This window comes from Oryzias latipes, chromosome 8 (assembly GCF_002234675.1).
Source record: "Oryzias latipes chromosome 8, ASM223467v1".
NCBI classification, from domain to species: Eukaryota; Metazoa; Chordata; class Actinopteri; order Beloniformes; family Adrianichthyidae; genus Oryzias; species Oryzias latipes.
In genome coordinates this window covers 8,503,769-8,647,947 of record NC_019866.2, presented here as the reverse complement: position 1 = coordinate 8,647,947, position 144,179 = coordinate 8,503,769, and the positions used below count along the sequence as shown (strand labels likewise).

General features: G+C 38.4%; 2 protein-coding genes across 5 annotated transcripts; both read left to right on the top strand.

The window, feature by feature from the left end:
* Positions 1–6,331: 6,331 nt before the first annotated feature.
* LOC101162214 (collagen alpha-1(XI) chain) lies at positions 6,332–49,239 on the top strand. Of its 3 annotated transcripts, none has more exons than XM_011478058.3 (67): positions 6,332–6,866; positions 14,234–14,398; positions 14,711–14,924; positions 15,114–15,276; positions 21,690–21,809; positions 22,888–23,286; positions 23,945–24,061; positions 24,173–24,289; positions 24,383–24,436; positions 24,534–24,575; positions 24,971–25,033; positions 26,191–26,265; positions 26,443–26,529; positions 26,664–26,720; positions 26,942–26,995; positions 27,113–27,166; positions 27,272–27,325; positions 27,794–27,847; positions 28,094–28,147; positions 29,095–29,139; positions 30,172–30,225; positions 30,396–30,440; positions 30,591–30,644; positions 30,935–30,979; positions 31,467–31,520; positions 31,855–31,899; positions 32,182–32,235; positions 32,736–32,780; positions 32,909–32,962; positions 33,056–33,163; positions 33,373–33,426; positions 33,747–33,800; positions 33,901–33,945; positions 34,094–34,147; positions 34,584–34,628; positions 34,748–34,801; positions 34,896–34,949; positions 35,127–35,180; positions 35,445–35,552; positions 35,834–35,923; positions 36,061–36,114; positions 36,269–36,376; positions 36,630–36,737; positions 36,832–36,885; positions 37,038–37,091; positions 37,186–37,293; positions 37,492–37,545; positions 41,115–41,168; positions 42,479–42,532; positions 42,651–42,704; positions 43,103–43,210; positions 43,304–43,357; positions 43,436–43,489; positions 43,649–43,702; positions 43,802–43,855; positions 43,953–44,060; positions 44,159–44,212; positions 44,338–44,391; positions 44,463–44,570; positions 44,657–44,710; positions 44,987–45,022; positions 45,459–45,512; positions 45,605–45,896; positions 46,008–46,120; positions 46,202–46,270; positions 46,935–47,168; positions 47,287–49,239. In XM_011478058.3, exons 1-67 carry the CDS (start codon positions 6,785–6,787, stop codon positions 47,431–47,433), a joined length of 5,589 nt encoding a protein of 1,862 aa, XP_011476360.1. In that variant the 5' UTR covers positions 6,332–6,784; the 3' UTR covers positions 47,434–49,239. The 3 variants fall into 3 exon arrangements, with proteins under 3 accessions (XP_011476360.1, XP_020560878.1, XP_011476361.1); XM_020705219.2 differs by having other exon boundaries at positions 6,333–6,866; positions 24,170–24,289; XM_011478059.3 differs by lacking the exon at positions 22,888–23,286 and having other exon boundaries at positions 6,333–6,866; positions 24,170–24,289.
* A 19,568-nt stretch (positions 49,240–68,807) lies between these two features.
* LOC101156820 (noelin-2) lies at positions 68,808–112,475 on the top strand. Of its 2 annotated transcripts, none has more exons than XM_011478056.3 (6): positions 68,808–69,276; positions 100,396–100,545; positions 105,427–105,582; positions 108,557–108,776; positions 109,408–109,514; positions 111,501–112,475. In XM_011478056.3, exons 1-6 carry the CDS (start codon positions 69,220–69,222, stop codon positions 112,173–112,175), a joined length of 1,365 nt encoding a protein of 454 aa, XP_011476358.1. In that variant the 5' UTR covers positions 68,808–69,219; the 3' UTR covers positions 112,176–112,475. The 2 variants fall into 2 exon arrangements, with proteins under 2 accessions (XP_011476358.1, XP_004071403.1); XM_004071355.3 differs by lacking the exon at positions 68,808–69,276 and adding an exon at positions 90,320–90,760.
* Positions 112,476–144,179: the final 31,704 nt, after the last annotated feature.

Sequence of the window (144,179 nt, the reverse complement as noted above, 5' to 3'; positions counted from 1 at the left end):
AAAAGGAGAAAGAAATTTAAAATAACTTTATAATTTTAAAGCGAAAAATTGTTTTAATAAAGGAAAATGCGTTCCGTCAAACTGTGTGGTGTAAGTTACTTAAAAACCATCAGAATTTACAAATAAGTTGTTGATGCATTTTAAAAATAATCCATGAATTTACAATATTATTGTCACTGCATTAAAATGCATCACGTCCATGCCTTTTGTTTTACATATACTTGTAGGTCACTTTTTGTGTAATACCTGCTCAGGGGAACATTAACTCTGAAGTAACAAATGTGATTTAAAATTCGTTAGCAGTGCCATACACTGATTTGTTTCTGTAAAATGTAATCTGTTTGTTTAATACATAAATGTTGTAATAAGCTACTCCCAACACTGATGTCAAGTGACACACTTGGAAGCATTTTTAATTAAAAATAAAACAGCTTTGAAAAGTAGCAACCAAAAAAGAAGGCATCAAAGCCAAACCACATGCAGCAGAAATGTTATGCATGCAGCCATAATCCACAACAAAACCATTTTAAATCCCTCTCCAAAACAGCCATGGGTTTCTTTAATTACCAAATAGTTTTTTTCAACCCTCTGTCTGCATTTTGTAAATCTGTAGAAATCAGCAATTTGAATGAAAGAAACAGGAAAATGAAGTGGAACATAAGTTGAAACAAAAGGGGTATACCGGAATTAATGCACATCCACAGCAGTTCCACTTAACTGCTCGCCATGTCTGAGGTGGTTCCTCCTGAAGAAAAACAGAAAAGGATAATGCAAGGGAGGAAGCCACAGCAAAAAGAAACAAGGTTCTGCTCAAAAGCCAGCAGATTCTGCTGAAAAATGTGAAGAAATGACTCTTATTTCATGTGCAATCAACAATGCATTAGCATTCACTGTTGTGGTTTTTTTTTCCAGAGGTTTATCGTTTGACTTACCAGAAGCATTTTTTTGTTTTTGTTTACAGAATTCTTATAGTTTGAATGCTTTCTTTTTTTGGCTCACTGATGCATGTTTCATTTTACGTTCTTGCTGACTGCACTTCTATTAGTAGGTCTTTTAGCAAATACTGCAAAACAGAAACAAAGAGACCCCGATGTAGTCCCCCGAATCCCAGGCTTTTCATGAGTCTTTATCAGAAAGCAGATCCAATCTTTACCAAAAGAAATATTCCTAATTATTAAAATAAATGTTTACATTTGAAGAAATGTTGTTTTAGGAAATATTTTTTGAATGTTTAAGTTAAGCAAATGAAACTTCAATTTAAGTTGTCAAAGAAAAAACTCTTAAAACACAATCATAGCTTAATAAATACTTGTTTTAAGAAAAGATGAATTTTTTTATATAAACGATGGGACTATTTGTGTCATAATAGTCTAAGGAGAAATCAAGTAAATCAATTAAGTAAAAGATGGAAATAAATATCCAAATGCTTTAGAGTTTTAATTAATGATAAGACTCCAAACACAATAAAATCATCATTTTAAAATACATCCACCAAATGCTAAAATTGATGGAGGTTGTGTTTACTGGATAATTTGAACGCCTCTAAATAGACGGAACAGGCTTGGATGGTAAAGCAGAAGGAAGCTGGAAAACTATTGACGTCTGCCGGACTCCAAGCTTTTGTTGTGAAATTTGAAAAGCTGCAACACAGAAACAATTCAAAGAGTGACAAAAAGGAGGTGGTAATAATGTAAGTCTTTACACGCTTTTCCGTGCTTTGTGCTCAGTCTATTTTAAAAGTCTTGTTGTGAACCCTCCGACCCCCCCCCCCCCCCCCCTTTTTTTCCCTCTAATGAAAAGTCAAATGCATCCATACCGACAAATGCTCACTGCAGCAGTAAGTACTTTTTTATTTTTCTGCAGAGCTTTTCACCTTTCTCAGAAGTCATCTGAAAGCATTCCAATTGTGCTGTGAACCCCAATCATCTCTTATTTCCTCTCTAAAGTCCAAGTCATCAGCAATGATCCTTGCATCCCAAATAAACCTCATTTTTTACAGTTGACTAACCAATTTCCTGTGTACTGGCTTTAAGGATATATGAACAGATGCTTCAAGGACTTTGACTGTTTTTCCAGCTGACTGAATAATGTCTGCTTTCATTCACCGCAATTAAAGATGAAATGCTGGGAATATTTGATGACAAAATTCGGAAAATTAGTAAGAAAAACATGTTATTTCTTAGCAGTAAAATACTAATGTTGCCTGTGACTTGTCTGGGTCTTAATTATGTCCCTGTGGTACTGGACAAAACAGAGCGATGCAGCAGAAATGACAAGGGTTCCTATCTGTACAGAAAAACCAACAAGACTGGAATGTTTGCCACGGATGAAGCGACACTTTTTGCTCTTTTGTGTGCAGTCTCCAGAGGAGGTGTGGAATGCAAAACCTTACCAGAACACAAGCAAAGAAAGAGATGAAGGCAAAGAGTAGATGGAGGTCAGTGGAAGGGAGGGAGCCTTGAAAGGAGAAGAATCGGCGTACAGAAAGGAGGGAAAGTGTTTTCTGGCATTTTTTCTGGCAGAAAGAGAACACCTTTAATTGAGAGAAAGAGATGAAAGAGGAGACCAGGAGCAGCACCAGCAGTAAAGAGTTGACATTTTTTTCCCTTGTAGTAGCAGATCACACAAAATGAACTCGGCACAGAAAGAGCCTGGAGAACATTATTCTCCAGTGCTCATTTTTGGGCTTCATAGAATCCGAAAAACATTTGTATGTATAGATATTTGAATGGGGGGAAATGGTAGGAATGTGAGTAGGATTTATTTGTGTGATGGAAAAAAAAGGCATGAAATAAATAATCTTTGGTTGTTAGGCTCTGGGCTGATCTTGCTTGGGATGAACTTGGAACATTGATATACAAGCTGATCATTGTTAGAGGCCAGACCATTCCAAAGAGGTGGAGAACAGGATGGAGGAGAGCAGGCTGTCTTCACTTAGATTTCTGCAATAAAACATGCAGAAAGGAACACTGCTGTATAAGAAAGTTTGCAGGCGTTAAGGAAAACAGAAGGAACATGTTGCATTTGAGTGTCACGGATAAGGAAAACCTCCCTGTAAGACTTTTTTACATATATTCTTTGGTACCAAGTTACTTTTAAAAGTCTTAAACCTCATTTTCTAGTGTTTCTCCATTACATTATTCACCCTTCTACATGGCCTTGCAGGTTATTATAACACAATCGCTGTAAAGTAACGAGAGAGAACATATCAGTTTAAGCAAGAGTGTGGCAGCTGATTAGGTTTATTTGATCTGTTGTTGGAGCAGCTCATTTAACACACATGGTGCTTAAATGTTAATTGGCTTAGTCTCCCTTCTCTTTAATGATCATAATTATCCCTAGACTGCCAGTTTGCTTTACTTACTGGCCCAGTGCAAAGCAGGAAATTTCCAAACATGCTTCCTGTTGTGTCAAATGCACCACAACTTCCTTTAGTTTCAAAGATTTACTGACACTTTCCCTTGTATTTTACAGTAAATGTACTTTAAAAAAAATCTACTTTTATTATTTACAATATTTGTTTTGTTTTGATTACATTTTAGGTGTAAAAAATGTATTGTTTTGTAAGGATGTAACAATTAATCGACTCAATCAATGAATTGATTTTCCAAAATCTAGATCAGGTCTATTGTTCTGATTAGACAATAATACATTTTTGGGTTTATTATAAAAGAAAGTGGCTTAATTTTAATTCCATATATGCAGAAAAGCATTCATGCAGTTTAGCTACAAAATGTTGTTGTCAATCTAATTCTGCCAAATAAACGTCCTCTGTCCTCTATCACATTTCAATAAAGTTGTCTCTCTGCTGCTCTGCGCTTTTGTTTGGGGAAAAGTACAGCTTCCTCAAAGTTCTTATGTAAGAGCACTCTCTGTCTGATGTATGGACATAATATCACAAACAGTTATTGGCTGGCACAGTCGTACTTTTTGATCTGCAGAGGTGCTTTCACATATCATAATTTTTCGAACTCCCGAAAGATAGAATAAGATTTCTTTTCTGCAGCAAAAATGTTTTATGTGTGCATATTTGATTGTTAATTCACCCTAATTTCTCCACTTAGATTACCATCATAAAAATGATGGAAAATGTAAAAAAAAAAAAAAAGCATCTCAAAATATAGGCAGACATCTCATACTGAATCTATACTTTCTTTCTTTTCTTTTTGGCCAGATATAAAAGTCTAGTGCTTCTTCCTTTAGAACTTTTTATTGTTCTCTAAACAGTGCGCACACTCGAAGGAAAATCTGTCTTATCTCACTCTAATTCTTGCTTCTCTGCAGTAGGTTTCACAGTAGAGTCTGAAATGCAAAGAGATAACTGATTACTTCACTTCCACCCTCATGCAATGATTAAATAACACAGTATGTCCACAGTCATTTATCAACACAGATTTACCTGCAGAGAGAGACTTCCAATTTGAAAGCCATCACTCATGTGAAATAAATGTCAGCCTTCAACACAGCGAGCATCATTTAGCCACTTGCAGGATTAATTAAGGAATACATAAACACACATGAAATGCTGCTGAGAAAACAACACCCTTTAGGCTTTTTTTTTACCTCCAATTCCAGTGATTGATTTTCTTTTCTATTTTTTTTCCATCCACTAGACTATAAATAAATGTCACATTGCATAATGGGCATAGTTTATTATTGTGTTATTTCCATGTGATTGTGAATGAGTGCAAACTCAAGCGGGTCTGCAGGTTTATGCTAAATGGCAATCAGGATAAAGAGACTGCCAGCATGGTTTGAGCTCTTGCAGGTTCTCTTTTCATCATTTAAATGGGTTTTCACCAACTTGACAAATAGAGTCCATTTACTATGGAGAGTGAATGCAAAATGACAAAGCACTGATATGAAGCGACCATCTACTTAATCTTTGCCAGTTTTTGAAATGTCCTTTATAATAATTTCATGTAAACAGTTCATTTTTAGAATGTAACTAACTTTGGTTGCTAATGTGTGCATATTTAGGTTGTACAAGTTTGATAATGGACACAAGTACATAGCACATACTTTGAAACTATTTCTCACAAAGAGCTCAGACTGCACCGTGAAGTCTTAGCAACTATCTGCTAAGAGCTGGCAGGAATGTAGCCCTGACTCTGGCTGGCTAACCTGTGAATGGACACAGTAAGAGTTGAGATCTATCTAAACTTTGTTGCTCCTTGGGTGTTTTGTCAAGTTTTCTATAGATTTCTCTGGCCTCCCTTATGCATTCAGCATTTGTGCTTTATGTAGAAAATATTAGATTTTGAATAACTGTTGACATTTAATTAAAATCGTATTTTACTATGTTCAAAAATGTTTTGAAATCCATCAGTTTTATATATCATATTGAAGGTCAAAAGGTGAAAGTTATGATTGCATAAGACGTGTCCCTCCTGTCAGTGAAATTCCACATCAAATCATTTCTGAGTGACGCTTTGCTTTGGTTTGGCATATTAACGCCAGGCTCTTTCTTCTTCTTTCTCGTCACTCTGCTCCCCTGAGATGGCTTCGCTCCAGATCTCTGTTCACTGTGATTTATCTTCCCCACTACTGTGCAAAAGCTGGTTTCTTGGACTCTGGAAACATTAGATTTAGTAATTTTCCAATTAGCAGAAGTCTTTACATGTCTTATCACAGAGCAAGTCTCAACTCAATAGGTTTTTTCCAGGAATTCATTATATTTCAGGTAGATGGGATTCATTTTCCACAGGGGCTCAACAGGCAAACTACATGTTTAAATGGGGATCTGTTAGGGCTGTCCTCTTTTAGATGATCTTTGACTTTGTTGAGACATATAGATTCAGATGCTAAGCGGAAAATGTTTTCAGCTGATCATAATATATATGCCGCATCATAGGCCATTTCTGTTGGTTTGATGAATTCTTTGCATAAGTAGTCAATCTGTGTTGCACAGCAATAATAATTTTCTAAAATACTCAGAAGTCAATTGATTGCATTGTAATGGTAGTTGCCTATGCTTTGTATAATGGGAGCTTGAATGTCATCTTCAGCCAGAGTTTCTGTTTCAAAGCTTCTTGGGGAAAAAACATAATTGCAAATACATATGTATAATTGTTTGATTGTTTTTAAAATAAAAAAAAACAAAAAAAAGTTTCTGCATGGTAAAACTGAATCTTGTTTCTTTATTTCTGAAACATGCAAGATCTGACTAGAGATCTGTTCAGCTTAAGAGTGGACAATGACAAATCTTCCTGATTTTTGGCTTCAGGTGTGCCTGCAGCTAAACAAATCAAGCTGACCAATCATGCATTGCCCTGCTCACAGTCAATAACCTCCAACCTGAAGGGATTCAGCCTGTGGCCTCACTTTTCAGGCTCCAGCCTGAACACACCTTGCATGGTGGTATCTGGAAAAATCAAGACTATTGTGTTCAGGAGGAAGACTGCCGAGCAGTACATCACCTCTGAGGTTAAAGACTGCTCTTAAGAGCAGAGACCTAACAAATTATCTCGCGTAATAAAGGTGATTTACGGCAGAGTTCTCCGCCAGCGCACCGCTCACTCATGTGTCTTAGCGCACGGTCACGTGGGGAAACGAAGAAGGAGGAGGTAGAAAACGGAGGGAGGGAGTGATGGTAAGATTGAATGAGAGAGATAGAGCAAAACTTGGACGAGTCATCACAGCCTAACTTTTCCCAACAATCAAGGAAGTGGACTACACGGCGTCTGTGTCTTTCTCCGCGCGTTTCTAGCAGGTTTGCACAAGCAGAACGGGCTACAGTGAGAAGCAGTGGCTGCAGAAGGAGACGGGGGTCCCTGCTTAAAGGATGGACCACCAAACAAGGACCACGTCTTGCTGGACAATACTTTTTCTGTTCATCCTACGTCCCTTAGCGACGAGTCAAACTGGTAAAGTATCGTCAAAAAAACAACAACTGAAAACAACATACCCTTTGTTTTATGGCATTAATGGGTTTATTAAAATAATGCTGTCACCTTATTGTACGAATTGTTGCATGCATTTTAATTCATATCTTTAGTTTAAGTAAATATTAATATTTTCCTCATTTTTTTAAAATAATTTAAATGTCTTGATTTATTAGTTTTTACCCCCCACCCCCCACCCTCCCCTGGTACTTGACTCTGTTTAATGATGCTGCTGCATCTTGTCCAGGGGAGTTGCTCAAGGCTATAGTGTTAAAAAAGTGTCTGGAATTGCTTAAGGAAGTTGCAGGAAAGTCTTGGAAGTGTGCAGAAGCAACAGCAATTATTCTGGATATCTATTGCGCATGTGCATACAAAACCCGAATCAACTGTTGCGTTCCGATCGACCACTTCTGAGGTTTGGATCCTCGCGCGTCAGGCGGCAGGTGTGGTCAGGAGGGTGAAGCACCCCGTGATGTCATGTTGGAGTTTGCCTGTGATCGACGTCAGTTTACCGTGAAAACGTTTAACGTCTGCTCGAGAGGGAGGAATGGCTGAACCCTGGCTGAAAGGATCACAGTGGATTAAAATTCCTGTCATGGATCTGTTTAATATTCCCCCATAAGTCTTTGTGAATGCGCTTTGCAAAAACACTCTTGCTCCCATGTTCACAATAATTCAGGCCAATATTTGCCACGTCTCCTTGCAGGTTATCACATCAGCTCCTATTTCTTGGTTGGGACTCTATAAATTTAGAGCTCCACAACTCTTTTCATTTCTTATGTGTTGACTTTGGTCACTGTCAAACAGATGTGGCTGCCTGACTGTCCTGAAATCCACTCTGTCTTCACTTCTAAAGATGTTCACCACATTGTAGTTTTTGTCCTGTTTCATTACTTCCTCTGCTGACTGTCACCCACACAACCCTATTCTTTTACTCTCCACATATACTGCAATTCAGAAAATCCCTGTGCGAGCAGTATGCCTCAACAGGAAAGGACAGTAGATGTTGCATTTGCTTGACATGCACACATGTTGAATCTGGCAACATTTGCTGGACGGTCTGGACCTCGCAGACTGAAATGAAACAATGAAAGAGAGACGTGATTGTGAAGACCCAGATCATATTTGGGGGGCACAGTGGTGGCTGTGTTTGCCGTTAATGACAGGCTGTGCAGCAAGAAGCTGAGACGAATTGAAAGTGAATCAAACATATGGTGGTGCAGATAACCAATTTTTTAGATATAGGCTTGTGGTTGATGATGCCTTTGTGTCTTTAGATGTTGTGCACAAACATGTGTGTATTACAATCAACAAATGTTTTCCTGTGTCTTCTCTATGTGTTTGAGAAAGATGAGAGAGCACATTGTATTCGTATTTACAGACAGGAAGTGAGACATTCTTGTGGAGATGCACAGCTATTTTTTTCAGTCGGAATCTTCTGTTGTGTAGCCCCAACCCATTTGCGTTGTTTTCTTTTCTCTTTTTTGTTTTGTTTTGTTCTCTATTTCAAAGTCTTATTTTGAAGAATCTCCATCTTTTCTTAAACCATCATCTCTGACTCATCCTTGATGCATTCTATGACAATGGGATTTGTTGCTTTCAGGCTCCTTGCTGTGCCATGGTCAATCCTGGCAATCCTTGCCTCCTACAGGTTCCTATGGGATGACCAGAAGTTTTTGAAATTATGGACAAAGAGGAGAATTAAAGAAACCTGCTAAATTTGGCAAATTAAGATTAAAAAAGCTAGATTCTGTAAAATGATGCCGCTATGATCTCTAAAATTATCTCGTCTAACTTCTTCCCTGACTTTTTGATGAGCCAAACCATTTGGAATTCCTCCAAGTCTTTAATATGCTGAATAGATGCTTAAACACTTTGTGGCGCCTGACAGCATCTATAGTATTAAACACATCTGGTTTCCAGAAATTCCCTTCCCCTTAGGCTTCATGGCTCCATCTTTCTGATCACTGGAAGCTCCAAGCAGCTTTATCTGGGACTACTTGGAGATGCATCCTGTGGAATTGCAATGAGCAGACATCAGAGGAGCGTACTCCCTTAAAGTATCCTCTTCCTCATGGCCCTCACCCATCAAATGCACTTGAAGAAGGCTTGATGGGTCTGTAAACTTAATATTGTGATCCAGCTGGATGTGGACTGGATGTGACGCTTATGTCTGGGAGGATGCCATGTATGGTGTTCAGCTTTGATTTTGGCAACTCTTGCATTGAAGTTTGGCTCTATAATAACTGTCTTGTCAGACTCTAAATGACAGCTTAGGGATGGGACTTGAATAGGCTTGTATTCCTGAGGTGTGCATGTGAAATGGTGTCTAAGAACTTGTTTAAATGACTCTGGTTTGGTTATGTTGCATCGTTTTTGGGGTCTGCAGTAATTTCTACAACCTAATAGAAGTCGTAAAGGACAAATCTGTGTTTTGTTTCTTTGTGAAACTCTTGTTCGGCACAGGGCCGTGAGGGGCAGGTGTTTTCTCTGTGGGCCAAGCAGCTTTTGGCCTGTCAGCTCATCATGCCGTGAGCAAACATGAGCAGTCCAAGCTGTTGAGAGGGAAGAATGTGGTGCTGATGCAAACTGGAATTAAATGACCAGACAACACTTGAATCCTCTGGCTAGAGCACAAAAATGTCACTGACAGCAATTTAACTGACATCAATAAAAACAATAATTTTTCTAAACTTTCCAGATAGTTAATATGTTTTCTGTTTTTTTAACTATAGTTTTCACCTATTTTATTAGCATTTGGCATTTCTAAGTAAGAAGAAGATTTTAGCAGAAAAACAGGTTCACTGCATAAACATTTTTTTTTGCTTAATCATGATGTAATCATTTGTCAAATTTATAATTGGAAATGTTGACATTTCTGAATAGTACTGCAAAGTTCAAATGTCAAGTCCTTTCCTCGGCTTATAGCAGGGTGTGGCTCACAAGACTATGGGAATATCCTACTGCCTACTTTTCCTGTTTGCTTCATTTCTTGTTAAAATCCCCCCAAGTCCCAGATGCAATGGCTTTTGACAGTATAATACTGTGCGTCTGAGTGGATTTTTTTTTTCCAGGCAAGGCTTGGAGTGTAGGTGGTGTGAGTCATAAAGCATGTCCTAAGAGACATTTGCTTAAGAACACAGAGAACACATTATGTCCATGTATGACTGAAATCATGCTGAGCAGTGTGACCTCAGGGCATGAGGAGAAAGGCTCAAGAGCCACAGACGACATAAAGAGGAAGACAGTTTGGTGGCATTTCTGGGTTATAGAGCAGAGTCTGTGTGATGGGTTTCTCAGCTATTTCTGCCAGGAAAACTGTGTTTGTCTCTGTAGCATGATAGTTGTTGCTACGTAACAATGCACAAACATTTATTTCATGGCTGGCAACTGTAAGTGCGTTTTGTACATTCACGGGAATGCCATGATGATCAGAGTCAAATTTAACCATCACATGCTGGAATAGAATTAATGGATATTTTAGTTCCTTACAAAATATTTTCACCTCTGATGGGACGGGAAAACTCCCTAAATCACTGGTCCTGGGAGGTTCTCAGATTATTTTTAAGACTAGCTGATCCCTGGCCTTGGAGGATGGGAACATCTTTGTTTTTGTTGGCCATGTCCACGTATGCGTTAAAGTTTAACTTGTCGCTTTTTTTTTAGATTCCTGTTGAAGAAACATAATCTGACAGGTGAGGTGAGGACATGAATGCTACAGGTAATGAGATGCAAGCTAAACATGTTTAAACAGTCAGTGCTGGAGGAAGAGGCTGCTGCATTTGGCAAAACTCAAGCTGACTAATGGATCTAAAGCAGAGAAAAGATTGTCTTCTTTTTTTTAGGGACCATTAAACAAATGCAAACTTTATTTAATAAATTCATTTTTTGATCATATTTTTTTCTTCATCAAGTGTCAAGAGAGTGGCCATTGTAAAAAAAGAAAGGAATACCATATGTGTTTTTTTGTTTTCAGCAGTGATGGATGTGTTTCTTATCCTAATTTGGTCAAACTATTCCTTGTCAACTGAATGAGTTGACCAATTCTGCCGAATGCCTATCATTCTTTGCACATTTAATTGCAGATAATTGTAAAAAGTGGTTTCTGCTGCTTGACTCAGCATTTTGCCTCTGGCATGGCTGTCTGCTCAAGTTGTTCTTGTGGTTTTATGTTTTGTTGGTCAGAGGTCAAGGATCTCCTGTCTACCCAGAGCTGAAACCTTTTTAGAACACAGCAATGCTTTACTTAAAAAAAAAAGTACTTCATCTTACAAGAGTATTTTCATACATAATCAATAGATGAAAGGAATCTGTTTGTCTCTTCAAGTTCATTTTTTTCAGGTGATTCTTTTATTCGTAAGACATGATAAAAATCCAGCAAATCCAGCAAAGTTATTTGACTTTTATACATTCATATCAATCTAAACGTTTGTACATTTGTGTTCACAGATCTGTTTAATGTCAAGTTTGTAAACAAGCTTTTTCATTTCACTTAAAGAAATTTCCCGGTCAGACACAAAAGAAGCATTTAGTTCTATGAAAGTTGAGTTCTATGAACTCATTTTAATCATAAATGATTTGTCTTGTGATGTTTTGGAGATATTTTTAAGTTTTAAAATATTGTTATTATTTTCTAAGATGAGGCAAATATTTTCACAGCTGTAAAAAATCTCAATTTTTTTTCCCACACACACACAAAATTAGATGGAAATTTTGTAACAACAGTGTAACCACAGTCTGCTGCATCATATCAGACACAAGCTACTGAAAAAAATGATGACCACATAAAAGCATTCCTCCATTTATTATTTTCACTTCTACAAGTGTTTGTATCCAGTTGACAGCAATGGTTGGTTTACTACTTTGTTTACATCAGTGTTCTGACTAACTTTGAAGATAAGCATACTTCAAATATGGGACTGATGCATCAGTCATAGAGAGGATCATACTGTGATCAAATGTGACAATATGTGCATTCCAGAGGTCATAAAGAAAACACAATGATTCAATTGTTCAAATATGCCACAATGGGATGAGCAAAAATTAATTCAACAAATTACATTTAAATCTGGGAAATGTCTGACAGGAATAAATTAGATGATCAAAGAAAAGAAACCAAGTCACGGCTTATTCAGCATATTATTCGTGGTTCCATTTGAGCAAGAAAGATTTAAGACGAAGAAGAAAAATCCTAACAAATAACTAAGACTTCACACACAAAAAGGTTTATTACAGAGATAAAGTGAGGCAACTTTGTCATAGAGCTCACAGTAATGGTGTTTTGTGCGCTTGAGATCCTCAGGATCACAAAAGCTTTTTCAGTTTCATCAGTTTAACAATATATAATAAGATGATCGGAATATAGTAAATTAGCAGATTTTGATTTGTTATAGCCCACATTGGTTTAGAGCAGGTGTACCATTGCTGAAATGCTGACGGATCAGAGAGGAAGCTCTTAACAGTTGGAAACTGTGTCAGCAATGACTGACATGTTAAATATTTAAGTCATGCCAGGGACTACAGCGGATAAAACCCTCAAATAAACAGAAGGAAACACTATTGGCTTCCTAGTTTATTGTTTTTCAAATTTTATATCTGTTAATAATAATCTACATTATTCTGTTGTTTATCAACTGCATAAATCCAAGCTTTTCTTTTTTACTTTTAATAATTCAGAAAGTTGTGTTACAATAAGCACGTTAACATTTCTTGTCTTTTACATTTTTACAGTGTGTTGGAAAACAAAAGATGCATAGAAGAGGTCATGCTCTTAACTATTTTCTTGAATTAAGGTACTGTCAACTAAATTTAATAAAAAGAAATGTTAAAAAGCGACCTTATCATTCATTGTGTTGTATTAATTTTAATTTTGTTTTATACCCAATCAGTATTTTTTGTTGTAGCAGTACTTTATTTAAAATGAGATTATTCAATAGTGATTAAAGGCATATCAAATATTTGGGCTATGAGTAGCTAGATGTCTACAGATGGTCCCTATTACAGTGTGACATTTGCATTTTATGCATTTTCTACGTTTAAACAAAGATGCTTCTTATTTTCTAATTTTCACATAGTAACAGTGGTTTTCCAAACAACTAGAATCAAACTTGTTTTCAGTCTTTTCACACGAGAGGGGAGTACGTTTGGCAAATACTGCCTGCTTAGCAAATAATAAATAATGTAATAAAAAGTAATTCCCAGTTTTTCTGCAAGCATCGTCAGTCCACTTTCTCTGTTTAATTAACAAGGAGAAGAAAAGGTGAGCTGTGGGCAGCAGGAGCTGCAGGAGGCAATTCAGGTTTAGGATCCTCATTTGAGATGCCTGGAATGCTGTAAGTGCTGAGTGGCTCTTTGCAGCAGCTGGTCAGAGACCAGCTCTGCACAAAGCTCTCATCCTTAATAATGCTCACGACAGCACTTTATCAGCAAAAAAACTGAAATAATTACATTTTCCAAAAAACAAACAGTATTTACTGCACAAAATAAAACCACCAAAATAGTACTTTTTATTGATTTTGTATCCGTAAGAGACAGAACTCAACAATAGATGTTTTAGAACTTTTTATTACTCTAATGTCAAAAAACATTGGTTGTGATCTGTTTGATTCTCCTAGTTTATATGCAGAATGTCTGGTTTATGTGTAGATTTGTCGAAATGAAAGATATCAGCTGATCATCAGAAGTGTTTCATTTTTTTAAAACAACTTTTTTTGATGGTTGGAAGCACAAGTTGCTGACTTGCTTGGGGATATAGCCATGAGAATGCAGGATTCTTCAAAAATAGTTTGATTTATTCATCTCTCTTTTGGGCCAGAAGAGGATTCAGTTGGTGACAAATAGGACATGGAGGGGTTTGTTGGGGCAGGTGTCAGCTGTCAGGTGTGTGCTACTGAAGGATTATTGGTTAGACTGTGTACCACCCCTACCCTATAATAAACCCTGCAGAAGCCTGGCCACCTGCCGCCACATCTCAGTGGAGCTTGTCTCTTCCGACTTCTAGGAAGCAGGAAGGCACCACACTTTAAAAACCAGCTTCCAGCCACACTAAACCCTGCTTTTCAGCTGAGCCAGACAAAGGAGGGCTGTCACATTTGTAAGATTTGGATGTTAAAGTGGCAGGAGCAAAAGAATACTGCTGCCATCTGCTATGAGCCCTACTCCATCACAAGTGTTTCAAAGAATTTTCTGCTCACCGCTAGAAATGAAAATAAACAGAAGGCAAGAAATAGACCTGTTTCAAAGCCTGTCGAGCAGCGCTTGTGGCATGAAGTAACTTCCATATTTTTTCCGGGATCTGCTCTGTAAAAATCGACAGATGGTTAATTTATTTTTCTCCTTTCCGTTCCCAGCTGATCCCATTGATGTTCTGCGAGCGCTGGAGCTTTCAGAGAACATGGAGGGGGTGTCCTTGGAGGCCGGTCTCTGCACCAGCAGGAGGGGCACCGATGAGACGGACATGGCTTACAAGATCAAAAAGATCCAGCTCAGCGCACCCACTAAACAGCTATTCCCTGGTATTGGCTTGATATTTTTCCTGAAAATCCACATACAGAATATCTATTTTATTCCACTTGAGCAATAAAATGATTAAAGATCCACCAAAAAAGGCAGAAAGCACTAAAATATATGGTGTTCATGATGGATTTTGCTCTCAGTAAAGTCTTCAGAAATGACTGAACTCCACTTTCTTCTCCTTATCTTTATCCATGTTTCACTAGCAGCAGGCTGTCTGTGTGTGTTATAAAAATGTCTGCTCCCTGTTGAGCTCTTCTATTTATGACTTAACAACTTCCTCTCCTTTCCTCTCCTCTCCTTGGTGCTCATAGATTCCAGATTTCCTGAGAATTTCTCTCTGATGACGACTGTTCGAGCTAAAAAAGACTCCCAAGTCTTTGTGCTTTCGGTGTACAACGACGAAGGGGTGCAGCAGCTGGGGCTGGAAGTGGGACGATCGCCTGTGTTCTTGTATGAAGACCAGCATGGGCAGCCAAGTCCAGATTTATACCCCATCTTCAAGAGGATCAGCCTGGCTGATGGAAAGTGGGTAGTAAGAGGTCGTATGAACTCCACTGACCCAGACATCTGTTCATCAGAGCTGCTGACACATGACTAAATGCACTCATCCTGATATTCTGTAATCTTTTAGAAACGTCTGAGTGGACGCTGACATTTCTGGTGCCAGTCTGGGTTAAATCTTAACCTGAACTTTTTTGTCCATTACTCTTCTAGATGGCACAGGATAGCCTACAGTGTGTTGGACAAGACTGTGACCCTTCACCTTGATTGTGAAAGGGTAGAGTCGGTGGAGCTGCTGCGAGGGGATGGCGCTGTCGTCAGCACAGATGGAGTGACTGTGTTTGGAACGCGGCTGCTGGATGAAGAGGTTTTTGAGGTATGCCGTTATGAAAATGATTAAGTCTGTGAAAGCAGTTGCTCATTTGGAAGCACATTCTTATCAAGTCCTGGTCTGTTTGAGTGTTAGTGTGGGCAGTGCTATTGCAGGTCTGGTTGGACAGATAGCGAGATTAGGTGCTTTTGATGTGCTATCTGCTGTGTCCAAACAATCCAGCCAATGGAGGGATAATGTACCTGGCGTTTTAGCCAAATAATCTGACAAAGCTCAGAAATCCTTTCAGAATTTTCAATTATTTTTAATTAATACCATAATATTCATATGGGATTGAATATTTATGTGTTCCCATAACTGGAGTGATAGTTGGGTTGTTTGTTGATCCAGTCAGAGAAGTTTTTTATGATGCAGTTGTTAGTCATTTCTAAAGTTTAGTTTCCCTTTAATTTCTTCTCACATTGAAGATCCACTCTAATAAAAATACAAATGTTTTTGTTGTTTTTAACATGTTCTTGCTGGGTTTTTTTATGATGGAAGATACGTATAAAGAAAATTAACCTTTAAATTACATTTCTGAGTATTTATTAATTAAAATCCTTTTGAATCAGATGAAAAAATGCCATTGGAAAATTCTTGTAGAAGTGACATAGCATGGCATTTTTTCATCTGATTCAAAAGGATTTTAATTAATAAATACTCAGAAATGTAATTTAAAGGTTAATTTTCTTTATACGTATCTACAATCGGCAGGCCTGCTCTGCTACATTCTGATGCATCCACTTCCAGACAAATAAATTCATGATGTCTACGTTTTCCTCAACTGAGCTGGCCTCTGGTTCAAAACTGTATGGCTGGATAGCTCTAATATTGCTCGCCGTTTTTGGTTTACCGGTAAGTTTATACAGTTTATGTTTGGGATCGTAATGTGTAATAAGATAGTGGGAGAGATTGGAAACAAAGGGATGATGGGTAATGGGGCAAGTTTACACTGTGCCAACAGTTCCGCCCACAATTCAGAGGTGAATTTCTAATGAACTACTGCCACTAAGCAGAAACTATGTCCAACATCCAGTGTGTCAACGACAATATCAAACATTTAAAATCATCCAGGTTGGAGCAGTTTTTGGAGCAATTCTATCTTTGACTTTAGGACAGACAGCATTTATTAGCAAAACCCACTCAGGATGGGGGGGTGGCAGGGCTCCCTCTTTTTAGCAGGTGCTAAAAGAACAAAAAGCAGAGGAGATAATGATATACATCACAGAGAGCAATGCAACGGAAGTCTTCTGTTCAGACTTGCCTAAACTCATTTCCCTTTGATAGTTAGCCCATACATGACACATTATCCTTGGATTTGTCTTTAAAGACCAGGTGACAGGTGATGTATCGCTTCATCCTGGCCAGGACTCTTTCTTTGTGGAGTTTCAATCTGTTCTATTCCCAAAACACTCATGCCAGGTAGATGCTAAATTAGTTTTAGGAGTAATTTAGGAGTAAAGTACGGAGGGGGCTGTGGCTTTCTGATTGAGTTCAGGGTGTAGCTTGCTTCTTGGCCAGTAATGGCTGAGATAGACTCCTGTAACATTCAACAGAAAAATGAATACAGACATACTGGACTGATGAGGTTCTTTTTGGCTGTAAATACTCCAAGTTAATGAGATTGTGCATAACCATTTGAGCATTAAAGCATCAATAATAATCATAACCTGAATGTATGCAGTCTGGACATGTATTAGCTGGGAAAAGGTATTGCGTGTCTAAAATGTGAATAATTGTCTTTATAGCAAACTAAAGATGCCTCAAATTAAGGCAAGGAGGGAATCCAGTTTCTCTTCTCTACAGGTTTAACCTTCACCGTCAGTCATCTTTTGTATTTGCCATAACTATAGGCAATCCCTTACCCAGTGTCACTCCCAATGAGGCTCCACTAAATCTCTCACCACCAGCATGAAATTAAGATCAGCTAAAGCTTGGGATGTCCTCAGGGTTCTGTGTCTGCTCAGCAATGAAGCAGGGAAAAAAGTGCAAAAGAGTTTTGCAGTGAGTGGTAAGAGGTGTACAGGCAAGTTTGAAGAACTTCGTCCCAGTCTCCTGTCATCCAATTTTCGCTGGGAGCTATTGTATTTTACCCTCAGAAAATAAAAAGGATACTATTGTGAATCTTTGCTAATATGCTAATTACTAGGATCTTTTGGGGCTCTTGTTGAGATCAAGGCACTAATGTGCTACAAGAGAGCTAACATTTATACATTTTCTGTATAAATGAACGTGGATTTAGAGGAAAAATATGTTTACCAAGTAAGGTATAATACTTTTCCTTAAAAAACAACACATTTTACCAAAAACATTTATCAAAGGTTCGGTTGCCTTTTTACCCTGCCACATGTTTGTCCTGTGCAAACCCTCCTAAAACTGGTGCAGTTGCTGATTCTCTGCTTTCTTTTTCTGCCCCTCAAATTTCACATTTCAGAGCATTAGCATTAGGATTCATCTGGGGACCTCAATTTCTGTCCCTAAAAGACCAGATTCAAACATCCGTGCAGATCTTGCATGCTTTACAACAAGATTAATTGTTTCCGGTAAAGAGGGCTCCTAAAACAAACCAGAGGTTGAGATCCCCTTCTTTGAGCAGCATCGTCTTACAAATTCACAGCCTCTTCAGGAAACTGTTAAATAAAACATGCTTAAGTCGACCGTGCTTTGTTTCAGTATAGTTTTGCATTCTTGATTGCACATTTGTTTTCTTTGTCTAAATGTTTAGGCTTGTTGTTGTTTGTTTGAAATATGCTTTAACAAAAAAGAACCACAAATGTCTTTGAAACAGCAATTCAGCATAATATTGATTATACAATTTTTGTTTACATTTGATTACAAATCAAACAATCTCCAAATATAACAGAGTTCATTGTAATTGGATATTTTACCAAGTAATTTTAAATTGTGATTCTTTTAAATATAGGTATTTCAGAAATGAATTTGAAAAAAGGAAAAACAATTCAGAAGTAATATATTTTTATCACACCATATTTTGTATCATTATTTTTGTGAAAGAGTTTTGTATACATGTATCTCCTCCATCTTCTTGATTGTTTACATGTTGATGTTCACATAAGCCGCCTGAAGTTTCTTCCCTCAGTAGCTTCATGTTACCAATCAGCTGCTTTAACACATGCTGTTCCGGTTTTATCTGTCCTGCCTGTCACACAGTCACTGGCTTACTATTTTATTTGAACATTTTATGTCCAATTTGAACTGAAAAATGTGTTTCCATGTAGGCTGCAGAAAACTGCCATTCTGGAAATGACTCAGGGCCTTTTCAAAAACCATCAGATGCCCTCATTTATCATTCTATGTGCAAGATCATGATGATGATGATAGAAGATTGATGGCTAAGAATATCCAGAATATTAATGAGATCTATCATAAGTTTTTTGGTTGCTTGTATGGAAATGCTTACATATTGTTAACGTTTCTTTCTCTGAATTTTCCTGCAGGAAAAAAAAATAAAAATAAAGTTTTTATGTCTTTTTTGAGTATATTTAATCATCGCTGTGGCACATCGGGGGGGGGGGGGGGGGGGGGGGGTGTTAGCAGGACGATTTTTTAGAATCCGTTCCCAGGCTCTGGTTCTGGGGGTGAAGCCATGTTCTTTCTGGCCTTGTTCTCCCACTGTGGGAGCTTAGTGTGGGAGCTTTGGGACTGTGGTCAGCCTCTTATGTGCCCGTTGCTTCCAGACTACGGATTTTTACTGTTTAAACTCAATTTGTGCTTGCATTTGCAGTAAAAACTAATAATAAGTGCTTCTTTTTGGCTGTTGTGTGGCCTGTGTGCCTCCAATGAACAATGGCTGCGTAAAAAGGATCCAGGCCCCTATTTATTTGTCTGGAAAGTCTTATCCAATTTATATCAATTAGCACAGGATTTAAAAAAAATTGGTTTTGGCACAGCGTTTTAGTCATGTGGAAACAATGGCTTACTATTTTAGAAAAAGAACTAGCACAGACAGACTCCAGGACATTTATTCTGTCAGCGTTTGTTTGATCATGTTTGGCCTCAGTAAGGACATCCAGAGTTTGAGGTCAACCTTCTCAGTAGTGGCATTAGTTGTATTACATAAAATCAATTGAGCTATTTTTTATCCTTTTGGGGAGACACAGGCTCACTTATATTACCTTTTCACAAGCATCAAGAAACAGCAGAGCTGTTTCACTAACCAGGCTTAGCTAACAAAGTCGTGGATGGTTTGTGTAATTTGTGAAATCTTTTGAGGTTCTATCTTTTCCAGACAGAGTTGCTTTACCCAATTTTACACTCTTGTCATATCTTTGATGGTTCACAGAGCCACTAACATGAATTAAACTAAAATGCATGTTTCTAAATAACAGAATCTTCCAAGCAGAAACAAGAAAATAAGAAAGACAAAGCATTACCTTTGATGTGAAGCTGTAATTGGATTAGCTCCTTTTAGCTGTTCTGCTCGCCTCTTTGTCTGTAATCTTTTAGTGCAACAATTTGGCTTTTGGCAACAACAAAAAAAGTAAAACAGGAAAGGTGGTTACAAATGTCTTTCATGTTTGCTGTATTAGGAACCAAACCTACATTGAAAAACCATTCCTAAGTTTACAGTTCTATGCAGTCTTTGCATTGACATGCATTGCTGCTAGAGCATGATGCTAAAAAACACAAAAAAATCAGTTTAGTAACAGAGTAGCAATGTTCTGATATTTTCTTACCTCTGGCCACTAAAAACAATTATAGAGATTGCAGTGGGACTTCAATTACCACTGCCATCATGCAGTTAATCCAAGATTAGTTCTCAAAAAAGGCTGCTTAGCACTCCTTGGGTACATTTGTACAGGGCCACATATTTACAATGATTTTTCAGTAAAATAGATTTCTAATGTTGTTTTTCATTAGTTTAATTTTTAGAACAGTAAACTAATGGCAAATGCCTGGTGTTAAAATCCCTATCTGTGTTAATAACTCCTGCTTAACTGACTTTTTCATGATCTTTGAGGTCATCTCATATAAATTTGCACCAGCATCACTTTTGCTTGAACATCAAATTATCATTTAAAATCAATTCTGTTTGGTCTTCCTTTTTTTCCTTTGTCTAAACAAGAGCTGAATCATGCAATCCTATGCCCAGGGTTTTTCCATTAATTAAACTTGACTAATGCTCATCACTTTGTCCTGGCTGGTCTTTAATTGGCTCGCTGCACAGATGCCTTACTGTGGCCAGCTTGACCTTTCATAGTCTGGGTACTGAGGACTTCAGGCATGCTGAGTGTCATGAAACGGACGTGCTAAATTCCTAACAAGGTCATTTTTGGAAGTTATGGAGAGGCTGTGCTGCAAAGTCATGATAAGAAATACAGCAAACTCATACTTTTGATTTTCCTCCGAATTTACTATTACATTCAAATGTAATATATCTGATTGAATATTATTTTTAGTAATAAATAAAGATTATTACAATGCCATTTTTAGCACTAATTCAGGAATTGTGCAATACACAGGTGAAAAGTGTAAAGACAGTAGAACCAGCAGACTCCTGACTTCATGCTATATTGCTGTGTCATGTATGTTTTCTGTAGGCCTTCTTTAAGCCATGTCCATACCAGGCATGTGTGGCGTGTTCAAGAAAGCGCTGAACATGGGTTTCTGAACACAGTTTTAGCATAGGTAATCACACAGGTCTATTGCTGCCCAATCCTACCTACGGTTAGAAGAGGCTTGGTGCGAAATGTTGAAGCGGTGCATGCATGTCTTGCGAATCTTGCTCCAGGGCCTTTTTCTTTCACAGCTCTGTTCTGATAAATGAAAGACTTGGTTTCATAATTCCGGCCAGGCACAAATTGCAATTATACATTTTTCCTTTATGATCGAATTTCAAACGGTTGGCACTTCTGTGTTTTGAAAAGGACGCGACCCATATGTCAGTACCAAATCTGAGTCCCTGATTGATCAAAGTTCAACTGGTTTAACTTTGAGTGTGCGTTCAATTCCCATGCATTTGTATGTATATATTAAGAACCTTTGTACGATCTTAAAAAACTTGCGTAGAGACCAGTGAACACAAGGGTTTTAAACAGGGAAGCCTGAAACGCGCATGTACATGCATTTACATTGACCTTTCATTGGAAGCGGTTGGTTGGATGCGGGTTTCCAAGCCTGGTGTAAACGTAAAATTAGAGTCTGAGACGACTGTGAGTAGAATCAGTCCCACTATCTATACAATCCCAATGTCATTACAATTTGGTTTGCATCTGTCCGAACTATTCATGTATGGCATATATATACCTAGATGGTCAATCTTCCTGTGTCTATAACTTCCTTTTACGATGGACTGTGATAAAGTTCAGTCCAATATGTCTATAAAATATGTCTGTACTGTGCAGAAGTTGCCGTTCTTGTTTGTCAATGCTTGCCTAAGTTGACTTACTTTGTTTCAGGGAGACATTCAGCAACTTCTCATTGTGGAGGACCCCCATGCTGCTGCCAACTACTGTGCAAACTATATGCCAGACTGTGACTCTGCTCTGCCAACCATCAGCCAAGTTTCAAAACAGGAGGTCAGTACTGCCACAAAAAGGGAGAGTGTGTGTATGTGTATGTGAGGGGCAGGTGGCTTTTTCTTTTGGTGCACATTTTAATTATCACCAAAAAATACAGTTTTTGTGTAGCTTAGATATTTACATTTGCTTGTCTCTTTCATTGAAATGTCTCTCTTTCTCAGAGGTCCTGCATTTAATAAAAAGACAAACGTTTACATCTTGCACCCATATCCATTTCCCTCCAGCTATTGAACTTGGCCTGCTGAAGCCCTTGCTTCCTGCAGCCAATAAGTGAAAGGAGGACAAGCTTACATATAATAGGATCTGTGAGTGCCAAAAGTGTTTTCAGAAAGACACTTTAAAGATGATGACAAAATAGGCCAGATGCTAGAGTTGAAGTGTCCTTTAAAGATACGGCCAACATCAAAGTATTTCTAATATCTGGATTTTTTTTTTTTTTTTGGCATCACACTTATTTCACACACCTATAGAAACTGTGCCAAAACCATATAACACAAGCTTGATATATTATCTCCTCCTTTCCTTTAGGCGTGTATAAATCCTGTGATGGATGGAGGAGATAAGAAGAAAGGAAAAGTGTGTGTGGGGATGAATTTCATGGGGTTATTGTTATATTCGGCCTTCGTGGCTTCTGCACGCGACTCATTACATTAATGCTGGTGGTATCACCAAATGATGACAGAGTGGGATCGAGCACTAGAGTGTGAAACCATTTCAACAGCCACCCAGCTTACACTTATCCTACTGCAGGTGCACAATGAGCTTTCAGTGTGTGGCAAATCAACATTTTTCGCCTGCCTCACTTATTTCATTTGTCTCATTTGAAGCCATTCCTATTACAGAAAAGCACCATTCTATTTCAAGGCCACTTTTCTTTGCGAACAAATGTCACTTTATGTTTTGTCTTGGTTCTTTACAGCTCAGTAGCAATCACAATGGGATGTCTGACCCTGCAAAGGTGTCACCAGGCCTGAAGCAGGCTGTTTCCATTACTTGTGTTTTTATTCACAGCATTGTTTGTTTTCTCTCCCTCCTCCACCTGTGCCCTCGTCTTGCACCCTGCCTCTCATGAAAGAATGTCCAGCTTGAGCCTGATGCCTTGATGCAAAGTGACCAGCCAGCTGAACTCAAGGAGGTGTCTGAAAGGGACAGGAAGGGCAAAAAGCACAAAAAGAAAAGGGGCAAGGGCTCCAAAGGCAAACGCAAAGGCAAGGGCAAAGGCAAGAAGGGGTCCAGAAAGAGAAAACACAAAGAGGAGGAATCTGAAGGAAGCCTCCTCAGATTGTCGGAGTTTCAGTCTCAACAAGCTTTTCAGCCCACACAGCTGCCAGAAACTAAGACCACTGAGATCAACTTTCCCACTGAAGCATTTGACCAGACCATCACTGGGGTGTCCACAAACAAGCCTGATTTCACAACTCAGGCCCCCACTGTGGTGTTCAGCACTGTGCCTGTCACAAAGGTTACTGAGGAGGTAGACACACTTATCTGTAGAAGAATTCCTTCTACCACTTGTAGATCTAACCAGTCACCACCTGCTAACCATAGAGAGCACCCCTTCTTCTGCTCACCTTAGTTGTTTTGTTTTTTTGCACCACTAACCAGCACCATTCTAATCATTACCCCCTCTTCATAACTATCAGAGAAAACCGAGACTGTATCCTGAATAAAATGCTAAAATTACTAAACACTATGATATTATAAAGTAAATAATATACATTTTGCTTTTGATGATGATGATTCAAGGTAATTGCTGTAAAATAAATAATACCTAAATTAAATCATTTGTACCATAAACCAATCATTTTTAACATTTACCTTTTATAAAAATCAACAAGGACTGCTTGATTTTTATTTATTAATTTCTTGAATGTGTTTGTACCAATTCTGTTGCAGCTGCAGTTGCTTTCAGACCATCTAATATACAAGAGCTAATTAAAGTTCACTGCTCACCTGTCCTTCCATTTTATGGTTAACCAACAATTTTCCATTAAATCCACCTCTCTTGTTGACTCTAATGTTTTTTGTACATTGCAAAATTTGCCTTCTTGGTGAAGTAGGGTCTGCCTCAAAGTGCTCTGTGCTCCCTGGTTGACTGTTTCCATGACTCACATCTCAGTTTTGGCATGCAGGAAAACAGACTGCTAAAGGAGCCGGTGGTAGAGTATGGGGATGACCTTTACAAAGACCTGTATGACGATCTCTCAGTTTCCACAGTAACCGTGCGCCCAAATGGGACTGAGTATGAGGTAGGTTAAAAGCCATTACATGACATACGTTCAACTTAGAACAGAAACACAAAAAAAGTTATTTCTGTACTCAGCATTAAACTCAATGGCTTCTCTCTGGATCTTCAGCAGATGCTTGAATATGAAGATTTCAGAAATGACACAGAGTTAGAGTATGAAGAGTATGAAATTATCGAGGATGACTTTAACTTTGCAGAACGTGAAAGAGCCGAGACTCTGAATGTAGAGGTAAACCTTATGTTTTCTTTAATAGTCATATTCTGATTGCTGCAGTCAAGTGTCTTCTGATCATTTACATCTGTTTTCTGATATTCATTACAGAGAGCTCTCAGAGCAGAGAAAGGGCAAAAAGGAGAACCAGCTGTTATTGAACCGGTGAGCTGCTAGAGGCGTTTAATAAATTGTACAGTTGCTCTAGTCATGATCCTGAAAATTACTAGATACTAGATACTGAGTTTATGCTTATTTCCAGGGAACCCTGATGGTGGGACCCCCGGGCCTTCTGGGTCCAGATGTAAGCCTGATGTCTTGATGAGGCTGAAAACTGATAACAAGCTATGTAAAAAAAGAAAAACAAGCTTTTCAAGTGTTCTTGAAAAGTCCAGGACTACTTAAAAAATAGAAAACTTATAATATATCCTTGCTGTGCAGTGATGACAATGAAAATACATCAAAAAGTGCATCATTCAGTTACTGAAGACAGGAAATTATAATGAAGTTGTCGCTGGATTAAAGAGCATCAGTTATTAAAAAAATAAAAGGATACACAAAACATTTCAAAAACATATTAGCAAAATTTAAAAGAAATTCCAGAAATTGACGGATAATTGAATTGTGATCTTACTTTTATTGAAAGTAGGATAAAACAGTTTTATGTTTGTCTTCATACTCTTTATGTTTTTTTCATAGGGTCTGCCTGGCCCAGCTGGACCAGTAGGCCCTCCAGGACCCAGAGGAGATCCAGGTGATATGGTGAGTAGGTCACAGGCTGAATTTTAAGTGGTTCTGTTTGACTGGAGTTTGGCCAGTCGACTTCAGGGTCTTACACAACTCAGTCAGTCGTGACCTTCAACGGAAACATGTCAGCTGGATCCCAATGTCCTGCTGATGACACAGATTTTCACAGATGAAAATTGATTGTGTTCTGTGTGACTTGGTTTTGTAATCGTGTGTCAATTTACTGGATGTTTGTGTTTTTGTGGAGTACATTACAAAGCATTAACCGATGCCTAGAAAATTATTGATTTGTATTGTTTAATTTTGTTGTTTACCATTAGTTTGTGACCCTTAATAATAAGGTTATATCGAATTTTCATTGCTATCCATTTATTAAATTTAGCGTAGAAGTGTCAAAATATATAGGAACAGAACTTAGGACTTTAATTGGTCTCCTAAGGGCGAAATTGATTTGTTACTATGGCAAAAAAAAAGATAGTAATATTAAGAAAAAAACATATTGACATGTAATAACAATTACAATAACACAGAGTTGACCAGTGTTTATATGTTTGATTGCAATCAAAAATAAATATTTGCTGGTCTTTTATAGTATTTGGTGGCAAGATATGATAATGCAGCCTCAGTCTTTAAATGACTAAAAAAATACTTTTAGCAGATTTTTAATCTTGTTGTATATTTGCATTTACATTAAAAATATTATCAGTTATATACAAAAAAGCACAAATCTATATGTAGTCATTCTTCTTCTACTTTCCTGATCACATGATTTTACTTGATTCAAAATAAACTGTTTTTCAGGAGAAACGTTTAGTCCCATTTGCTTGTTTCCTCAAGAAACTAACAATTGCTGCACTCTTTCTTCTGTTGTAAGATCATTAATATACAATATTTTAAATGAACAGTCCAAGTAATTTTTTTTAAGTCAGAGCTGTTTTGGCTGATGGAACAAACAATCTGCCAAAGAGATTTTCTCTTTAACAAGTCTTGACTTAAATTCATTTGTTGGCCATGAACCAGAGATAAATGCAGAACTTGCCTCTTTCCGATTCACTGTATTTTGCATAATGTCTGATTGTTCCTGTCATTGTTTTGTCTGCCCTCGTGACCTTAATTTAGAAACAAAACCCCAAGCTGTGATCCTTCACCTTTTATTTGCCATGTCTTTTTAGGGTCCTCCAGGACGCCCTGGCCTTGCGGGAGTTGATGGGATCCCAGGTCCTCCAGGGACCTTGTTAATGATACCTGTAAGAACTTAGAGCACAATGCAACAAGCTCCAGGATTTGTACACTCTTTCTGAATAGTGTGGTGTTGGGGCATGCCCACAAGGGGGGGCTGTGTGGTTGAACTTTATTTACATTTTGGGAATCCTGCTTTGGGACCTAATTTTTTAGTTAATTTTTTTCATTGCATTTCCCCCTAGTTTAAGTATTCAGCAGGGGATTCACAGAACGGACCAGTGATGTCTCCCCAAGAAGCACAAGCACAAGCTATTCTGCAGCAGAGCAGGGTATGCTTCATAAAGACCTGCAGTACGCTGCAGCACATTTTACAGCACTGCTGAAGTAAAATTTCAAAAGAAAAACTCAAACCTAAATAATTCATAATAATTATTGTTTTTTTTTTCCTTTTGTTTTTTCTAAGCTGTCACTTAAGGGACCTCCAGGTCCACTGGGTCTTACAGGGCGACCTGGCCCATTGGTAAGATGCTCTCGACAGACCATCTTTACATCACAGCTTATGGATTTTTCTGACCTTTGTCTTAACTTGTTCTACATGTCTTAGACTCAAATTCCCAACTCTTCTTTGTTTCATCCCCTGCTCTGACTTGTACAATTACCACTATAAATCAGTTATAGTTGTTATTTTTTCTTCCTGTTATATGATTTGTCAGGTGAAAAATGTTCACATTTGCTTTGTAGGGTGTTCCAGGAACATCAGGGCTCAAAGGTGATAGAGGAAACGACGGTCCCCCTGTAAGACTATCAATTGTCAATGCAGTTTTTCTTGTCCCAATATGAATTTCTCTTTGCCCCGGCTTCCGTTTTCTCACCTTTTTGCCAATTGTTTTGCCAATTTTATGCTCCATTTAGGGACCTCGTGGGTTGCCAGGCACCCCTGGAATTCATGGAAAGCCAGGGAAGAGGGTGAGAAACCAAGCTGATAAATATTCTCCATATTGTAATAAAGCACGCTGGGTTTAATTCACTTTGAAGCAGAGCCATGTCCTAACTGGATTGGATATTCCATAGGGCCATGCAGGTGTGGATGGGGGCCGCGGAGCTCCCGGGGAAGCTGGCTCTAAAGTAAGCTGTTTGCGATATCATTAAACTGTACTGTGCATTAATGATCACATTTTAATTAGCTGTTTCAGAAATCTATTGACTTTGTTAGCAAGGAAGTATTTTTAGATTCTTAGATCATTTACTCCACTTGAATAATTTAATCTCCATGTGCAAATGTGAACCTTCTAAATTATTTTTGAAGTTGTTAGTAAAGAAGCATCTCAGTACATAACAGCTGCATGATAAGCTGATAAATAAATCACTCTCCTGACACTGGGTCTGACAGAACACAGTCTTTATCAGTCCAAGCAGCATTTTAGAAGACCTACAGCTAATCTGAAAGCTCCTTCTGCCTAACAGCGTCAGAGCAGGTGGGAGTCTGTGCCAGGGGAGACTTTCAGAACAATTCAGCTAATGCTTACAAATTACCATATGTGCATGTGTGTGAATCTCAGGTATTGATGCACTTGTTGGATTTTTACTCCCCAGGGTGACAGGGGATTTGATGGTCTGCCCGGTCTCCCAGGAGACAAGGGACACAGAGTGAGTTTGATTTAGTAATTTGACATTGTTGCTCTTTTCTATAGTCATAGACATAGTAACACGATAGGCATGAATTCTTTACATGTCACCTGGTAGATGCTTATTTGCATACTGTGATTCTGGTGATTAGTGGGATTTCTATTATAACATTAAACACTAAGAAGTATCTGTTCAATATGCCTCTACTAAGGAGAAGCTGTCCAAAAAAAAATCACTAAGCTTGTGACTAATGCTTTTATCTTGTAGGGGGGCAGCGGAAAGCCTGGTCCTGCAGGGCCTGCTGGAGAGCCAGGAGAGAAAGTGAGAGCTATTCTATTCTTGCTTTGCCACAAATAATCCCCTAAAACCACTTTTTTTTAATGGTCTATTATTCTATCCTGCTGCTTTAGAAAAGCGAAACCTTGTTATCTTCAATCAACAAGTTATATATGCAGTAAATGCAAACGTAAGGAATCACAGATGTGAGCAGATTTTAAAGTCCAACTGATCATCTGTTAATCTATTGCAAAAGCGTTCCCAGTGGTCTTTAAATTAGGATTACTCCAAATAAAAAAAACTGTTTTGGACATAGTTTCTTTAGAGCGGCAGTAGTTAATTAAAAACTCACTTCAACGGTCCGGCCCAAAATCATCCATCAGTTCACACCCCAACCTAACATTAGCGTGCAACAAAAATGGTGAGCAACATTGGAGCTACTCAGCTGGACAGTTTTGAGCCAGCACGGATGAGAAAAACAAAGACATTCATGGATCTATTTGTCTGCAAGTGAATGCCTTGGAATATAGCAGAGCAGGGAGCATGTGGTTGTAGCACCTACGTCACATCTGTAATCCTTTTCCAATGGGATTTTGGTCTACTGCTAGATTTATAATGATTTGAATAAAGAAATACTCAGAAATGCAACTTTGAGCTTAATTTTATTTAAATATGTTCTCCATCAGGAGAAAAGTACCATAAGAACATGCCATAAAAAAAACAAAAACACAATTTTCATTGGGGTGGGTTTTTATTGAAATACATCCATAAACTCATTATTTTTTCAATTTTGAAATGTTTGCTTGAGTTCCTTCCCTGAAAGGTTTAGCAAATCCATAAAAACTAACTATAGAACTGGAAATATTGAAGCAACTAGACCAGTAAACATGTTTTTAATGATACATTTTTTCAAATTGTGTAATTTAAAATGCATCAAATAAATGCTGTATGAAGAATCTGTGTTAAATCTGCTTATTTGTCATAAATTTTAGGGACCTCAAGGACCTCTGGGCCCAAGAGGGCAACCAGGGGAACCTGTGAGTATCCACCTTTATATCTTTACCATATATGATAATGTTTCTTATATAAATGAAGAAAAAACATCTGGTGTTACTTGGTGTAAAAAGAAACAGTATGTGATTTCCTCCACAAACCCAGTGGATTGTGGGTGATCGCTGCCCTGAAGTTAAATTTTTACCCTGGTCGTAAAGCAAAAAACAACACAAATGCATAATCTGCTCTCCTTACTGCTTGAGCAAACCTCTTAAAGAGATGCTTCCTCAGTGTTTTCTCTACTGTTAACAGAGAAAAGGTCACTAGGAAAAAATTCTGAACACTGAGCCTAGACTCAAATTGTGTCACTCAGATTCTGCTTATGGTTTCCAAAAGTTAGCCACACCGCCAAAGAGGCTGTCATTGTTTTTGTGTATCTGCTGTGAATGCTGGCTAATTGGTTATGACTCATTCTCTATCTTTCTCCCAGTGGGCGAGGTTAGGGCTCAACAGGGTTCTGTCCTCTGAATGGACCACTCAGTGCTTGAGGAAATGGAGTTGCCATAAACTATGTTGGGAAAAGTCTGTTAAGCCACACAGCTGCTGCAAAGGAGAGGTCTTATCTGTTTTGCTGAGACAGGGGAAGGGATAGGAAAAGTGAGACAGCGGGAGACAAACACAAGACAGAAATTTGGTTGGTAGTGAAGGAGATGAAATAGATGGAAGTGAGGAAAGAGAATGGTGGCGAGGTAAGAGATAAAATCCTGGCCTGAATGATTATATTTCCATATCAATCACTCCCCGGGAGATCACAGATGTGGCTTTGGAACAGGTGGCTTGGCCAGCCTACAAAGAGGGAAGCTGACAAAAACAGATCACACAAACAGGCTGGAGCGGTCGTCGTGGCAAGCACAGACAAAACAGACACATGAGTGAAAATGAAAATTGACTGTCTCTGTTCACAGTTGATTTTTTTTCCTTTCTTATATTTTTTCTCCATGTCTTAGTATTTCAAACCTATTCATTTTCCTACAGTACAGATAAACTGCTGACTATCCGCTTTCTTTTGTCTAAAGGGCCCTAGAGGTCTTGTTGGGCCAAAGGGTCCCCTCGGCCCACCTGGGCAACCGGTAAGTCAACGTTACTTTGATTGGAATATCAAAGCAGTTCAGCCTCTTTATCATCATAAAAGGATCTGCAGTGCATAGAATAATCAATACACCTTTGAGGATAAACTAGAAAGCCAATTAAATATGTCAATATCCCATCTATTGTTTAATCTGTTTCTAATATCGGTCAGGGAATACGAGGAATCGATGGAGTGCAAGGGTCAAAGGGCAACCTGGTAAGTGTTCTACTTTATTAATAAATGGTTATATATTATTAACTTCAAATTACAGAAATATGCTCAAAGGGATATTTTTTAATATTTTCTTTTGAGATATTTGTGAAGTGAAAGCATTTGATTTAAAGGACATACTGTTTTACATGTCAGGGTCCACCTGGAGAAATTGGGCCTCCGGGTCAACAAGGCAGTCCTGGAGTGCAGGTAAGGATCTTACAGAAGATCTTTTATTCATATGAAGCAGCTCATTACATAATCTGTGCATTTAATAAGATATGATATCCATTTTCCATTATACTGTTTTTCAACTTCATACAAAAAGAAAGAGAATGTATAGGAAGTATTTGGAATCTTTACACACTTGATTAATTATTTAGTTTAAATCTAGCAAATTTCTTACCCATAAACATACAGACATAAAAGCCAAGCAAGATCTAGGAAACTAGCTATCTTCCATCCTTTTGACATGAAATCTGATGCATTTTTTTGCCCAGGGCTTTCCTGGTGCTCAGGGTCCAATCGGATTGCCAGGAGAAAAGGTTGAGTATATGTGTTTTGTTTAATTTTATGTATGTGACCCTCTTCATCATCAGATTCTAGAAAGAATGGGAACATGTGGGAACATGCTGGGAACATGTTGAATATGTGTATACGCGTCTATTGCACTTTGCGGATATATTATTTAAATTAACTGTTTTAAAAAAATTTTTTATAGCAGCTATGGCTAAGTAAAATGTCTCAGCATGAATAAAATAGAGTCTGAGGCGTTAAAGCTAAAGATTTGGGCTTTTGACCCCCGTCATTAAAAACTCTGGCTTAGTAAGACAATGTGACCAAATCCTCATTGACCCATATTTGGGAAAGACAAAGCTGAACAGGAAATCAATGCTAGGCTAATACACTAAGATTCAGATACCAGAGGGTCCTAGTCTGGTGCTATCCTGTATAGACTTCATGTTTTATTCCATGGGGATAGTGGTATATTTTCTTTACACTGAGGATATTTCCTCTTTGTGTGTCATTTAGGGTCCACAGGGGAAACCAGGTATACTGGGACTGCCAGGCATTGATGGCCCTCCTGTAAGTAAGCGGTCAAACATGCATGTGCACTAAAAATATCATAATGTGGTGCTCATTAATAATGTAAGAATATGAAAGCCCTGATGCAAAAAACAAGTTTCAATGGTTTAATACTATACTAGCAATAAATCTTAGGGGTCAGATTTGTTATGCATTGCTGGTTCAAACCATTACAAAGACTGAATTTATGAAAAACAAAATTTAGTTTCACTTGTGAGACTTAATAAAGCCTAATTTGTGTCACTGCAGCCGTGTTTGCTCTCTATCCTTAAACATTAAACATTGAATTAGAACAGGTGTAGATGTGCAGTCTGATACTGGTTTGGTTTTTCAGGGCCACCCAGGAAGAGAGGGCCCCCCAGGAGAAAAAGGTTTACAAGTGAGTGTCTTTTCATCTGCAGTGTCACAATGTCATAGGCAAAATATAACTGCAGTCAAATATATGATCTTAAACTTTGAACAGTTCCATCACAGTTTGGCTTGACATTTGTACCATTTTGTTTCTAAAATGTCATCGTTTCCATAAAGTGTTTTCATGCAGAACCTCCTTAGAGACAATTTGGTTTTGTCCTACCATAAATGATTGGACTCTGTGAATGATTGCACTGGTCTTTGAAACCTAAAAAAGGCTTTTTTTTTTCTGTGTGCTGCATTCGTGTAGGGTTTACCAGGCTCACAGGGCCCTATCGGGTACCCAGGCACTCGTGGAGTCAAGGTGAGACATAAACGCATCACAATCTCGGACGTAATGTCCACTGAAACATTTATGTTCTCATTCTTTTTATTCTGCCAGTATGGCTACCTGTGATGGACAAGCTGTTTGAGTTGATAACTGACATGTGACAGGTGGGGGAAGAACAACCCGGTCCTCAAAGGGACTGCTACCAACAGAGTGGAGAGTATTTGACATGTAGGACAAATGGAGTCGAGCAGAGCTTTGTGTGTGTGGGGGAGTGCACAAGTCTGTTTTGATTGAGTAGGCTTTGACCAAGTGCTTACTCTTTGTTTTTTATGTTTGTGGTTCATGACCTAACATACTTGATCTCTTTTTTTGTCATTAGAATGAAATGAGTGTTATGGTCGAAAAAAAGCTTTACTATTGGTGGAAAGGAAGTCTTATACTTTGAAACCCTTTAAGAAATGCTGGTGTGTAACTGACAGTGTTCTTTTTTTGATCGACTCTTGTTATCAGACTTTTCTTCTGTATTTTCACAGGGAGCAGACGGAGTCAGGGGTATGAAAGGTAGTAAAGGAGAAAAGGTGAGAGAAGCAGATAGTCTCAGATAACTTGTCAAATTGAGATAATTGACTAGAATGATCCCTTTCAAATGATCCATTACAGTTTAAAAATAGCTGTCTAAAATGTGATTTTTTTCATTGCTTTACAGGGAGAAGATGGTTTCCCAGGGATAAAGGGTGACATGGGCATCAAAGGAGACAGGGTGATAATTCTGTCTGATCCTGAGCCTTTGTGTTATTATTTTACAGAAGATATCAAATTTTTGGTGAACCTTTAAACTGATTATTTACTGTAGGGCGACAATGGAGCTCCAGGTCCACGTGGAGAAGATGGACCTGAGGGTCCAAAGGGTCAAACAGGATCTTTGGGAGATCCAGGAGCTCCAGGAATAGCTGGAGAGAAGGTATTTCTCTGAGAATAATTGATGTCTACAACTGCAACACAAGACAATAACTAGTCTCTACAGCTGACAGCTAGGGTCGGCTCTATGTCATCTCTGTGTGATCAATTCTAAGGGTTATGCAATGTTTCAAAATGGCTTAAGCAATAAAACCCCACATTTGTGGCTATGTATTTTCCCATTTGGTGATTTTTGTGTGTGTTTGTGTGCAGGGTAAACTTGGAGTTCCTGGATTGCCAGGATATCCAGGAAGACAAGGCGCTAAGGTGATGCAACATTGTTTAGCTTCCAGTGTTGCTTTATGTGTCCACATGTTCTAAGATTTTTAGGCAGCAAGACGTGTATTTGTTTGCTGTTTGATTCAAAATAACAAATGATGGATGACCATGTTTAGAACGCTATTTTATTTATAGTTTAGTAGTGACATCAATTCATTACAAGCTGATGAATGGCGCATGTAGGGCTTTGGATTTGATTTACTTTAATTTGATACAGTGGGTAATTATAAGTTAATAAGACACGGGGGGAGGGGGGATGTGTGATAAATGGAGGGCTCAGGCTGATTAACCTCCACTTGTGTGTGCAGGGATCACTGGGTTTCCTGGGGGCACCCGGGGTCCTAGGAGAAAAGGGGCGAAGGGTGAGAACTATACTAACTTTAACTGTTCTAATTATGTTTTGAACTGAAAAAATAATGAAGCTGGTGATTCGTGACGAATTATTACTGTCTGCAATTTTAGGGTCCAGCTGGTCAGCCAGGTTCTGGGGGCCAAAGAGGTCCTAATGTAAGTATTGTAATCTTTCACTGAAAAATATGCTAAGCCCCTCTACGACAGTTAAACTTTGTAAACCTATCGTGAATCATATTAACAACATTTTAAGTCCTACTCTAAATAATTTATGTCTTTGTCAAATCCTTATGCGTTTTTCTAGGGAGCTCGGGGAGGAAGAGGTGCAAGGGGGCCGACTGGAAAGCCTGGTGAAAAGGTGAGCTCAGATGTGTGAACATATTGAACTTATTGAGCCCCTTCCCTATAAAGATATGCATCAACCGGATTGAAGCTGATTGTTTGACATGTCATTTTCCACAAAAGGTTTGTGTTCAGTGAGGGTTCTGCAGCTTACACTCTTAGCAACAATGGATTTCAGAAAACATGAAGTAGGGTGCTTGGAGAGCCGCCCATATGTTGAAGAGTCCTTGGGAAAGACACTGAACCCCACTTTGCTTCTGTGGTGCGGCATTCGGCAGCAGAGCCGCTGCCATCAGTGTGTGAATGTGAGTGTGTGAATGGGTGAATGTGACTATGAAACGCTTTGGGCCTTCGTGAAAGGCATTAAAGCACTATACAAGTATACATGATTTACCATTAACTATGTGGTTTTAACTGTTTTTCATTTGTGTTCTTCTTTGAACTCTTGACAGGGATCAGCTGGCCAAGATGGTCCTCCAGGATCTCCTGGAGAACAGGTATACTTTTGCTTAATTTTCAGTGCTTACAGTGAGTGAATTATATCATAAATGGAAAAGCTAAAGAGTATTTTGTAGTAATAAGTTGTTATTTAGACCAGCTATGTTTTATTTCCTAGGGTCCTCAAGGACCACAGGGAAGAAATGGTGAAACAGGACCCAAAGGGCCAAATGTGAGTGGGTCAAGTATATTTTCACTGATTTGCTATTGCTATTTCCTCGTTGTTCAGTTTATTTGCAGTGTTGCTTAAAAAAGTTTTTTTTCAGGGACCCCCAGGAAAAGATGGATTGCCGGGCCATCCAGGTCAAAGAGGAGAACCGGTGAGTCAAATTTAAAAGATCTTTTTATGTAACACAAAGATATTTCAAATGCAGGGTTTATGAGCTATTTGTCCTTAATATAGCTAAAGAAACTGCAATTATACAAGCATCTGTGTGTTCTGCCTATGATGTATTTCTTTGCTTAGGGCCACTAGACACACTTGTTTTTTTCTTCAGGGCTTTCAAGGCAAAAACGGACCACCAGGCCCCCCAGGAGTTGTTGGACCACAAGTAAGATGATCACCTTAGACATTTGTTTTTTATTTTTAGTGGAACATTTCCTTTTTTCAGCCTTCAAAAAAGAGATGGAGCTACTAGAAGTTATCAATTCAAGACAGTTTTCAGACATCACACAGCTAGATTTTTGGAACTAAAATCCTATTTGGAACTGGCTTACATTTTGACATCTCATCCATATAGCTCTAAGCCATTTTACAGACTGTCTGTTGCTGTTATATATTGTGTTTGTGTGTTGAGAATCATTGCTGTCCACAGGGAAAATCTGGTGAGATAGGGCCAACTGGAGACAGAGGGCATCCAGGTTCACCAGGACCACCAGGTGAGCAAGGTTTACCAGGAACTGCTGGAAAGGAGGGTGCCAAGGTGAGTATTGTTTCTTTGTATTGTTGGAACCAAGTTATCACTCCCTCTCAGTCATGGCTGAATGTCTTAAACTGTAGCAAAATCACATTACAATCTCTAAATAAAGAAGAAGGAAAGAAGGAAACTTCTTTCTGGTGCGTCTGTTGTTGCTCATAAAACACAATAACTAAGTGCCAGAAACTAGTTGTTGTGTTTTATGACTACTTAAGGGTCTTCTGTTAGGTTTTCAGCTACAAAACCTTTTATCTTAAAAATATGTTTGTGTAATGTGTGGGTTCAAGGGGGATCCAGGACCCCTAGGAGCCTCAGGAAAAAGTGGCCCTCCGGGACTCAAAGGCTTCAGAGGGACCAGAGGGACCCCTGGAGCAGTGGTAACGCATACTTTTAGATATCTGACATTCTGACTTTCTCTTTCTTCAAGTAAGAAACTTACTTGAAATATCTTGGTTAAAGTTCACATCTCCAAAGCTTTTATAAAAAATTTAACTCCCATGGTTTGTCTCTCCAGGGTCCTGCAGGTCTGAAGGGAGGGGAGGGTCTGCCTGGTGTTGCAGGAGCTGCTGTAAGTTTATTATATGAAACTAACCATGTACCCTACGCTGTCACAATGGTACATAGAATGCTACAACACACAAGGCACCAGCCTGTTTCCATAGTGATTCATGATCATGACCAGTACATTAAATAACGGAGTGATTCATGCCTTTTATTTCCAGGGGGCCACAGGAGAAAGAGGCCCTGCTGGTCCTGCTGGCGCTATTGGCCAGCCAGGACGGCCTGGCAGCGTGGGTCCTGCTGGGCCGATGGGAGAGAAAGGCGAGCCAGTAAGATCTGGAAATTTTCTAATTTTATTTCACAAGAAGCAATTCTTTAAAAAAAAAAAAGTCACTCCAAGTTTGCCATGTAAAAGAGATCAAAGAAGAGCTAAAGAAGATAACTCTAAAAAGATCGTGCTTGCTTCAAGGCAAGTTAAATAGTTGTAGCATTAATCAATGTGTCAAGCTGTTATATGAAGACAACAGCAATTGGCACGGACGCATTTGGAAGATCTGTACTGTTTTTGCATGTGCTCTTCAGGGAGAGAAAGGAACAACAGGGCTGGCTGGACGTGATGGGGAGCCAGGACCTGCAGGACTGCCAGGGATTGCAGGGCCTCAAGGGCCTCCTGGCGAGGATGGAGACAAGGTAGTCACATTGGATAGTAGGTGTAGGATGCAGCTCAGCTGTAAGACATTCACTCATAATTTTTGATCATAATTTTTCTCATTCGTCTGTGCAGGGAGAGACAGGAGGACCTGGCCAAAAGGGTAGCAAAGGAGACAAAGGAGAAGCTGTTAGTAAACACATTTGTGAACAGTTGCAACATAAACTCCTCATCTTGCATCAGATAATAATTGGTTAAAACGAGTTAATTCCCAAACAGGTAAAGTGTTGAAATTGTGCCTCCTAAGGTCAGTGTATTTAAACAAGGACCTTGTTTTTTAGGGGCCTTCTGGACCTGCTGGCATTCAAGGACCTGTGGGTCCACCGGGCCCATCCGTAAGAACAATGAATGAAAAATGATATTTTATACACATCATCTTGTGACCACTGTTATGTTTTTCGCAGCGTTGATTGTATGCAAATGTTTCAGGGTGCAGATGGAGAGCCAGGTCCTCGAGGGCAACAGGGTCTGAATGGACCAAAGGGAGATGAAGGACCACGGGGCTTTAAGGGGGCATCCGGTCCCTCAGGACTGCAGGTGTATATCACCAAGTTCCTCAATGAATAGCTTTACATTATCTTATATTTATCAATTAGTTCAAGTAATTGTGGCTTTTTGGTCCCTATGGTAAAGAATGAAGTCTGTAAGACAAAAGATTTCGGGACTTTATAAAACATATAATCATATTTCATATACTATGATTTTGTCGCCTCATCACTGTCTTTTTTTTTGCAGGGAATGCCAGGACCACCAGGGGAGAAAGGAGAAAGTGGACATGTTGGCTCAATGGTAAGCACTGCTTGCTAATCTCCACCCATAATCTATTCTATAGATTATGGGTATTTTAGTTAAGACTATTGCCCTTAACAGTTTTAGAAATAGGATCTATCAGAGTTATATTAAAATGTGAAAAATTGAAAAGTGAAAGTGCAAAAAATCAAAGTACTTAAATTCAAATGGGTTTGTAATAAACTGTTTACTGCCCCATGAATGCATGAGTAGAGCCGACTATAAATTAGCCTGCTGTTGTGTATTTTATCTGAGCTGTGGGCGTTTTCTTGGCGATAGGTGGTTAAAGAAAAGAAGCTGTAAACATAAATTAGTCTGCATAATTAAAAACAAAAAGAATGTGTACTTGCAGTACCGTGAGTATTAGGCACCTCTCATCTTCTGCAGTATTTATATCTTGTAAGTTCTTCTACATATGCATTGGCTTTGTGGTGGACTTGTAAATTTAAACTAGCACTGCTGTTAGTCAAGAAACTGAATTCTAAGTCAGATATGCTCTGTAAACTCTATGCTGTAGTCAATGCATGCCAGCCTATTAAACTTTGATCAGTCGACCAACTATTTACCTAATTAGCAACAGCTGTGCCTTTTATGCTGCTTTGTGTCAAACCTGTGAGCCAACTCTTTTCCTCTGCTGATAATCATTGACATTGACTCATTCAGCGTTAGTTTGTTCCCCTCAAGGTGGCAAAAATTGTTCTAATTTGTAAATATATTTTAAACATTTAGGCTTTGTGTTGTCACACGCTTATTCAAAAAAGCAGCTTTTTCTCTGAGAACACCTTCAAGAAATACAAACAACACTGACTGCAGTACAGCTTCTTGGAAATATTCATTAGCCCTGCATGTTAACCACTTCATCTTCAGTGTTACCGGCACAAGCAGCATTTGCAAAATATGGACGAGGGTTCCATCTCACATTCCATTTTGAGAGGAATAAATCTTTGCCCCCCCCAAAAGAAAAACATTGCATAAAGATTAACAGAGGTGTCAGACATGAATTCAGTGTGTCCTAAGTGATAATTTTTCAAACTTTACACTACGGTTAATTAATGCTTAGGAAATTCTCATGAGATTTTACAGCATTTTTGAAGGGTTAAGTCAAGCTAAAAACATTAAGTAAAACATAACTTACCTTTAGCTTTCTAACTCCGAGCAAACGACCATAGTAAATGATTACTTCAGACATTATTAAGGCTTTACATCTACATTAAATAACATGTTGTTGATATGACATAATGCAAAGGAACTGCATAGAAAAACACTTATTAATGCTTTGAACAGTTTCAGGAAAGGTTGAATAGTAAACTAGTGCTGTTATGCAATTCATTTGTTTGAGCGATTCATTAAACATGACCTGTAATTATTAATTTAATTAATGTTTTATCTAACCTAATAATTGCGGTGCAGAACCACATTTTGGGTATTTTCATTTAAATTCATGACATCGACGCACGAGGGGTTCAAAATACAACTAAAAGTGCCCTTTTATGAAGTTTTTCCTATTAAAACAGACTTCCAACCTTTACTTTTACAGCAGGAAGGGGGATTATTTTCAAGCTCGAACAGTTAGAAAAACAAAACAAGAAAAAACCATCAGATCAAGAGTGCTCTAATTTAGTAGGAAAAGTAGGAACACTTTTCTGAGCAATCCAAAAACATTTACCACTGACCTCTTATTAATGCCTGACATATTCTATTCCACAGTTTATAATCCCATGTGATCAGCCCTCTGCGTTAATTTATGACAACGGACACCTTGTCTGGGTTTATCCTACATAATAGAAAAAATTTGTGGTTTTAAGGCTTTGTTTTTAGTTAATTCGGTAAAAACTACAAAGTCACACATTTATGACATCTCAGCAGCTACGTACAAGGACCATGTCTATGACAGGGACAACAAGAGCAATATAAGATTATCACAGTCCAAATAAAATGTTCATGCAAGTTAACAGTTGAATCCTTGTTTTATATTTGAGAACACAACAATATTTATAGGTTAGAAATTATATTTACGTGATTAAAAAAAAAACCTGTAAAATGGCTAATTGCAATTAATGCAATAATTTGACACCTGTATAATAAACATTAGTTAACGGCTCACTAATGAATTAAATAATACACTTATTAATGCAAAGTAATAATAAAACTGCTATTATTGATTAGTTAATGCTTTATTAAACATGAACTAACAGTAATAGTGTTACCAAAATACATATTTATGCAAATATGTTAACACTGAGCCTAAAGCTATTTCTGTATCTTCCCCAAAACTTGCATTACAAAAGCATTTGACTTAGCATGCAATAAAAAGGAATCCACATGCAAGATTAGGTAACACTGACTTTGGCTCTGCTTCATAAAAAAGTGGACACTAACAAACTGAAATGATTTGGTAAATAGACCTATAAGAGCCACATCATAATGAGACTGATATACACTTGTAATGACTTTTGAAGGTCTAGTTAGTTCTAAGCGTCGTACCAAGGGTGGATTATATCTATGAATATCACTGATGCAAAAAAAAAGGTGAGTAAGGTGAACTATTTAAGTCTTAATGCTTTAATAATTTTCCCATGTTTTTATGTGTGATGGATATGTAATTAATACTAGGAATTTATATGGATTTAAGCTGAAGAACAGATGATTCAAAAAATGAATATGGCAGTTGTGTATGCAAGAGGAAAGAAAAGGATAAAAAGAAAAGCTGTGACAGAAATGAGACACTGGAGCAATGGAGTGGAAGGAAGAGGCGGGGCACTCATTGTGAGCAGGAAGATGGTGTGACAGCTGCTAATCAGATTAGCCTCAGCCTTGGCTGTCTAATGAGCATCCTCCTTTGTGACAGTCATCGCACAACGCTGTCAGCCATGAACAAACGCTCAACAAGATTCTCCAAAGCTCCCCTTCTCCACAGTCAGATTAGGGAGGGAATGCATTAAAAATGGAATCAAAACAAGTAGGAGAGAGAGGAGAGATGCTAAGAACTCAGTGGGAAAGTTTGATTCATGTGACAGTGTTGCAGATCACAGAGTTTTCCCTCTTTAACGCTTGAGTATCTCCTGCCTGAAGGATGCGCGTGTCTTCCAGTCCCATATAGTATTTCCCTGGGCAGGTAGCTGTTTCTCTTTTTCAGTGTCATTTTCTCAACACAAAACTTCCTCGAAGACTTCTGAATTATTCAGAGAACAACTTAACATCTACACAAAAAAAATTGAAGCTAAGCACTGTTGGGATTAATTGCTTGGCGTTATCTTGGGCTTCATTGACGAGTCAAATCACAAGTTATCCCTGGGTTTGCACATCACAGGCTAGAGGTTTCTTTTTAATAAGAGAGAATAAGAGAAAAGTGGTGGGAGGCTAAAACGAGAGAGTCACAGCCTGTATCATATTGAGGATAATGACCTGTCTGGACATCTTCATCATGTCAGTGTGATAATGTTCTTAGACACTGGGCCATTGCAACGGCAGTTCTGCATGGCTAACATCTAACTCTTACTTTACCAAAAAGCACTTGCAGTTCATTTTAGAGACTGTTTAAGAAAAAAAAATCCTTTCTTTTTTTTCAGGGACCTCCAGGACTGCACGGTCCACGAGGCCCCCAGGGACCCATTGGTGGAGAGGTAAACAAATGTTTTAGTCATATCTTTATATATATTCCTAATTTTAAAATTTGCTTATATAGCACATGCAATATATTTATTCACCATTGGGACCAAGAGAAATAAATTCAGGCATTACTTTAGCATTGTTTATACAAATAAGGGTAGTCATACTAATTTTTAGAACACAAACAGAAATGTAATGTTTTATTCAAAATATTAAAACAGAAAAAAAAAACATTTCAGCTAAGCATTACAGACAGCAATTTGTATCTTATTAAGTGGTTTTATAAATGCACCTACATGCTTCATTTCCTTTGGTAATGCAAAATCAGCACTGCCAGCATTACCATATATTCAGATTAGCCCTTCCCAAAGAACAATTATGTGTTATTTTACACAGTTTCAGTACCTAACATCTTTGATTCTGTTTTTAAATTGTTTAAATAAGATAAACCATGTATGCATATTAGCCTGTAGTTTAATTGTAGTTGTATTTTCTTTTAAAAATTATTTTAGACAGTTGTCAATGTGGATTGTGTTAGAGGTGGAGTTTTCTAATCCTTCCATACAATAACATTAGAATTTATTGTCTCAAACACTTGATTTTTTTTAGCATTTCTCCTATACCTCGCACAAAATGTGTCTCATTTTTATGCTTTAGTTTCACCTTAGATCTTCTCAAACCTGGAGTTATTAAACTGTTTTTGAATATTTTTTCATGTGTGAGAGTTATATTTGCGACAAAGAAAAATAGTTGAAGTATTGATACTATTATCCATGAGAGGTAGTTATATTTACCGCCGGTAATGCCCGTCACTCTGCAGCCTCTCATGTTGGCCAATTATTCAACAGGGAGCTGCAGAACACAGAGAACCACTCTATCGCTTCAAAGAGCAAGCATGGAAATAGAGCTGTGTGGAAATGGCAGAATCTATTAATGGATTTCGATTGGAATCCTGAAAAAATGAATATATTATGTGAGGTAACTCTTTAGAGGTTTAGCAGCAACAAGTCCTTGCTTTTTTAGCTCTCACGTATTACTACTTTACTTGATTAGATTAATTTTAAGATACAGGACATAAAACACTAGTGTGCATGCATGCATGTGTGAAATATGGAGAGGGGAAAACTGAACACCCATTAGCCAATGTTCAGTCAGGCTCTCATAAACACACACTCAGTCTTTCAGTTTCAGCCTCCTATGAGCAAAGCTGCTGACAAACAGAGAAAAATGCATAATTCTGTGGAATCTCATATTCAGATTTTCAAGTAAATATTTCAACTTGTCCTTGTTTCAGTTTGAGTTTTTCTTTTCCCTGCCATGACAGGGCCAATCTGGATTGCCGGGAGGAGTTGGTCAACCTGGACTTGTTGGAGAGAAGGTTAGCGCACTCCGGCTGCATGACATGTTTCTGTGCACATGCTGTGGGGATGTATGTAGACTGAAGCAGTGTTTGCATGTGCCGTGTTCTCTCAAACAAAATATTTCCTTCGAATCAGGGCGAAGACGGAGAAGCAGGAGACCCTGGGCCAGTCGGAGAGCCTGGGATTCCTGTGAGTCACATTGGCTTTATGTCTCTTGCTTGGGTAACTGCATACTTCAACAAAAAAGCTCACTCATGAATTTATGTATGCATGTTTTAGATGAAAACCTCACATGACCTGTTTTATTTAGACTACCAGTTGTGTTTAGCCTCAGAAAAAAGCACTACAAGACAAAAGGTGCAATAATAACAGTGATCACAATTGAGCTGAACTAAACTGATTTTTAATTACTGAGATCAGAATTAATCATATATATTGACAATCCCCAGAGTGGAAACTTCTGGTGACAATTAAGTTTGTGAATAAAAAAGCAGCAGGCTGCCCATAACAGGGTGCAGATAGGAAGCCTATATCTTTCTAGTTTTACACTTTTCCACTTTCAACAGCTTTATCTGTTAATGTTCCAGGGTGCCAAAGGCAATGTGGGCGAGAAAGGGGATGCTGGGGCCCCCGGTGCCGCTGGGCCTCCTGGACCCAGAGGAGTACCAGGGGAAGATGGTCCCAAAGGCAACCTTGTGAGCAGAGCAATTATATTTTCTTGTTCTCTTTTTTAATTTAAGTTGTGTTATTTTATGTTTTGAATCTTCTTCTCCCCGTTTTTTTCCTAGGGGCCTATTGGATTTCCTGGAGATTTGGGTCCACCTGGAGAACCAGGTGTAAATGTGAGGCCTCTACTAAAAATAAATAATTTTTTCAAACAATATTTTGCCTTACGTTGTTTTCTCTTTTTCTTTATTTAGGGAGCTGATGGTGCACCTGGTCCAAAAGGAGACAATGGAGAACCAGGCAAAGCGGTGAGCAGGACATTCACAAATTGTAGTAACTTTTTGTCCCTGCATACTGTATATTGACAATTCCACTGGACACACAAAATCTGACAGTCAGAATGGCAGCAATCCAACACCTGTTGTCTGGAAAAGGACAAATACCGTTGTTTGTTTGTGTGTTTATAGGGACCCACAGGAGCTTCAGGTGAACCTGGTCCACCTGGACCTCCTGGTCGGAGAGTAAGATTCATTTATAAATGATACAAATGTCTAAATTAATATTTGTATGTGTTTGTAACCGTGTTTTGTGTTGCTAATAGCTTATTTCATTTTAAATAGGGTCATGTTGGAGCTGCAGGAAAAGAGGGGAAGCAGGGCATGAAAGGAGCCAAAGTAATAAAAATAAAATTCTGATCTAAAAGACAATTAAGTCGTTGATCTGTTTTATTCCAAATGTCTAAAACTATATCGCTGATCCTCCACTCTGAAGGGTGCAACAGGAAATCTGGGTCCAATGGGAAAACCGGGACCAGTAGGACCCCAAGGTCAGCCAGGGAGACCTGGTCCAGAAGGACTCAGAGGCATCCCTGGTCCTGCGGTTAGAATGAAAAAGCCGGAATGGCAAAACATTTGAACTTTTCACCAAAGTAAATGTTCACATTGTCCTGATATCATGCTCATACGGTTATATTTTAGGGTGAACATGGGTTGAATGGCCCACCAGGACAAATTGGACCACCTGGACCAATAGTAAGACCATTCTTGGAATTGAGTAACAATTTGACAGTTTAAAGCTTTTTTACTCTAAGAAAAGGTCAATACAGTGACTAAATCAAACAAAGTACTGTGTGACTAACAAATGACACCATCAACAGGGACCACCGGGACTTCCAGGATTTAAAGGAGATCCTGGACGTGTAGGAGACAAAGTGAGTGTTTTGAGAGCTTTAACACCAATCCACAGTAAGAATCAAGGTTAGCCTGAATCCTCCATATGCAGGGCCATGGAGGATTGATTGGCCTAATTGGGCCCCCAGGTGAACCTGGTGAAAAAGGAGACAGAGGCCTTCCAGGAATCCAGGGCTTACAAGGACCTAAAGGAGATGAGGTATATATGTGGAGTCTGTATGACCCTGCGCTTTTTCAATGAAATCTTTAGGTTTATCATCCTGCTGTGACTGTGATCATACTTAGGGTATGGCTGGATCACATGGTCCTACTGGCCCACCAGGACTACCTGGATTCTCTGTAAGTAGTCTAGTAATAACACCATGCTACATTTGCCCATTTTGCCCCTCCCTTTGTTCAGTCTTCTACTCATAGAAACAAAGCACAACTTAAGAGGCTGTTTAATCTAAAAGAAAATACATTGCAAACAGTAATGTCCTGCATGATGAAGACTCACACCATTTCTTAGCAGTTTTTCTGTTTTTACTTGTGTAATTAGATCATTTTCTAACAGTTGATGGCAGTAATACTGTTGATTGTGTTCTAATGCCTGTATAATATTCATGCCCCTCTCAGGGTGCAGCTGGAGAGAAAGGATCAAAAGGAGAGCCAGTGAGTAATCTGTCTTCTTTATGCATGGCCATTCCTTTGTTCATACCTTTATTTTTTGGAAAGCAGCATGCTCAAAACATATGTTGAGGACAAATGAGAAAGTATGCCTGTTAGCTTTTTTATGTTTACCTTTTAATCATAATACAAATGTTTTTTTTAACATGTTTTTGAAGATAAAGGCGTCTGGTACAACCACAACCGAGCTTAGCTTGAGTGTAAATTTTCTGTTTGTCCTTATGTGATCTAATAGGATTTGGTCTTAGTAGGTTTTATGCTATAAAAACATAATTGAAAGCCAGTGCCATGAAAATAGAGGCAAAATTGGATAATCCTGTAAGCAGAAAGGCTATTACGCATTTGTCAGGATAAAGTCAGTTTAGTTTGAATCCAGCTCCGGTAGGATTAAATGTCCACAACTGTTTGTTCGGTTCTTCAGGGTGTCATAGGTTCCATAGGAGATCCAGGCCCTGCTGGACCCCCTGGACCTCCAGTGAGTACCTGTCATGATCCATTAAGTGGTTTTATCAGAGCCACTTTTGTCTTCCAATCTCTTTGACTGCTTTTTGTCTGTGCGACCCCCAGGGGCTTCCTGCAACTATGATTGAGCCACTTCCGTTTAGGGAGGGTAGGCGAAAGAGACGAAGGCAGGCAAGAAGAGCAGCATCAGCCAAAGAAAACAATGTGGATTTGCACAAAGAAGGGCCACTGCAGAGAGAACAGCCTCTGGAAGACGCTGAAGGAATGGAGGAAGTCTTTGCCACCTTGTCTTCTATGAAGAATGAAGTGGAGTTGATGAGAAGGCCTATTGGAACCTTTGAGAGTCCTGCCCGGACATGCAAAGAGCTTCTGATGGTCCAGCCTAATTTCAAAGATGGTTAGAAAGTTACTAAAGCAGATACATTGCTTGTGCTCCTTTTAGTGCTTTCCATTTTTTCTGTTTTCCCTTTTTGTTTCTTGATTGTAATATGAACAATTGGCATTTTAGGAGACTACTGGATAGATCCTAACCAGGGCTGTCACAAAGACTCCCTCAGGGTTTTTTGTAACTTCACAGCAGGGGGAGAGACCTGTCTTTATCCTGACAAAAGGACTGAAACGGTGAGCTTCCAATCCCTTGCTGTCAGCCTTAACTGGACTGTTAGTTCATTTGAATCATCCGTTTCTCATCTGTACATCTAGGTGAAACTAGCATCATGGAATAAAGAGAAACCTGGGAGCTGGTACAGCCAATACAGAAGAGGCAAGCAGGTAGAAAAAAACAAATGAATCAAATCTTACCATTCTGTGATAAATTTAGCAGCCTCAAAATGCCTAGCAATCTTCTTTTCAGACTTCAGAAACACCACAATATACAGGCATAAGAGTGTTTGCATCTCTCTGAATGAATAAGAACATTTGAACTCATTCATAAATCTGTTCACAGTATAGTTTGATAATAACTTTATATAAGATGTGAAATTAAGCAGTTTTTTTGACAAAGTTATTCACTCAAACTTGTTGTCCTGTCGACACACATTTGAGTAAATCATATAATCCTATTACTCTTTATGGATGTTTTATGGCCAATGTTTATATAATCTGGGATCTTTGATTGACTCCATCTTTTTTTCTGAACGGGCTCGGCTAGTTTTCTTTTCTGCCTCCATCTAAAAAATGTGACAATTATTTCTATTCTTCAAAAGATACTTTTTACCATTTATTTCTTAAAAAATACAACCTTGCTCCCACAAAAAACCCATCAAGCTTTTTAGTTTATTACAACTAAAAATCAATTACTAAACTAAAGCAAAAATCAGGCCAAAATTCTGAGAAATTTTTAAATTTGTTGTTTTTTTAGTGATAAAAAGCAGCTACATCTTTTCATTCTGTGCCATGTTTGCTCACTAATGCCTTTTGCTTGTACATCATTCAGTTTTCCTACAGTGACAGAGATGGAAACCCTGTGCATGTAGTTCAGCTGACCTTCTTGAAGCTACTAAGTGCTACAGCCAAGCAGACTTTCACCTATAACTGTCAGAACTCAGCGGGCTGGTTTGACAGCACCTCCAGCTCCTACCAGCATGCCCTCCGCTTGAGAGCCAGCAATGATGAGGAGCTGACACAGGCCAAAAGCCCCTTTATCACAGTGGTACACGACGGATGCCAGGTCAGTAGAGGCAAACGTTTTGAGGCAAACGTAAAATTAAAACAGTAAAAAAAAAAAAAAATAGTGTGTGTTTTTTAAGGTAATCAGATTTTGACGATGAGTTGAATTTTCCTTCCAGTTCCGCAGGAGTCAGGAAAGAACCGTTTTGGAGATCGCTGCTCCCTCAGCGGAGTTGCTCCCTATAATAGATGTGGCTCCAGAGGACTTTGGCAAGAACAGCCAAAAGTTTGGATTCCAGGTTGGACATGTATGCTTCAACGGTTAACTTTAAGGCAGCTACAAGCACACGAGGAGACCTTTACAGGAAGTTCTAAGTGAAAGAAACAGGACTTTAACCGCTTCTACCGCAATATTTATTATGTTGTGTTCCTGTATGTGGTGGGTTTGTGGTTTATTATTTAAGACTCTTCGGGAGCTGTTAAAAAATAGATTTGGATTTCTAGCAGTTAGAGGAATAGAAAAGGGAGAAGATATGCAAGCAATGGGAACAAAGCACCTTTACCAAAGGGAATTATTGCAGTTAGATAGATCAATGTGTTGCTGTTATATTATCCCACGTTCCAAGTCAGCTATAATTTCCAGTCAAGACTTTTAAGGACTACGCCACTTGATGATGACTGGTGGATGTGTTCAATAACTGTCACCACTGTTTTAATGTAAAGAAGTACTTTGCAGATTGTGAACTGAATACTTTGTACCTTATCTTTTTGGAATATTGAAACAAAGTCAATCATAATCATACTCATTTGCATGCTTGAATCTCTCCCTGACAACAATTGCATAGCAGCTGTGACTAGTCTGGCATGTTAATACCACACATGCACTGCGATTCATGTGTGGAAGAATGGTAAATTGTCCTTTTTTTACCCTTCAACTGCAGTTTTCCCTGTGAATTGACTTGCTTGGTATTCATTAGGTGTATCTAGTTATTGAGTCCAACACTTACTTGAAAGTATCTGGTGGCTTCCTTTATTGGACTGCTTTGCTCCACATGCTTTGATAAAAAGCTTTTTGAGTCCTCCATGTTTCCTCAGGCCGCAGAGCAGTTAGTTTCTGTTCAGCAGTTGCTCTTACTTTCTAGGACTTACTGCAACAAGCAGAGGTTTATGGTGCATCAAGGTAAATTAAAAGTGTACACAGTTATTACATCTCTTGAGAGCATTTTATTATTGCAGAATTTCTTCTTTGGTTTCCTGTTTTATGTTAATTTGTTTTTACAAACCCAAATTGAAACAGTTCCAACTCTGGAGTGATTTACTTTCCATTTGATTTAAAGGTTATTCTGTTCTTTTCTTTTTTTTGCTTTTTGTTTTTACATGTGTATTCTTTTACTAGTGGGATTACCAGACTAGGGAGAAAGAGGGGGAGAGAATATTGCTCTTTCAGCAGCATCAAATACCCCCAGAGGCTGGAGACTTGTTACCTGGTTTCTTCTTTTTTGTACACCTTCTGGCTGATCGTGCTCTTTTCACATAGCCTAATAAAGGACGGTTAACAATGGTTACTGGCAGCATGACGTATTGCTTTAAATTGAAAACCCTGCCTTAAGCCAATTTAAGATTTTACTGTGTGAAAGATTTGCAAATGTAAACTTGTATATCTCTCTAAACCAGAATTTGTCAGAAAAACAGATCCAATAAGCAAGTTTTTAGAAATATCCCAGGTAAACTAAGATCATGTTATCTGCCATAAAAATCCTGGATTTGCTAAATGGATCCAGCTGTTTGTAAAATGACCCTTTTACGCCTGACTTTCCCCTTCATGCAAGTTTCGTTTTTTGGTGCTCTAACTACCTCCTCTAAGACAAAAGAAGATGTTTACTGTGTGTATCTCTGCTCTATAGGTCTATGTGTCATAGTTGTTTTATAGCATTTATGCAACACAGCGTATGTCTCCCCATCTGCCCTCTCATCAATCACCCCTCTTGTGTATAGTGTTTGTTAATCTAAGTTTACATTCTGTACAGTTATATTAAGGACTTTGTAAACAATATCCTGTTTTTTCTGAATGAAAAAAAAAAACAACAAAAACAACTGTGAGTTCATGTGCAAATAAAAACCCACTAGAAATAGTTATTGTCTTTTTTCTTCCCCCAAATTGTCACGGCAGCTTAGCATAAAGTATATGACGGCATGTTATGTTGAGTCACAGTGTAATAGACTCTTCATTACCACCTAGCTCTGCAGCATTCACTCAGCAAGCATGCAATCAGAAAGCCCACACAATCGATGTAATCAACTCTGGTTGGCTCCATAGTTCATTTATTTCAATTAGCTTAGTTTCAGCTCACAAGAGGGAAGGCAAGGAGGAGACAGTTGTGAGGATGGACAGGCTGATGAACAGCGAGAACAAAGACAAGTAATTTTCAGAAGAATGCTGATGGACAGCACGCGGACACAAACACACACAGATTCACACAGTACGCTCTGGTGTACACATCGTACTGCCAGGCGCTCATCCCCTTTGGGAGCCGTTGCTCAAGGTTAGTAACAATGGCAGAATAAAGGTTACTATGCTTTTGTTCTCCTCTTTTCTCCTCTTCTACTCAATTGAATTTTAACCACACTAAGCTCTTGACTAGGAAAGGTCATCTGTTTCCACCATCGGAGAATAATGATAGCAGAGGAACAAAGTGACTGTCTTTTTGGTATTTCCACAGCAATCTGCCCTTTTCCCTCGTCGACAGGCACATAGTGAATTCCCTAAGTCGATTTGTTGTCTTTTATGGACACTGCTGCATACAACCACTTCCCCTGAAAGCTAAAAACTTTGTGCCATTTTTGTCCATTCATCAAATTTTAAAAAATCTTTAAAACTTTATAGTTGAAATTACACTCTGGAATCAGCTGGGATTCAGACTTTTCACTATAAGGGGAAATAGTCTTCCTTAAACAGCTGATCTGGGTCTCCAGCACCGCAAAAGCCTTTGGGAATCCCAGGATATTGTTCTTTCATGTTTGGGAACTAACATTTTATGTTAATGAATATAAAGTTTTTAAGCACATAACAGCAAAGCATAAAACTGCATGAATGAAAATTCTGATATCAGCAAGTCTGAAAGTCACAAAAAACAAAAAATGTAAATTTTAATGTTGAACTGCTTCACCCAGTTTTTAATCCTGTAGACATTTTTTATTAGTAAAAGGCCAAAACTCATTGACTGTTAATGAGACTTGGACTGAGTGACCCCTCCCCACTTGCAATCCAAACAGGAAGTACTAGCTGGTTCCATAGACTTCTACTGAGAAATAAACAGCGATTACTCAGTCACGATATTTGTCAGAATAACCATTCTTGCTCTACTTGTGTCCTTGGGCAAGACACTAAACCCCACCTTGCTTTTGATGGAAGGTTGGCGCCAGTGTTTGGCAGCGGAGCCGCCATCAGCATGTGAATGTGTGTGTGAATGGGTAAACGGGACTGTGACTGTAAAGTGTTTTGGGCCTTCGAGGAAGGTAGAAAAGCGCCATTTACCATTTACTTCCTTTCTTTAACATGTTTATGCTTATCCTAATTTTCTTTGTCATACATTTTTTTCTGTTTTGCAAGTTATTAAACTTGCCAATCAGATGCATCAACAAAAGCACGTGGCACCCGCTGGCCCCATCGTTTAAATATGAACGTTTGATCAACATATTTCGGACCAATCACTGCTTACTGATGTCATCTGGCTCCAACATATCGTAAAACAATGGCAAATCAATTGAATTCTTTCTTTTTTCAATAGGTATTATCTCACTCACGCGATCTAGTTATTATATACAGTCAACCACACAACAGTGTGTACAGTAATATTTAATGTGTGCTTTTACGCAGTGCTGTGCAGAAATCTTAGCTGTTTTTTTGTCAATTCAAAAATGTTATTTAAGAAATATTGGAGAATTCTAAATGAAATCATTCATTAAAACAAATTTTTAGTTAAATAGCATGTCATTTTCTTGTTTTTTAATTTCATTTGAAAAAGTTGCATTAAATAACTCTTTGTTTGTTCAATAAAAGAAAAGTCCTCAACTCAATCGAGTACCAAATCTGTGCAGTCTGCACAAATATACAATGTCTTAGCCATATTTTTTGCTACATCTGTGTCTCAGGGGTGATGCCCAAAGCCTTACGTGCTGCTATCTGCTGTCACCTTAATATTTACTGTCACCATTTAAACTCTAACATCTGGAATTGTGAAGCAGGATTTTTTTTTTGCTAAGCTCTAAACCACCTATGCATTCTATTCACTGCTCCATCAATAATGTGAACAGAACTGTGGGTCTATAGTTGGCACTGATGAGCCACTTTTAGGCCCAGGAGTACATTAGTGTAACCCAGAGGCGGCAAGATCCATATCTGCTGCATACTGGACTGACAGATGATTGGAAGTGTGGGCCTCTCATTCCCCCTTTTTTTTGTCTCTATTCTTTCCATCTCTCCCTCCAGCTCCTTCCCTCTTGTGTTCATGACTCCATCTCATTATTCTGGAGCTGAAGATGTTACAGACATTTTTAGATGTTCACTAGACCGCTTATTCTCCCTCTCGCCAGTCTGCCTGTTCTTCTGCTTGTCTCCTGTGGCACCGATTTTAACTAAGCTGAACGTGTTACAAAGTCACACAGAGAAATGAGCAAATTAAACAGATGTTCAGATTAATTACTGGCAGTCAGCAGGAATCTCAGCATTTCAGAGTGAATCGGGACATTCCTCTGGTCACAGCACATCCACTCAGTGCTAAAATGTTTCACAGCACAGTGTGCAGTCCAATGAAAATTCAGACATCTATGCATGTCTGTGTGTATGTATGAGTGCTTACTGTTTTTACTTTAGACTCTTGCATAGTGCGTGAGATGAAAAATAGTGAATCCTTTTTGAAATCCTCCATGGTGCAAAGCTCCGGCTGTGTTTTTGTGTCAGAATCTGAAATCATGAGCATTTGCAGCCGAGCAGGGGTTCTCCTATTAGTGTGCACACAAGCACCTCAACTGGCAGGTCCCATTTACAGCTCCTTTACCCCTCAGATGGGTGGGAGAAATTATTTCCACAGATGCTGCTCCCATCAACCGTGCTTATCAACTAACCTAACATTAGCTGAGCAGTGGAGAATGGCTTGAAGGTAAGGGAGGGGAGATAGAAATCCCTGGGTGAGTGGACCAACGACTCAGGAAAGATTCAAAGCCCTAAGGCCAGGTGTGTCTGAGAGAGTGTCAGATGATTATCTGGCAGACGGTGGGGCCACATTTAAACAAGCAGGTGAAGAACAACTCCACTTCCTCCTGCGATTTCTGTCTGCAGCAGCAGTCAGCATTCATGGCCACAATCAGCACAGCTTTGCCATTCTCCTTTGTCTTATTCTTTGGTAGAGGCAAGATTAGGCTATGTGCAATCTCTCCTGGAAAGCCAAAGTAATCGATGCTGTCTCATTTACTAATTCAGAACAGAAACAAGGAGTTAAACAAAAACCTGTCAATAAATAGGTTTCTGTGATGTAAATCAAGAAGACAAGCTTAAAGTAACAAACTGATCATCTTTTGATCTATTTTAAAAGTGTTCACCCTGGTCTTTTGATTATAAATATACTGTTTTTAGCTAAACTTAAAAACTGTTGTTTACTAGGACACAATTTCTGCAGAGCGGCAAGAAAAATTTGCTTCTGAGTCATGAGCGGGTCTGTTGGCATGGAGTAAGCCGTGCGTTACATCCATTTGTTTACAAGCTCATAGCCCTTAACAACCCGAACCTAACATTACCAGTTCAACAAAAATGATGAGCAATTTCTGAGCTATCCAGTTGTACAGTTTTGAGCCAGATGCCAGCTCAGATAAGGAAAACAAAGATGTACATGGGTCTATTTGTCTAGAAATGGATGCAACCAAATGGAGCAAAGCAGGGAGCTTGTGGTCTGCCGATTGTAGATTTTACATGACACTACAAGCTTTTTTCAAATAGCAATTTTCCCCTGCTTCTGATTCACAATAGTTTGAATAATGGAATACTCAGAAATGCAATTTTAAGTTAAATTTTCCTCATGTATGTCCTCCAGCGAAAATGCGACAAGAACATGTTAAAAACACCCAAAAATATTTTTTTATTGGAGTAGTTCTTAAAAAAAACTTTAAATCAAAAGTGAACAGTAAAGTATCATTTTTTTTGGCCTGAACAGGAAGGTTGTATAGTGTGCATGCTTACGTTTGTCCATTTGTTTCTGATGTTTGACAGTGAGGCAGAGCGAGAGTGCAAGTTAGAGAGGATGGTGTAACTGTATGACCCCATCATTCAATACAAATGATTTTTTTCCCCATAAATCAGACCAGGCAGGGAGGAAAAGAGTTCAAAAAAAGACAGAGACGGAGTGATTCAGCTGTGCGATTACACTGGTTCAGATCTCTGCTAAAAAGAGAGGGAAACTAATCGTTTCCATTCACGTCAATGAGTCTGGCTGCTCCAGTTTGTGGTGCTGAATGCAAAGAATTCCTTGACTTCTCTTCCATCTCTCTCTGTTACCCCTGTTTCCCTCACTTACTCTCCTGTCTGATGTTTATTCTGTCACAGAGAATCAGTTGTGGCAGCGTTTCATTGGCACTTAAATTTAGAAACTTTGGAACAAAAAGTCAAATTGCTTGGACACGGATTTAACAAAAGGCATAAACTGGTTAAAGACAATAATTAATTTTCTCTTAAATATTAAAATGGTCAATCATGTTATAATAGGAAAAAGGAGGCCATTTTATCATTTCTTCTTTTGGGAAGAGACAAGCCTCTGATCGTGTACAGCATGAATTAAAATAGAGAAGTTTTCTATCAAATCAAATCAATCTTTATTTATATGGCACTTTTCACACTTTGTAACATAAAGTGCTATGGATGTGAATATTATTGCCTCAATTAGAATCAAAATGTGGATCCATCCTTCACTAACACCTTTAACCCTTTTACACCACAACATGCTGTGGTCACTGTAAAATGAATTTGGTTTTGTGTAGGTCTGAGTTTCTGCAGTTGAGCTACAAGACGGGGGGGTTAGAGGTGTGTTGTTTTGAAAGATGAGGTGAGTGACGGGCTCATGAATAATGATGGCCGACAGCTGCTCATTAACCAGGAGACTGTCTGTCAGCCAGCAGACTGGAGCGGCAGCCCTTCCCCTATGTTTACACAGACGTAAGAATACATACACATACATCTGAGTTCATGCAGATTTGCTCACAAGCACAGAGTTTGCATCTCCTTCATCTGAGTCCCATGGGCCTGTAGTCAACAGGAGGCTGATCATGACTTTCCCCCTGATAACATGAACACAGTGTGTACTTTACCTGTGCTCACACCTGGAACATATGAATACAGAAACACCTGCACCATGTGAATTCTGAATGAGAGTAAAACATGCAAAAAACAAGTATTGAGATGTCCAAGGGAGAGGATGTGCTGACGTTTTCAATTATCACAGGGGCTCTGTCAGAAAAATAGTTCTGGGAGCTTAATTTTTAAGTATATATACTGATATACCTATTTCATTGTTGAATTTGTGGTTGTTTATTTTAAAAAAAATTATATATATATATATATATGTTGAAAAAGACAGTAAATGTGCAAATCAGTGAATCCATACTTTAAAGAAATATTTTTAAACTTTTTTTAGTCTTTTGAGCCAAAAAGCATTCATTGATCCAACATGATCAATAAGTTTATTCCACTGCACATAGATTAAAAACAAAAAGTTTTTTTAATCTATTCTTTTAATGGAATTTTGTCTAACAATGCACACCTGGTTAATCAATATTTGGCTTTTGTGTAATTTATTATCCATAAAAGTAAATATTTAGAGGAATAATGTGCACGTTTACTATTCTTAATTCTAAGCATTTTCTGACAGCAGTGATTTAAAATAACTAAATGTCTTATCTATGGAAATTAGTCTTGATTGTTTTAATTATTAAAAGGCGATAGTTTTTGTTGTTTTTAAACTGACCTTAAAGAAAAAATTGCAAGACATGTTACAGTGTGATTAAAAATCATCCCCAATCCCAACCATGATTGCATGACATGCCACATCTGTAATGTGTTTATAACTTGTCAAACCTTTCCAGTTTTTATTAATTCATCATTATACCCCAACATGGGGTTGTTTATCTTGGCAGTGTGCAGAAAAAAGAACTAAAAATAACCATAAACCTTTATCTATTTGTTCTTCATTGAAGATGTAATCACAGCAGCCACACACAAGGTTGGGAGTAGGTATTATTCATGTGCTGAATCCCTTTCTGTGAAGAAATATCTTTGTAACTGAACTATTGACCTTTTTAAAAAAAAAGAAATAAAAGCAAAAATGAGAGGCATGTGTTGAATTACCTTGCACTGCAGGAGAGGTTAAGGAAGAAGTGCAAATTTGGTCTGCTACTCATCTACAGTTCATTGAACCACAGTCAAAAGAACAATTTGCATCAACAGTGGGCTTGGAAAGAAAAGACGGTTTGAAAAAAAAAACAGCTCTTTAACAAAAGCAATGAATCCTGTGAAAACCACAGTTTTGTAATGAAAATGTAGTAATGTTCGGAAAATTATCCTGCAAATGTTGATCATTATAAACACAGTTTACATAGTCAAGAGCTCCTTGATTTTAACCACTTGTTGCTTTTAAATGCATAAGTAGGTCATACCTAATATCAAATTTATATAGGATATTGGTTGGTAAAAAAAAGTTTTATCTTTAGAAGAAACAAACAACAGATAGAGAATTAAGATGGTAATAAAAGAGCTAAAGAAAAACACCCAAAAATGATCTTGGGAAGGATTATGTGGATCTTAATTTGCTTTAAAAAGCACCAAATGCAACACAACAGATGATGCAGGCTATAGCATCTCTGGCTCTGACACCGATGTACTTAAGATTTTTTTCAAGACTTAAAAATCAAGTGGAAAGTTTTGTAAAAAATGTGAATTAAACCACAATATTTATTTAAAGGAATGTGATGTTTTTGTAGAGGTTGGGTTTCATTTTTTTACTCCTAAAATGTCTCCAATATGTACATTCCTCCAGAAATGATATACTTCGTACTTTGGAGCATCAACCGATTCAAATTTCTGCTTATATAAACCTCTCTAAAAATATTTTTAATAAATCAATCAAACACGTGTTTTGAAAAGATTTCACTTGGAAACTGTCCCTTGAAATTATGGCAGAGACATGGGTAAACTGCCAGAAATGTAAAAGGCGAATCCAGAAGGATATTAAGTATTTCTTAAGGGTTTATTTATGTATTTGTTTGTTTAAAAGAGCTGTTGAAAAAGGTAAACATTTTTTTCTTATTAGAAAAATTGTGTCCTCTATTAAATAATGTTGACTTTTAAATTATAATTTTAAAAAGTGTAACATGGAAATAATTTTATTTTGACAGTTAATTAAGTGTTTATCCATCCATTGCTTTTTTTATGCGAAGTGTTACTTTCGCCTGTGTTCTCTGTGGTTTCTTCTTATCCCACAGCAAGATGAAATTTGAAAGAATTCCATTTATTTTGCCGTCTACATAAATGTAATCATGTTGGTTTTGTAAATTTTTGTCATGTTGTGTTTGGTCAAAATTTAATGAGGTTATATTAACCTGTCTCACACTGGATAAATAATAAAGTCTAACGCTCTAAATTGAAATAAATGAAAATTGAATATCTTGAAATGAATATTATAATTGGATTAAAAATACTTAAATTTTTGTTTTCTTCTCAACAAAGTATTTTGATAGTGTTAAGTTTGGAATATACAAATACTGAAAACAAATATTGCAGAAAATAAACAGATATCATTGCAATTCACTTGGTGTTCCATTAGACAATTAGCAGTAAGCACATATCACTTTAGCAAGGACAAATAGAATCCTTAATAATTCTGAAGCTTAACTAAAGCTTTCCCTTAAGTAAAATAAAAAAAGAAAAATGCTAATATTATGATCAATGCTCAACATAACCAACAATAAATGTTGCTGGAGGAAGTCAAAAGAGAAATAAAGAAACCAAACAAGTGAAGATAAAAAAAATCAAATAGGACAGTTTGCAGCTGGTTGAGACAGCATCTCAGGACCTGTGCATCAATCTCGAGGTTCATCTCCACCTTCACACTGGCATGTATCAATCCCACAGCTTTGCACTCCTCTTGATGCTCATGATCCAAAATAGGTCTTCAGCAACTGTTTTTTTAATTAATTCATAAATATATAAGTAATCTGCTGTTATTTGAAAGTCAGTTTAATCTGCGACATGCTAAGTGACCTGAAAGAGTAAGCTAAAGAGTAAGAGTAAGAGTAACTTAAAGAGTTACTAGTTGTACAGAAGCATGATGTTTCATCAGCCACAATTGTTGATGTTTGTTGTCTGAAAAAGCAAACATGGTGGAAAATATGTTGACAAAGCAGCATAAACTTTTTTTACATAAACTTTCAGCCCTAACGAGACATCAGTCCATGAGCCTCAATGAACCCGTCAATGTGAGGTGAAGAGAAATTACAGTAACTTTTTATCTTTCTATCTTTCAAACATGCCCCATATAGCCTACACAATATACTCCCTTTTCTGATTTAGAATCATACCTGTAGAGGTGTTGAAGTGTCTTGGAGAGGTGGCAGCAGATTGTCTGACTTGACTGTTTAATATGATCTTGGAAAGTGAGAAGATGTCTGAGGAATTGAGGCAAGTGTCCTGGTTCTCATTTTTAAGAAGACATCTGGAAACTACAGAAGAATAAAGCCAATGAGAAAGAGTAGTGGTAGCTAAACTGAGGTCAGAAGTGAACATTTGTGAACAACAATGTGTGGTTTCAAACCAAAAAACAGAACCACAGATACAATATTTTCTTTAAGGATATATATGGAGAAGAACGGAGGAGGTCAGAAAGAGCAGAAATGTGTCTTTGTAGTGTAGTGTAGGTATGTGTACAGAGAGAGGAGCTGTGGTTTGTATGAGAAAGTTTTGAGTAAGATGGTTGTGAAATGCTCTGTAGGAGTGTTAAAGGAGTTCAAGGTGGTGGCGGGACTGCACCAAGTATCAGCTTTGAGCCCCTCTTGTTTGCTGATAGATGAGATTAGACTGGAATCTCTGTGGATCATGATGTTTGCAGATGACAATTTGATCTATGCTACAGTGACATGAGGGACCAGGTGGAGGAGCATTTAGAGGGAAAGTTTTGTTCTAGAATGGAGAGGAGTGAAGGTCAGCCAGAGAATCTGTGAGTAAATGAGTCTTTAGTGAAGGACCTAGGTAGTCAGGGTTAGAGTAACAGAAAGTGTAAGAAAAGGGCGAAGAGGCAGGGGCAAGCAGGTTAAAATGGGTGGAGAAGAGTTTCAAATGGGATTTGAGTCAAAAGAGTGTCAGCAAAAGAAAACTGTAGATTACAGTGGTGAAAGCAGACATTTTGTTAGTTTAGAGAAATTGAGAAAGAAAGAGACTTTTTGGGTAAACCAGAGAGCAGGGCATTACAATAATCTAAACGACTGAAAATAAAAGCATGCATTAGTTGTGTGTTTACTGTTTTTAGTGTTAAAGCGCTTCGAGCTGCACAAAGTGCATGAGAAGCGCTATTTTATAAATAAAGTTTGATTTGATTTGATTTGATTTGATTTGATTTGATTTATAAATAAAGTTTGAGAAAGAGACAGGAGGTAAAGCTGGAGGTAGCAACGCTGAAAATATTGAGGTTCTCTTTGGGAACGACAAAGATGAATAAGATCAGGACTGAAAACATCAAAAGGAAAGCTAATGTTGGTTGTTTTGGGGATAAACTCAAGGAATAAGATTGAGAAGATTTGGAAACATTTAGAGGAGGGACAGTAAGTCTGTTAGTAGAAAGAGGCCTGGAGGAAGACCAAGGAGGAGCTTCATGGATGTCGAAGGATGGTGGTAGATATGAGTGAGAAGGATACTAAGGATAGGGTTCGATGGAGGCAAATGATCTACTATTGAAACCATTTGCCGTAAAACAAAGAAGAATTATGCACTTCTTGCCAGCTGCCAAGACATCCAGAAAGTATCCTCCTGACTACCAGCAATACAAATTTGTCCTCAGTAGAGGACATTTCTAAACCTGAATATCTCCTGCCCACTGCATTCTAAATTAACCACTGAGGACATTTGGGGCTTTTCAATGAGTGGCTCTCTGGGAATGGTAGTTATAGTGGATTTGAAACCATTTTTTACTGTACAATTTTTTCTTCTCTGGTAGTCATGATGAGATTGAAAAATGCCACAGAGATTTAGTAGTAAGGACTGTACCGGTATGTCTTTAAAACAGAATCCTGTATTATGTTGGACCATTACAGCTGGTTTTCAATTCAGACTTAAAATTGTGTTTCCAAAGTGTCAATCTCAGGGTTTATGTAATTTTTATGTATTTTATTTACATCAAGTACAATATCTGTGAAGCAATAGCTAAAAAAAAACATAACTCCAAGTAAGCAGTTAGACCCAATGATTGTTTTGAGTCTAACATCAAAAGTAGAATTTAAAGCAGAGGATGTTTGTAAAATCGGATTCATCATACAAAATTCGGTTTTATGGCATAAGAGCCTCATGGCTGAAAATGCCTACAATCTAAGAATGAAGGGTAAGCTGGAAAAACCTTGAATAAAACTAAATGCATGCTGCTGCTGCAGCCCTATTAGCTCTTTGGCCTTACTCTTGCAAGCAGGAAACACAAACACTCCCTCTTTAAAAGATTTCATCCTCTCCCTGCTGGTCTGTCTTTTTCTCCAGTCCTGCTCTGTCTTGTCTTCAATCATTCTCAACACACAGCTACATAGTTGGCAAATGCACACACAGCTACACACATTTGCTCTTTCCGCCTATCTTGGAATGAGCCGGGGATTGATTCTTGTCACACTAGAGTGGGGCGAAATGAGCAGTCACTCTGAATAGGCAAAGGCGTCAAATAATACAGATATGAATGACGCAGAAATAATTGAAGAAAGTGTTTTATATGTAAAAGACTGAGGAGGATTGAGTGGAATTGAATCTCAGGGAAAATGAGCAGCAGTCTGGGTGCCAGGGGACTGACTTACAATAACTCCAACTATTTTTGAAGAAAATAGATAATAATTGGAGTGGTCTCTGGGTTTCACAGGACCTGACAGCATTCAATATCGTTCATCAGTATTTCATCTAGTCCTCCTCTAATTTTGTCACCCCCTTTTTTTCTAGCAACTCCACAATGTCAGTGGCCTCTTTTCTCCCACTCTTTATTTTCTTTTTCATTTCATCCGCTGATTTCCTATGAGCACTCACAATTTTGTCTCACTCCCTTTTTCCTGCCCTTCTCCGTCCCTCTATCCCTCCCACAGCCAGCAGGCATGGGTCTACATCAGTGGAATTGATCAGATATTCCAGGCACATGTGGACAGCGCCAACTTGCATAAATCAGGATTATTTTGAAGTGTCCACGCAGAGCTCCTCAGACTGCTCGTAAGAAACGGGAACATTGAAAGGGGAAACTGCTGCATGCAATTCTTATTCGTAGCCCCATTTCAATGCAGAAATCCCCTTCTCTCTGCTAAAAATGAAAAAGTGTAAGTACTTTTTTTGCTATAAAATTTTCCATCATCTCTTTCTTTTCTTTTAGAGTGCCAACTCAGTATGATACAAATGAAATCTAAGAAAAAAAGAACTCCACCTCTGGGTTCTCAAAGAAAGCTGAACGTTTTTTGAAGAGGGACCACTTCATCACTCCTCAGCTGGCATGCCTGTGGACTGATGCTCTAACCGTATTCCTTGTTTTCTCACATGACATGCAGGCTGACTTGTTGGCATGACAACATCATATCTCTATGGTAACGGGTAAACCAGGAATTACATTTTTTTTTTGGAATTTTGGCTGTACAAGCTGTGACTTAGTTAGTGGACCAACATCTTAAAAAGTAAATGCAGTAAATGAAGATTGTTCTTCAAACGTTTTGAAGAATGAACTGATGCTCCCATCACTCACACTATCTTGAGTCATTATCTTGAGATTTTTTTCTTTAAAAAAAAAAATGGTTCTCCCATTAATAAAACAAATTGTTGAAAAAATAATAAAGTTTTGTTATTTACTATCTATAACTATAAAACATTTTATATTTTGATCTGAAATGTTTTTTTTTGTTGGATGTGAACCAAAACAGAAAAGTGCTGTTGATCATTTCATGAATGTAAAACAGAGTAAAAGATGATGTTGCTGGGAGGGTGTGTGTGTGTGTGGGGGGGGGGGGGGGGGGTGAACAATCTTGGCTGGATTAAATTAGTGTTGATTTACATTCTCTCTGGGTGAAGATGGTCTTCTCAAGGTAAGCCTCCTTACTCAAAAAAAAAAATGTTTGGTTTAGTGATTAGAAACTGTCAGTGGATGTGAGGATGTGTGGTTGTTTGTCTTTGTGATGTACTGCTAAGCCCTCCAACATTCACATATATTTATTATTCATTAAATGATCTCCATTTCAGTTAAGACCGGTTGTGTAATAATAAACCAATATTACTTCTTCCTAATACATGTTGCCAACCTTACACAGACATAAAATTCAGTGAAAAATCAATCGACAGGGTCCATAATCACGTACTGTAGGAGACTTCTGGAGCTTCTCATAAGCATTTGTCTCCCTGTGGGTGGCCGCAAACCAGCAGGCTGCATAAATAAATTTCCACACTGTGCTGTGTCCTTGCGCTTCCTCTCCTTCTGTTTCGCTCCAGATAAATTGTGCTCTGTCTCCTTCTCTCACTCCAGGTCTCTGGTTATTGATCGAACGAGTACTGGAGGGTGTGAGGATAAGATAAATAAGGAGTCAGTGGCCATGAAGAGCTCCCTCAGTCCTCCTAACATGAAGGGACGGATAATCATCTGTCAGCCCTTGAGAAAGTGTGCATATATGTTTGACCTCTTTCACGCAAGACTCATCTCGTACTGTACATCACAATGAAAAATGTTGTCTTTTTGCCTTTTATTGTGTAATAGTGTAATTAATGTATCTACGTAATTCATTTACTGATAATAACACGCAAATTAAGCCAACAACAGAACTGCTTTTGTAGAAAGACCCAATAAAAATGGTTGAAGACAGGTTGGCAGAAATGAACTTTAATTTTAAATACATTTAAGAAACAAATAAAATTATCTGACAAAGTACAATCTGAAAACTCCAGCAAACATTGAATAATGCAAAAAGGACTGAAACAAGAAAAAAGTAAAAAGAAGACTCAAAGAAATTGAATAGAAACCAAAACTAAAGACAAAGTGAGATTTAGTACAGCAGCTGGGATAATTTCAAATTTTACCAGGTTCTCAATGTGACAAATAGAACAGGAACCTTAACGTAAAGATGTGAAAATAAAAAAACAGCTTATTATACAAACCAACTTAAAAAAGCGACTTGAACTTGAAGTTTGAGGTTTTTGCTAGAGTGACGGTATGGAGCCACATCCAAAGCAGAGCAGTATTAAATCAGGTTTTATTTTTTTCTTGTTTTAGGTTGTTTTTTTGAGAAGGATGCAGCAGAAAAGCTCAAAAACAATCCAGCTATATTTGACCAAAGTCTACAGACTCAGCATCACTCGTGTTTGTCAGCAAAACATTTACTGCATTTATAAAGTCCTCTGTTCGTAAACACGGACCTATGCACTGTGGGTAAATAACTGTATCTCTGGCAGCATCCAGAGCAGTGGCGTGAGGTTTCTCTTAGATTTTGAAAGCTCTATCTGTATCAGCAACAGCAAGCTGAAAAAGCAATTTGCTTTGTCACACATAGACATGCTTGACTACGCTGAATAATTGTGCTGCAGCTCAGGAAAGAGCTGTTTTCCTTTTATCTAATGAAGGCCTTCAGGGCTAGGACAGGGGGTCTGCATGCTTTTCTACCTTTTTGGTTGTTCTGTGTATGTGTGTCTGCATATACAATGAGAAATGAACTTTTTTTTTTTTTTATCAGGACATGGATTGGAGCTGAAGACGATATATTTGTACCAAAATAAAAATAATTGCTGTTGTTTGTTTGTTGTTTTATATCTTTTCCCATACAGATTATACCATCTAACTTCACAGGCGTTTAATGACTCATCAAATCTGCCTGTTGCCTCTTGTCTGTCACTCTGTTTCAGGTTTTAAGCATACACACACACAAACTGATACTCTCTGGGAGTATCATGAAGCTATAACGGCAGAAATGTACCCCATTCCAAAAAGAATGAATTATTAAAAGAAAGTTGAGTGGGAGATAAAGCAAAAAATCATAAAGACTTTGTGGAAAATTAGATTACTTGATATGTTAATGAAATAAAGCTCAATCATATTACTGATATTACCAAAGATGTATTCATTCATCCATCTGTATTTGTTAATATATCCATATAAAGTACATCATATCTAAGAGGCTTTTAACACACAGCCTTGAAAGTGCAGGGTTCAGACTCAGCTGCTCCCTAGGCTGGAGACCCATTCATCCTCTAACATGTATAAGAGTTCAGAGGCCTGCAAGAAATTCCTGTGAGTTTGAAAGCAATGGCCACAGATAAGCAATTTACTGTGATAAAGTGGAAACGCCCCACCTTATTTCTGTTTATTTCTGTAACAGAAGTTGTTTTAAAACAGTGGGAGGACAAAGAGCCATAACATGATTACAGTGGGAATGAAGGAATGGCTAAAACAAACACCAGGAGAGGAAAAAAAGCAGCACCTCTTATTACTATGCTCAGGAAAAGGTTTCTGAATTTCTGTCTGTAATGGCTATAGCATTTGTTCCACTGTGGAGCTGTAATTAAGCCATCAGCGACAGTTTGGAGTCTTTGACTTCATAATGAGGCTGAATGTGCGCAGTTCGTGCTCTGTGGATAAGCCGCTGTAATCACTTCTATCTGCTTAATTATGTAAAACCATTCTTTTATCCCACTAGTGTCTGGCTCTTTATCATGTCCTCTCTCCTTTTCAATCTCTGTTACAGTCCCTCGTTTTGAATGTAATGCTACCCCAAAAATCATAGAAACGCAGCAGGACTGAACCTACAGGCTGGAAGATATCAATCTGACATATTAAGTACATGCTCGTAACCGTCAGAAGAAGAAAAAAGTGCCGTAAAATAAAGAACCGTGAGTTTGAATCAGACAAAATACACTACATATAGACAATAGACTACATTTCTGCAGAGCAAAAGCAGTTAAAAATTTGCCTCTGATTTTAGGTGGGAGTGAGTAAGCCTGCCCCAGCTCCCATCATCCCCTTGTTTACTCGCTCTCCCGCTAGCTTAATGCCCCTCACAACCCCAACCTAACATTACAGTTGCAACAAAAATGGAGAGCAATATGGAGCTATCCAGCACAACAGCTGTGCAGCCAAATGCGGCTCAGACGAGGAAATCAAAGACATACAAGGATCTAGTAGTCTACAAGGGGATGGAGAATGGAGTGAGTGTAGGGAGTTTGTGGCTTGCCTTTGTAGGTTCTCTGTCGAAACTACAAGCGTTTTAAAACTGCGTTTATTCGTCTTCTCCTAATTGACAACGATTTTAACACAGAAATACTCCGAAATTCAATTTAGGATTCATTTTCTTTATATGATGAAAAATGAAAAATATGTTGAAAACACCATTTTCAAAAGAGAGGGTCTTTAAAAAATGATGAAGTGATGTTCTATGTCCTTCTCTGTCCTTTCATATAATTAGTAAGAATAAATATTCTAATATTTTATTCAAATTGTCTATTTAGATTTTAGGATCTTTAGTTGCTCCTGAATTTCAAAAGGGCTTCTGCCTCACTGTGATGGAAGTGAAGATGTAGGCTTGGTGCTGGAGGTTATTTGAAATGAAAGTAAACATCTTCCTTGATGTCCCTAATGGAGACAACCTGACTGTGCTCTTTTTAGATAGACCCACATCAAAGCTTTCCTTCCACACCGCTTCAGAGGCCGCTGCACCGTTGTGCACAGGCAGCACACACAACACGCGTGCCTGCTCACACAAGTTTGCACCAACCCTCGAGAGTGTGGCAGTGGAGAGTGAAATCTTGTGATGCTTGGGAGCTTTGCAGCACAGACAGGCTTCATTGAGAGAGGAAAAAATGGAATACATAAAAAAAACAGGGAGATGCCACAATTTCAATGGAGCAGAAAAAAAAACAGTGGAGGAAAATGTCAACAACAAATAGCTGCTGGTTTCTGTTGCTGCAGGCGACATAGACTTTGGTTCCCCCTGTGTTTCTTTCCTCTCGCATTATGCATCATCTTTTCATCCAATTAAGCACTAACACGGGCTACAGAGTACAACTCAGGGAACATTTTAACATTGCCCATCCTGGGAGAAAAAAAAAGGAGGGAAACAGAGGGATGCTTGCCAGTAGAAAAACAGCAAAAGAAATAGGGACAGGCAGTGGTGATCTAATGCACGTGTGTGTTGGGGGGGGGAGGGGGGGGTCCTATGTGGTTATACATAGAGGATGATCCTTATGGTAAACCATCCCCACGAATCTGTCAGTTTTTCTACCTCATAGTTCTTCGGGCGTCTATGAACCTGTGGCGGACGGGGACCGCTTGTTTGAATTCAGGCTCATGCTTTTTCCTTAAATGATGATTGATGAATTATAACACAGAGCAGATGTGGAGCATAGCGGGGGCTTCTCCTCAGAACTCCTCAGCTGACTCTGAGTTGTCCTTGTCCTGGGTGCCTTCCTCCTGTGCAGGTAGCAATACTTTGCAACCCATGGCGGGGTGTGAAAAGCCATGTTTAGTTCGATATTCTGCTGCCATTTTTGCCACTTTTGAGATATTTTCTGAAGCAACAGCAAACTGCTCCAAACCCAGAAAATGGTTAAGCTTTACCATCACTAACATAACTTCCACAGTTCAGCTGTAGATTTATGCCAAATATACTGTACCAACATATATTTTCCCCTTTTTTAAAGAAAATTAACACATTTGTAAACATAAAACTATTACAAATATATGTTCATGATGACTGGATGGCTATAAATTTGTCCAATCATTAAAATGAACATTTTTATGCTCTAATGTAATACTCAATAGGTGACTGTGAGTGGGAGTCTATTTGCATGCATACACAGTCTGCATTTGGAAATGCTGAGTGAGGAATTTATTGTTGTTTATGCCGGTCCAAATTGATTAAACATTCATTGTGCGTACATGAGTGTGACATGCACACTGGAAGTAAAGAAAACACAAGGCCTTATTTTTGTTAGTTTAGTTTTTTTTTGTTGTTTGCAAAAGTGTCAAAGCTAATACCTAATGTTTTTGTGCGACACTGACATGTTATGGTGTTTTAGTGTGCAGGAAACTCCCAGTGGTTATTGATTTTTTAGATCATAAGCCAAGGACTGGATACTCAATAAGATTCTATTCCAAAAACACCCTGAAAAAATGGATCTAGACCAAGCCCTCTGGATACTCATGAAGCATATGGTTCTTTGCTTCCAATTCATAATAACTTTGCAGTATCAGCTGATATATTTTCACCCAACCATGAGCTCGGTGCTTGTTCAATATATGGAATAACTTCTGCCCTCTAACTTTACGAAAACCAATTAAACTGTCTTTATGTTGATCTATGATCTGGTCTCTTAGTGTGTAAATAACCATCTGAGTCATTGTAAGCACCATCTCAAAGCAGCCTTTTTCCACATTTCCACAGTTGGGTGGGGTTTGGATTTCTTTGCTCTAGCTTTTTTTTCTGCTTTGTTTAGACAAAAATTAAGTCCTGGAAATAGGAAAATCCATTTAATAGCTGACTTAATAACGCTGGCTCAATATAAATGTCTTTTTACACGGCTGTGTTTGGACTTTTTTTTTCATTATGAAAGGTGTTTGCAGCAAGTCAAAGAAAAAACAGACTATAAGGAAACTGGAAAAAACAAACATGAAAGTTGTAAAATGAAAATATTTCAAGACAGTCTAGGACCAAAAAATCCCACAACAGATTAAAAGATAATCTGAAGAAAATAAAACATCAAATCAACCAGAGGTCAGCAGCTGACACAACAGAGAATTTACGTGATTATGAATGGGGAAAACTGGTGGCAAAAATATTTGGAGATGGCTTCCAATATCAGGGTTAAGATGTGGACTGAGAAACTATTATTACTAATGCCAAATGTGTACAGTCACTACACTAGAGCAGAAATGGAGAGAAATGAAATCCTCCAGAAGACAGCTCTGCAGTTCTATTTCTCTTTCTATCCAGTAGTCTTGTATCAACATTGGGATAAAAGGAGAAAATTGCTCCATCTTTTTCCCCTGCCATCTTCATCAATACCATTTATTCTGCTGTCATCAAGCAAAAAATAAATAAATGAAGAAAAGCGAAGATTAGACATAGGGAGGTTTATTTCCAGAGCGTGGCCATTTAACACAATCGCAGCATTAGTTTTCTCTGTTGGCTGCATGGTTCTTTGAACAAACAACCATCCACCATGGACACCAACAGACTAGAACTCTGCTACAAAAAGAAAATGTAAAAATAAGGTTTCCCTATAGAAACCTTTTGTTTTCCCCCTTTTTTCCACATGCATTGCCACTCCCTTGATCTGATCACCTCATTCCTTCTCTCTGGGGTTTTTCCTGCTGGGGAAATAGATAGATGTAATTTTCATGTCACAGAGGGCAGTGGCAGGCGTAGAAGGAAGTAACACTCAAGTGAAGCGAACAGGAGCAAAAAACAAACAAACAACATATTTGCAATAGATTGGTTTGAGTTGAAAACATGCAAGGTAGTTTTTCCCGTCTAAATTCTCAAGTTGAGGTAAGTACAATTATCTTACCATTCCATTTTTAAAACCAGGGATCACTTCTAAATAACAAAAATTACAAGAATCAGAATCACAAGTTCACTATTAAATGTGAAGTAGTTCACTATAGATCTATTTTGTTTTATTTGGTGGTAATAAAAAGGAAAAATCACATCACTTGTAAATTAACTTAGACATATAGTGACTGATGAAATCACAAGATATTTTATTAAAATTTAAAGAAAAAATAAAAGCTGATGCTTGCACATTTTATATTTTAGTACTTTTCTAAATCGAAATAGATTTGATTTCTTTTATTTTTTTCAAACCCACACCTATCTAACATGACTTTTTTTTTACATGTTCTCTTTGCCTTTGGGCAAGTAGTAGCCTAATGTTAACATTTTTTGTTAACTTTAATCAGTTTTACGACTGTAAAGTTATTCATATTGAGTAAAGCCATCCTCCTATAAATGAAAATGGACACAAAGACAAGGCTGGGATATTTTCAATACTTATCTGGGATTACAGATCCACAGAATAACAAATGCTGCTGATCAGAATGCCAAGGCATTATTCAATAACCTGAAAAGATTCATCATTTTTATTGAGATTAAGCCAAGAATAATCTTTTCCTTAACCTTAGAGAATTTCTCTGTTTTGACATGTTCTTATCAGATATATGACAGCGACTAAAAAGACAGTTTGAGTACAAATCTGCAAACTATGATTATTAATGTGAACATGGAGGAAGAAAAACATCTATCTCTCTCTCTCTATCTCTATCTGGATGAACAGAAATACATTAAGCGTAATGTCTGTCTCTTCTTTCCCATTTATTCCCTCAATCCCTCCCTCTCTTGCTCTCTCTTTCCATCTCTCACACAAACGTGCACGCGCACCCATGCACAGCGCTCGGTTGCATCAAAGGCTGGTACTTCTGTGCCTGTGCACATAGATGTGCTGCTCCTAGCGCCCGCACCCTGCAAGCACAGCTGTCACCCTCCAACCTCTGCGCCTCTCCTCCGCTCCTCCCGCTCAGTCGCAGTTATCCTTGCAGGACAGAGAGGGCAGCTGCCTGTTCGCTGACTACAGCATACGAAGGAGTTTTTCACCCGCTCTCATCACCCGCTGACAGTCAGTGTTTGTTCACAAGACGAGCGGCTGGACGCGTTTTCGAGCCGCTGGGGGCTGCCTTGAATCCCGGTGATGAGGTTGGTGGCGCACAGCCGACACAGCATTAAAGGAACTCCTCTGTGTCTGAAGAATCCGCCCCAATAAAGGGACAAGAGCCGAGGGAAGAGCAGCTGGACCTGGTGTCTGCTGGGGCGCTACCATTCTTCCAAGAATGCATCTCTTCAGTGCCATGTTCCTGCTCGTCATGTTTGCTGACATGCCCAGCGAGGTAGGGGCGCGCATATGACCAGAGTGAAAGTTACGGTGCCAGCGACTCATCATTTTTGCTTGAAATTTCTAATATGAAAACATAGGAAGCAGTCAGTGATAATAAGACCTGCTGCAGCATCCCATAATGACAATGTTGTCCTAAATGCATCTTCATCCAGAATATACGCATTCGTGGACAAACACTGATGCGTAGAAGAAAGTTCTAGGTGCAAAATGATCAGAGCCACTGTGCTAAAAGTAAATCTGTTTTAACTTAGTTGACTGTAAAACTGTCAGCTTTTGCATATTAAATATATTAAATTGCATTAATATGATCACAAAGGCGCTGTTTCCTATAGAGAAAAATGTGTTTCTGAATTACTGTGCGTTGCTCACCTCCCATTGGATAAAAGCTGTTTCCAAATGACCAAAACGGACTCATAAATATGCTTTAATTGACTGCAATAATTACACTGGGGGAAGACGCCATTTGATATATTGCATGGAACAGAAACACGTAGTATTTGAAGCACAGACAGAGTACCAGACTGGTGCCACTAATACGTAAGTCTTTCAAATGCGTGATGTGTGTCTGCACGTGTGGCGTGCTCCTGTGCACGACAGTCCAGAAAAGCCCCAAAATGACGAGCTTTGAAGTGACAGTCGCAAATTCAAGTGAAGGACATTAAATAATTTGACCCAGAAAAGCTTTCACCAAAGGCAGGAACGTTTTTGAACCTGCAGGAGTTTGGCTGTTCTGGGTGCGCGCGGTGTTCAGCATAACTAATGTCCGATTAGAAAGTGCGAGGCGTTTCCTTCCTACCATCCTTCTCTGCGCGGGAATGGCATCTACAAAGCGCCCGGAATTTGCAGGAACAACCCCTTTCGCACCTTCAGCTCATACGCGGCGGGACGCGCAGCACCCTGGACAGCGGCGCGCCTGTACAACAGCTGTTGGAGAGCGTTTAGCACCGCTCCTCGAACGCATCACTATTTGCCAAAAGCCTCACAGTCAACAGCAATAAAATCCCTAACGCGTAAAAACCAATGTAACTTTGTATTTATGCTGATTGATCACACATTAAAGTAAAATTAGAGATGAAAAACAGACAGAGGGCCCCTGTGTGCAAAGAAACATATTAGGTTTGCTATGGCGATAACATTTATTACCCTTTTTATTTATTGATTTGTGCAGATGGATTTCCTGAAGTGAAACATATAAATGTCACACAACATGGAACTATATTAAATCTTCATAGGATTTGGTTACTCTCTCAATATTTATCAAGCCAGCAAGTTATTGTGAGCTGATATGTCCGTTTTTGTGTGTTTGTATGTTGTTGACCCCATTGTGACCCCATTTAGTTTTTTAGACATAAACGTAAGCACAACGGAAAAGTTTCCCATAGTCCAGTGTTTGCTGGGTTGAAGTTTGACACATTAAACAAAATAAAGAGCTAAGTTGTCCTCCACAGCTGATGTGCTTCTGTAACTCAAATCTGTGTTAAACCTGGAAAATAGAGCAGATCGTACATTCATATATCTGGACCTACGCAGCAGTGAATTCCTACAGTAATTGGCCTTGGGGGGCAGTTTGTTTTAAGTGTTCTTGTGAAATATTCAAAGGGTATGAAAGAAAATACGATGCCACCCATCTTCCACCCCAAGACTCAGCAAAAACATAAAGAATTGATGATTTGTTCAGTAACACTCTCTAAGATCAGCAGCAAGATCCACATTTTTTTTTTCAGTCGCCGTTTTTGCACTGAACCCCGTGAATTATTTAGAGCTCTTTAATGAGACAGATGCACTTCTCTTTTTGCTGTGTTAAATCCGTTAAGTAACCACAAAGCCCAGGGGTTCTTGTGCCACAGATACAGATGTGTTCCTGGCTGACCCCAGAACAGATGTGTTGCTTTGGTGTGTTGGCTGAGCCATCCATGACAGGACACTCTGACATAAGTGAATATGCATGTGTGAGTGTGCATGCTGATGTAGGAAATCATTCAATGTCTGTTAACTAAAGAAACACATTTGCTGCAAGAAGAAAACTATTGTTATTGTTTAGATATTGCTGTTTCGTTTGGTTTAGTTTATTTATTTCAATTATATTATAAAAGATATACACTCTCTGATTACTATAGTCAGTCATTCAAGAGAATCTCTTTTTGACAGAACTTAAGAATGATAAGAGATAGGCAGAAGCTGTTTAGGCATTCAAACAAGCAATTCAAAAAAAAAAAAAAAGCTTAACAAAGTTGAGACTTTCATCAGTATACGATGCTTTTGAAAAAATATATAAGGAATTCCCCAACAGGAAATTTGTCGCATTAATTTGAATAGTCAACATTCCATTTTTTTTAGATAAGATTAAAAACCCAACCTTACTATGTATGATAAATCCAAGCTAATACAGTGGGAGGAAAATGACTGAGTTTTGACACTAACAAAGAAAATTCCCCTTGGAGAATTTTACAAAATTTACCTCCACATGCTGTTTACTGTACTGACCATTTTATAAACTTGTTATATTTGCCTGCAACTTTATGAAATAAATGAAAAGCAATGTTTTGCAAAAGATTTATGTTTTTAATTGACAGCACTAAAGCTCTTGTAGAATTTAGAAAAATAAAAAACTAAAAGTGAAAGCAAAAACAACCAGAAAAAATTTGAGGAAATTGTGAATTTGGTTGGTGCCTAGATGTATATTTTACATTCTAAATAAAATGTTATTTCATGAATATTTATTTTTGCTCAGCGATCACACTGAAAACCAGGCATTTGCTTTGAGAAAATGTTTAAGGAGTCATTGCCTTTCAGTTGTCTGATAAAAAGATGTTTCATGTACCTAAAAGATTGATGCTCTGGTGTTGAAGCTAAAAAAAAGTGTTGTTGTGCTTCAATGGAGCCCGAGAGTGCAGGGGAATGCTTGTGCTGTTTTAAGGGGGATTTGACCTCAAAGCAGGATTTAGAGTGATGGAAGAGAAGAGTTGCTTTTGTCTTTCTCTGATTTAACAAGTGCCACAGGGAAAGAAAACCTAATTGTCTGTTATTCTAAAGGAGGAAGACAGAACGTGGTGTTTTGCAAGTGGCTGAACTCTTCCAGTAATTTCTCCGAATTCCTTTCTCACCAGGAATCATGATAAACAATAAGGCAGAAAAGATTACCATTTAGAGCTGTGTTAAGCGCTGTTTCCTGTGAATGTGTGCGATAATTGCAGCAGAAACGCAGCCAGCTAAGGTCGATTTATAGCTGATCAGCAAGTACATCAAATCAGGTTGCTCTTCAAAACATTGTGTGGCACATTTACAGTCACATTTACACAAAGTTAAATGCGCAGAACTGTAAAACAAGAGTTTATATTACTATGATCACCTTTAATTGGCATTTCTACAATTTTGACTATGCTTTTAGCTAAATTAAAATACATTAGAATTGATGAAATAAAGCAAAGTTATGCAACACAGTCATCTGATATTAATTTCATATGCAATAAACTCTAGATATAAGAAGGACAAGTCTCCTTACCATAAACTGAGGCAGAACAAACAGTTGGCTTGGTTGAAATCCAGCTGAGACAGCTTTGAATAGTCCAGTGCCCTGACTGTGACCCTTTGGCCAAAAAACTATTTTCTCATGCCAGCTCAATTAGAGCAACGCAGGAGGATAAATAAAAAGTCCTTCAGGATAACACTACTCATAGGTCTCTTTGTTTCTGCCTTTTTAACCCAAAAATCAAATATAATAAATGCAACATCATTAAAAAAAACTTTGGCATGCTACCTCTGTTTATGATCAGTATTTATCCCGCTGTATATGATATTCAGGAAGGGCGCTTTGCAACATGATGATCTCAGTGGATGTTTCTCTGGAGGAAAGACATAGGATCGGCAGATTGGACAGATTGTGTTCTGCCAAGCAGCAGCCTAACCTCCACCCAGAGAATAAGACAAATGAAAAACTGCACTAGCATGGTTGTAAATCCGTCAGTGCGAGCCAAAGACACAACTATTAAAATCACCTTGCCATGCTGCACACGTCCAAGAGTTGTATGAATTATCTGCATTGCGTGGCCACAAAAGCCAATGTAACGAGAAGGTCAAGCTGCAGGAGACACACATTTGTAAAACAATAGCATTCCACACTCTGTATGCAGTTCATGCATGTTTGCTTTTCATACTACAATCACTACGATTTTGAATTTGTTGCCGTTATAGGGAATCTGTGTGTTTATGTATTGTTACCCCGTTACACAAAATAACAAACGCATGTAGCCTAATTTTTGTTACCTCTCAATCAGAAGCAATCATGTCTGTCTCTACAGTATGTGGGTGAGTAAGTGAGCAGGCAGGGTTTGATTAGACACAAAACCGGCATCCACCTTCATGCTCTCCCCATCAATATACAAAGGTGCCGCTTCACAATCAGCCACAGATAATGAGCTTGCATTATGTGTGATTCACTGCTACTTGCAGAGATGAAATACTATGTGCTTGTGTCATGACTGATTAGGTTAGAGCTTGCAAAAGTGCACGATAATGGTTCTGCATTGTGTGTCTGAGCTATTGTTGTAAGATTTGTTTTATCAAAGAGATGCTGCTTAAGAAAAGGGCTGAAGAACAGAGCGCTCTCAAGCCTGTGAGCTGTCCGCTGTTCGTTCCTGCATCTTTAATGTTTGATGGGCTTTCATGTAGCCCTCCTTCTTCATCATCTGAGGCTTTTCCATATTAGTGTGTGTGTTTGTAGGGACAAAAATGTGCGTACACTACATCTTGGCGCTAAAAGGTTTGTTTGAGATTTGGTTTGGAGGTAAAGTTTTGATAAATCCTTTTTAAAAAAATGTATTTGCTACAACTATTTTAAATAGAGGCAGCGCAAGGTAAGTGCATGTGCACGTGAAGCACGTGCAATATGCAGTCTCGTCTTGTTGTCTATAATAAAGATGCTCATGATTTTTCTTACTTTTCTACCTGCAACAAAGAGCAACACCATTTTTAGCTTCCTAGAAATATAAACAAATGACTCACTAGAGAAAAGTCTCACCAAAAAACCCCAGCAAATGTTGCTTCATTTCATAATTGTTGTTGTTAACTCAAGATATACAATGTTGGTTTGACATATTGTGGCAAAGTGAAGGCAAAGTCAATGAAGGAAGGGCTAACAAGCACATTTCTTTAAAAAAATAAAAACTTTGAACTAGTTCTAAAAGTGATTTAATCCCTGCAGACACCTATTTTGAAAATACTCCACTTTAAAGCATATGTAAACATGTTTACAGTTTAGAGTCTTATTTCAGGAGCAAACGTCTACTTTCATGACAGCAGTTAAAAGTTAAGACAGCCATTTAGGTGTAGAATTGCACAGACAGATGGAGTTTTGCTGTCAAACTCTTGGTAAGGTAGAATGTCACTATTTTTGCTAAAAGATTTTTTTTGTTTGTTTTCGTCTTTTCTGATGCTATCAGAGTTTTTTTTTTTTTTTTTCTTTACCTGCAGGAGGATTTCCGTTTAATATTTCAGGACACCTTCTGTGGAAATTTGACCATAACAATTTCAACCCTAAAACACTATTTTTAGCTGAGTGGTCACTGTTTCGCAGATGTTTGTTGTGGATGTTTTTGCATCAGGTAGTGACATGGTTGCCATTCAGACCTTGTTATACTAAGCTCACACTTGTGTTGAAAAAAATGTGCAAAACATTGTGTGATGCAAACGTGAGCATCAAAGTCGCAAAGAAGAACATGAATATATTTAGTTTATGTTTTCATGGGCCACTTGGCCATTCTGATCCACACACTGACCACTACTTGGCTCCAGGCTTCTGTGAGCTCTAAATGACCTCTGTTGCTGTTTTCAGTTTTTGTTGAAAGAACAGCCGCCTGCTGTCCTAAAATGACCATTAGCGTTCACGTAGACCAAGCTATAAGACTCGGGGGCTATCTGAAAAATGCAAAATAGAAAGGTATTTAAAGAATAGAATAGAATACTTTTTCATTAGGATGGACTTGGCTAACATGGCAACTAACCATTAAAAAGCTGTCCTCTTAGACACTGATTACATTTGTTATACATGCAGAACAAAGTGACAGCACATTTACATTACATATGAGCCTGTGTCTGCCCTTCCCTTTAGAAACTCATTTTCTGATTTACGATGGCTGACTAATGGATGAATAATTTTCTGTAAATATTTTGGTTCGTCTTAAAATGCATAGGACATTATTTGTATGTTTGCTGTCAAAAGTGTATATAAAGATCAGCTTGACTGGTGGAATGAATATCATCTCTTATATCACATTCTCTCCCCCACTTTCTCACTCTCCTTCTGTGTGCATGTGCTGGAGGCTGCAGGACTCCCAGAGGTTTATGTCTGTGACTCTAAGCAAGAGTGACATTTCTCTGACAACACCCAGAACAGGCACACTCATGCACGTCCACACACAATCTTACTGTGTGTCACTGACGCACACACATTGTCTTTTTTCCTTCTTCCCCCTCTCCCCTTTGCTCTGCAGTTCGCAAACATGTCAGCAGTTGGATCCACAGCAGACAAAGACCCAAGCATTGCATGCAATCGATTCCTACAAGCAATGCCGAGGCTATTAAAGATACTATGTTTTTATGGTGGGAGTGACAGACACCAATTACAGCACAGACATGGCAGATTATTTGATCACCGCTGGGTAAACTGTTGCCAGTTAATCCGAGGACAACAATCGCTCCTGTTACAGTTAGAGCAATGGATCGCGTTTGGTGTGTTTCTCAGAACGTCCATCTCTTCTCTTTTGCAATGCAATAGGCACCTCCTGACCAGTTTTCAGTACGACCTTCCTTTTCCCGACTCAATGAATCTTTTATGAGCATGGCAATGTGGGTTTCTGAGTTGTAGATTGGAATATAAATACGGCTGTTATGCCTAGAGCTCCTCTTCCTGCTCTGATACAAAAGCCTTCATAAAACCGAGCAGATTGGGCAAGCTTCTACTTGAACAGTGCTGTTCCCATCTCTTCCCTCTTATAAGCAGAAACACATCAAAAAGTGTTGTTCGTTCCAAACCCCAGACTGAAATGTTGCTGCCACCCTCTCATTCGCACAGCAAAACAAAAAAAAAACAAGTGTCAAGGAAATTTATTTTCTGGGAAAGACGATGTTTTCATGTGTAAATCTCAGTCAGCTTTTCTGAAATCTTTAGAATTTTTTTCTCTCGTTTCTGTTTCAGGTGAAATTACAATTGATAGATGCAAAGGATGCAAAAAAGAGATGAAAAACAAAAGAGGTTATCATTTTTGAACTGTGTTTCACATTTCACTGTAAGTAGCCATGACACTAACCAAAGGTTCAGAGTTTTTATTTTTCAAATATAGGACGAGAGCTAAGCAGCTCTGCACAAGTGGATGCGAAAGGCAAGAGGAGCTATTTAATCGATGTGTTCTCCACGTGGCACTCTCACGGCCACTCAGTAGGGCCATTGATATTTGACTGCGCCAAAAGCTTAAAGGTTCAAGTCAGGAAGGCGTGGGAGCCCAGTGGCCCCCAGACACTGATGAATATCAAGCAGGCTGGGAGAGATCCTCTCTGCAGCCTCTCAGTGTTCAAGGTAGAGAGGTTCTTTGATAGAGACCTTACATTACAAGAACAGGGGAGATAACAAGATGCTTCAGAGGACAGGACTGCAGCTTTTCTAACATTAAACCGACTGATTGTAAACCCCTAAATATTACTAAGAGTCTACAAAACCCACAGACAGTCCGGTTTGAAATCCTGGAACACTGGCTCGACTGAAAAAGAGAAGAAGCAAGGGAGGTAAAAAACTCTGCATTGTTGATGACATACCCTGAAAGAAAATCTGGCTTTGATGGATCACTGAAATTCAAGTAGAAACCGTTTAGCACTCACCCCAGCATGAATTTTTAATTGATGATGGTGGAATCGGAATCACATAAGTAGGTTAGAGGTTGTTAGTTTAAATTAATTTAACCTTATATTAGCTTCTGCATTCATCAGACTATGTAGTTTGTCCTTCTCAGTGGACAAAAAGGAGGATTTTTGCTGTTTGAATGTGCAAACTCAGTTGTTTTGTTGTTCCCAGCTTTTTCCTTATGTGTTGGACGACAGGCCTGCAACAACAAGGAGAGCTTCCAATAGAAATGCTTAACTGCATAACAAGAAGTGTAAGATTTCGCACTTAATCTTGATGTTTATCAGTCAGACATCGACAGGAATTCACCAACAGTTCAGAGACATTTTATAAACTGCAGACGGTGTGAAGATCTGGGTTGATGAAGAGTGTCAGTACAAAGTGAGAGGATGTGAATCAGGTTTGAATCACGGCCCGGTGGAGTAACTGAGCCGGGCTGCCTGACTGCAATTGTGTTTGAGAGACACACAGGAAAGAGGGGACAGGGTAAAGATGGTGGAAATGAAAACTGTAGATTGCAGGGATGGATAGCGGGGAGAAGGAGGGGGACAGTCAGGGAGGGCCTCTGACTGTGCCTGCAGGGTTGTTATTGCTCATATCTGAACCAAACTGAGAACAAAATTTAGAGGCCTATCACTTTGTCCCTGTGATTTTGTTCTCCTGCGAGCAATGACACCCCTTTCAGATCGCCTTTTATAAACTTGCCGTCACTTAATCAATACAGTCTTGACCGTGACAAAAACCGTGGCATGTGCATGCTGTTGCTGGATGACTAAGAAACAACAAATTGAAGAAAAAAGGATAACGAGTGGGAAGAAAATGATTAAAAGTTAATAAGAAATTCCAATAAAATCCTGCTGTCTTGACTCGCCTCAATTGACAATCTGATCATGTATACTTAGACAAGCTGTTGTTGCAATGTCGCATTGCGAAGAAAAACTACCTGATTGACAAATAAGTTCTCATTTTCATTTGGAAAAAGGATGAAGGTTCTATAATTTCAGGATCAGCTCTAGGATTTAATGTAGCGCTTGCTTTATTTATTTAAGGCCCGTGTGCTTCAGCCACACTAATGGTGATGTGATGAATAGGTATTCAGGAGAGGTCCCCTCATCTCTACGCCTTATTGCCTCAGGCTACTAGCCCTCTCCGGCCCAGCTCTCATTTCTTATCCTCTCAGTGAGAGTAACAGCTTGCAATGAGCTGTTGCAGGGATCTTCAGAGAAGAGCACTTCTTACTTGTCAAGCACATTTTTCTACCTGGCATGTTCTAGATCGATATCTGCAGCTGTCTTGCCTAAACCGGGGTTGATTTTATCTAATTAGCCCAGACTGTGAGGATTAAATGTGTGTTTTGAATTTTCACTCCAAAGTAAATACTTTAACGACTTTCTGCCTGTGCAGAAACTGATGAGTGTATGAAAACAATCTTCTATTTTTATACATTAATCGTTATTTTAAGGAAATCAACAGTAAATACATGATTCTGCTATAATATAGACATTTGTCACTTTTAAAAGATTACATTCCACCTTGTCAAATTGACAAATATTATTGTTGTGCAGAGTTTTGCCCTTGAGTATGTGAAATTAAACTTTTGAAAAATACTTTAATCTGCTTCCTCCCTAAATTTCTCTGGAATCATGTCATTCTTGGATGACTATTGGAGGTTATTTCTATCTTTTTTAGACTCCCGATAGGATGGGTGTAATTCTGCACACACGTTTATCAATTTTTCTTGTAGCATTCAGGCAATAATCAATAACAGCACAGAAACAGGAAGCTGTAGGAAAAATATGCAGCAAGATTTGAGACCAATGAAAAATAAAGAACTCTGAAATGTTCAAAATAAGGTAAGTTAGTGTCTTCATTAAAAAAATAGGGAAAAAAAACAAATGTTCATGCCTGGAATATTAATGAAAGCTTTTTTTTATTATTATTATGTCTGCTCTATGTAATGCAAAAGTTCATCATTAACCACCACGAATCTGCATTTTTTTCAATGTCGAACTCGCTGACAAAATGTTTGCATAATAAGAGAACCTATAGAGCGATTGTTAAATTAGCCAACGGAGAGCTAGTCTTACAATCCAATGCAGACTCCTGCAGTGCAGCACAACACTCTAAGGGCCACTTTTTACCATATGGGCATCTCTGCCTCACCTTTCCACACGCAACATTTTTCATCTCACACTTGGCTACTTCTGCATTATAATATTTAAATAAGCTTCTAATTTCTTCAGTGTATACTCATTTTCTCTGGTTTGTTGATATTTTCTGGCGCGTTTGTTTGTGTAATCACTGAACGGATCAGTGGCCCCTCATTTTGACAATCCAGCAGAGACTGTGCAGATGACATAGCTGCAGTCAGCCTGATAAAAGAGTGGTGTGGAATAGCATAACTATTTTCCTTTAATAATTCTTCATACCAGCCAGCGTGGAAAAACTCCCTTAGTGCGCAGAGATGGGGAAATTTGTTTATCTAAAGGTTTCTCTGAAGAATTCTGCCCATAACACTGTCTGTTAATGTAATATCCAGTTAGGGGCTCTTTTGGGATTCCTCACCACTGCACGCTATGCCTCCCTATTAATGTCTCCCTAATTAAATGTTACAGCTTCCTTGAGTATTCCTGACCTGGAGACAAAGTATACGAATGGAATCAGCTGTGTGCTTTGATAAAAATGCTGGACAATACACAAATGATAGCATTAGTTATTTTTTGCTTTTGATCATTTTCTACTGTAATGCTTTATGATGTGCATGCTGCAAATCCTACGTTTTTGGCAGAATCTTACCTCTTTGCTCCTTTTTTTGCAGTTGTGGCAGAAAATAGGAAAAACGTCAACTCATCACCTCAGCAAGTCTCAAATGCACTACCTTCTTTTATTTTTCTTCTCTTGCTCATATTCTCCCTAAGAGCCTTTTTTTCTGTCAGTTGTGTCGTTCTTTGCCTTTCCTCTCTCTGGTGCAACCTCCTGCAGTGATTAGCCAATCGTGCTGATACCTATGCTCTTTAACTGTGTGACATTTACAAACAAAGATTCAGGTAGAAACCAAAAGAGGACACACTTTCCACACTAGCTGTCTATTTAGTTATCTAGTAAAAATGTTTTCAAGAAGCTCTCACACTTCTAAATATTGATAATGGCATCACAGAGGAAGCAGAATAAAGGTTCTATAGAAGCTACCCTAACATAGTTCAATAATTGAAATAAAAAAAGAGTTGTTGACTTCCTGAATAAAATATCTCATACTGTTTGTCTTTTTCTCTGCTGCAGTTAGAAGGGGAAATTGTGCTGTTACAAGTAAGCATCTGGATTAAAATTACATTATTCTGGGAGGCAGTTGGAAGGCCAGCGCCCCAAATTCAGCAAAGGCCATTTTGAAGAGGAAAATGGCCATGGGGGGCAGCCTCAATTAGAGGGCTTTTTTCTAGCCTCACCTCCCGTTCTGCTGAGAAGAAAAGGTCCAATTTTATGTCAGTAATTACTCCTTTTTATAGAAAAAGCTGTCCACATGTAAGAATGTTTGATTAGCTTGATGTGAGAACAGAAGGTTTAGGATGGTGGGGGGGGGGGGGGGGGGGGGACTGGCACTCTACAGCTGGATGCAGAAATAGTTGGGTTTGTAGGACATTATCAGGTCATCGTAAAAGCAAGAAAAGATAATCATGATAATTGTAGGATTGTGTGTCTGCATATATTTGTCCCTGGGTGTGTTGGGGAATTTGGTGTGCTTTAAAAATGCACAGTTGCCTCTAGAAGGGCTGCCATGAGCAGCGCTCAGCTGGTGCTGCAGGAATGAAAAAGACCAGAGCTCCAGAATACTTGGCTACTGATTGCCACATTTTTTTTTAAGTCTAAGGGAAGAAGTAAGTCTTTGCAAGCATCCAATCTGTGATTCAAACATAAATTCAGCTCCCCTAAAATAAAACTGCCCCCCCCTCCCAGATATTGTGGAGACTGTAATCAAGGGAGCAATCAAGAGCAATCATTCTTTGTACGAATAAATTTGAATGCATGTTCAGGTAATACACTGAGGAAGCCACTCAATTGACTGCTCAAACAAGCTTGCAGTGTCAGGCTTACGGGGGCAAAGACGCTATTGGAAACTGAAATGTATTCTCATCCACTGCATTCATTTCTTTTATTTATTCTTGGAAGCTAAATCAGTGTGAAATGTTTTCAAATTTGGACCTCAAATGCAATGATGTATTTAGCTAAGAGGGAGATATTGCTCAGAAATATTTGAGCAAGATGATAAAATCAGAAAAAGTACAATTGGAGACTGTTTTATTGGAATGCTACAGAAGTTTAAGGAACCTAAATTTGGGATCATGTTCTTGAAGGAATCTTTCATTTTTCAGTCTTTAGGCCCCATGGCTAGAAATGGGCACGTCACTGGTGGCATATTTATTTTTGTTAATTTGTGGCTACTTTTTTTGGCCATTCCTGCATGTATTTAACATTTTTCACCCGTGTCTGCAATTTAAGACTTGATTTTACGCTCAGGCATTTGTGCTTTTTTTCAAGGTTTTTCTTCTATGCTGTCATGATATGCATACAAACTGGATCATGCTTGAAAAAAGATTGAGAAATCTTTTTTCTATGTTCATGGGATGAGAGCAAATGTTTGGGATCCCTGAGATTATCTGACAGTTTGCTTTTGTACGGTTTTACATTTATAGTCGCTAGTTAAGAAAACAACCAACATACATGTTTCCTCTGAGCACCCCCCCCCCCCCACACACACACACACACACCTCCCCCACCACCACCACCACCACCAATCATCTCCACAGAAGGCTGCAAAGCTCAAAATACTGCACAGACATCTGTTCATTTGTTCCAGCTAAAGTAGACGCTGCCAGACCTCTATGGGCCTGATGCTGTCCTTGTTTAGACACATGCCACATTGGCCTCTTGCTGTCGACTAAAACTATTCCTTTGTATTGTTACACCACCATTTTTAAATACCAACACTGATTGTAGTTTCTACTTTTAATAAAACATCAAGTTTGACCAAATTTTGGGGAAAGGAAGAGCAGGTTTTTGGTATCACATTACACCCCCCCACAGAGAATGCCCTGTAGTACCGCGGCTATTTATTTTAAGATGAAAATCATTAGATCTGATTGTGTCGCCAAAGTAAATAAGGAAAAACAAATGCAGAATTAAAAAGCCCCCAGGATACGAATCCGAGGTCACTGCAGGATTCCTTTGGCGTAACAAATGGAAACATGTTCTACCACGTGTCAAATGAAGACATCAGCATATTTACTAAAGTTGAATTCATATGGAAATGTGGGGACAAGTGGGTCCCAAATGTAACAATTAAGACCAGATCTGAGGCCGTGGCTGAAAAAGTATCTGTATAGCTACCACATGGCTCAGAACTATAGGAGCAGATTTACTTAATCAGTAAAAGAGGCTGACTAAGAGTCCAAGAGGAGTATCACATTACAACTACAAGACTAGATACCAGCACAGACATTAGAAATAAAACTCATTTATCTTACATGACTGCCACTGAATATTTTTCAAAAAAGCTCACTGATGAAATGCTCCATATGGCAGAGCACGATTTATAGAAAGGCTCACATTTGAATCCCTCAAAGGCTGCAGGACTGAGCACAAATACTGGTCATGTTCCTAGAGCCTGTGCTGATTAACAAGAGTCTCCGTTCCCTCTGGAATTTCAAATCCTTGTTTTCAGTAAATTTTTACCACATGCTTTCAACTCTTCTGCCCAGGATTCTGACCTGCTATACTCTGCACCAGCACCATCAGTGCTGCAGACAGCCTGCCCGACGAGCTCAATGCATTCTACACCCGCTTTGAGACGTCCACCCCCCACACGGAGGGACCATTATACTCTTGGACAATTACACCCCCCTCACCCCCACCAGTCGTCTCATCAGCCCAGGTAAACAAAGCCCTGAGGAGGATCAACACCCGCAAGGCAACCGGTCCGGACAACATTCCTGGACGAGCCCTCAGAGCATGTGCTAACGAGCTGACAGACATTCTCACCTCCATATTCAACCTGTCCCTCAGCCAAAGAGTGGTCCCCTCCTGCTTCAAGACCACAACCATTGTTCCCCTCCCCAAGAAGAGCCCTCCCACCTGCCTGAATGACTACAGGCCAGTAGCACTCACTCCGATCATTATGAAGTGCTTTGAGAGGGTGATGCTGACCCACATCCAGAGCAGCATTCCAGACACACTAGACCCCCTGCAGTACGCATACCGGCCCAACAGGTCCACCTCAGACGCCATCGCTGCAGCACTGCACACCTCCCTCTCACACCTGGAGAATAAAGACTCTTACATCAGGATGCTCTTTATTGACTACAGTTCTGCTTTCAACACGGTTGTTCCCCACAAGCTCACCCATAAACTGTTCTCCCTTGGAATACATCCCATCATCTGTGACTGGCTCCTGGACTTTTTGACTGGCAGGCCTCAGTCTGTCAGAATAGGGAACAGGACTTCAGCCAGCATCATCACAAACACTGGCACACCACAGGGCTGTGTTCTCAGCCCAATCCTCTACACCCTGTTCACCCATGACTGTGGGGCCTCTCACAAGGACAACATCATCCTAAAGTTCGCAGACGACACCGCTGTGATAGGACGCATCACTGGCGGGGACGAAGCAGCCTACAGGAGGGAGGTGGCCAGTCTGGTGACATGGGGTGAGGACAACAACCTCACCCTCAACACAGACAAGACAAAGGAGATGATAGTGGACATGAGGAAGGAGAGGAGGAACCCTCATCAGCCGCTTCTTATCCGAGGTCTGGAAGTGGAGAGGGTGAGCAGCTTCAGATATCTGGGGGTCCACCTCAGCCAGGACCTCACCTGGACACTAAACACGTCACAGCTGGTGAAGAAGGCTCATCAGCGGCTGTACTTTCTGAGGAGGCTGAGGAGGTTCGGCATGTCCCCGAAGATCCTCAGCAACTTCTACAGCTGCATGGTTGAGTCCATCCTGACCAGCGGCATCACAGTGTGGTACGGCAGCTCTACCGCTGCGGACCGCAAACGCCTGCAGAGAGTGGTAAAGACTGCGTCCAAGATCACCAGGACTCCTCTTCCCTCGCTGCAGAGCATCTACAAACGCAGGGTCTGCAGGAGAGCTGCCTCCATCATCAAGGACCCCACCCACCCGCAACGAGGACTGTTCACTCTCCTCCCCTCAGGACGGAGGTACAGGAGTGTGAAGTGCAGGACCACCAGACTCAAGAACTCTTTCTTTCCCTCTGCCATCAGACTCCTTAACAGCTGACTGGAGTCTGGAAAAACAAACTGCACCTTGCTTACCCTAATTGCTGCTACTGTCACTGTCACTTTTGCACATTTGCACTTTTGCAACAGCCACTCGACATCTTGTGTTTTTGTGTGTATGATGTGAGTGAATTGTTTTTGTTTCCTCTATACTTTTGGGCATTCGGAGCAGACAGCAAAGAAAGAATTTCATTGTGCAGGGAAACCCGTTTCTTTACTGTGCACATGACAATAAACTCTTTGAATCTTTGAATCTTTTGTCCTCCATAACTGAATCCTGTGATGACTGAACATTTTCAAAAAACGTTGTGGTTAATCAACTTTTGCATTACATAGAGCAGACATAAAAAAAAAAAGCTTTCATTAATATTCCAGGCATGAACATTTGTTTTTTTTTCCTCTTTTAATGAAGACAGTGACTTACCTAATTTTGAACATTTCAGAGTTCTTTATTTTTCATTGGTCTCAAACGTTTTAAGTCTTCTATGCCACCCTGCATCCCAAATTAGTGTTATATGGGATGTTACTTTGAGCACAGGAACATGGGTTATTTCGCCGCTGACATCACTGGAAAAAGACATATGATGGAAGTCATAAAGCTGGGTTCCTCAGGGACCTTTGTACCTATGACATCATGGGCTGCTCAGACTTCAATGTCCTTCACAAGGTCACTGATAATATTTGAGAATTCATGAGACAGAAAACCTGGTAGAGATCAATTAGCAAGTAGTCTGGGTCATGGTCGCCACACCTTAACACTTTAATGAGAGAAAAAAAAAAGCAGTTCTGTTTAAGCTCAAACTCAAGGTTCGCAGGAGCTTCCTCATGTGCTTCGCAGAAAGCACTGATCAGACTGCCTGTTTTGCAAAATATTTGCAACAAAGAACAAGAGTTAAGAGGATGATTAAAACGATAGTGATATGTTTAAAATGTGGATTTTTTACCAAAGCTTTTTTCAAGGTAAGCGGAAAAAAGTGCATGAAAATTAGATTAACTTGAAGACAGTCTTGCTTCTTTGCTATGGTTTCACAGCAGGCAATGTTCAATTAATATTTATCGGCTGTGCTATGGCTTCACTTTCATCTCATACTTACTGAGGACTTAAAACATGTCATTAAATATAGCACAAGTTCTTATTTCATAAAATGTGTAAGCACTAAAGCTGCTTTGCTTCAGAGGATACCAGAATCCTGTTACATGTAACAATCACTTTTTATGGTTTAAATGCAACAAGCTTTTTATCTTTCTTGCAGTAAATTCCATCTAGTGGATAACATAACATATACATAGTGTCACTGAACAGGCAGATGGCTGGTTCCAATTGCAGCAGGTTTTATTAGCACAGCTAAAAGTCCACAAAGCTAAATCAAGGGCAGGCAGGCAGGCAGGCAGGCAGGCAGGCAGGCAGGCAGGAAGCAGGCAGGAAGCAGGCAGGAAGCAGGCAGGAAGGCATCAATAACGACCACAGGAGCATCAGAGAAGAAATTAGAGTAGTCAAGGCTCACAACAGTCCTTATGTATACAGTGAGTGATGGGCAAATGAAAGTCAGGTGTGTGGCATCCAAAAACTGTGCACTGGGGTTGCTGGGAGATGTAGTGCATCCAGTACTCTCGAGACGGTTCCTGTCGGTGACCAGAGGGGGAGACAGAGCTCAGAATTCTGACAAACACAGACTGGGTGTGTTCACTATCCTTCCTGCATGTGTGTTGATGCAAGTGCACTCTAAGGCTCTCCTGTGGTTTGAGGCTCTTAAAAGTAAAACCTCAGATGGGTTTCTATGATCAGAGACCCACAGGAACCATTAATAGATTAAACACTCCATGTTAAAAACACATCATTGTTGCTTCTGAAGAGTACCTTGAGGTGAGGCCTATTTGTGCCACTTAAATGGTTTCCATGGAGACAAGGTCACACTTTGTTCAGGCTATTATTGATCTTGATCCATTTGGAAGGCTGTGGGCCTTCTTGTCCATCAGCTAATTAATTAATCATGACTTAGTAAAATAGCCCAGGTTCAATAAAGCCAGATGACTGCAGCACCTTTTAAACCTCCAGCAGGTGCTTGATTTCTGTTCAAGCTTTGTCTGCATCCTCCTCTTTGATCAACTGTGGTTGAATTGGGAGTTAGTGTTTTTGTACTGAATACGAAGCTGGCTGTGTGGGTGTGCTTCATGAAAATGTATGATTTGTGTACTCCTCCCTGTTCTAAAGTTTAGTTACCTCTCCAAGAACTTGCCCTGATGGCCTCAGGATTTTGTGTTCCTGAAGCCATTAATGGACATGCACAAATGCTTCCATATCTGTAGTTGGTGGGCATTTTCATCCTTTGAACTGATTAAAAATGCCCTTTTATAGAGCTCACCACAGGCAAGGAGAGTGACTTTTTTTTAGAAATTCATAATAAAGCAAAAGGCAGTGTTGCATATCTATGTTGCAGCACCAACATATTAAACAGCAAGAACATTTGTTTGTTACATAGTTTTCATATTTACAGGGTGTTTTGTGAATTCCAGGAGTTATGATTGTTGGCAAAAGTGATGAGCTCAGTGAGACATATGCAAAGTGAAGCAGAAACATGTCAAATGATGCCCTTTTTTCACACTGCCAAAGGGGCCAAGACAAACAACAGGGAAAAGAAGACAGTGAAGGCTCTTAGAGGCAAAGTAAAAGTCACCTAAAAAGAGGAAGAACGGAGGGTGATGAAGTACAGCATGCAATGATACTGCAGTGTTGCAGAGCAAATTAAGCTGCTCAATTATTAGTGTGGAAATAATGAGAAATGCAATGGCTGTACAAATGAATCAAAAAGGATTAAATTAATATAGGTTAAATGGCCAGCTTCCTCTCAGTCTACTATTTAATGAAGGCTTGTTCTGCCAGCAGACTCTGTTCATCAGATGATTAGCAAAGCCTCAAACGTTTCGCAGTATGACAGACTGTCGTCATCGTTTCATTCATTATTTGTTGCATAAGTTTGAAAATGATGACACGTGACCCTTAAGTCTAAGGGGGAGATTTTAATTAGTTCAAAAGAGCTAATCTTAGATATAAACTTTTTGCCGCGTAAAATTTCATTTTAAAAGAGATGGGATCATTAAAAACCCCAAAAAATGTCATTTAAAATTATCCTTTTTTTTTCTCAGTATGATTGCCATCCAGTGTCTTATGTGAGTATTGACTACTTCACGTGGAGTTGGTTTTTTTACATCACTACTGCATTAAGAGCAAAATATAATAAGTGAAGGACTCTGCTCAGTTTCTAATTAACTATGAAAGGTAATATCTCCCTGTCAAACAAGCAGAAACCAGTGATTTAGTCTTTATTTATTGTCAAAAACAGAACGTCTGAATATTTCGATTGAAAACATATATGAAAGCTCATTAAAGGAAGTATTTTCTGAGCATAAAAAAGCAGAAGATAAAGATGTGCCCTCCAGCTCTGCTCATTAAAAGCCCCTCTAGCTCCCTTTGGATTTCCTCCATCAGAACCAACTTAAGTTTTTGATATGAAAATGCAGAAAAAGTGACAACATCATGAATTCTTTTCATACTCTGGTTTGGCTTTACACTCAAAGTGAGTGTTGCTAAATAATGCATCGGGCAGATTAATGCGTGTTTACTGTCTCAGCGGTTCTGTGAAAACCTGCTCTTACATAATGCATTTCAGGTGATATATTTAGCAAATGGTTGAGATTTCAGTAACTGGAATATTTCCAAAATATTTCTTGTAACAGTGATGTTACTCTGCTTATCCTCAGCAAAGCTGTTATATTAGATGTTGATTGAAGTTTTTCAATGGTACATTAAATTTTTTCTTTGTTTGTTTTTGAATCTTTACTGCCATCTAGGGCATATTTCCATTACTGCATGTTCTTCTGACATTCAAGTCCTCATCGCAGCCACACTAATCCATTCTCATTAGGCTTGAGAATAGTGAACCATTTAATTTAATGCAAAAAAATAATAATAATAAAAACAAGATTACATTTTTTATATTTTTGCATTACTGCTGTTTAAAAAATAGGTTACTCACTACCATCCACCTTCTAAAGTATATAGTTTAAAAAATAAAAAATGTTTGGTTGGACAACTTTCATCCTATTAGCTCATTTGTTTACAAAGACAGCAATGGCTAGTTACGCATTCAATAGAAAATGTGCAGAAAAAGAGTTGATGCTTCAATATCTTGCAAGAAATGAAGGCTTATTTATGAAGAAAAAGATGTTTTAAATTGAACCTAGTATTCAGAAAAAGCATAAAACATGTTTAATTTTACACACTGTGACTAATTAGTCCCCCTGATGTGTTCTTATGAAACCAAAGTCGCCTGATTGAGTCTTCCACAACCAAAAGCATTAACAGTCACCGGCAAAACAGGTCTTTTTTTCTGCAGTTCTGCTAGTAACCACATGGGGCCAGTCTTATTGCAAAGATGGAAAATGGCACTGAAATGAGAGCCAGCAGGTGAGCTGAAGTGTGCTGACACTTCTTGGATGGAGTGCAGAGAGCTGTCTCTTCTCATATAGCTGTGCGCGCCACACTGAAATGCCCATATCAGTCACTCAGTGTGATTGGTTGCTGAGCCAAGCCCACCCATGGCTGACAAAATGAATAAGTCGGCAGGTTTGGAAAGAAGCGAGTAGGAAGATGACCTGGCCATTTTGTCAGAGCAGGCCACTCTGTCATCATTATGCACAGCTATGGAAGGTGTAAAGTGGCCCCATATATTTCTGAAATTTGTTGCAAGGCAAGGCATTAAACAAGGAGGACAAATTCAATACATTGCGCAACTTTTGTAACATTTTATTTGGCATGTTGCTGTAGAGGTGAACAAAGCATTTTAAGCTGTGATGTTTTGGAGACATTTTTTCTCACACTCACAAAATCAATCCAGATATTTGAACACGTGTGATGTCCTTGATTAAACAAAACATGAGATTCATTTCCTACTTTTAAAGTAGGCAGAGCAAAAAGCAGCTGTAGTGTCGACTGTCCTCATAGCTGAAATAAGCATAAAAAATTGCATGGAAAATATCTTTTCCAAAAATAAAGTATGTGTTTAATCCTTTTAGAGGAAGCAACCCAAGTTTAAAAATAAAACAGCACTTGGGTTGTGTATAGACACTTTTTGAAGTACCTTATCTTGAATCTATGTAAGTCTTATTTTCACCAAACTTTTATTAGATTATCTTCGTGATTATAGAATAAAATAACCTTGCAATGACAGACAATGAAAGAATTTCACATGCATTTAAACCATAAATTTAATCATTATTTTATTATGAAGGGTTATAGTTAAAAAAAACATCACTTTTATTTGAAGCCAAAGAAAACCAAAGTCAACTGGGCAACATCTGTCCAGAAGCAAATAACAGGAAATTGTGTCTCAACATGCAGTCTGATTTGAACCTTCACATTCATCAGCTGAACCTGTCATTGTCCACACATGAGCCCCCAGACAACCCTCACATTCATCACGCCATCAAGCCATCTATTCTGCACAGTGTGATGAGACTGCACGACCGCCCGCCTCCAAAGGATGGCACTCACATGCCCGGGGCATTCACATGCCACAAAACATTGCAAAAAGATCAGCTCGCTGAAACAAGTCTCTTCCAGATCTTTTTTTGCAAAAACATAAACACAAAGTCATGTAAACACGCTCTCAGACACCAAGACGTGAGTCATAAAAGAACAGCCAAATGTCAAAGAAAAGGAGAGGGGAAGGAAATGTGTGCAAAACAGGGCTGGCAAAACATGAGCAAAGGCTGATCGGGAGGGGATTAGAATCAGGAGCAGCCAATGTGCGGCTCTGCATCTTGAGGAAAAGAGCGGGGAGAGAGATAGGATGTGGGAGAGAGACAGGGGGTGAGGCTGAGGCACTCCGACAGCAAAAGCTCTCAGTCTGATCTTGTGAGCTGCTCCTCTCATGGATGTCTCTGTCCATTCCTTCGACTAACCTGGGGTGTGTGAGTGTGACAACTGTGTCTCAACCCTTCCTGAGGATCTGTTTGGGCTGTAGCAGAAGCTGACTGGCTTGTTTCCTTGCTCGTGCTGTTGGAGCAGAGGGGGAATTGACTGGAGCTGAGGTGTAGCCTAAGGTGGTGCTGCTTGTCGGGCCATTTTTGCTTGGCCCCATAAAGAGAAAACATGAGTGTTCCTATGCTTAAGATAGGAGCAGTGCTCAGCACTATGGCCATGGTAACCAACTGGATGTCCCAGACTCTACCATCTCTGGTGGGACTCAATGGGACATCGATCTCCAGAGGAGGCACCTCAGAGAGGATTGTCAGCGTAAGTACCAGTTTTTCCCCCCTGCGAGTGTTTGTGATGTTTTGCTTGGATGAACCCAAAACGAGAGACGAAGAAAAGGCTATGAGATCATTTGAAAGATTTAAAAACTGGGAGAAAAGATGACAGCACAGAGAAAGCACAGCAAGACTGTGGCAGAGTTTGCCTCTACGTTTCATCACAGAAGGATGGAGTGTACAGATGGAGATGGGACGGTCTCAAGGGCTATGCTGTCTCCAAAGAAGACATGGAGCTAGAAATCCACGCTAGAGTAATGTTTCAACCAGGCATGAATGATATATACACATTGTGATGCTTAAATGTGGTTGGGTTGCAGAGAGGGTTGGAAGATACTGAGAGAACCTCTGTGAACAGTCATTTGTTAATTTCAGGAAGATGTGAAAGCTCGCCTGATTGTTACACAAGCAGGATCTTATCCGTCCATTTTCTTCAGGCTGGAAAGAAGAGTGCTTTTTTTTTGTAGTGACTGAGTCTTTACGTAGTCTTTCAACTTTTCCTCTTGAAAACCATGCTGACTTTATCCATGTCAATGATCAAATTTATAAGATCTTTGTTGTATGTTAAATTGTGTTACTGCTAGTTCTGGGACTGAGCGGTGCGACAAAGAGGGGAAAACATCAAGTGAATGAATTCTTGAGATATTTATTATACAGCAATTTGTTCTTTCTTCATCCAGTTTTATTGTCATCTTATCTAAAAAAAAAGTCCTGCTCTGTTAAAATGACAGATATTTTACATCCCACGAGGTGTCAGCCATCTGGGTTGCAGTCATGCAAATGTTTGTGCAAGAATACTCAAGAATGTGGTGCATTGAGGCGTTTTTGTCTCAAGGGTGAAGGTCTGTCTGTTTGATGAGAGGTTTGGTGAATAGTTTTATTCCCATAGTCTATTTTTTTCTGTCTTTCTTAAGTTGCCATGGAGGATCAAGTTGAAAGAAAAACACAGTCATCTTTATTAAAATGTCAAAAACTTATGAGGACTATAAGGAGCTGAAACAATATCTCTGTCACGTTTGATTGCAATGTGATGGAATACTTATTTTGCTGACTTTGCAATCCAATTTAAGCAAACATTTCCCATTAGACGTGAATAGCATATCCATTTATTTATTCTTACAGTCCATCTCTACTGTAGAAAAAAAACTCCATCCAAACAAGTTCCATGGCTTGAAATATCAACATTTGCATTTCAAATAACCTAATAAATTACATTCTCATGAATTATTCTTACCACAAATGTTCTAAAAGAAAATAGTCTTATCTAAAGTGACAGAGGTTAAAAAAGTTCTCCTTCTGGGCTACATTTATTCACAGTTTCATCAAACCTGACGAGCCTGTTTGAAGTTTACAGAAATAGTTGACATGCATCAGGCTGTTGGGATGAAAAATGCCCGTTATCTCTTCTTAGAACAATAGTTGCAAATAAAACTTTAATGTGAGTTAGGTTCAAAGTCTCACCACTAATGAGAATTCGCCTGTGATGATCTGAGAAGCAGTCACGACTCGCACAAAGTTTAAAATCTCTGTGAAGAAAAATGTATAGCTTTCACTCCGTGAACAAGTCAGCTGAAAATAGTCTTAGTGAGATGCAGGCTGAGGCCTTCAAATGTGTACTTTGCATTTTAACCAAATAATGGACACATGCCTTTACAAACTGGCATTATTTTGTTCTGATATCAGTGAGCTAATTATTATTAAAGTTAAGCTTATTTTATTTTTCTCATTAGCGCTTAACAGAGACAATGTAATGCAGGTTTGGAGATGCTCTAGTGCTTTTGCGCCAGTGGCTGTGCATGGCTGCCACCCCTCCCTCATGATCCGGCCCCCATGCATGCTGTTCCAAACTCTCCCAGCTCAGAGCTATTTTCAAAGTGTGCTTCATGCTCACAGTGCCTGTCTGAACCAGCTGATCCAAAAACACAGCTGACTGGGTTTCTCTCTGGTTTCCTGCAAAGGCACAGAGGTAACTCTGCCTTCATGGCTACATTCATCTGGACAGAGAAAAATCAGGTTTCTGAAGGAGAGGACAGATCTTCAACGTCATTTAAAGATGAAAGAAGTGTTACAAAGAGTGTGGCTTTGTAAATGTATAAAATCATAATTTTACGAACACATAATATCAAAAACAATGCTTAACAATAATGCAAAAAATCAAAAGAATGTGTTTAAAAATCATTTTCAAAAATATTTTACAATGCATCATGAGTAAAAATACAAATGTAAGTATAACAATGCAACATAAACTTATGGATTTGTCTGTTGTTTATATTTAGGAGCCAGAAATCCTACTTATTACATTTAAAGCTTTGAATAAGCGTAATCTTTACAGTTTTCTATAAAGAACACCAAGCAGGCGACTGTTGTTTGTCATATAGTTTGTCTTTAAAGAATTCTGTGCTGCTTTACTTCAACTCTCAATTCTTATAATAATAATTCTTAATTCTTTTACCTGCAGTTGTCCAAATCAAGGATAGAAAAATGTGTGCAAAGATGCCTTTATGTGCGGAGCAACAATACATGAACTAAACATAAGTAAAAAGGTCCAAAAACCTTCTAGATGGCTACAAAATCAGTTTAGAATCCGCCATTTATACAAGTTATTCTTTTACATCTTTTAAGTTTTTTATGATTAATACGTTTAAAAAAAAAACAATTTCAACCAGCTCAGCAAGCAATAAAAAGCATTATGTTGAGTCCTACAACTTCAGAAAAGGTCAATAGCAAAAAATCAGTTTTAATAAAATAAAAATAAAAAGACTCCTCACAGTAAAAATGAAGCCTGCTGATTCTCCCAACATAACAAGCAGAGATTGTACTGCTTTAGGATTGTTCCTTTTTTCATAATTACAAGAAGGTGTAAGGCAGACAGCACTGTCTTGAGCATGCTGCGGTTTGTATCTCTATCATTTTTTTCTTTAACTGCAGGACGTTTTTGTGTGGCTGTGTGGCAACACTCCTCCACCTTTCATGAAGAGTGAAAAAAATAACTGTAGGGGGAAAATGGGATTTACATATTCCCACCATGAAAAGGGAGACGTGGAGAGCATCAGGGATGTGAAAGTGATTGGGGTCACGCTGCCTCTCGTTGACTGAATGGTGGACCGTAAACTTTATCACTCTCACCACGCAATCCCATAAAGCAGATTGTTAAGATTGATCCTTGGTGATGGATTAAAGACTAGAAACTGGCACCGTTTTTTTTATTTGTGCCCTTTGCTTTTACGTTTATTGTGCTGCTTTTAAGTACTTTTTATTGGATCTTGGCAGGTAGTACCTGATCCGTGAGAGATGCACAGCTGGACCAGCATCCTGATTGTCAGTCTGAATAATAAAACTTTCAATTGTTTTGAAGAAAAAACTGATAAGTTGTTCAAAGCAAAGAGTTGTATTAGGCTTTGATGTGGTTCATTTGTCATTATGACAGCATAATTCCAACCTAATGCATCGGTTCATTCTTCTAAAGCAATTTCATTTGAACTTCACTTAATTCTGTAATATAGTCCCATGAATAAAGCAGGGAGTGATTTATTCAGGTGCTGTTTACCCACCTCTCTTATTTTCAAGCAGTAGCTGAGCAATTGTGTCACCGAAATACCTGCCACCTGTCTTCTGGTTTCAAATATAGACTTGTAAAATCTTTTAGACGTTACTGGCCGACAGATTCAGTTTGATCTGGTTTGGTGCATGTTAGGTGCTGATGGGGAGAGAACAGATCAGCACTCAGAGGGGTGGCAACCAGAGGAGGCAGCAAGGATAGAGCCATGATGACTTTATGAGTCACATTATTGACTGGCAGCCGCGCTGTGCTGATTGTGTTAATCGTTTTTTCTAAGGGGAAGAGGAGACTTGGGACTGCACTGGGGTTCTTCATCAAGTTTGATTCCAATAGCTGACTTGTACACAGAAAACTAAATCATTTTTTATTTGAACAGCAGGATTGTTTATTTGCATGCTTTTTTCTATGTGGTTATCTCTTGGAATGACCTGCACGTTTAATTAAGCAGGTCTGATTGTTTGAAGAAGTCAAAGTCCCACCCCGATCATCTTTTGATCTATTTTACAAAATGTTCACAGTGGTGTTTTAATTACGATAATGCAATTTTTAGCCAAAATTTTAAAAACAAAACCTTGTCATAGGGCATAGCTTCTGCATAGTGGCAGTAGTTCATTGGCAATTGGCCCTTAAGTTGTGGGTGGGACTGTTGCCGTAAGCCTGCCCCTACTTCCCGTTATGTGTTCACACTCTCTTCTGCTATAGCTTACAAACCCAATGAAATGTTACCGGTGCACCAAAATGGCAAGCAATATCTATCCAGCCGTACAGTTTGGAGCCAGAGGCCAGTTCGGACAAGGAAAAAACAAAGATGTACATGCTTCTAATCATCTAAAAGTGGATGCATCAGAATGGAGCTGTCATGGCTAGCAGAACAATATAGACCCAGAAGCAGACAGTGCTGGGTTCCGGATTATTAGCAAACTCGGGCGACCACTCGTGGCAATGGATTCCTGGAGACTGTAAGAACAAGATTTTAGGTGCGGGCTTGAGACAATAGGCAAAAACGTGATGACCATACTATGCACCAGGGGCAACGAACTGGCGATGAATACTGGTCCAGGAGCATGTTATGAGCTTATGAAGGCAGGCGGTTGATGAGGTAAGTAGCAGCAGCTGAGTCGCATCAGGAGCCAAGCAGAGAGGGTAGGGGGAGGAGACTGACAGAGGCACCATGCCAGGAGCGGAGCAGAGACCTTATGGCCTGTCACTTCATCAAGCTTTTTCAAATTACTTTTTTTTTCTGCTCCTGATTCACAACAAATTTAATAAAGAAAAACTCTAAAACAAAACACAATGTTAAGCTTAATATTTCTTTATATATATATATATATATATATATATATATATATATATATATATATATATATATATATATATATATATATATATATATAGTGGACCTGAGCTTTAGCTGTCTATTCCACTGACAAGTATTAAAAAATGTTAATGCTCGTTTATGCCAAGAAAAAAAACCATTAAGATTAGATAACTTGAATACAAAGGGTAGATTTAAGTGCAAGAAGTAATCAGATAAAGTTACTTTTGTCAAAATATCATCTTTTTTTTTTTTTTTTACCTTTACTCTTAATTCTTTATTGAATTCCCAAGACTGTGTCTGTATCCCTCTTCAGGATGGTGCTCTGCCTCTGTGCTGCAGCGGTCTCTGATAGTTCACTGTGTCATGGTCAGCTTTCTCCCGCTGCTCAGAACTCGCGCCGGCTCATTCCATATGCCCCTTCTGCCTTCTGCTTATGTAAGTTATAATAGACTTCCTGTCATGCTCATAAAGTAAGGACCTGCAGATTTATGATCTCATTTAGCTGTGGCGTTGGAGCAGCCAGCTCCAGGGCCGATCTAATGAAACGCCAGAAGAAGTCCTTATTGTAAGTCATCTGTAATAACACCAGCTTGAAGATCTAATTGGTTAATTCCTATGAACTTTTGTAATCATTCATAAAAAGGGAATCAGAATTCTTTATCAAGTTCTTTGATCCAATCCAATCACGTAGAAGTTAGGGGCTGGAATTACATGTAGGCTTTTATTTTCTGTTGTGCACAGGAGATTAGAGTTCTCTTCTTAACCTCACTCAGCAGAAATTTACCCCAAACTGTCATTCTCCAGCAGATAGGGCAGCTTGACTTAAACTAGAAGGAACTAGAGTCGTTTTTGTCTATTTCATCAGCCCTTTTAAAACCACAGCTTTTTTTTCTCTATTTATGAGCGTATCAGCACCCCCCTCTTTACTTTTCCTCTTGGGAGAAGTGGTTGTGGTTGGAGGAAGCCAGGGATCAATGAAGAGGCTTAATGCACTCAGGCTCAAGAGGGAACCTCATAGCAATCAAACCGGTAATCTTTAAGGATTATTTTATTCGAGAAAATGAGGCAAACCAAGTTTTAATTTCTCTTTATCTGCATGGCGCTTTTATTTCTGCTGTCTTTAGGCAACTAAAAGACAGCTTCAAACCTTACTCAAAGATTTTCACATATCCAGACAGTGAAGAGAACACTTCCTCCTTTGAGAGTCTTCACTGACAGGTTTATCCATTTACCTGAATTGCACCATCTAGCTGCCTTTCAAAGGGTGCCAATGACGCAGCAAGTTACAGGTTTTTTCTCCTGGTCAATGGTCTGAAATTTTTTTTAAGTTATTGTTTTGATGTTTTAAAATTAATGAACAATTAAAAAGTTTTCAATCAAAAGTTTGAATATCATGAGAGAAACACTATCAGAGTTCCTTTTGTTTTAAGACAGCAAAGACTTTGTAAAGTGTATATAAATAAACCAGTGATCTAAAAAAATATACTGAAGGGAAAAATACACCTTTGCATTTGAGAACTTCCTCTTTCATTTTGCTTTGTATCTGCCATTGCCATGAGAATGGAGATCATGAGTAAAATAGATAGGTGGGTGGTAATGAAATGGGAACAGATTCAAATAAGCTCTTAATTTCAGCCCAGCATTTATGAAACATTAATGAAGAGAGGGGAAACTGTGTCGCTGTGAAACCTTCCTGGCTCGGAAGAAGAACATAAAGAGTACAGCATGAGTTTAAAAATGCTGGCAGGCAACAAAAGATGGGTAATAGAGCTGGCATTCCTTCAGACTCTGCTATTTTTGTCACTGACTATATTTAAAAGTTATTTTTTCTTAGAACGGTTGTTTAAAATGCTGAAATAAAAAGAGACATTGCAACAAAAACTGTGGCTCCCTTTGAAGCTGATAGCTATATGAAAAATTAATGGTTACTTCTAAATTCATTCACAAGGTCCTTTCTAAACCAAAGATGAATATCTGTTGCGTAGGCAGGCATCTCCCGCACATACAGTCATGAGATCATTTTATTGACAGCTGCGCATGTCCGCAGAATTAGTTAGCTTAAGAGTTTTTGCAGGTTGAGTTGGGATAACCTTCTGTTTACAGTGCAGGATGCTACCACTAATGAGAAGTCAGTGTGCCTGCTGCATCCCACAATCCACTAGTTCTATTATATCAAGCTTAAGCGATTAAATGTGTTGTAGAGATTAGCATCAATTGCAGGAAAACAAAACCAGCAGTTCCTCCTAGAATGGTCATTAAAACGACTAGAACAGTGTAACATCACATTTTCTCGTCCTGAATGCGTGTCCAAAAATGCATATAGATATCCAGAAGTATATATATATATATATATATATATATATATATATATATATATATATATATATATATATATATATATATATATATATATATATATATATATATATATATATATATATATATAATGAGGCATGCAAAAAGGTTACAAAGGATGGGACAGAACTTTGTCTATTAATCTTCTTTGAGAATCTTTTTAAATTACACAATTTCTTATCTTCCTGCCTTAAGGCTGAATGAGAAACCCTGACCATGTAATTAATATCAAACTTGAATATTACCCATAAGTCATAGTGTGACCTTTAGAAAGCACTGCACACCAACTCTAGGTCATTTTTTATTTCACTATGTTGTTTTCAACTTTAGAACCACAAATCTATTTCAAATGTGTCAAAGTTATTCCTTAAAGCTTAAAAAAGAAAGCTCTTAAGAGATACTCCTGCACCTTGAAGGACTAAAAATGATTTTCATGAATAACTGTGTTCCTTTTTCAACACAATCTGATAGAAAACACAAACACACAGACACACAAACACACATATATATGAACCATGAATCTGCATAATTAGCCACGTAACTATTTACATTTTTTTCCTCTGACAATTTAAAAAAAAGTTATCAAGAAAAGAGATGCACAGTCTAACATTTTTTAACCAAGTAACATTTATCTAACACTATAAGCTAATTATAAAATTCCTTTTTCCAACCATTTATTTCAAAGACCATGTTGTTTAAATGATGAGTTCACTGTTTCTAAGTGTTTCTCCTTCTTGGCTGTGGTTGGTGTTTGTTCTCAGTGGAGAGTCTCAGTGTCCATATCGTGCTGGAAATGAATTTAGAGTCAGGTGCTGCTGTACGGTGACTAACTGCACAATGACTCACAGACATGCAGGAACGCTGAACATGCTGGGATGATCATTTAGCCTTTGTGCCAAAAGCTCCACAGTGAGCCATTCACATGGAAAATAGACATTCAGTTACCCTGAGATATTACTAAATTAGAACAGTGTACTGTGTTATTCCTTACTTTAATTAAATGTGGAGGCATTCATTTGACAAATTCTACTTAATATGCATTGAATATAATGAAGAAGATTAATAAGGGACATATTATATATATATTTATAATGCCATTATTATGGTCTGCAGAAGATGTTTTCTGCATATCTTCAGTCTATTTACTGCAGATCAGTTTTGGAAATCGTAGATTTAGGATTCACTTAGTCTGAGAACGTAAAGGGGGGAAAAGGGAAATCTGGTGACGTGAGAGTTGGAGTAAATAGTGTGGGTGGGAGGAGAGTCAGGAGGACTGGCAGGATGGACAAGATGTGACAGAAAGCACATTGGCTTGCATGGTGATTGCTGCTTCACACTCCAATTGCACAGCAATCCTTTACCCCAAGACATTTTAATCTGACCCACCCCTCAAATCAAAAGTTTAAAACTCTGTCCAAAATGAGCAGCATTGAAAAAAAAACTGCAGCATTTCAAACTATTATCCTGCTGATAATGCTCTCCCTCATTTGGTTGTATTTTACTACTGATTAAAGTTAATGATCGACACCATGAAGCTTTTCCTTCCCCTTTTTCCTAAATATGTGTGTCATTGCAAACCCTCAGCATTGGTTTAAATTAGATTAGTCTGAGAGGCATTCATCCTTTTAGCCTCAGACCTTCTCCACTGGTGAGGGTCTTCATTATTGATCCTTAACAACTGCCTTTCCTTTCTCTGTCCAAAGTTATTAGATGCTTTAATGCAACCCTGTGCATCCTTTCCTCCTCCCTTCTCATTTTTCTTCAGGAATTGCCATTGAGTTTCCTCTATATCACCGTAGTGTTTGTGTCTTCTACCCCCTTCCAGCAATGTCTGAGCTTCATCTGTACATGCATTTCTCTACTTTGTCTTAATTTGGAGTTTGGTTTTCATTTATTTTCTTGTTATAACACCTCTGAAAAACACCTATGTTAGCTTCTTTCTGTCTTTGGCACACTAGTTGTTACAGAGATTAGATTGCTGATGATTTTAATCTGCTGCTGGATAAAACCTCATTCATTTCTTTTGGGTAAGACTCAGTTTTAGCAGATTTTCAAAGGGAAATGTAAAGTACTGAAATTATCCATCACTTTCTGTCTTATGGAGACAGAATGAGCACAAACAATCGTGATAGGGGTGTATCAAAGAGTCCTTTTTCATCCAAACGTTTTCTGCAATACTTTCATGTGGTTGATACGTTTATTGACTTGGAAGTGTTTTCTAAGAGTGGAACGCTTTTCAGATTACTCTTGATGAATGCTGGCAGAATAAAACATTTTGTCTGCACTTGTGCATTTTGAAAAGCCTGCTTAGTGGCAGTACAGATAAACATCAGACAGTAACAAGCTTTTTCTCCACTTGCTCTTACACTGGTTTCTATGTTTTTTGTAGGCTCTTTACCCGAGCCCAGAAGAAGGCTGGCAGATCTACAGTTCAGCACAAGACGCAGATGGGAAGTGTATCTGCACCGTGGTCGCACCAGCCCAGAACATGTGTAACCGCGACCCACGCAGCAGACAGCTTCGCCAGCTCATGGAGAAGGTGACAGCTGTCAATACCACACTCACTTTGAGGCTTGACTGTTACCCACACAGATACACAAACACCAACTGTGAGGCTGTGCTGCCTGCAGCCGTCTGTCACATGCCGGTTTGCTGAAGTGACTTAGCCTCTGACTAATCAGCAGACAGACATGGCATTCATATGAAGATATGGTATTTTTCGAAAGTTTCTGAAAAAGAATTGCTTTAGCAGCAAATGAATCCAAAATGACCTAAGTAGTACACATTTTTAATAGAAATCTGATTCATGTTTATGGTACAGGGCTATAATAATAAAAGAATGTTGTAATGCCATAGAAAACAAGCAGCTACCATTTACAGCACTTTACTTCTTTTTGCCTTTTGTTCATTTATCTTTAGACATGGGAACCTGAAACAATAAATGGTTTTATGATTTGCTGAGCCTCAAAGCAGGAGCACTCATCTTCAGAACTGAGTCATAGCAGAAGGGATTGGTTCATAAAAAGCAGCACTTTGGTGAAAGAAGTTCCCCAGAGGACGTGTAAGCAGAGAAGTAGAAACAAAGAGAGGCGGCTGACATTGATCTGGTCCTCTGAGGAAAGGTGAGGCTGAATCGGGATGCTGAAGGGGCTCAGAGGTTCTGATGGATCAATTAGAACCTGCAACCTATAACATTTGTGTCCTTCCACTTACGCTGTTGAAACACTGAACAATGTGAATTTACACAAGGATATTGAGGGAGTCGCCGTGATTGTTAGTTTTAAAGGATGGCATAACAGCACGATAAATGGATCTTCAGGTGAATCATTCTAAAATAATGATCACGGAGTAGACTTTTAATTTATTTTACAAATAAATGACACATTGGCATATTTTGCTTTGTAGTCCTAAGTACATGCAGCCCAGTGGCTCATTTTATTGATACAATTCCTCCATGGTTTTCAAATAGAAGGGAAACTGCAGATAAATTGAATTCTTGACACAGAGTCACAAAAAACACGTGAAATACCCCAAAAAAATGAAAAGTAAAGAAAAATATAAAATAACTGAAAATGTTTAGAAAAACATCCAGATAAAAAGAGCTATCCACCTTTTTTGGTGAATTTACAAAGGAATATATATAATTACAAGAACCTAGCTTTTGAGTACTGGGGGTAAAGTACAAATATTTGGTATCATTTTTATCCAAGACCAAATATGAAGCCTTTGGTATAAAAAACTAACTAAACCTGAACCAATCCATCCATTGACAGTATACAACTGTTTTGTAAACAGGTAAAAAAATGTATGAATGTATTCATTTAAATTTGACCCTATTCTATAAAATCTTTTAAGTTATTGAAAACTTTGACTTTTAAGTTTATTAACTTAAAATAATTTTGGCAAATGATTGCCTAAAATTTTTTAAGTAGGGGTAACTTATTCGGGTTTACAGTGCAGGAAAAACAGTTTTCCACCTCTTTCTCCACAGTTTTAAAATACTGTGTTATCTACAAAGGATGCCTGAAAAATATGTACTTTCGCAATTATTGTGTGCAATTGCATAAAGAAAAAGCTTCAAAAGAAAGTTGTTAAAGTGGGAAATAATTCAACTAAAATAGCATAAGAAAACTAGATACAATCTATACATTTTTGAAAGGATTTGATGTAAATATATAATAGTGTTTCCTTTTTGTATTTGGTTGTACAATTACATTAAAAAACACTAGTTGTTGGTAGCTACACAATTTTAGGATTTTTTTTAATGTTTATAAATTTGTCAGAAACATTTTACAGAAACATTTCTTTGGGAATAAAAAATCAAAGATTATTTAAATTAATTGCTTAATGTTACTTTTAAAATGAATTCACATTTTTATTTTGTTCTTGAGTAAGATATTGGAAAAAATGAAATGAAAAAAATAAAAAAAAAATATTAAAAAAATAGTAAAATTTTACAAGCATGTTGTTCATTGTTGCATTTTTATGCAATGACAGAGTCAGCAGTCTAGCTTGAAAAGGACATCCAGGGTTAAAGCTATTTTTGCTGTACACCTGAAAGCTGCAAATCAATGAGTGTGATGTACTTGATGGCTCATTAAGCACATCCCAGAACATGGGACGGTACCTCTGGTCCGGATGCAGAAGCTTATGTTGACTGGAAGCCAAGGAGACACCAACAACCGCATAAGCTGCACTGAAGAGAAATACAGGAATGTGTGAAACATTTAGTTGACTCTGAAAGCCAAAAATGAAATGTAACATAAAAAAACTAAACCTGAAAGAAACGCTCCCAGCAGACTACACAACATCGCATCCCCTTTTGACCTCTGTCTGACTGACTGGGTTTAGACTGGATTAAATAAAAAATGAGGACATAGATGGTCATCCCAACAAATTCTACTTGATGCAGGATGAGTCATCACCCTAAACTTATAACAGACTCTCCTGCAAATGACTGGGAATCTGGGACAGCGAGGGTGGGGAGCATCCTGTGAGTAAAAAAGAGGATGGAGGATTTCCAGCTGCCAAAGCATTCGTGAAGGATGGTGACACAGCATTTGTTTGGACTCACCTTTACGCGTTCCTGCAGCTGCTTTATTAGTGCTGGAGCGAAACAGGAAAAGGTTTCGTGATTAAGTAATTCCTCTGCCATTTTGTGATTCTTGTGGGATCTGAGCTGCAGGTGGAACCCGTGGGTTGCACATGAAGTTGTAATAAGTGGGCTGCCAGGGAGTAGGCAAGCAAAACGTTTGGAGCCAAACAGCCTTTATGACACATTGTGACCTTTGAAAGTTGGGGCTGTTTTGTTTTTACGAGCATTCTTTGTGTGCCTGGAACTGTTATGGTCAGGTGGGAGTGGGCGTCTGTTGGCGTTGGGTAATTGGACATATGCAAATACGAAGCCTCCTTTATGCATAGCAACACTGAAACATTTGTCAGCGTTCGGATGGATTTTGGCCAGTTTGCTGCAACAAGCAGGAGGAGAGGGGGGTCTGTGAAGCAGTAGGTGGTTTATGCAGCAATGGAGTAGGCTTTCAAAGTATAAATGTGCTTCTTACTTGGCAAAAATTAGCTCAAAACTAAGTCCTGTGAGGAATAGGATTTAATAAACACCCATTCAGCACTATTTCTGTTCCCATTTCAGGTTTACTTTTGTTCCAATTTGTTTGCATCAATTACCTTCTGGGCAGGAAACATGATATATTTATATCTGACAGTTGTTTAATTATTTTTATTCCCAAAGCAGGATCTGCTGACTTGTTATTAAGGAAAATGAATCCTTAGGATCCCTGATCGTCTCACACGATTTTTCCAAAGTTCTTTTGGAAACTGAGGATTTTGCATTTCAGACATTTTTCGGTACATCTAACACTCAGCAAAATAAAATGTGCCTCTAATTTAACTCAGAAAACAATTTTCTGTACCCCATTACCTCTAAGTCGTTTCATTTGTGGCTTTAGTGGCAGGAGATCTGTCTGCTTTTTGTTTTTCTACAAAATAAATTGTAGAAGGTTTTACATCCCATTCAACATTAACCAGCAACCATGACCATTACTACATTCACCAAAGTATTCAAATTAGGTGAATTCAAAAGAACTGTGTTTGTACTTCGTCAGTAAAGTATATTTTTTGATTATTTTTTAGTTTTGAGGATGTTTTCATTGGACAGCAACGTGTGATGCCTTTTTTAAGCAGTTTGCTCATAAAGCAAACATAGGTGTGCAGGATTTTAGATGATCTGTCCTCTGTATTCCACAGAAGAAAACACAAAAGCTTGTTAAAGCCCTTTGCTTACACATTTTGTATTTCCCTTCAAGCTGTGCTATCTTCCTGTTAAATTGCATGGCTGGCTTTTCTTGCGGTTATTGGAGTTTTTTGACTGGCAGAAAGAGAAGCGTAATATGGAGTTGATCCTAAGCTTTATAGACATCAGAATAAGAGATCGGGCCAAAAAAGAAAAATGTTTCAAAATGAGACATACTTTATCCATGTGTGCAACAAAGATTAGTTCATTAGTTCAAGATACTAATGAAAGTTATGAAAATTAGGCAAACACAGTGGTAGATGTGAGAAATAATTTACCAAACAAAATTCCTGTCAGTTTATATGACCATTGTTGAAGTCACATTTATAGAGAGGATTAAAATGAAGATGCAGTATAGAAACCAAATGTAATGAGACCATTTTGAATTTAGGCACCAAACCACATTTCATCTGCTGATAAAATCCACTGAAGTAATTTTTATTATGTAATAACCCTTTTTTTGTACATTCATTTTATTTGCTTGAAAAGTCACAAACCCAGCAAGCTGTTTCAAACAAATGATGTTGTACCAGATCCCCAAAGTGATTTTTAGTTAAATTGTAATAATAGGCAATAGATCATTTAGTGCCTAAGCACTGTGGTACAATATGTTGCTATAAAACACAAATACCAACACAGCAGAAAAATACTGTAAGGAGTGGTAGACAATTCCATTTTTTTTTGTATGACATTTAATGAAGTTGAATATCTTAGATTTCATTTATTTATTTATTTTTACATGAAATCAAATATATCAGTGAGTCAGTTATAGGGAAAACTTGAGTACTTTTTCGTTTGTTTGTTTTTGTGCTTACTTGTAAAGTTTACACACAGCCTGGGGTTGACTGAAAGGAAAGTGGACGAACTAACCAGCATATCTGCAACTGAAAGCACAATTTTTTTATTTCTGAAAAAAAACATGAAATATTAAAGGAAAAAATCCTAACTTGAAAGCTTGAGATTTTTTATATTTGATCTTTTGTGGAAATCAATTAAAAACTGTGAAGAAGTAAAAATGGACTTGAATGGATTGTATATGTGTAGTCATTACACATTTCAGGAATAAACCAAAAAACATAGTTTCTTAAAGTGCATTTTGTTTGCATGGGACAGGTTCAGAACATCAGCCAGTCCATGGAGGTGCTGGACCTGCGGACCTACAGAGATCTGGAGTACGTAAAGAACACCGAGAGCCTAATGAAAGTGGTGGACGGGAAGCTGAAAGTAGCCTCTGAAAACCCCCGCAGCCTAAATCCAAAGGGCTTTCAGGTAATTGTCTGCATGCTTCCTCCCACCTGGAAGGTTGTGCAGTCAGGACTAATTGTCAAATGAATACAGATTCTATTGTATTGTGATCGCCTGGCAAGCTCACAGGATATGTGCTTCGCTCTTCACAGACAATAAAACTCGGTGACTCTTGATGGACTGCCTCGTAAACACCAGTGCACAAGTTCAGTTCTTTTGTTGAATAATGCGCTCAGTTAAAACAACATGAGCAAATTCACATACAACTGAATTGTCACTTCAATGCTTTAGCCTCTCAACCGCTTTTACTCTATATCCACAACATTGCTGCTGTTCTGTAAAGACATTTGGCACAATTGTTCACATTTGTCTCTACCTTATCCCTCCTGAAGGCTTAGATGCCATTATCAATGAGCCGTTTTGTCTTCCTGCCCACAAAATGTCTTGTCCAGGCTTTCCCTGCATTTTTCATGCTCTTTCAGAAATTAGATGGGCCATAAAATAGTGTTATTAAAAAATGTCTTAATAAATACACAATGTGCCTTGTCACTGGGTTTTAGGCTCAGGAAAAAACAAACAAATAGTGTCTGCATTCTGCTAAAGTTTTTCCTACATTTGTTGAATTCGTTGACCAATCAGTTGAATATGCAAAGAAAAATGCAGCATATTGCCACATTTATCAGAACGCAGTTCTTACATGTTTGTTCTGAAACAGAAAAAAAGCAGTGTTTGACCAGATCATGTTGGCTGACGAATGAGTCCAGCTTAACGTTGCCAATGGCACAGCGTGGGAGATTAACGAGAGTGAATTTTCACAGCTTGAAAAAGTGAAAATTAGATTTATGATGTGGCGCCACAGGGCAGAGAGCTGCTCCATCACCAGATTTACGATAAACCCTCACAAGGAGGAAACAACCCTTCCTGTGGCGACTGTACTTTATTGATACACCTTTATACCCTCTTGAGCTTTTTACCTTCACAGTCAGTTTTACTTCCTTGCTGCTTCCTGCACTCCTTAAGTACACATTGTTCTTTTTTTTTAACCTTTTTTACCTTGTGACAGTGTATTGGAAAAGAAATGCATGCTTTTAATTTAGCCATCAATGACAAATGACCATGAAAAAAACATGTCTAAAACTATAAACCATTAACAAGCACAAACAAAATCCAAAGGTTTATTTGTTAAACCATAATGGGGTTTGTGTGGTGCTGTTTCTCAAAATGTTTCTTCTCTTCTGAGAACATTTCATGTGCTCAGCAGTGAGTGGTTGTTGTGTGATTTTCCTCATTATGTCACCTCAAACATTTTCAAAAAGTGTCATATTACTGTCAGGATTGGCACGCACACATCTATGAGTCTGCAAAGCTACACTTTTGATGTGAATGTTTGGCAACATTCTGCTGAAATACCATGTATGAAGCAGTTGATAACGTAATGTTCCCCCCCAAAAAATACCAGAGTTCCCACTGCTTCAGGACTATCTTCAAAAATATACAGGGGAAATTTCAATGGGCACCATGCACTCCTGTTCCACCACAGATGCTAATTCTGAGCCCCTTGTTGACCACATTTTCAACATTTTAGACATGAAGGTGTGTTGGCTTCTTTTGTCCCAGTTTGGATGCAGCAGCAGTGAATGGAAAACTCCAAAAATGGACTTGCATTCATGTCATGCTTGGAACTTAAAAGGTTCCACACATAAAATAGCAGTTTTGCACAATTTTGAACAGCTTTAAGCAATCTTAGTAAAACTCACAATAAGTTTACTGATCCATACGTGGAGACTTTTCGAGTCGGGTGCTTTGTATATAACACCTTTATATGTAGGCTGCATGGTGGCGCAGTGGTTAGCGCTCTTGCCTCACAGCAAGAAGGCCCCTGGTTCAAGTCTTGGCTGGGGGAGCTGAAACAGAACAACAGTAGGGGAACTTTCTGTGTGGAGTTTGCATGTTCTCCCTGTTCATGCATGGATTTTCTCCGGGGACTCCGGCTTCCTCCCACCGTACAAAAACATGCTTCGTAGGTTAATTGGCCACTCCAAATCGTCCATAGGTGTGAATGTGAGTGTGCATGGGTGTGGGATATGTGTGACCCTGCGACAGACTGGCGACCTGTCCAGGGTGTCCCCTGCCTTCGCCCATAAGTGGCCAGGATAGGCTCCGGCAGCCCCGTGACCCCAAAAGGGACAAACGGATGAAAATTAATGATTGAATGAACCTTTATATACATGTGTTTTTGGCGATAAGTGAAATATTGTCTGAAAGACCTACTTCAATGAAAATCATGCTTTTGGTGTTTTTACCGTGTTTTTGTGGCATTCTTCTCATGATGGAGGACATATAGTAAAGATTTCTTATAAAAAATTTAAATAGCATTTCTGACTATTTATTTATTCAAATCGTTGTGAATCAGAAACAGATGAAAAAAATGCTGTAAGAAAAAGATTGTAGCAGTGATGTGATTGTAACAGCCGGAGGACCAAAAGCTCCATGCTCCGTTCCATTCTGATGCATCCACTTGCAGACAAATACGTCCACATCCGTCTTCGTTTCCTTTATTTGAGCTGGTATATGGCTCAAAACTTAACAGATGGATAGCTCAAATACTGCTCACCATTTTTGTTGCACCAGTAATGTTATGTTGGGGTTGTTAGGAGCAGTAAGCTAATGGGAGAGCATGTTAACAAAGGGATGATGGGTAATGGTAGCGGGCTTACTCCAAGTCAACAGTCCAGCCCACAACTCAGGGGGATAATTGTAATAAACTACAGCTGCTCTGCAGAAACTGTCCTAAAACAACACGTGTTTTTTAGCACTCTCAAAAATGGCATAATCCAAATTAAAAGACCACTGGGAACGCTTTTACAGTAGATCAAAAGATGATCAGAGTGAGTCTTTAATCCTTACAAGAACCCATAATCTCATTTTCCGTCAGTCTTTCTCTCAACACTGACTTCCTGTATATTCCATGTCTTTTTCTTTGTGTGAACAAACACAGGAGTTAAAGGATAAAGTGGCCCAGCTGCTTCCCCTCCTGCCAGTCCTGGATCAGTACAAAAATGATGCCAAGATGATCCTACGTCTCCGGGAAGAGGTGAGGAACCTGTCATTGGTGCTCATGACCATCCAGGAGGAGATGGGGGCCTATGACTATGAGGAGCTGCGCCAGAGAGTCCTGCTGCTGGAGACCAGACTCCACTCCTGCATGCAGAAACTAGGTATCCAGTCTATTCCAATGCAATGAATGTGAATGAAACAAAAAACATTTTTGCCACGGGGGTAATATTTCTAGCTTCAGCAGAGAAAGAGTTTCAGAGAAATTTGGTAATTGCTCATGTTCCCCACAGATCCCTTTTTTGTTTTCAGGATAACAGTAAAAATGCAAAAGCTTGGAATTGATTGTGGGACAAAGTGGAGTCATTGTTTATGACCCTTTTCACTTTCTGATGAAACACTTCTGCTTCATGGGAATTCTGCTGTGTAAGAAAACAAGGGTGTGAAAACAGAAAAGAGCAAAGAAAAGCTGATTTGAATAACGAAAAATACAAATATTTTTTACCTATTAGCTAAGTGGCCTAGTGAGAGAGCGTCTATCCCTTTGACTAGGAGGTTGTGGGCTCAAACTATCAAATGATTGTCTAGCAGGGCTGTGTCTGCAGCTCAATTTTCCCCAAAATGATGGGTCAGACATGGATTACAAATTGTCCTACACTTAGGTGTTTGAAATTTTTGAATAAACTATTTTTAAATAGTAAAACAATGACGCTGAACTTACTAGACTATGTCTACGTCTGCAGCTTTGTGCTTTTGCATACTTCTCCTGTAACTCTTCTGCTTCTTTGACCTCAGGTTGCGGGAAGCTCACAGGCGTCAGTAATCCCATCACTGTGCGTGCATCGGGCTCAAGATTCGGCTGTTGGATGACAGATACTATGATACCCAGCTCAGACAACAGAGTAAGTCTCTCGGTCTTTCCATTCTCACTTTTAAGCTCAAGAAAGAAAATGAAATACAGAAAATTAACAAAGTGGCTGTGTAAAAAGGAACATCCCTGTCGGCTGGGCTGTCATGCTGCGTCATTGACTGATTAAATGTTTTGTCTGAGTGGGACTTTTCTTCAACTGCAGAGATTGAGAGATGCAGAGAGAAACGTGAGTGCAAAGCCTGAGTCACTGATGGATTGCATCTGCTTCCTCTTTGTCTTCCTCTTACTCTGTACTTCAGCTGATTAATCACTTTATCATCAAAGAGGGAATGAATGAGCTGTTTTTGCTGAAGTTTTCTGAATCACCTGAATAATTACCTGGAGTGTGCCAAGAAGCTCCTGACTGACCATGTATTGATGCTCTTTAATGACGAGTGATGACATGTTTACAAGAAAGAAAATGGTTAGAATGGAGCAGGGAGAGAAAAAAGGAAAATAAACTGCATAAAAAAGTGAAAGAGGAATATTTTTTTTGCATGGAAGAAAGGAACCTGGTAACGTTGAGGAGAAGAGATGGGGCTGGCCTTTCAATGAATCCCAACAAGCTAAACAGCTGATGCAGACAGGAAAGGTCAACCTCTGTGAATGAATTATCTGATCTCTGCTTTAATCACCTGAGTAGCTGAGATCATATTCCACTCTTCATATTAATGCACTGTTAGATTAACAATCTGATACATCAACATCAGCTACAGTCATCAAAATTTCATGTAGGGATTTTCCCAAAGAATCGATCCCTGTTTGGTTTGGTTCGACTGAAGCTTCAAACAAATGAAAAGTTAAGTTTTTTCACCTAATTAATAATAAGCTTTAGCATTTCATTTCACTGATCTCAATCTACAAACTGCAGAAGGCTTGTTTTACACCTGACAAGGAGCCGAGGACAAGACAGAAATAATGGTGGAAGAATATAAGGCCAAAAAAAGACAGACAAGTTCTACTTGATGTTTGAGATGACTAATATCCACTTTCCTCTAAAAATGTCCTGACATCTTAACCCAAGGGAACTCACAGGGTCAAATATGGCAGCTGTTTTAATTTTCATCTTTGTTTTTTATATTTTCATTTTACGTATTTGAGCTGATGTTAATTGCTGCTACCCAAAATGAACAAACAAACAAAAAAATGTTCAATTAACTTTAAAATCTCAGAATAAAGCTTTTCTTGGCTTTTTCGGGGTTTAATAAAAAATCCTCTGTGAAACACTGGGGTCTAAACACTGCAGAGAAACTTGAAAAAGGTGTAAGGTCTTTCTGACCGTACACCTTTGATGATAGCAGCTGGTTTAAGTATGAAAATACTCCTTCCAAAGTTTTGCTTTTTAATTACAGAATGTTCAGAAAACCAAGAAAAATAGACCATTTTTATTTTTTGATTTACCTTTTCTTTAACTGACTTTAAAAGATGAACCAGTTCACCTCATTTACTCAAAATCTTACGTACATTTTTCAGGTTTTTACCCTAAGAAAGGAATGCAAAACTTTTACTAACAGCTGTTAAAGGGAATGCTGCTTCCCTTTATGTGCTGCTGGAATGAGATGGCACAAACAGTCAGAGAGTCAGCATGCAGATCCGTTGAGTCTGCTTGAGGAAAATCATAGCGTTGTTAAATGGATTGATTTTCCGTGTATGTGGACTGGAAAGGGCAGAGACCACAAGCAGCGGCTACCTGCAGAGTGCAGGCAATATCGTTACCCACATGCATGAACCATCAATAATTCTCCACATTGATTTCCAAGCAACTTCCTGAAGACACACACTCAAACAGGCAGATGCTCCACAAGTTCTAATCACTCTGGTTTAGGCTCTGTTGTTTCTAGTAACAGGAAATGACCCGTGCATTCTTTTAGAGAAGTTTCAGACACAACACACTGATAGTTTAATGCACCGCTTGTTAGCATGGATTAGTTTGTTCCTCAGAACATGAATAATTTATCTATTCTTTTTTTTTAAACAGGTGTGGTACGTTGATGGCTACTTCAAGGGGCGTCGTGTTCTGGAATATCGCACCATGAACGATTTTGTGAAAGGCCAGAACTTTGTGCAGCATTCGCTCCAACATCCTTGGGCTGGCACTGGCCATGTGGTCTACAACGGCTCCCTGTACTACAACAAATACCAGAGCAACATTATCGTCAAGTACCACTTCCGCTCTCGAAGCGTCCTGGTGCAGCGCAGTCTGAGCGGTGCCGGATATAACAACACCTTCCCTTACTCCTGGGGCGGCTACTCTGACATTGACCTGATGGCGGATGAGAATGGTCTTTGGGCTGTTTACACCACCATATCAAATGCTGGGAACATTGTCATTAGTCGCTTAGAGCCCCAGACTCTGGAGGTCCTGCAGACATGGGACACAGGTTACCCAAAGCGCAGTGCTGGAGAGTCTTTTATGATCTGCGGCACGCTCTATGTCACCAACTCTCATCTTGCTGGTGCTAAGATCTACTTTGCCTATTACACTAACACATCAAGCTATGAGTACACAGACATCCCATTCCACAATCAGTACTCCCACATCTCCATGATGGACTATAACCCCAGGGAAAGAATGCTTTATACCTGGAACAACGGACACCAGGTGCTTTACCACGTCACACTCTTCCAGGTTATAAAGACATCTGGAGACTGAGGGTCCAAGGTGCTGACCCAAACAAGCTGTGATAAATGTTCATAAGAGACAAAAGGGGCCGGGTGGAGGGGGGTTATGGAATATTTGGGCTGGGGGCTTCAAAGTACAGACGCAGGCTTGGGTTTTTTTAAAAGAATTTCAATCTTCATAGAGTGCTATTATTCACATTCTCAGAACACTCCGACTGTGGAGTCGCTAAAGACACAAAGACTGAGCGCATCTTTTTTTCTGTCTGTGATGAGTAAGCATGTGGTTTTTTTTTTATTTTTGATGACAAATAAACATCTTATTTACCATTTACCATGTTGTATTTTTTATGTCTATTTTTCCGTAATTTTATTCCTAAATGACATAAAAATAGAAAGTAGAATAAAATATCAAAGCTTATGATTAATCAACAAGAAGAAAAACTTGGAATCAATATTCTTGGAGAAAGTAAGTGTCTCGTTCATCTTTTGCCAAGTGAAAGGATTAGGCAGCAGCATGCTGAGAAGAGAAAATTTGAACTGCGACAAACCGTGTCCTAAAAAACAAATTATTCCTTTAAGAGAGAAAAACCTTTGGACTTGTACAAGCTGGATAAGAAATCATTGTAATTTTTGGTGCACATAATGATAGCTCTTATTTCAGTAAGGTGAAATTAAAGTGAAACCGAGGCATCTGGTTTAAAAAAAAAATCATTTTTAAGGATTAAAGGAAAAACCAAGATGCGAGAGTTGAAACGAAAAAGTTGCTTGCAATTAAACAGAGATATATTTCTTTATAGCCACAGATTGTTTTCAACCTTTAGTTTCAATTCAAATCTTGTTAGTCGGCAAGCGACCCTGCAACTCCACAAAACACAAAGCATTCTGGCATTTCTTTCAGAGGACACTGGAGAAAGAGGGGGTATCAAAAACAAATCCGACTGTATTTTCATTTTTTAGGTCTTTAGGGAAGCATTCTTTGCTGCAGACTCAGAGGACCTCAAATGAAATAAGAGGTCACCGTCTTCTTATCCTTTGTAACCATGGTGATTTTGCCCATCCTGAATGACCTTTCTATCAATAAGAACTGTGCAAAAGTGAACCTCCGTTATTGTATAGTGACTGACATTTAGGAGAAATAAACAATATACATTGATAGAGAGCATTCGGCAGCATCAGATCATCTCAGTGTTGAATTATTTACAACATCAAAGAAAGTTGCAAAGAAAGTTGGGATAAAGATTTCACACTAACTGTAGATATTGAGAAACTAACTGAGAAAAAAATGAATCATGATTCATATTAATAGACCAAAAGGTCCAATGAATCTTTTGCCTTTTTAGTGCCTACATAAAAATGTCAAACTGCTATAGGACTGAAGCAGCTGTTGATAGGGACTGCATTGAATTATAAAAGCATGTCAAAGATTGCTCACAGTAACGATAAGTGCCTTACTGATACATTTTTGTTGAAGGCGGAGGGTTTCAGTTCCATCAGAGCTAAATGTAAAGCATGACTGGCCATGGCAATAAAAGCATTAAAGATGACTGCTCCTTCCAGGCAAGAAACCTCTAATTTAAAAGTAGAAATGGAAGAATAACTGAACGCACTCATCTTATCTGTGGAAAAATACCATGTTTTCATTCAAATCCATCATTTTCGTTTCTAAAAACCTATAGTCAAATGAATCCCAGAGCAAAAACATGGGATAGATTTAGCAAATGTCCTTTATGATGAGACACTTCAGTTGCTAAACTGGAAGAAATTAAGTTGATCAAAAAATACTAATAGGGAGACAACAAAAGGCTTGTACATACATTTTTATTTTAGGGCATCAATACATTTTTTTGCGCTCTGTTGTACCCTGAAATACAAAAGAAAACAAGAAACAAGTAGATGCGGGAACGTTTTTAACATTTTTTTATTTACAAAATTTTCTTTTCTATTTTCAGATTTTGGCAAATACCGACAAATGTCAGGGACTGCAAACAAATCAGCACAGCAGGTCTCTCTTTTTTTTTTTTTTTACAATCCTGCTTCTGTGATGTTTGCAGATCTTGGTTAAAAGGTTTTCATGAAAAGCTTTCCAGCTTTCAGCATTAATTCTGTCCTTCAAAAGGTAATAATTATCACTTAGAACAGCTACAAGCCACCACAAAATAAGGAGCTTGAAGCTGTTACTGAAAATAGTATCAGTAGTTTGTCTAAAGACTGTACAAATTAAAGATTCCTTTTAGATTATTTTCTATTCATTCATTTCTCAGTCTCGTTTTAAAGGATGTTATTCCTATAATTATTTTAGCATCTACGTAACGAAGCCTTTGCCGCAGTTTCAGTTTTTAGATGAGAGTACAGCTGTGGTTTCCTGTTTGGATCTGTGCTTGTGCCCTTTAAATTCTGCAGATTACCTTCCCCAAATTCTTTGAATTATTCAGTGGTCTGCACTGTGGTGGAAATCCCCTAGTGTGCTCCTTAGTGTGAGTGTTTTTGGACTCACTAGATTAATACAATCATTTTCTGACATCACCCATTTGTAAAACCTGGTTCATAGTGTCAGCTGTCAAATTAAATCCTTAATGGGCTGAGAAAACAGGTTTTTTTAATTACATTTCAAGCTTTCTGAAAATTATTATGATCACAACAATACATTTTTATTGTAAATATCCTTTATATTTACCCTTTATTTCTATAAAACTACGTCAACAATTTTAAAAACTTTTCTTTCTAATGCCTATAAGAAGTTGTTATATTTTGCTATAAATATGCAAAGTGATGCTCAGACAAAAAAAAAAAAAAAAACTTTCAGTCACAATATAGATTACAGATTGTTGTCCTAAAAACACTTCCAAACCATTATATGTAACCCTGCTAAAGCATTGTGTCTCTATAAATGTGTCAGGTTACATCTTCTCTAAGAAAGGTCTACTTGTCACAACACAGCCTGTGTGGTGAGCAACAGTAGGCTACTTATGTGTCTGCTCTGTTCAGTGTCTTCCACAGAGTGAGATGGAAAGTGGTGGTTAGGTTACATGAAATATAAAACAGAAGGAAATGAAAGATGTTTGTCTTAGTCCAAAAGGGTTTGAGACTGAAAATTTCTTTAAAAAAAAACAAAAGTTTGTGCAGAATGGCACTAAACCAGGAACTTCAATGACCTGATTTCAGGTGTCTTTCATTAGCCACATCAAAAAAATAAAATGTACTTCACCTGACAGTGAAGATATTAATAATGTTAATAATAGAGTCAATATCTTAATTTATTTATTGTTATTTTCATCAAAACAAGCATTTTATTTCCTTGTGACAGAATTTGTCTTTTTTTAATGAAGATTTAAATGTAGCCCCTTCTTTGTATTATTATGAATTATTTTGCCTGCTTTAGACTTAAAAAAAATATTTAAATTGATGCCAATTTTCTTATTGCCTTTTTTGCCTATGAGCATTTGGTTTTTTACATATAAATGTTTCCCATGTTTTAACTCCCACATCTGTTTCTGTGAGGAACAAATGTTTTATGAGCCAAATGCTGCATAAACGTTGAAGCAGTGTTTTGTCACTCGCCCGTGGCGCATTATTTCATAATTTCCCACCTTTATAATGACTGTTTTCACATCTGGTGTCAGCTGCTGCTCCATCAAATTTGACGGGTGTGTCTGCATGAAAATGAGAAGCATTCAGGGAAATCAGAAGCATTCTCCTCTTTTCCCACCATGAAGTCTTGATGTCTTACTTTTAACTCAAAGGGGCTCTGTTTTATTCATTCGCTTACAACTCAACCAACATTCTGTGATCTTTTCATTTACTTACAGAAGTTGACAAACTCTAAAACTTTGCATTTTTTAAATTTTGCTCACACAAGACATTTTAATATAACATGACAACACAACTGGGTACAGTGACAATGGATCCTTCCATCCAGAAATATAAAAAAAAACATGCATACACTGGGAGAACATGCAAACTTAATACAGAGAGATTCAAACCAGGGCCTTTCCACTGTGAAGTGAGACGCCAACCCCTGCGCCAGTGGGAAGCCCTGACTACAGATCATTTTCCAAAAAGAGAATATAAAAAGTGACTTGGTTGATGATCAGAAGGGTGAGAAGGGTGTGATCATTTTTTCTTGTTATTCAGAGACTTGCAGTTGTTGAAACTGGGCTGGCAGCACCAAAAATATTCACGTCTAAACACCAAAGAATTGATTTCAAGATCTTGCTGAAAAACAACATGAAAAAAATAGAAAATGTGCTTTCTTTCATGCTTTGTTGCAATCTTGCATTTTTATTGAATGACACTAAATCCCAAAGAAAAGATGTGAAAAGTATCAGAATAAAAGTTTGTGTCCAGCAGCAATTAGGAAAAACATGTTTGACTTAACAAAGAAAGGAGATTTGAAATGATTTGTACAAAGAAGTTGTGGCATAAAGAAGCTGAAGGAGATGTGCATGTAGCAGTTGTGCATGAGCTGTGGCAGGGATCTGCAGCCTTTAACACATAAATAACCATTTGGTCCAGTTTCTTACAAAAAAGTCAGAGGGCAGCAAAGTCCTCCTCCCCAACATTTGGAAAAATAAGCTCTATTTATGTTTTTGTGGCTATCAAACCCTTCATTAATATAGTGTAGCATTTAAATATTTACAATAATTTAATTCTAGATATATCTTTCTATTATAATAATTTTGACAGCGGCACATACAAGTTCCTTTCAAAATAAAATACATTCTGTCTCAAATAGATTTGAAATTACACTTTAAGAACTTTGCCTCCAAACAGCAAAAAGACATAAAATAAGAATAAGAGTTTAAATGTATTCTGATAATGAACCATTCTGACTATAGATCAAACCTTTAACCATCGTTTTTGTTGAGTTATTTGACCTGTATGCATTTAGGAGGAATGGTAAAGTTCCCTAATACCTCCTTATTTAGTATAAAGTCAGCAGTGATTAAAAAAAAGACAATAAGTTTTTACCCATGTAAGACCATCTTTATTTAAAAATATAGAAATAAATACCAAAACTTAGCAAACAACCTAATTATTGAATGTAATCATTAACATTTTTCTCTAAAACCAGAGAGCATGTGCTCCCACCAGATGATCCCTCAGGCTCAGGAGCCTCTGGTTGCCGACCCCTGAGCTGGAGGAATCATCTGGTGGGAGATGGAGCCTTGTTCAACACACTGTCAGATTTTATTGATGCAAAAAAAAACATGACAAATAATGATTGACTGACTGCAGAGTGGCTTTATTGTTTTCATATATTCAGAGTATTTGGTCAACCTGAATTCTCATATATAGTGAGCTCCGGCAAAAACAGTCAAACTACTTTCATGGAGCAGATAAAATAGCATTTCTAGGAAGGAGACATAAAGACGACAACTGAGAAAGTAAAGGCAACTGTGTCAGTGTGACCTGTCCTAAGACACTCTGAGACTCTCATTAGATAAACAAAACTCTGTTACTCATCTTGATACGTTCACATGTTAGAACCAAGTCCTGATGGGAAAACTAAAACCCTTGGAGCTTTGTTTTATCCTTTCAGGTATGACAGTTTTTTTTTCCTTTATTGTACCTTTTTGCACTACCTTCGTTGTTAATTAACTGTGCCCTCACAACACACCTAGAGATCAACACTTCCTCACCCAGGAGGCCCTGCATGGGGATGACAGCACTGAACAAGGTTTTGAAGACTTGCTTCTCCCCCCGATTAAATAAAAAAAACTTGCATCATCTTCTCTTTTTATTCTTCTCACATTTCATATTCGTATTTGAAGTCTGAAGGGAGGAAGAGGTGCAAAGATTGAATAATGGCTTCCTGCAAAACAAGATAAATTTAGTCAACTTCGACCAAAAAACTTTGCTCATTAATTAGATGTGTGTTTTGAAGCTTTGACTCAGCACCCAAACCTCTGATTGTTCTCTCCACAGGTTTGTGTGAAACGGTGTCAGAAAAGAATGCTAGAAGTTACAGAGCCTGCAGAATTCCGTCTCTATATGTAAATTGACTGTAGTTTGAAAGTAAAGCACATTTAAAGCTATTTGATGATTCAAAGTAAAAACTTAAACTTTGTCTGTAGAATTCCATTAAATTTAAAAACCCCTAAGCACTGCTGCGGATTTTTACTGATTGTAATATCATGACTTCTTTCACACACCCAATATATATTTTAAATCTCTTCAACGTATTGTTTCCTCCGTGTTTGCTCAATGCAATTTTGATGCTTTGCTCAGGACAAATTTATAAAAACACTGAAATTGTTTTTTACTAGGAATCCATTTGCTAAATGTCCACCAAATGGACATAATGTTCTGCCAGAACAAAGATGTTATGTTACACCAACACTGAAACTAAAATGTTGATCAAATTTATTCTGTGTTCTTCAGGTTTACCTTCAAGCAAATCTATCAACACCTTTACAGTTTCTCCAGAGGGAGCAGAAACACAATCAATAAAAGTCTTTCCAGCTATATGTATACCTCCTCAAATCCCAGGTCTGCACGTCTAAACACTGACTCCAGGGCAAAATGAAAACAATACTTTTTTTTTTTTTTTAAATAAAGAGGAATCAAAAATGTCTAAACATGGACTCAAATGGATAAACACAAAAAGACCAGTCAGGGAAAAGAAATCAATGACAAGAATCTGGCAGAAAAATAAAAAATAAAAAAAGAATCTAGCAAACAAAGACAAGAAAGCCTGTATTTCCAGCTTTTTGTCATTGAAACTCTGATCTCCACCAACAAAGTTACACAGTCCACATTTTCTTTTGACCATCGAAAAAATGTCCACATCACATTACCCATCTTCATTTAGTAGATGGAAAATCTATACTGTTTAAAATAAATGCTGCTGGAACTGTGATATCTTGCTAATGAAAAAAACTTGCTGGCTCAGATACCACGTCTAATTTGATTGGCTAGAAGAAATACAAATATCCCCCTCATGTTTCTTGACAAATATATAAATTATTTCCCTTCTGCTGGATTCTGACATCCAGGTTTAAATATAACATTTTTGAAATTGTTTCGACTCATTTAAGAAAGTGTTTACAATACAATGAGATAAATCCCCAAAACTGTGACAAATGAGTAAGTGTTCAGATTATTCATCTGTAATTCTTTCCCAGTGTATAATGGGTTCATTCAAAAAAACTCAGAGAAACTATTGTGTTTGGCACCATGAAACATTTACAGAGAAAAGCTTCAATGTTTTTTTTAATTGCTTTGTAGCCCATGGGGTGAGGGTCATAATTTAAACCCACATGGAGGGATGTGTTAATAAAAAATAATTTTAAAATAGACAGAATATATTACAGAAGGAGCTTTTAGGCTTGGACGGAGCTTGGACCACAAAACACAATAAATTTAATCTGTTTCAAGTGTGGTTTTCTAAATGAGTAACTTCAGGGAAAATGGGGGTTGGGAGAGAAACGGGTAGAATGACAGAAAGTAAAATCCATGCCGGAAAAAAGTTTTTTTCCCAGATGATAGAGTCACTGTGTTTCTCAGCCACAAAAAAAAAAATAAGCGGGCTCCAAGAAGAAAGACTTTCTTTTAAAGGTTTTTCAATTACAAAAGCTTCTTTTTCTTTTCTGTCACAAATGGCAAACAGTTTCAAAGAAGAAGAAGGAGAAGCTATCAGAAAATACTATGTGTGTGGAAACAAAGGAGAATCCATTTCTCAAACTGTAGTGCTGGAATGAATAAATAAAAATTCAATAGTCTGTGCAAGATGATTAAAGAGACAAATTCAAAGGACCATTCCTCCGGGGGTTTCACTGGTCTACAGAAGTTTCAGTGGACTGCACAGGTTTAGCACTCTGAACTACACATGCATGTTGCTTCCAAAGGTATTCATGCAAGAAATGTTTACACTCCACTTTATTATTCCCAAAGAAACTAAACATGCCTGTAGTCTAATTATGTGAAATGCAATATACATACATTTTTAATTAAGATTTAGAGCTCTACAATTTTGTGTCTTAATGAGACTACGGTCCTATATGGACAAACAGACAAATGTGACATTTTGTGAGGATGCTGCACATGTCTAAGACACATGTTAACATGTGCTACAAGTTAGAAAGTACATCAAATCTGCTTCTAGCAGGTTAAAGTGTACAGACATCTAAATAACACCCTCTAGCAAAGGTTTCCCATTGTTTACCAAACCCATTGTGTCACCATCTCATATTTTGCAGTTTGTCTTTTTTTGCAGAAATGGTTGCGCTAATAATACATGTTTTTTTTCCTTTTGATGTCTTATTTTAATCCTTTCTTCCACTAAAATACTTTGAATTGTGCAATTACATTAATGGAAATCCATGTCTGAGGTGGCAGCCTTGTGCTTTTATTTAGCATAATGTGTTTAGCATAACGCAATTAGAGTTTGTCGGAGATGAAATCATGTTGAATGACTCATGCTCACAAGTTCAAAGGCAGCGTCTCTGAAAGTTCACCAGTTTTTGACATGAATTGAGTCACGACAACTTAACTTACAGAAGGGAGAAGAAACGAGCCAAGAGCTTCGGGAGAAAGGAATCTTGAACCATGGTTCTGTTTTTTCGACAGAAGATGATCAACAAACAGGAATTAACTTTAGTAGAAAAACAATTCTCAGTATGGGAATAATGAGCCAAGCAAAATAAAAAAAACAAGTTAAAAAGTTTTAGTTCTGGCTAAAACAGTAATTTTTGAAAACTTAGTAACCATTAACCAACTAAGAATGCTTCTTCATGGAGTAACAAAAAGGTGACAAGGCAGATGATCTGACAAGATTGACACTTGTAAAGGTAGCAGAAATAAAAACAGCTATGGATTATTATTAACATGAACTTGAATTGACTGTAACAGAGGGAGAACTCAAAACAACACCCAAAACTGTCACTGAAAAACCAAACTCAAGTGCAGAGTCCCCACAGTTGCCTTTTTCTCTTTTATAGCAAATTTTACAGTGATTTTGAGTTTGTTCATTTTCATCATGTTCTTTTACCTTTGCAATAACTAACTTTTTTTTTGCACACACATTTTTTTGCTATTTGTGTAGCCCTTTAAGGGAGCGTTGGTTGGAGATGAATTGCCAGTAAATCATCAAATCTTTTTAGTTTTACCACTTTACCACTTGTTCCTGTTGTTAAACAACCTCCAAACTCACACAGCAAGCTTTCACTGTAAGAAGACTGTAATGAATCAGAAGAATAAATAGTAACCTCTAATTATTTCACAGCAGTTGTGCTCGTGGGCTTAAATAAAAGCAATCAATGTCTTGTTAGCTCTTGCGTAACATAAGCATGTTTTTGTTTTTCATGAATGAATGAATGAATGAAAAAGAATGAAATGGAAATAGCTATTCTGAGAGGTTGTTAGTATGTCTGGTGTCATGAAAGGAGGAGCAAAACATAACAGCGTTTCACTAAGGAGATATAGCTGTGCAAAAAATGTCTTAAACAAAATGAATGCCAGACCAAGTTCTAGGTGAGGTGTTCCTAAATCACTGACTGGAACAGCACACTCTTTTGCAGACCATGCAGTTCAAACTTTGTGTTGTTCCAATGCTCACTTTTTCAAAGACTGAGTTTCACACATATGTCCAAATAGATTTTCTTATATAATCCTTTGTTCCATTATTGATGGAAAGCTACCCAGCCCAGATGCAATAAAGCAGGCTGCTGTTGGGAAAGAACCAATGTGTTGTGTGTTGGTATGCACATTTACAAACAAATTGAAACATATCTGCACAGATCATAGATGAAATATCCTAAAACAGAATTATCTCAAAATACTGCAATATTTAATAATTTTGTCTGTTTGTATGTTTTATTACCTTGTAAACGCTAAAAGCTGTTCTGCAGGTCTGCAGTTTTATAGTGTCTCTGGTGCTTCATTCTGAATAGAGACATGGGCAGGTGTTCCAGTTTCTGAAATCTCATGTCATTGTTGCAGTGGTGGAGCAATAAAAAATGTATGCCACATGATTTATAGCCTTTTGTGGTACTCCCAAAGTTGAATTCATTTTATTGTTTTTATCATGACTCATGTTTCTTTTGAACCAACTCCAAATACTTCACAGCTTTCACTTATTTGTTCTGTTCTTATTGTTTTTTTCTCTCACCACCTACAGAAAGAGATTAAATTTTGCTCCAACTCTAGACACGTATGCACTGCGTAGCTTCCCATACCCTTTGTATAATTCATGCCACATTCACTTGTAGGACATCGCATACATCTTCATCTTAACAGCCCTTTCGGAGAATGATTTGCACTGTACCACAGGCAGGCATTAAACGATATTGAGCTTGACAGTAGGAAGTGTTTAAGTTTTCATTTGTAAGAGAAAGAACAAAACACTCAAAGGGGATTCACTAAAGAAATAAATCCTTGAGGTTGGCTTCATTTACTATTCCAAATTGGCTCAAAAATGAATTTACAGCCTGCGCAAACACTTTAATGATTAAACAGAAAAGTTAAATGTTTGGGCTTTTTTTTACATTTGGCTGCAGCTTGACAAGTTCCCACCCTGACACAAAAATAAAGATAATTAAAGCCATTCACTTCAGTATCACACATCCACAAACAGAGCACTCTCTGTGTCGCATTAGCATGCAAATTGGAGCAGGTGCTGTGATCAGAGTGCTTTACAGATACAGTTATTAAATTAATTTTCCAAAAACAAGTGGCGAGAGCTGCTGAGGTAGTCAATAGGTTTTCCCAGAGTCTGCACATATTAATGGGCCTTTATCAATTTAGAATTCATCACAGCAGGGAGATGGAAGGGAGAGTGCATGAAGGCACCGCCTCTCTGTGGCAGGCCACCCCGCTCTGCAGTCCCAGTCCCATCCATCACCAAAGCACCGCCAGCACACACGAGAACCAGGATCTTTATATTATCTCACTGCCCGGCTGTCACAATCTATCTTAAGCTTTAGAGGGATGTTACAATCCGCTTTTGCAATGACAGCAACAGGTGTCCTGCTGGGAATGAGAAGGTGCACCAGCAAACCACTGAATGTCCTGAATGTGGGTTTTGCACAACTGACATTGATTTACTCTTAAGAATAATAGAGATTGCCTTGGTAAAGTCAATTGTTTCATCTGGAAAAAACACACTGAAACCCTCACAAGCTGATCTTCCACCAAGTCACTCTCCTGCTACATAAAAAGCACTTCTGACAATCAACTCAGTAAACATTCCTCAAGGGTGATGAGTGGCAAGAATTGGGTCATTTGTTCTTCTTTGCCTCCTTTTATTTTATATCTAAAGCAACCTTGAGCAATGACTTAAACAGGCGGGACATGAGCAAAGCAGCTAGCATCATTATTGCAATTACTTGGAAATCGAAGGGCCTTAGGGAGCAATTTTGTGCAACGTGTTTACAATCAAGCATCAAAGAGACCTTGGGGAAAAGATGAAGTACAGGGACTGAAAAAAAATGAGCAGTAAGCCAGCGAAAGGAAGTGAGAATGCAGGACGGGCAGGCGGCAAAAGAGAAAGAAGATGAGAAGACTGTCGGGTGCAAAAAAAAAGCTGCTATGAAATATGAGTAAAACAAAGTGAAAATATTGAGGAAAAATAGAAATGCAACAACATGGCTCCTCTAATTATTAAAATGCAGCACTTTGATCCACAGAATAACAGCTTGTAAGAGTTGCTGCATTTTCACCAGGATGTTCATTTAGCAGGTGTGTGAGGCAACAAGCTACCTGTCACACAGCCAGGCTGCATCTGGAGCTGGACTGATAAGAATGAGGTGAAGGAGGTCACCGAGCTGCTGCAGTGGAACATAACCGCTGGTCAATTCCATTTCCTTGAGGACACAGATGTCCAGCTGCAATCAAAACATTTGATATCAGTGGCGAACCCATTTTGCCCCTTTCTTAGTGTCAGTGGAGGAAATCCAGGAAAATGTAGAAATAGACAGCAAATAAAGATACCTCATAGTTATGGGATGGAAACCATAAAGGGTATTAGCAACAGTTGTCAAACTCTGACTTTCCTAGACGAGTTGCAGGAGCCGAAGATGAGGCCTTAGCTGATCCCAAGAGACAACAAAAGCAGGAGCATCGGAAAACACAAGCACGTAACAGATCCTAAAAGCCATAGATATCAGACAAACGGGTTAACACTTTTGGGATATTGGGTGGTGTGGATAAAGAGACAGCCACTCCCTCCCCCGCTTTAATAATTCACACCACTGTGTGCTGGAGTTTCAAAAAAAAACAAAACATGAAGGATCTGTATCCATGCAGGCCACCCAAAGGATCAAAACCCCACTCCGCTTGCAGAAAACCCTGCAACAAAGTCACAACATCATTCTCTGATGACAGGAGAAAAAGCAAAGGACAAATGTTGAAAGAATTACATGAAAGGACAAAATATACAAAGCACAAATACACATACCCGAAGGCTTTGTTTGCATCATTTTTATTAAGTCAGACCACAGCCTTGACCTTGTAATTCATTCTGACCTTGTATTGTACTGCTGAAAAAAAATAGCTCATGGAAATATAAACCTTTGGCATTTATTCAATTCCTGTAATAATGTTTATGGTAATGCATTTCCCAGGCTGCCTCACTAAGAGCTGAGCCTAAGATTTAAATTAACTCCCAAAAGACTTTGTTTTTTTTATCTTCATCCTTTTTTAGAAAATGATGGCCAGACAAAAGAGGGCAGCTGCAGAATCTGTCTGACTGGTGAGGTATTGACTGTCAGTGTTGACAGCATCGTGCTCACACCGGGGCTTTGTCGCGTGTTCAAGAATTCCCTTGCGGGTTCTTGAATGTGATTTTAGCATAATGGTGTTCACACTGGAGTGTCGCTACCTGATACTAGCACATGTACCTGCAGTTGGGAGAAACTTGGTACGAAATATGAAAGTGGTGCAAATCTCGCATATCTTGCTCCAGGCTTTCTCTTTCACAACTCTATTCCAATAAATGAAAGACTTGATGTCATATAAGTCCGGCTGGGCATAAAGTGTAATTATTTATTTCTCCTTCATGATCAATTTTCAAATGGTTGGTACTTCCATGAATGAAAAAGGACGCTGCCCATACATCACTACCAACTCAAGTCCCTGATTTTTCAAAGTTCAAATAGTTTAACTTTTAAATGTGCATTCAACTGCCGCACGTTATGTATGTAGAGCCCAAAAACGGAAATGAAAACTTGTGAAACGATGCATGAATGCAGAAGTTTAGAAACTCGAGTCGAAATGCACATATACACGCATTTACAAATTTTCATTGGAAGTGGTTGCTTGAACGCACGTTGCCAAGGCTGGGGTGAATATAGCATCAAACCAAATTAGAAGGAAATCAGGATTTAAAAAAAAAAGAAATGATTGATCATTCCGTTTACTAATAACTATTAAAAATAAAATTGAAGGAAAACCTGTGTTTATAATTGAATCAAACTTTTATGGACCAGTGGTGTAAAATGAGTTATCCATTAAATAAAGGTTTAACTGAGCTGGTGCAAAAAAGCTGAAATGTCAGCCAACTGACACATCCGTTCTAATGTTAGCTCCCTGCTTGGACAGTGTTCCAACTCTGGAGAAGGGTTTTGGGTAAAAGAACGAATCACAGCCTAAACTTTTAAGTGTTTTGACAGTGTTGGCATATTGTTCCAATTCAAATGTCAGGTAAGACAGTATAGAACTTTAAACAGCAGCCTATTCTGGGTGAAAACAGACACTGTGTACTGCACTGTGAGCTGACAAAGATGCAGGAAGCTCAGTGTCTCTGAAACTTCTCAAGAACTCTCATTAATAGCTTGTTGTAGAATAAGCTATAAAAAGATGTGGGCATAGCCATGATTAAACATAATAATTGTGAATTTTAGTTTGCAAGCTGCTGTGCAAAGAAGGATGTTTGCAAATGAAACGAAATTGAAATCTGACTATAAAAAAATATTGCTGGACTAAAGTGCTGACTTTAAATGTCAGACTAAAGTGCAGAAATAAAGGCACTTTGGTCCTTTTTAATTTATTTTTAAATTCTATTTATTTAAAAAAATGCAACTGTTTTTGTGCTGGTTAATTCTGTAAACTTACAAACACACATCATCCTCTCTGTGATCATAGAGTGGTTGTGGTTTATTCTTTTGACTGCCTAAATCTTTAAAGGCAAATGTTATTTTAGGATTGGAAGGAAAATCTTTCTTTTGTGTTAATATGAAAATGTCCAACTGGATTCATCACTTGAGAACTAAAAATATAAGTATAAGGATCTAAATATACTCATTCAATTACAGTTATAAAATTTCTAGATAAAGGAATTCTAAATTGCACTCTACATACTCCTGTGCTATAATACTGCTCAATCCAGATGAATGTTGATTGACTCGTCCACTGGGATGCTAGGTAGTGTACAGTCACAGCAAATTCACCCAGAATAAGAGAGTATATAAACTGTTATCAGCTGATTTGTGCGTATGCTCCTTTACAACCCGCATTTCCATGTGCTGTACTTTTATTTACATAGAGAATAGAAGAAGAAATGAAAGGTGAGGCTGTATCAATTTGCTGCTGCAGAGCACTGATATATGGGAATGGAAATGTAATCCATCTGGTAAATATAGCAGTGACAGCTGTCAGGAATTTCACCGAGAATGCAGCCTTAACTCCTGAAGTTCCACCGAGCTTTGATACGTTTATGTTGCATGAGGTATGAACTTGTTAAAAATGAATAATAAATCATGTAGAAAAGCACCAAAAGTCTCGTTTACAGCTCAAGTTTGTAGGACCTTGTCAGGCAGTGCTGACGGGAGAAGTGCCATTTAAATGAAAGCTGCAAAAATACAATCTGTAAATAAGGTGTAAACAAGTTCTTTATTGCAGCAAAAATTCATCAGCATTTAAAAAGAAAAAGAGGCAGTTATAGCAGCTTGGAAATGCAGCAGTGGATCCCAGAATTATTAGTGTTTAGAAGCAGGAAAGTGGTGAAGTATTGATTCATTATAAGAAGGTTCGATAGAGAGTTCATCTCTGCTCGTTTAATTTTATTTTTTTTCAAATTCAGTCGGTTGTGAAGGAAAATCTGCAGTAACAATTATCCAAGCAACCTATATCCTTGATCAATATTTCCACTGTCTGCTTTCCTGCTTATTTTTTTCACATTCTTCTAAACAAACTCGCTGCAACATCTACTTCTGGAAGTTTCAGGAAGCTGCAGAAAATCTTCAGAGACAATGTGTCAGAGAAACAATGCATATTAAATGATCAAAAAACATCTATAAGTCGCTCCAAAATATACGTTGCACTATTAGGAGAAAAATGCGATGCCTCTGAACGAATCCCCTAAACCTATAGCTCAATGCTGTGTTCACACCAAACACCATTCACGCATCAAATTTCCATCTGCTGCTTCTTTTCTGGTGGGGGTCAAATTCAATGCTCTTTTAGCTGTTCTCCTGTGCCTCTGTGATCCAGTTGATGACTTGCTGTCCGGCACTGGTCGGAGTATTAAAAAAGTAAAAATAAGAATTACAATGCCCCGATGCAAACACGAAAAATATCATGAGGTTCAGAAGAACGATCAGATTCTTCTTCATGTTTGTTTTGAAGGCGCTTTTGCTAGGCATGTTCTGCTTGAGGGGGCGGGGGAGCAGAAGTGTCATTTGTGGCGCCTTGAGCGCTCGCTTTAAATTGCGTATGATCACGTGACTTTCCAAATGAAGCTTAGTTTCACCACTTGCTTATTGCTGATCATTTGCGCTAGTTTTGAATTCAGAGCAGAGTCATCAATATGTCGGTTCTTATAGAGAGAGTTGGTCCAGAGATGTCACTAGTTTCGGTGTGTATATTGATTTTATAACCCCAATTACTGACTCATTTTGGTTCAGTAGTTCAGAAAGCTTCTCCATCACTAGATTCTTCTTCTATGTTGCTGTCAGCAATTACTGATACGCAAACCCATAGGGCCCTCTAGTGGTTGTTAGTGGGACACAACCAAAAGGGCAACCGCTTGTTGGTGGGGAAATTACAGCACGAAGTTTACCGGTTGTTGGTGGGAAAATAACAAATTTATGAGTCGCTCCTGAGAAAAAGTAGCATCCCTGGCCAAACTATCCAAAAAAAAACAAAATAAACTCGCCTTATACTCCAAAAAATACAGTGATAACTGTAGTGTTGAACTTAATAATAATTGTGGTGCAATTTTTGCCAAGAAAAGGAAAGTATGCAGATTACACACAGTAAGTACTTCTAGTACTGTCTGAATCAGTGGAGTTTTTTTGCTAGGCTTCAATGGCAAGTTGCGTGAAAGCAAACAGGCTAAACACGTTTTTCTCATCTGTCTCTTTTTTAAACCAACTCATGTCCTCCTGGCTCTTGCTGTCAACATCTACTTTTCCATTCGAGACTTTTGAGATGCAATTTCAAATAACCCACTGACTGACTGCCTTATTTGGTCACAGATGTTGTCAGAAGAGTTCCAACCCCTGCGTGGGTCATTGCTTTCCAGGCTGAACTTGCACTTCTCTGCTTTGTCAGAAGATAAAAGATGGCAAAAAAAAGGAAGAAGCAGAAAGAAAGTGCCAAAGCAAAGTAAAAGGACAGAAATACCTCTGCTGTTCAATGGTCCCTACAATGAGGAAACAGTCAGCACAAATAAGTTGTGCATTTCTTGCACGTTCGGGTTGCACTTTTTTTTTTAAACCATCAACAAAGTGTGGTCCCTGACAGGTTTTGCAGCCCAAAAGCAGTGCAGAAGGCTCCACATATTTTTCATGTGGACACCCATGCATGAAAAAGGGCTGCTGACACAACCAAAGCAGTCTGCCAGAGTGCCGCATAATTAAAGGTTGTTATCATTAAGACCTTAATTACATTAATTACGTTTAAGTGACCTGCAGCATGTGCACAGGATAGCGTGAACCTGCTCATTTGTATGTCCGCGTAAGCAGAAATTGACAAAAGACGTGGGAGCTGCAGTGTCAAATATGTGGCAGGAGGAAGGTACATCTTGAGAAGCAGTCATCTGAACTGCAGAAAGTGATGATAGACCGAGCTTACACTGCATCCCCATCTCTGTCTTTCCACACTGCAAAAACAGGCCTCTTAGAAATAAGTAAAAAATTCTCACCCCACGATGGCATGCCACAAGCTTCCTGCTCTGCTCCCTTTTGTTAGATCCACTTGTAAACAAATGGGTCCATGTATGTCCTTTTTTTCCATGCTGTTTCTTCATGGCAATTTTTTTTGTCTGCTCCTGATTCACAACAATTTGAATTGAGAAATACTCAGAAATGCAATTTTAAGCTTAATTTTCTTAAAATATGTCCTTCAACAGGACATAAATGCCACAAGAACATTTTTAAAAACATCAAAAACACCATTTTCATTTAAGTGGGTCTTTAAATCAAAACAAGAGATAAACTGAATGAGCTTTTTTGATAATTTCATGCATTAATTAATCTAAACTACATTTTGCACACAGAATTAAAAGCTGCACTACATTCCTCATAAAACAACTCACTGGTCCGTGTTAAATATTTCACTGCAATTTGATATTTCTTATTATGGACTGTTATGATTAAAAGAGCCGCTGTAGCTTATATCCATATTTTACAAATCAATGTGTATTTTATAGAGTATAAATCACAAGAGCATATTAGGTACAGAAAACGGGCAAATTTATCTGTAGAGCTAAGTTTTATTGTCTAATAAAAGCTGCACCTACAGCTATAGTTACACTTCATTTGTAATTGTAGTCAGTTTTCTAAAGCATTGGACTACCAAACTCTCAATGGTTATTCATGCTGAGATGAGCTGTGATATTAATGGACAATAAAGAGATAATGAACCAGAAATATACCTGAATGTTCAAACAAAATAACTAATACAGATTTGGCTTTATTTGGTCTTATGCAACATTTTCTTCTTAAGTGTCGACACGACGATCAGACAGACAAATATTGTTTGCTGCTGTGCCACTGCAGCTCATTTAAATTTCAATTTGCTGTGAAGAAAAGCAATAAGATGAAGTGTGTGTGTTTGAGTGCTTGTGTGTGTTGGGAAGGAGGTGTTAGGAAGCAAAGAGAAAGGTAGCAACAAGTTCAATCACTCACAAATTAGAGTCATTTGTCTCAGTCTGAGAGGCACTTATTCAGTTGTTCAACTGTTTGATTTGTGGCGGAGCGAGTATTGATTCCTTTATTTTTGCTGCACATCAAGAGAACAGACTGGAAAGATAAATAAAACGTTCCCCAATTCCCAGCGTAGCACAAAGATACAAAGGTTAATGCTGGTGATTCCTACACCATTTCAGTCACAACTGATGTGTTTTGCTGCTAACAAAAAAGCCAGCAGACAAAAATCAAGCGTGAGGTTGCATGACTGACAAATCACATTAAACCAGCTTTTGTCTGCTTATTATAAATGCCAACAAATCTTATAGGATGGAGGGAAAAAGTTGCAACAGCTTACATCAAATTAAAGATGGCAAATTTTCCTCATCCAGTGAATTATTTGACCAGGTTCATCCATTCTGTGTTTGTTGAGGTGCACATGACATGTGCCATATGTCTCTGTCAGCTGTGGTTAGCAGCTAAGGGCTGCATGCACCAGAGAGTGGGAGAAGAGAGGAGAAGGCGAGAGCCAGCACAGAAGAAGAGCTGCAAACCGTTCACGGTGCGAGCCAGCTAAAATGCTGATTCATACAAAGAGCCCAATTATACCCCGAGAATGTCTGGCAGCCTCCTCTCTTACTGAGCAATCCCTGAAGTTACTGCTGCATGTAAAAGGATTTTGGCCTGTTTATAGCCTTTTTTTTTGTTAAAATTTATTTTTGACACTGTGGTTGTTTCTAACGGGCTGTAATGGTTCTCCTGTGTATCTCCCCAGATTAGTGCCGTTGCATATTAAATGTTTCTTTCAGTTTTATTTAGAGAAAATAAAGCCATAAAATATCTCTATTTATGCCTGTAATAAAACTGCCAACTATGTATTGAAAGAGATATTCAGCACTTAGAAAATGTTAACCTCTGCACACAAAAAGAAGAAAATGATCCTCCTTTTTTAGGCCTCAATCAAAAGTGGAAGCGGCCTGTCTACAGGTAAAAAATGGGCGAACCTATACGGGCCATCCAGGTGGCCATCAGAAAACATCAAGATTCTAGGCCGCTCGATGAGCCCGTCAAACGATAATGTTCATGCACATCCTTTTTTTTACATGAATGCTGCAAGTGACAAGCTTTAGCGAACACTTAAAACAACACGCAAGGAGTAAGGAAGAAGAAGGTTAGACGCAGGCACGTGTTCATGCTGTTCAGGTGGTAAGTGTGAACTGTTTGCATGCACCCTGGCCGTTAGAAATGAGGAAATTAGACAATCAGAGTGTAGATTGTTCGGGGCGTCCTACAGACACTTGCATATCACCTGCACATCCCGTGTGTGCAGCATTTGGGCACCGTCGTTTAGGAGTCAATATGCGCATCTTACTATTGACTGGAGTGCAGCATAAAGGCACCGTTAAACAACTAAGTCCTTAGTGCATGCAACTTACCTAGCGATACCACACGCACAACAATTGTACTTTCCATTTTCATGACATTGTTTGAGGTGGCCATATGGGCCTCAAGGGAACTGCAAGACACACCTGTGCTCCCTTAAGATGCACCTGCTTCAACCCTTCATGTGCCTGAACCAACCAAAAACCTGCAGCACCCATATGAGTGAACTCCCCATATGGGTGCATGTGTCTGACTTAAGATACTAATTCACATCTATAGTGATGTCTGCAAATCAAGCAGTGTAGTGCAGTTGTGATGTCTTAAAATAGTATTTGCATGACTCGTTGGGTCATTTTGGGCTCAAAGCACAATGACTGTTATCAAGTAGAACAATTTTGTCAAAAGCAGAGTGGAGGCTTGTGTGCTTTGCTCAATATACGTGTAAGGACAAAACTAAAACTTTGATAGGAAAAACTTTCCAAACAAAACATTTCTTTCACCCTGACAAAACGCTGTGATGCCACAGCTCAATGTGTTCAACAATGGCAGACACAGAGGTTGTTAGCATGACCCAGCTGTGATGTTGTGTATGCATGAGTAATAGGAAACCAGCACCGATTCACAATAATTACGGCAAGATTTAATGTGTTTCATTTTCCCAAAAAGTGTAAACATTGAAATGAATAGTTCCTTGACCTTTGAAAGATTAAAACTGCCCAGGTGTGTAAGCATAAGAAATTACTGCTTAATTGTAAAATTAAAGTAGTTCCTTAATCTCAATTATTTCAATCTCCGGGTAACACAAAACTGGTTTCTAGAGTGAAAAATGGAAGCAAATAAAGGGAAGACTAGAGTGTTCAAAGTAATCTTAGACACCGCAACACTACTTCAATTTTTAGGGTTGACTAGATAAAAATTTCGTTGTCAAATGCAACCACTTTGGTACAAGCAGCACAATAACCTCAAGCAAAAACTGAGTAGGAATAAATTGAGAGTGCTGCATTACAAGTGAAGCTGTAAAATCGGTAGGCAGCCTCCATGTATTGTCTGAGCAGCCAGAAAGCCGGGCTGTGTGCAGCCACCTAAGATAGAGAGGAATGTAATCTGTTAAACGAGACAAAGCTTTAAAATAAAACTCATTTCTTTCCCTCTGGCAATTTGCTTAGTCGGCAAAAATGAGGATTTGCTAGGACTGCTCAGACACTCAAGGCCACTGGTGAATGAAAAGAGTTATTATTCACATCAGAGTGCACACGCACACAGATACACACTCACTCCTTTCTAGACGTCCCTTTTGTTATAGTCAGTGATCCACCGCCATGCTTCTGTTTGGGCCTTTTCGGCACCTGTAGCTCCCGTCAAAAGGTTCTTCATTATTTTCACATGTACAGTTTAGTCACAGAGAATTTTTTTCTAAACTCCTCTTGGGGAAGTTGAACGATACTTGTATGATGTTCGCTTATTGGGGGAAAGTGGGGTAAGATGAGTCATTCTTTTTGCTGATACTGTTTTCAAGGCAAAAAGGATGAAAGCCTAATCCAAATCCTTTACTTCAAGGGATGTGCTTTGAGATTAAAGATCATAATGGTGCATCCGTAAGAAATGACATCTAAAAAGGAATTTAATGTGCCTCAGGTTGGAGATAAATAAAACTAGCAAGAGGAATAAATAGGGGTAAATTGACCTTACCCGTTCAAACCCACTGAAGAGCAACTTTGACTCATCAAAGACAATTGCAGACTGAACAAATATATAAATGCAACACTTGTTTTTGCTCCCCTCTCATGAGAAGAACTCAAAAACATAAAACATTTTCTACATACACAAAACAACTATTTCACTCAAATATTGTTCACAATTCTGTCTAAATCTGTGACAGCGAGCACTTCTTCTTTGAGATAATCCATCCCACCTCACAGGTGTACCAATATTAAAATGCTGATTGACAGCATGATTATTGCACAGGTGTGCCTCAGACTGGCAACATTAAAAGGCCCCTCTTAAAGTTCTATTGTATCACACAGCACAATCCCACAGATGTTGGATGTTTTGAGGGAGCGTGCAATCGGTGTGCTAACAGCAGGAATGTCCACCACAACTATTGATCATAAATTGAATGTTTATTACTCTACCGTAAGCTGTCTCCAAAGGATTTCAGAGAATTTGGTAATACATCCAATCAGCCTGACAACCCCAGACCGGTTGTACCCACACCAGCCCAAGTCCTCCCCATCCAGCATGTTAACCTCCAAGACCGTCTGAGACCAGACACTGCAACGTGCTCAGCAGCACCTCTGTAGAGCTTCCCAAAACATATAAATCCAAACTCGCTCAACATCATCCATGTTTTCCATGACGTGGCAACGAAGTCCAGAAAAACGTTGGCGGTTGCTCCGTAACCGGGGCGTCAAGGCATCAAACGATAAATGTGACCCGTGTCAAAAGTGTTGAACACTCTGCCCCAACATCTCAGAGAAAGCGCTGACCTCCCAATTTTTAAAAAAATCACTTAAACTCATCTTTTTAAAATAGCTTTTGATCTTTAATCTGTCTTTAATGTTTTTATTATTATTTTTATTGTATTAGCTCTGTTCTTATTAACTGTTTCTGCTCACGTGTTGTAAAGCATCTTTGTGTGCCATTTACAGCGCTATACAAATAAAATGTATTATTATTATTATTAAAAGTGAGGAAACAGATGCTTATTTGATGTGCAAATCGTGACAGCTGTGAATGCAGCATCAGGCACACCTGTGCAAATACAATGCTGTCTAATCAGCATTTTAATAAGTGGGATAGATTATCTCAGCAAAGGAGAGGATTTGTGAACAGTATTTGAGAGAAATATTTATTTTGTATTTCTAAAAATTTTTTAAAATCTTTGAGTTTATCTCAAGGTAAAAGGGAGCAAAAACTAAAGTGTTGGGTTTACATTTTTGTTCAGTGATTTATTCAGTGATTTTAAAATGTTTTCATACAGATAATTCAGAGATATTTTTTTTATTTTCCAGCTATCAAGCAAAGGCTAATTTAATCAAACTTACTCAATTCCCTTCCCTCTTTCTCACTTTCTGTTTACTCATCATCTCTGGCAGAATTACCTTAAATCCTTTTGAAAGGCTTGTTTGCTTTTCATGTTTCCTCCATAACAAAATGCAGTTAATTCCTCATGTTCTGTCAGTGAATGTCCTGTTTATCCAAGAATGCAACAGCGAAATAAAGGGCAAACATATTTGCAAAAACAATTTTAATATTAATATTACATGTGCATACATGGAAGAGTTGTGTATATTTGTGTCTCCATATGTATTTGTGTCAAAAGTTTGGGTTGATTTGGAAGAAGATATCAGGATAAAAAGAGAAAGATGAAGATTTAAGAAGGCAAGTAAAAAAAATAAAATAAAGGAATTTTGATCAACAGATGATCCGATCCGGCTCATGCATTATTAATTTTGCTGGAAAGGGTGACTGGCTCTTCAAACTCTCATCATACGTGGCAGCAGCTTTAAAACTGCAGGGATGAAGAAGCAAAGAGAATTTTATTTTTATGGCTTAATTCACAGAGTTAACTGGGAATAACTTTCAGCAGAAGGTTGTTTAATTAATGTCAGGAGGCTGTTCCGATGTGCTAAAATATTTCCCATAATTTCAGACGGACCATTAGAACTGCAGTATCGGCCTCTCGGGCTTCAGGATCCATTTGTGCACTAAACTCAACATCATCATGAGTGCATGTTCAGAAGCATCATGGCCACAAAAGTCAGCTCAGTCATTAGCATGGGGAAAAAATGTAACATTTACGGGAAATTACAATATATAAATATTACATTTAAGAAAGAAGAGTTTCTTTAAAACATATCTTAATCATGATTGGGGCATTTTTGTGATTTTTATTCTCCTACTATAACATGATTTTTTTCCTCCAAAGGTTATTATATAGCAAAGCAAAAACTGTGTTTTTATTGTCTGTCATGCAATTTTGTTTGCATTTTTGTCAAAAATTAAAAAAAGGCAGAAAAATTTTCCATCCCGTTTGACACAAAATGATGGAACTCACCGGAAACACAAAGTGACAGGCATGTTAAATTTGCCTCCAAATACTGCAAAGTAAATATAGAAGATAAACACTGTCACAGAGTTTCATCACACTAAGTGCGTATGATGAACCATCAAAAAAAGCATGTATTTATCCTGCTTGCATGGACAGAAAAAATCTAAACTGTTCAAAATTAGGAGGTTTACTAAAAGCTCATCATGCAAAATGTTCCACCTTCATCGCTGATTACTCATTAGATGCTTAAAGAGGCTGCAGGGATTCATCCTTGATTTTGTTTGAGGGCATTTGCAAGCCGCTGCTGGTTGCTGGTTCAAGCACAAAGCTTTTAAAAAGCATAGATGCATATGTTTAAAAAAATTTCTAAACTGAACTTTTTTTTCATTCATATAACAATGCACTTTAAACTGGAATAAGACAAACATGAGGATTTTGGTAGATGGACTTTTGGAGAAAGTGAATTGTTTGGAATCAAAAATCCTGAAAAAATTCTGAGGACTGGCTTTGAGCTAAGATCACTTGGAAACACTGGACGGAAGAAGTGTTTTATTACAGCAAACTATAATAAGCACTTCCCATTCTCCAATAAAATTAATTTATTAAAACAGACAACTGGCCTTTTCACACCACAAAGCATTCGTGTAACTTTCAGAAGAATTGTTAACTGTTATGGTTGTCTTTCACCTTTAGCCATGAAAGCTGCTTCATTCTGGTCTGCCAGGATGCAGAGTGAAACCCCTACAGATGGTCTAGAGCACAGAGGACCATCTGAGGTTTGATCATCCAAAAATAGCACATGTGCTGCATAGCTGGAAACTAAACTGGCAATCTTTAGCTGCAAGAATCAAACTCAAGTCTCTGATGCTGTTGCAGCTGTAGACATTTAATTAAAGTCATTCACAACCTTCAGAACTGCTGGCTCCTGCACATCAGTATGTGACTCGGATGAAGGAGATGTAGAAAATGAACATTATGAGCATTGTAGGCTTTTTTGGTGTGGTTTCAAAGCCCAGGTACACCTGTTCCCTTTATTAACCCTTTGAAACCTCAGGTCTGTATGTATCTCCACTGACGTGACAAACATGAACTTTGTTTGAACTCCTGTTGTAAACATTTTTCAATTTGGTCCTTCAAGCGCATTTGAGGGGTTTCTGACTGTGCTGCGGCTTGATTGTGTGGGCGATAACCCAGTAAATTTATTGCTATTGGTAACACTTCCACATGTCTGTGGAGATTCTCCCTGTTCTTCAGGGCAACTGGACTTTTAAAGTTGATCTGAAAGGCATTTGGCTGCTCAGCCAAGCAGCTTCTTCTGTTCTAACTGCTGATGGGAATTTTAGGATTTACACTTAAGAGGTGTGAAATTTTAAAAATAATACTTAAGATATTTATTTTACCTGAAACAAAGAAAAATAAACTGTACAACTGAATATTCAAAGATTCAAAAGCATTATATGTAAATATTAATATTTAAATATAAATAAAAGGTAATATAAACAACTTTTTAACATAAACCATAATTACAAGAGTTGAATCCAACTAAAGCAAATCGTATTAAAGTTTCCAACCGAAAAGTGAGCTATATTGTGAAACTCCAAATGTAGATAGATGAAAGTGTCTTAGCTGTTTATGCAGAAAAAGGAAAATGAATATTTATACTGAGCTGCCTGTGGGAATGCTTCAGTATTGCAGCTTAAAGCAAAAACCACAACCCTTCTCCCCCATTTTACTGTCAGCTTTCACAGCAATCCAAAAAATACAAACATAATTGTTTCCATCTCCTTTGTGTGCACAGCGTACGTCTTCCTTATGTGTCAAGGAAGGAAAAAAAAACACTCATGCTTACTCTGCCTTTAAAACGCTGATTCAAAGAAGCCAAGATATCGTGCTCATCCACAAGTGTGCATGTGTGTGAGATCAGAGGAAATTCATGTCTCACTATTTATTCTGAAAAAATAAAGCTCTGGGCAAAATACAAGCAAAATTGGAGTGCTTACTGAAGCTGTTGGGCGGGCCCCAAGCTGAGCTACAAATTGCTTTCCTCCCCTTCTTTACACAACCCTAACATGGCTGAAACCATACATCAATTACCAGCCACCTTAACAGAACATCCCTGCCTCTGCAGTACCTTTTCTGGTTCAAAGCCAAATGAATGCAGTGTACACGCCGCATCAAGGAATTAAAGCAAGGAGTAAAGTAAAGGGCATGTGTGTTATAAATCTGCTGCCTATCAGACTAACTAAGTGGCTGCTGATGGGCGTCGTCTATAAGACAGAAAGTTGATGAAGTTCTGTGACTTGGAAACAGGTTTCTGATTTTTATACACTCTATCCAGTTGTGGAATTTGAATCATTTTTACTATCCTTGTTTCCAACTCCTTTTTGCTTTAAGGAAAAGTTTTTTTTCTCCAAATCCCCAATCCCTGTAATAACTTAGGTCTGGGCAGTCTTCCAGCAGAGAACAGCCGCTCTGTCCGGCAAGCTCCTACAAGCTCTCATATCTTGCCTGGTTTCCTGCCAGGCCAATCAGCAATCCCAAGACACATGCTGTTCAGCCCTTTTCAGTTGCTAAAATGTATGGTAAAAGCGCAGTGCTTTTCTTTTTTTAATTTGATCACAACAGTCAAAGTTGCAATGGCAAATTGTGTTCCCACTTTGCCATTTGATTGAGATCAAAAAAGGTGGGAAAAACTGAACATCTCAAAATCAGCAATACCTGTGAAGCTGTGTGGGAGAATTTTCTAAAAGTTTTTCTAAAAAATGTTGTGCACAGTTTTGGAAAAAGACATTTGACTTTTTATGCTTTTGAAGAGGAGTAAATTTGCTGCTGTACATTCATATAGCATCAAAATGTGTAAAAATACATCAAATGCTCAAAAAGAATCCAAAGTTGAATCATATTAAGAGGCTTTTTTGGTAAAAATAGTAAACTTTCTAAAGAAATATTCACCAACTTACTTCTTTAGAATAAAGCAGATGCTTCAAGTATCTTTACATTCTGCCTATTTTAACATGCAAACCTATAATGATTTTTGGATTTAAAAACTGTTCAAAAAATTTAATGTTGCATCCTTTGGTGAGTCCTGGAAGGAGTTTAATGGGATGTTGAATTTGTTCTGCAGGTAACAGGGGTTGAAAATGTCCTCTGGGACATTCGGCAGCTGGTTTGCAACGTTTTGTGCAGTTTTTGCAATTCTATACACTACACCATTCTTATGCTATAGGCCTACCTCATAAGAATGTGTGAGGACACTCAGTGGAGCAGAGGTGACACCAACAGCTGTCGTGACAGATTTACCTTCCTTAGTGTTTTCAGGGAGCACAGTCCCTTTTGTCCCCTATTAACCAGTGCAGTAGTGTTTGCTGTCTATCACAGATCCTCTTAAACAAGCTCTGTCTTTTCTCCATCACTTTTCCTTTGCAAGGGACACTGACACCATGTTTTTTTTATCTTAATACAATCATCGTTTTTCTTTATTTTCTTGGTTTCTTTTTGTTCTGATTAATTTTGTTCCCATCACATTGTCAACCTTGGAGTCTCCTCTGTGTAAGCAGAACCTTCCCTGTCTGTAATCAGTCCATCTATTGTCATACTGTGTGCAAATGTAAATTATAATCTAGAGAAAATGCACAAAGAATGGAGGAATGGGCTGAAAAGGCTGATAAGATTCCATTTGTTTTTCTTTAGCTGTTTTTTAAAAATATTGCAATATTTGTTACCATCTATTTTAACCCATACTACTTATTACATTAAATTTACAATACGTTTTTACCTGCAGTTCCTAATATCAACGCAAACCAGGAAGCACCAAATATCCCAATTCCACAAAATACCACTGAGTGTGGGTTGCAGAAGAGAGCTATTTCCCATTGACTACCATAATAATAATAATTGATACTTTATTTGTCCCACAATGGGGAAATTCTCCTCTGCATTATGACCCATCCCCTGGGGGAGCGGTGAGCTGTGACCGACTGGCCGCGCTCGGGGGGCGACAGCTGGCTGGGGAGGGCAGGGATCGATCTGCCAACCCTTCAGTTGTTGGACGACCTGCTCTACCGCCTGAGCTAAACTGCCTCTCCTCTTTTGGATATCACTTTATTTCATATAAATGACACTGTCTGCTGCGACAGACTGGCGACCTATCCAGGGTGTCCCCTGACTTCCCCGCAAGTGGCCGGGATAGGCTCCGGCAGCCCCATGACCCCGAAAGGGAACAAACGGATAAGAAGGCGAATGAATGAATGAATGGATGACATTGTCTGAGGGATTCCATTCCTTTTAACCAGCCTTAAAGATCAAATTTTCATTCTGAACCCCAATCATTTCACCTTCTTGTTTGCTGTGCAGAATTCAATGGGTGACATCAGAGATTATCTGTCCAATGATCTATTATCTGCTGTTTTGTGAGCTTTTTTTGTTGTTGTTATCTATTAACTGCAAACACTAAGCGAGTAATTGCATTTATTTGACTGGTTTAGAGCTGCAGATCCACTTGCTTGCAAACCTTTCTTTTTGTCCAAAAATGTATCATGGAACATGTTGTATATTTTGCTGCTTGAATCCCAACTATTAGCATGACAGGAGCTTTTTTAAGTTTTATGGGCACAACCTTAACTGAATAAATGCTGCATGGTTTAAGCTTTTAGCTAACAATGCTTTTCTTTAAAGCCACTGTGTTTCTTTATTTCTGTCGAAAATGACATTTTACCTCTCACATTTTTGCAAATACACTATCCAGCTTAAAAAATCTGATTGTTCCAATTTCAAAACTTTCAAAAAGTCACTGCTGCACCATGCTGTCATTCCTGCAATGAGAAAGAATTGAAAGAGGGAGGCAGATGAATAAGTGAAAGAAAGTTCAAGAGCAACAACAGTGTGGCAGCACCAGAGCTGGTCTCAGCAGACATATCTAATGCATTCAGCTTGTCTTAACTCCTCTGTGTTGCTTTGTGTCGAGCTTGTGGCTCTCTGTCATCCTGTCTGTTAAACGGTCTCCCCGTACAAAAGCACAATGTCGAGCTGAGGCTGGTGCCTGCACTAGTTTCGATCACCTGCTCTCTCTGGAATAGATACACAATGGCCCCACTGAGGGTAAATCTGCTCCAGTGCTGACATCAAATCCATGGCCATTAATCACTAAAACTGCCCACCTGAAAGATACCACAGGGTGGATGGGATTCAAAATATTATTATTTTTTTTACTGGTCTCATATGTGACCACAAAGACTGCTTGTGTGGAACAGATTTTGATGTAGAAATGTTCACATTTTAATGAAAAATTGAGGGCGGTCGTAAAGAAAGGCATTGTTTGCACCATTTTATGGATGCACTCTGAACGCTGGCCAAGTTTGCTTTTCTGTGGAGTTCTAATAATTCATCCTTTCAATAGCTCATAGAGGAAAGGTGCAACACAAAGTTTCTTGAGAGATTCATTATCATATTTGCTGCATAGAGAGAATACTAGATGATGGCATACATACAGCGGGTGCAGGGGTATTCATTACTTGTTTATGAGCGAGGCTTACATTGAAAGGCCGACCCTAATATGTGTTCATTAGGATACACCTGTCAGATGTAATATTACCTCAGATACATTCCCCTCATGCAGGGGCATCTTTTGCATTTATCACCAAAAAAAATTACTGTTTCCACTCGTTTTCTCCACAACCCCAATGCATCACTGCAATTGATTTTAAGCTAATTCTCTGCAGAAGAATGGGCTGGTGTGCATCCCTGAAAGGTTTAACTGCAAAAAGCTTATTGGCAGGTGATTGAGGCATTAAAGCTGTCACAAACTGATAATGAGCATTCACATTACTTTTAATTACATGAGGATTCCTGGAGGGGAAGGAAGACCACGTCCACAAAAACGATGAACATTATTTGAGTCCCCTACAGTGACATGTAGAGTCTGGAAAAAATACAGTCAACTGTGAAAAAGAAAGTCCCCCCCCTTCTTATCTTTGCATCCCCATCTGTCCTCACTGATCTATCTCCTTCCTCCCACTCCTAGCTTTGGGCTCACTGAGGCCCATGACCCATCACTCCTGCTAAGACCTCTAAGGGACCATCCATCACCAGAGCAGAGTCGTAACCTGGGGATAGATTTCCTCTCTGCTTGCCCTCTCATCAATCACCAGAGACCACTGTGCATACCCAAAAAGGCTGCAGAAAGTGTAAAAGGGCAAACTTTATCTTTGCTAAGAAGCTGCTTGCAGTGTGACAAGTAAAAAAAATGAAAAAGCAAACTTTAAGCCTCTCAATGGCATAATCTATGTAATTACCTTCACAATTCAGTGATAAAACATAAAAATAAAGGGAGAGAAAAGGGGAAATAACCTCTCTGTTGAGTTTTGCTTTATTTCCTAATAATGGCTCTGTGTGTATGTGTGGGTGGGTGGGTGGTTGGGGGTGGGGGGTTATATTACCCAACAGAACTTCCAACATTATTTTGTCTCCCTAAGTAAACTCTCGACCCGACTATTTACTGTATAAGAGACCTGGACCGAGCGAGTGTGACGTCCCCCCTTAGAAAATGACTTGCTTTCCCTAATGAAATGAAGTCCATTTGTCACCATTTTCTTTTTCTTTTTTTGTGATGCAGAATTTTATAACCAAAAATTTCAGTAAGTTATGAGTCATCATTTCTATGGCAACCCCTCCAGCCGATCAGGAGTAAGCTTGTTGGAAGTCCAGGCTCCTACCACTTGTATGCGGGCTTAGAAGAATCTGCCAATCAAAAGTCTTGAACGTCCGACAAGAGACCACCTGCTTTTACTGAGGCATGTGATCTGTCAGTTTATAACTTGATACAGGTAGTAGAGCAAAAATTATATTATTCTGACAAATATGATAACTGAGTATTAGCTGTTTATTTCTCCATAGAAGTCTATGGTTCTGTCCGGTTCTGTTATACAGTCAAAAGTTCTAAACCTGTCAGGCTTTCTTTTTACTATGGAGAATCCAATGAGTGACAAAAAACACAACAACTTGTATTTACCCTCACAAATTCAATGATAAAATTAAAATGAAGGGCAAAATATGGGGGAAAACAATGAGTATATACACCTAAATAATTTCATTTTTGAGTCTCAGAACTATTTTTTGAAGATGCCAGAGATGTTGAGGAGAAGCAGCAAGAGAACACGAATCGCTGATGAGCAAAACAGTCTGGTGAGAATGTCAGGTTTTGTTGCAAGGCTGGTCTGCAAGTCCAAACTGAAACCGTTATCCTCACTAAATCACTTACACAAGAAATCACTGACAGATTGATTCAGAGGTGGGAACTTTCCTGTGATGTAAAGCAATGCAAGGGACAATGACAAGGATTGAACAGAATCTAGAACAAATGGGGGTCTAATTATTTCAACTATAAAGGCAATGAGCGATGATGCAAGCCAGGAGAAACAGCAATGAAAGGGAAAGGCAGAAAAAGAAAAGGCTGAAGATACAGTTGGAAAAGCATATTCCCTGTCGGAGACACAGAGAAAATGCAGTGAATTCTGAGGCTTCTGTCAATCGATTCATCAGTGGATGAGGACACCGGCAGACAGTTTTGAGTCAGTCTGTGCCAGGTGTCCTTTTGACACGTGTACTGCTCTCCCAAATGACTTGTTGAGGCAGGAGAGTGTGTGCGGCTGCCACCAACACCAATTAAAACCTCTAATTAATCAGTGCTATGTAAAGAGAGACAAGCATTCCTGATGGCAGGAAGCACACTAACGAGAAGGAAAATCAACAACACAATACCAGTCTGATTTACCTTTTCTTCATGCTGCTCCTTAATGGCACTGCCACAGACTTGCAGGGTTGTTTTCGAAACACTAATACAAGGCAAAAAATGTATCTGACAAAGGAAGTTAATTTTCTTTCCATATTTTTGTCCACGCTTTTGAATTTTATGATTTGATTGTGTCTGGGCTAATAGATGCAATAGGTATTAAATAAAACAAAAAAAAAACAGTTACAAGTAAAAATTTAAAAAAAAATGGTCTGAAAATTGAGCTTCTCTGCATGTCACACTAAAGCCTTTGTTGTTCATTAGTGTCATAAAGGTTTGAACTTTCCATGTAATACATAGAATGCAGTCATGCATGTTGTGCAGAGAATGGATGGTTCCTCTCATCCTCAACTTTCAAAGAGTGCAGTGACTTCTAAAGAGATCTTTCATTTTTTCATCTTCATGTGTTGTGAAAGGACTGAAGCCCTAAAAAAAAGTCTCTTTCTTTCCTCATTGCATGGTGGAGTTTTTATTAAACATTCTTGGTTATGGTAGCAGTGAAGCTGCTGGTTTCTGACAATATTTCCATAAATTTGAAACCCATTCAGTGTATTTTAATAGAATGAGTGAAATTTAGTTGTTTATTCAGCTCAAAAGACTTTTCGCAATAAAAAACAATTTCTTGGATACATTCTTTAAATTAATTTAGCATGAAAAATAACTAAGAAACATTTTTTTTTCATGAGTTGATCGTTTTGTTTTTTTTTATTAAATTTTAAAGCTGCAGCATTTGTGACAGTAAAATTTTAA

Excerpts from the sequence above, each read along its gene's own strand:
- LOC101162214 (XM_020705219.2), top strand. The coding sequence starts at position 6,785 with ATGGACCACCAAACAAGGACCACGTCTTGCTGGACAATACTTTTTCTG. Across the intron at positions 43,703-43,801 it reads CTGGACCTCCTGGTCGGAGA|GGTCATGTTGGAGCTGCAGG; the intron begins GTAAGATTCATT and ends CATTTTAAATAG. Across the intron at positions 47,169-47,286 it reads TGGTACACGACGGATGCCAG|TTCCGCAGGAGTCAGGAAAG; the intron begins GTCAGTAGAGGC and ends TTTTCCTTCCAG.
- LOC101156820 (XM_004071355.3), top strand. The coding sequence starts at position 90,617 with ATGAGTGTTCCTATGCTTAAGATAGGAGCAGTGCTCAGCACTATGGCC. Across the intron at positions 100,546-105,426 it reads TTCGCCAGCTCATGGAGAAG|GTTCAGAACATCAGCCAGTC; the intron begins GTGACAGCTGTC and ends TGCATGGGACAG. Across the intron at positions 105,583-108,556 it reads TAAATCCAAAGGGCTTTCAG|GAGTTAAAGGATAAAGTGGC; the intron begins GTAATTGTCTGC and ends GAACAAACACAG.